The sequence below is a fragment of the Spea bombifrons genome, chromosome 9 (genome assembly GCF_027358695.1).
Source record: "Spea bombifrons isolate aSpeBom1 chromosome 9, aSpeBom1.2.pri, whole genome shotgun sequence".
Taxonomy (NCBI): Eukaryota; Metazoa; Chordata; class Amphibia; order Anura; family Pelobatidae; genus Spea; species Spea bombifrons.
In genome coordinates, this window is record NC_071095.1 from 20,252,593 (window position 1) to 20,364,492 (window position 111,900).

The following is a 111,900-nucleotide window of genomic DNA, read 5'->3' on the forward strand; positions in this document are numbered from 1 at the left end:
AAGATGTACCAAATAGGGCATGGGCAGTGGATCGCCAAACGCCAAAGTTCAATATTGAAAAATGCGCCGCATGCCACAAATGTGGCCCTTTTGCCCCCAAACAGCCAGGCAAAATCATTCATGTGGGGTATCACTGCGCTCAGGAGATGTTGCTGAACACATATTGGGGTGTTTTGTGATAGTGACATATACCAGAACCTGTTTATTCATACCTGAAGTAAAATGTGTGTGAAAAACAAATGCAAAAAAACTACCATAAAGTTTGACAAAGGCTGATGGTAGAATTAGTGCTTGGAAAGGGTTAAAATACTAGCATTTGGAATACCCTGGGCTGTCTAGTTTTCAAAAAAATATGACTTGATGGGGTAAATTGCCTTGGCTGGCTTCAAAGATACCCGAAATGGCACATGGGGGGAAGAATTACCAGATTTGGAAAAAATGGCTTTGAAATAGCAAAACGCTACCTGTACTTATTGCCCCATAATGTGTAGAAAAAAGCAAAAAAACATAAAAACATTGGGTATTTCTAAACTCAGGACAAATAGTAGAATCTATTTAGCAGGTTTTTTCATTACCTTTTATAGATGAGTAAAAGATTTTTCAACTAAAAGTTAGAAACAGTCATTTTTTTCTACATTTTTCACCATATTTTATACTTTTTTTTAATAGTAAATAATATGATACAAATAAAACAATGTCTTCTAAAGAAAGCCCTTCTTGTCCTGAAAAAAACAATATATAATGTGTGTGGGTTCAGTAAACGGGAAAGAAGAAAATTACAGCTAAACACGAGCAGCGCAGAAATGTTAAAACGGCCATTGTCACGAAGGGTACAAAAAGTAAAATCAGCCTTTGTCATGAAGGGGTTAATTAGCTACACTGGGTTTTCCATTGTTTTTTACTGTCTGGTATCTGGTATTGAAGTGGTAACTTTCACAGAATGGACCCTTCTTTATTGTAGTCAGACAAGCCCAAGAGTCAATAACAGCAAACGTGCTCCAACTCAATAAACAGAATAGCAGGACCACAACAGGGTGCCAGCGCTGAGCAGTGCCGGATTTTTAAATCCAACCCCCAGCAAGCCCCACCTCCAGTCGAGCGCACAGAGACATGCGGATGGCTTTGATCGCACAGCCGCGGTTAGTACACAGAGCTTGGGACTTCTGTCCCAGCAGGCTGCCCAGTAGTGTACCTGAAAGGGGCCGTCTGCCCTAGGTGCCACTCATCAGGGCGGTTCCCGGTGGCCTGGCGGTGGCCTAACGTGGGCCTGCAGCTTACTGCTGTGGCGCCCACACACTGTATGAGGAAACTGTTTTTCCGCCCTGGGGGAGCAGGAACGTGGGCAGGAAGAGAGTTTCCTCAGACAATGCGCAGATGCCACGGCATTAAGCTGTGTGCCCACGTTAGGTGGGCGTCGGGGAGCATAGACGTCTGCAAGCCCACCCCGGTGATGCTTGGCCCCCTGGACAGGTGAAATCTGTAAGTGAGTGTTTAGGGGCAAAAATGGCACAGATAGGCTTACTAGGGGGCAGAAGTGACCCAGGCAGGCTGATTGGGGGACTTGGGATATAGGGGGATACAGGGGTATATGTTGACCTTTTGACCACAGCAGCATTATCAAACCCTTCTGCACAAGGATTACTGGTGAGTCTAATTGGCTTTATGCTTACATGACTGTTTAGGCCTATATCCCACAGCCCGCCATCTACTTTTTCTCCGCTCAAATAACTGCACCAGACACCCAATGTTGTGGATAAGGCGTAGGATACAACTTTACTATAATTTAATATTTAAATCCTGAGGCCAACAAGCAACAATAAACAAACAACCATAAACACCCTGCCACATGCCAAACCCAACAGGCAGTTCTTCCTTCACTTTAAATAAGAGTCCTAGCCCAGCGGGCACGCCTGCCGGACACAACTCCCAAGTCTGTTTGCGACCAAAAAGTTATTTGTGATGCAACTCTGAGCTGGCCAGGGGTCCTTTCAGAGCTGTGACTAAAAGAGAACAGATACACCAAACAGAGAACCTTCCTATGAAGAAAACATATTCTGAATAACCAAAGAGCAGTAGAGAATTAACCAAGGGCGGGTTGGAAGGAACGGTTGTTCATACAAGGCTCCAATAGTGTTGCAATTCACCCACTGATACAAATACTCCACATACTAATAGCCTGCTAGGCCGACGTTCATGACTCCCCTTCCCTTTGAGTCCAGGGGGACCCCTTTATTAATGTTTAGAAACACAATCTTTTCAATAGCTTTTCAACAAATTATCAATGATGATTGATTGGTATTGTTTTTTCATTTTTTTCCCATCGTGTTTTTGAATATTGTTCAGAACACAAATACCACAAAATGATAGACTAGCCAACTGTTATTTGCGTTTGTTCGTAATGTATAATTTTCTCCAATTTAAGATTGGGTAAATTACATATCTGCTGGTCTGTTGATAGATTATCATAGTTTAAAACTGTGTGTCAACCTCTGCTTCTGGAACCTCGGTATATAAAATTCAATACCGATACAGATATGTTCACTTTTCTTCACTGACCCAACCTGGTGGCCATCGGTGATCCACAAGGGTCACCCTGCCCAGTCTCAGAAATGTGGATCTTCTGTGCTGTGCTAGTTTTTCTGATGCTTCCTGGTGTAGTCGGCGGTTCGCGCAAGTCTAGCTGTAATTTGAAATTTCGGCACAATGACCATTATTACCAGAAAGGGGACTTGATTATTGGACGAATTCTTACTGTTAGAACGTTGTTAATGAACATAAAGTCAACATTTGAAAAGAAACCTCACGGAATGAACACAACTTGCCGCGTGTGAGTAATTTATACATGTGTATCATTTTTATTTTATAGCACCTATAGGTTGTTCCTGCCAACTAGTAAGGCGTGTTAGATTACATTGCAGTGGATTCAGTAGTGCTATTAGAAAAGGGGTCAATGAAAATAATTAAAATTAATAAAATATAATTTGACATTAAGGTTAATTTGTAGATATTGGTACAATGGAAGAAAAGTACCCTGCTCTTGGGAGCTTATAATCTATAAGGTAAACATAGTACAAGGACACATACTATAATAATGGGTACAAAAAGTACTCTAAATATCAGGATTCAGGAGCTCTGCAATTTTATCAATTTTCTTGCTTAAAATTATTATTTGGAGCCCCTACAAAAAATACATTTTTTTGATAGGTCTGCTTCTTACAATTTATACAAAGCTAGCACAGCTGAAATTATCACCCCATAATATATTAATATAATTTTAAATATATACAAGGAATGTTTTTCTAAATTGGCAATTATAGATTAAATAATTAGAAGGGAAGCATCACATTTTCCGTTATTGCATTTAGTTTTTTTTCTTTTCAAATTTGGTATTCTGCATCTCTAACTTTAAATATCGACCACAGAGCTGCAGAACACAGCATTTGAAATATAGGTTAACACAGGGTTAATATAGAGGTAATGCATTCATTTTTTCACAAATGCAATCATGTTATAAATTCATGTTATAAAAAATATTTAATAATTATAGCATCTTGCATGTAAAAAAAAGTAATTCCCCGCAGCGGAGATGAAATCAATCGGCAAAATTCCAAATTGTATAAATGAATATCTAAAATATTAACCAACTCTAATTACGCCAATTACAGTAATGTTTCAATATTACAAAGAGTACCTTAAAAATAAACTCTGCCAGTAGGAATTTGAAACAGTTTTTTTATATATAAAAAAAAATAAATCTTATATTATCTATCTTTTATTATTTGAGTCCAAATACATTTCTTTTTGCTTATTTAATTCAGTGTTTTTAAAATATGCTTGTGTTATATATTTGCGTTCATGTCTGGCTTAAATTGCATAAATCATGGTTAAATAGGTTTTCTTTTCTTATTGTAATATATCGCTCATGGCCTGTGTAACATTAAATAGGATTATACAATATATTATATCACATATATTATATACTAAAACACGGTGAAAAGATTAAAAGCCTACTGTTACATAGAAAGTGGCTTTGAAAGAATATAAAACAAACGCTAGAGAACGATTGTAAGGGGTTGCTAATACGACCGCAAACTGGAAAGAAATAAATAAAAGGGATCTCTGTCTGCCTCTTCATCCTTACTGTAGTACATGCATGGGGTGAATAAAGAACAGGTATGTAGAAGTAACCCTTTAAAGGCCAGATGTGTGTTGAGGGGGGTTATTGAATTAAACACTTTAGTATTAAAAAGAAAAAAAGGTTCAAATTGTGTGAATTAATTTGTAAAATTATGACATAAAACAAATATAAGAATAAATGCTGATTTTTTTCAATGCAAATGAAATGCGCTTTATTCTAATAGATGTAGTAAAAAAAATCACAGTAAGAGTTATCATTATAGCTTCTGTGGAATTCAACACAAATTTTAAAGTGCCTTTTGGGTATTAGATGATCACAAAGTTTTGGATTTTTTGTAAACTACTACAATTTAACCCACCTTTGGATCTTCTAAGTCTAGACCCTGGTTTGTCCTTAAGTAATAATTCACTTGTTCGACAAAGTCAAATACTTCTAAGATAGTCTTTCAGTTCCTTTTTCCATAATAAACAACATCTCCTAGCATTTGTGTTTGCGGTCACCAAAATGAACAGTAAGGAGCTGCTCCCCAATATCAAGCTTGGATTCCTTATTATAGAACCTTGTTTCACAGAAGAAAGAGCCATGAAAATTATTTTGGGTTTTTAAATGGAACTGCATTTCTGGTACCTAACTATTGCTTTGGCTGGCGATATTACTTATCAAGCAGCTGAATCCGTGGGACTGCATTGCATTTTTCAATGCAGTGAGACTCTTGTGCAATCTTTAAAGCCTTTTCTTGGAAACCATTAATAAGGCACCTGTGTGGCAGGTGGGGCTGCTCATCAATATCAAAATAATTTATTAAAGAAAGATGAACATTATGTAGCCTCCTTTTGTTACAATAATAACTCCCTTTGTCCTTGATTTCAGGGTGCAAGTTATTTTTTTTTATTTGGATTCGCATGTATAGATAGATGTCTAAAAACCCTGTATTTGCAGGTATACTTAAATAATGTATGGAAACATAGCATTGCAGGTATAGATCAACAGAACACACAAACCCAGCATAGCGGGTATAGATCAACTGGAAATCACACGTAGACTCAGCACTGAGGGTACAGATCAAATAAACAACACATGGAGACAGCACTGCAGATATTGGTCAACTGAATAAGACAGCTGCATATCTCTGTTTCCCTTCCTTGCCTCAGTTCCCATGTTTTGCTGTAATCCATTCCTGGATTTCCATATGCTCTGTTCTGTGCTTTTGATTCCTGGATTCTAGTTCTGCTCTTTGGCGTAGTGGTGAGCTAAGCATTCTATGGCCATATGATGTGACGGAATCTCCAATTGTTATCACATAGTCCTAGGCTAGTTCCTGTATTCATGTCTGTCTGTCTCTTATGTGCCTTTGCCCTCCTACCCTGAATCATCTGAGGATTTCGGTTCCTCTCTCCTCTCCCCATGTCCCAGTTAAGTTGTCCGAGGATTCCAGCTCCTCACTCCATCCCCTGTGTTCCTTGCCTTGTTCCCTGTCCTTTGTTGTGCCCTATATCATGTATGTATTGCCTTCCTATGTTCCTTGCTCGGTCCTCCTTGCTTGCTATGTTTCTGTTGATACTCTGCTTAGCTTCCATACTCCCAGCCTGCAGCATCCTGCACATGATTCTAGTGGTATGTCTCATGCCTGCTCCAGGGTGCCTGCAGGATGCCTCCAAGTTCTGCTTTGTTCTGGACTTCATCAGCTGCAATGTCAGGGCGCTGGTATGTGGCTGCACAACCCCAGATGCCCACCTGGTGAGTGCAGACGCCCTGCGCCAGGCCCTGTCCAACTCTGCTACTGTGCAACAACTCCTGAACTCCAGCTTTGGGCGCTTTGGTTCATTACAGTTGTCTGTATGGACCCGGTTTGTGACATAAGGTATAGATCAATTGGAATTCACATAAAACTCAGCATTATAGGTAAAACTAGACTTGGGTGCCGTCCAACTCTTGGTGTTCGTCTTCATGGGGGGGGGTATCTTTGTATTCCACAAATATCTGACTGTTCCTCTGTTTGGTTCGGGCGAATATTCGTGTACATTCTTCGTGTTCATTTTTTCTCTTCGTTTTTTCAGTTTTTTTGTATAAGGAGTTAATACGGTGTCACAGACTACGCAGCAGCTTTTGGCACCAGGATTTAAAATGTCCGTACGAGCAACTCTATTGGTCGCCTGCAGGGGCCTCCTCTGCCATCAACCAATGAAGTACACCTGTAACTGTTGGAGCAGGGAGACCAGTGGTCTCTGTCGGTCAAGTTGCACCAAGTTAACCCCTGACCGCGAACCTACGGATTTCCACTCCCATTATCTACACAGCATCACAGGGGTTAACGGGAGTAGAAATTCGTAGGTTCGCCGTTCAGGAGTTAAAAAAGGCGCTGTGCGAGTGAGCCTATTGGTCGCCTGCAGGGTCCTCCTCTGTCATCAACCAATCGCCGGCACAGTGACCAAGACAGAGGTCTCGCGGAGGAGAGTGAGAGGCGCCGAGCGGTTGCTGAAAACTTATTCTTGAGTGACCGATTGGCGTCCCTCTCTCTCTCCTCCACATCAATCATGGTTGGAAAAAAAGGCAGCATTTCAGTTGGGGGGGGCACAGCATTCTGCCCCCCCCACTGACGACGCCACTGTTAGGCCTATATCCCATAGTCCACCATCTACCTTGTGTCTGCTTAAATAACACCAAACACCAGATCTTGTGCATAGGGTGTAGGCCACAACTTTACTATTATTATTTATTTTACTCCAGAGGCCAGCAAACAACAATAAACAAACAACCATAAACATCCTACCAGATACCAAACCCAACAGGCAGCTCTTCTCTTGAACAAGAGTCCTAGCCCAGAGGGTACACCTGCCGGAGATAACTCCCATGTCCATTTTTGCGAGCAAACACATTCTGAATAAACATTAAATAGTAGAGAATTAACCAAGGGAAGCCGGAAAGGAAAGGTTGGCTGATGACCGCCAAAGAAGACATCTTTTGACCCCACAACATCCCATCAGGATGCAATAGCGTAATTCACCCACCAAAATAAATAACCTACATACTAATAGGCTGGTGGACCATGACCCCCCTACCCTGTGTGACCAGGTAGACCCCTTTATCAATGTTTTAGAAATAAGATTGTATTCTTTTTTTAATATTATTTACAATCTTCAGGTTTTCAGTAAACTATGACTTATGATTATTTATGACAGGTATTGTTTTCCACCGTGTTTTTCAACCGTATATTTTTGAACATTGTTCAGAACACAAAATGATAGACCAGCAAACTGTTATTTGCGTTTGTTTGTAATGTATAATTTACTCCAGTTTAAGATTGAGTAAATTACATACCTGTTGGTCTGTTAATAGATTACCATAGTTTAAAAGAGTCAAATCGCTCGTGTCATTCTCTGTCAGCGTGTGTCAACCACAGCTTCTGGGTCCTTGGTACGCAATTCTATACCGATACAGATATGTTCACTTTTCTTCACTGACCCTCGTCAGCCTGGCGGCTATCTGAGATTCACAAGGGTCACCTTGCCCGATCTCAGAAATGTGGAGCGTCTTCCATGCGGTGCTACTTTTGCTGTTGCTTCCCCGTGTAGTTGGCAGTTTGCGCAAGTCTGGCTGTCATCTGGAATTTCCGCACAATGACCGCTATTACCAGAAAGGTGACTTCATTATCGGAGGAATTCTTACCGTTAGAACAACGGTAATGAAGGTGAAGTCAACATTTGAAAAGATACCTTATGGAGCGGACGCAGTTTGTCAAGTGTGAGTAACTTACGGAGAGGTATCATATGTTGATCTTGACATTGCACTGCAGTGGATTCAGTAGCTCTGTTTATAAAAGGGGACAGTGAAAATTAGCAATAACATTAAAATTGATAAAAATATAATTTGACGTTAAGGTTAATATATTTTAATATAACGGTACAAAGGGAGAAAAGTACCCTGCTCATGGGAGCTTACAATCTATAAAGTACATATATAGTATACTATAATAATAATATCAGGATTCAAGGACTCTGCAATTTAATCCATTTTTTTTTTGCTTTAGATATGTAGAATGAAATAGAAAGCATTTCTACTGCTGTTTAACCCTTTCAGTATCAGGAGACGGGAAGCCTTTTGCATTCAAGATGCATGTTTTTCAAGATGTTAACCTGTTCAGGAGCAGGGCTGTTCTACACCACAAAATCCAAGCAATTGTATTTCTTTTTATATATATTTTATATATATATATATATATATGTGTGTGTGTCCCTGTTTTACCAATAATATTTTTTTTCTTATTCGTTTATGCAAAGCTAGCATAGTTGAATTGACCTCTCAAACTATATTAATATGATTTAAAATGTATATACTCAAGGTAAGGTTTTTCTAATTTGCCAATTATACATTAAATATGATAAGCCAACCATCACATTTTCCATTTTTTAAATTATTTTGAAAATTCTGCATCTGTAACTTAAATATTAACTAAATACAACACGGCATTTGAAATACAGGTGAACAAAGAATACATTTGAGGCAATGCATTCATTTTTCACTACTGCAATCATGTTATAAATTATTTCTCAATTGCCTCAAAGACTATGGACTTCCACAAGCCTCATGAACAATAATGAGTGCTAGTTTCTGTATTAAAAAATAAACAAAAAATAAGGGGTTAATATTTTCTGTGAATATGCCAGTTGTATTCTATACAGTAGGTATTGGTTGATTTATTTAAGACCCCTAAAATTTCATTTTATCATATGTAAGTAAATTTTTTCATCTTATAATGTCACTTGTCACCTGTGTAACATTAAGGGTTAAGTATTATATATACTGAAAAACAGTAAAAAGATTGAAAGCCCACTGCAGTAACTTTGAAAGAAGTAAAAGGGAGCTACATCTACCTCTCCATCCTTATTGCCCATATCTGCATCATGTCTGTGTAGTACATGCACGGGTTAAAACAGAACAATTATGTATAATTAACCCCTTAAAGGACAGATGTATGTGTGAGTAAAAAAAACAGTTCGAATTGTGTGATTTAGACATTCATTTGTAATATGATTCCCCTTTAAAGGGTAAAAATAAGAAACAGCCAAAAAGCAAAGTAAATTAACATATATCCAGTATAATATCAGTGTGTACCTGAATAGGTTGGCTTGGACACGGGACTGATCTTATAATGCAACATTTTACTCCAATCCTCACGCTAAATAATCATCACAGGTATCCAGATCCCGTTCTCACTTTTAACCCATCTGCCACCGAACCTAGAAACGAGTGCGATATTAGTTTGCCTGAATACCATAAGTACTGCTTTTTTATGCAAATGAAATGTTTATTTTAATATTTTCAAATAAAGTGCTTTACTCAACGCACTTAACATTTTTTTTTTTACTTCTATAATCTAAACCACCTTTTCTTTTCAGGCTTGTTTCCTTTTGTACTCTCCTTCTGCATTTTCCTCTTTTACCCACGTCACGTCACTGTCAGAAGGGTAACGCTCGATCAATGATATACTTGATAGTTGGGTTATTACGCAAGTTACTGTTAAGTGTATTATTATTATTGTGTGTTTTACATTCCGTTTTATATATCTGTAGGATAATTGTATATATATATATTTTTTTATTTTTTTTTGGAAAACTAGTCAAAAATAGGCAATGATGTCCTAGAAAAACTTTTAATATGGATCTTCTAAGAATAGGGAACTTTGTACGCAGACGTGGCTACAAGCTTGACCTTGATTTGTCAGTATGTAATAATTTACTTGTTCAACATAGTCAAATTTCTCTAAGATGATTTTATTTTACATGTTTTTTCTTCCAGGATAAACATAAGAAACTACTGGAATCTCTTAGCATTTGTATTTGCAGTCACCGAAATTAACAACAATAAGGAGCTGCTTCCCAATATCACGCTTGGATTCCATATCATGGATTCTTGTTCTGCAGAAGAAAGAGCAATGATGGGAATGTTTGAGATTTTATATGGAACTCTATTTCCAGTACCTAACTATTGTTCTGGAAATGTGCCGAGCTTGGTGGGATTTATTGATGGAATATCTTCCAAAGTTTCTCTCTTGTTGGCCAGGATGTTTGGATTCTACAAGGTCCCGCAGGTAAATTTTAATGGGTGGCAAAAATTAGAAAATAACCTACCTCTAAGAAAATCTTTGGAATCAACTAAGAGCATAAAACACTAAATAGATGTTGTGATAAGATATTGTATATATATTGTAATATTTTGATTTATTCTTAACTCTACATTGTTTTAAGAAGTAAGAAGGTTATAGTTGGATATACCTATGGTTTGAACTACATAGGTCTAGTTGGTCACTGGTTAATCATAGGACTGATCAGGAATGTACGTTGGATGAATGCTTATGGGTTTTACCTAGTAGAATTAAAACATATATATATATATATATATATATATATATATATATATATATATATATATATATATATATATATATATATATATATATAGGATAGTCATATGGCTCCAGAATCTAGGACAAGACCAAGGACTGAATAAGGCTTAAGTCTTTATAGCAGAAATAACGGGCAGACTAGATGGGCCATCAAACCTTATCTTATCTGCTGTCGAATTCTATGTTTCCATTATATCGGTCAATTTGGAACATGGATCATAAGCAGAACCGCATAAGAGTAATTATTTAAAATAAAATAGTATAGTATATAGTATATATAGTATATATAGTAAAATAGTATAGTAAGACAACATATGACTCCAAATACCACTTCTTGTCAACGAATACATTTCTTATATCGCAGATCAGTTATTCTTCTATGGACCCAGAGCTGAGTGATAAAATTCAGTTTCCTTCATTCTACCGCACGGTTCCTAATGAAATTACTCAGTACCAGGCAATAATAAAACTAATAATGAAGTTTGGATGGTCCTGGATAGGTATCTTGGTTTCAGACAATGAGCCTGGCTTGAAAGCCAGCCAAATTCTACAAAGAGGACTCACAGAATCCGGCGGTTGCGTTGCATTCCTAGAATTCATCCCTTACCACGATGCATCGAACGAAAAGATCAGAGATAAAATCCTGAACGCTCTACTTAATTCTTCACCTGACGCCATAGTTTTATATGGGGATCGTGAATATATGCTCACATTACAACTTATTCTATATCAGTTTCCCGTCTCTGAAAAAGTTTGGATCATATCTTCCCGGTGGGATTTATCCTCTGGACTTGATTATTACTTTTTGAGCTTTGAGCCATTCAATGGTAGCTTGGCTCTCACTCTTCACTCAACCGAAATTCCACATTTCGAATCGTTTTTACTAAAGATGAATCCAGATCTATACCCAAATGATATTTTTATCCAGAATGTGTGGTGGGAGCTTTTCTTTTGCAACTGGAATGGGAAAACCCATGATGCATGTACTGGGAGGGAAAATATTTCTGATTCATCTTATCCATATATTAGAGAAAATTCAGTATATAGTTACACCATATATAATGCTGTATATGTTTTGGGCTATGCCTTACATCGAATGTATTCTCAGAGTAATACGCTAAAGGACGATTTAAATAATGGACAAATTTGGAAGGTAAGCCAAACTGACGATGTATGAGAACGGCTGTTGTGTTATTTCGATTTTATGCTTGCAAACTTTTTGGCTGTATCTTACTCGGTTCTGATAATAATGATGTCTCCAGAAACAGTTGTCCAGGTTGTTCTGCAAATTAGGATCTATTTGTAAGAAGAACTGTTTTAATGTTTTAAAAACATACTAGGGGTCACTTCTAATATAATTTATTTTTTATGATATATAAAACTAAGGAAAAAATACAGCATAGTCATATAACATTTCCATTTTCCGTTTTTTTTTTTGTAAGAGCTATAATGGTATTTCATATTTAACATTATTTCTACAGCTCCATAAATATTTGAAAGATGTCCATTTCACAAACAGTGCAGGTGCTGATGTTCACTTTGATGAGAGTGGAGACATGAACTCCGAATTTGATATTTTAAACTGGATTGTCTATCCTAACCAAACTCTTAATGCCATCAAAGTCGGAAGGTCCGAACAGCGAGATTCTGTCCAACAAGTAGTAATTGATGAACATCTGATAAGGTGGAGCCCGTATTTTAACCAGGTGAGCGTTGACACATTGTCGTGCTAGGAAGCCACTTCTCGCAGAAATAAATACCGATGCAAGAGAAGTTGAGTTCTTTTAGCTCTACTTTGTGGACTGGTGTGGTCACACACTGCAGCTATAAACAAAAAACAGGGCAAATATAGATGACCTCTATTAAAACTATTTCTCTTATTTAACCGTAACCAGACTCCTCAATCAACCTGTAAAGCAACGTGCCTTCCCGGGTATAGGAAGTCCCCCAAAGAAGGGCAAATGGCTTGCTGCTATGACTGCGTTCCCTGTCCGGAGGGTGAGATATCGAACCAAACAAGTGAGTATGAGAACAGATCGCATTTGCTTTCATTGTACAATTTCTAAATTATGGGGAAAAAATGTTAGATACCCCTACCTACTGCAGAATTGAAACATCAAAAAACAAATACTAACAAACACTAATAGAATATAAACATAGGACTGATCAATAGAGGACTGATAAGCTGTTCTTAATGATGTAATTTGACATAGTATTAATAGCCACCGCTATAGACATAACAAAGATAAGAAACAGACCGGCTGTTAGGATCACGCATCAAACCCCAGGTTGGCCTTCAGCCACATGGCTTGGATCATTACATTCTGACATTTTAGTATGAAGTTCCAGCTGATGTTTGGCACAGTCATACAGATGCCTTTGTTCGTTTATCGTAAAGAACCAGATTACAGCAATCTAATGTAAAGGTATTGAGTTAGGTTGTGCTTGCAAGGTTATACGTAATTCCTGATACAGGGTCTAAAGTCAGTTTCTATAAATTCATAATGCTTCCTCTTGTTCTTCTGTGCCTAGGTCTAAATTCCCCTATATTTATCTTGAAGTGAAAAGGCATCCACTGGTCTAGCAAACATAGGATGGAGACACAATAAGCTTCCTATCTACTAGTCTGCTGATGGATACAGTGATCTAGCTTCCCCTGTAGGAATATACCTTGGTCATGCTAATGTTAGACGTATATCCTGCTCTCTTAATTGTTTTTTTACATTTACATGTTTTGTTTCTTGTCCATCTATACTGTGTATGTTTTCTACAATTTCTAGATATGGAAACATGTTTAAAATGCCCAGAAGATAAATGGCCAAACATAAATAAAGACGCATGCATCCATAAAACCATAATGTATCTGTCGTACGAAGAACCTTTGGGTATATCCCTGGCCACAGTGTCTGTTCTACTCTTTCTTTTCACTTGCCTAGTTATGGGGGTTTTCACCAAACATCGAAACACCCCTATTGTGAGGGCCAACAATCAAAGTCTCAGCTTCATACTCCTTTTCTCTCTCAAGGCGTGTTTTCTTTGTACCTTGATATTCATCGGCCATCCTCTCCGGGTCACCTGCATTCTCAGACAAACAGTATTCGGAATCACCTTTACCATTTCTGTTTCTTCTATATTGGCCAAAACTGTGACGGTATTTGTTGCCTTCAAAGCCACCAAGCCGAATAGTAAGTTGAGGAACTGGGTTGGATCCATGATTTCTAATTTAATTGTGATCTTTTGTTCTCTTGTCCAAGTTATAATATGTGTTTTATGGTTGGGAATTTCGCCTCCATTCCCTTCCTATAACATGACTGATGAAGTTGATAAGATAATAGCTCAATGTAATGAAGGTTCAGTGGTTGGATTTTACTGTGTCCTGGGATACATGGGATTTTTGGCCATCCTTAGTTTCATGATTGCGTTCCTAGTCAGGAACTTGCCTGACATATTCAATGAAGCCAAATTTATCACCTTCAGCATGCTAATGTTCTGTAGCGTCTGGATCACCTTCATCCTAGCCTATCTCAGTACTAAAGGAAAAAACATGGTGACTGTGGAGGTGTTCGCCATCCTGGCTTCTAGCACTGGGCTTCTGGTCTGTATTTTTGTACCAAAATGCTATATTATACTAATTAGACCTGAAAGGAACACCAGGGTCTTTATATCAATAAAGGGCAATGCGAATTGAGGATGATGTACCCTGCTAATGTCTCCACTGAGCTTTTTTCTAAACCTCAAGCCTAAACAGCAGGGCAGGAATTATATGTATACTTGCTTGAACACAAGCGGTTTGAAAAACGTCAACTTTTGTGATTGATGGTCCCTGGAAAATTGAAGTTAAACGCTTATATTTTATTTTACAAGTTGGCCAGTCTACTTCTTATTATTATGAGTTAGCAAGCGATTGAATTGGAAGAGTGAGTGAACGAGAATTAAATCCTCCATATATATGATGTAAAGTGATATAACATCACCTAAACACACAAAGTAATAAACCTTCTGAACGACAGATTTGCTATATACTATATTAAAAATGTTTAAAAAATATGTTTGTGTATTGCTTTTTTATGTATGTATAAAGTCTATTCTCAATCTTGGATCCTCTAAGCCGCTGCTAGTGGAATCATTTAAAATCACACACAACAACAACAAACTGGAACATAAAGAGAAGAGGGCCCTCTTCTAGCCGGGTGAGGGGGAAGTGAAACAGTCGGAAAGGAATGCTTGGATGGGAATGAGTTGATAGGATCCCGACGATCTGTTGAGGTTGTTGGTCATTCTGATGGCTTGATTAGTATGATGGCTGAGAGTGTCAGGAGGAAAGGTTGTATGCTTCTTGAAAAGGGTGGGTTTTCAGAGAGCTTTTGAAAGTTGCGTACAAAGGAGAAAGTCTGATAAGAAGGGAATTACAGAGAAGGCGTAGAACACGGGTGAAATCCTGAATGTGGGAGTGGAAAGAGGTAATAGTGGTAGAAAAGAGACGCAAGTCATGAAAGAAAGGAAAATAGTGGTTAGGAGTGTATTTGGTTAGAGATATGGGGGGTGCGCAGTTGTTAAGGGCTTTGTAGGTCAGGGTGAAAATACATAACAAAAAATTCATTCAAATAGTCCTTCAAAACTAGATGGAAACATGTTGGTGTGAATAACATTGTTTGCCTGCCAAATAAATGCAATAATTCTGTGTTAGACTAGGGGTTGTGGATCATGGCAAGCATAATTATCCCCTAACCAAGGGGTGAACTGGGGATGACTAAGCAGCCTTGGCTTTGTACAGCCGCGCGTTACATTTTTATACTCCCGCCTTGTGTGGACATGTGCATCCAGCTGGCAACTGCACACTGGAAGACCCAATCTGCCAATGGACCAGAAGTATGGGTAAGCAGAGACGTATTAACCTCTGGCCCCCTTCATGACTGCCATCTTAAGCACAGAGCTCAGGAATATGATGCCATATCCCGGTGCTTCGTGTCTTGAATGTATCCTATACTACAATAGTGTAAATGGGCTGGTTGGAGAGATATCTACTGGATCTGGTCCATTGCAGTCTGGGGGGGGACCTGATCGCCCAATAGAGCAATCTGCCCCCCCCCGTTTTGCACCAGAGTAACTGCCCCCCTTGACCTGTTGCCCTAAGCCCAGGCCTAGTCAGCCTAGGTCTAAATACGTTGCTCCAGGTAAGTACGGCCTGCTGTCTACTCAGAATTTGCCTGTGATTTATAGGAAAACATACTAACCAAAGCGGTTCCAACTTTTCAAATGGACAATGAGGAACACATTTTTAAGGGCTGTATCTTTGGCTGAGATTGAACCAGAGGCGTCACAGGAAGGCTGTTTTGGGGGGGCAGAGCCTGCACAGGCAGGCTGTTTGGGGGGGCAGATCCTGCACAGGCAGGCTGTTTGGGGGGGGCAGAGCCTGCACAGGCAGGCTGTTTGGGAGGGTAGAAGTGGCACAGGCATGCTGTTTGGGGGTGGCACAGGGGGTACAGGCAGCTGTTTGGGGTGGCACAGGCAGGCCGTTTGGGGGGAATAAGCGGTGCAGGCAAGCTGTTTGGGGTGGCACAGGTGGCACAGGCAGGCTGTTTTGGGGAGACACAGGTACGCTGTTTTGGGGGCACAGGCAGGCTGTTTTGGGGGCATAGGCAGGCTGTTTGGAGGGTGGCGCAGGCAGGCTGGTTGGGATGGTAAGGGGGAACAGGTGATACAGGCAGGCTGTTTGGGGAGGCACAGGTAAGCTGTTTGAGGGGGCACAGGCAGGCTGTTTGGGGGCAGAGGCAGCACAGGCAGGCTGTTTGAGGGGCCGCTCAGGCAGGCTGTTTGGGGGGGCTGGCACAGGCAGGCTGTTTTGGGGGCATTAGCAGGCTGTTTGGGGGAAAGAGGCAGCATAGGCAGGCTGTTTGGGGGAGCAGAGGCAGCACAGGCAGGCTGTTTGGGGGGATAGAAGCAGTACAGGCAGGCTGTTTGGGGGGACAACGCAGGCTGTTGGATGGCGCAGGCAGGCTGTTTGGGGGGTGGCATAGGCAGGCTGTTTGGGGGGTGGCATAGGCAGGCTGTTTGGGGGGCAGAGGTAACACAGGCAGGCTGTTTAGGGGGCGGCTCAGGCAGGCTATTTGGATGGCGGCTCAGGCAGGCTGGTTGGGGGGATGGCGCAGACAGGCTGGGGGATGGCGCAGGCAGACTGGGAGAGTAAAAGCGACACAGGCAGGCTGTTTGGGGGGCACAGGTGGTACAGGCAGGCCGTTTGGGGGGGGTGGTACAGGAAGGTTGGGGGACTGGCACAGGCAGGCTATTTTGGGGCACAGGCAGGCTGTTTTGGGGCATAGGCAGGCTGTTTGGGGGGAGCAGAGGCAGCACAGGCAGGCTCTTTGGGGGAGCAGAGGCAGCACAGGTAGGCTGTTTGGGGGCGGCTCAGGCAGGCTGTCTGGGGGGTGGCCCAGGCAGGCTGTTTGGGAGGATGGCGCAGGCAGGCTGTTGGGGGATGGCACAGGCAGGCTGTTTGGGAGGGTAAAAGCGGCACAGGCAGGCTATTTGAGCGGCACAGGTGGTACAGGCAGGCTATTTGGAGGTGGCCCAGGCAGGCTGTTTTGGGGAGGCACAGGTAAGCTGGGTGGGCACAGGCAGGCTGTTTTGGGGGGCATAGACAGGCTGGCTGTTTGGGGGAGGCAACACAGGCTGGCTGTTTGGGGGAGCAGAGGCAGCACAGGCAGGCTGTTTGAGGGGACAGAGGCAGCACAGGCAAGCTGTTTGGGGGGACGGTGCAGGCAGGCTATTTGGGAGGGAAGAAGCGGTACAGACAGGCTATTTGGGGGGCACAGGTGGTATAGGCAGGCTGTTTGGGGCAAAGGCGGTACAGGTAAGCTTTTTTGGGTGGCAAAGGCACGCTATTTGGGGGGCGGGGTGGCACAGCCAGGCTGTTTGGGGGGTTAGAGGTGGCACAGGCAGGCTGTTTTAGGGGCAGAAGCTTACCATGTCAATGTCTGGCTTAGTATATAGTGATGGGGGTTATGCTGTACCACCATTTATGTCAAGTAAATGTTATTTAAACTTTTTAAATTTAAAAAGTCAATAATTTTTTCAGATTCCTAGTTTTGTTCTGTTGACATAGAGTTTATAAACTTGTGAAATAATTATTCTTGTCAACATTAACTTTTGTTGTGGTTATCTGTACATTTTAAAGTGACGGGGGTGTCACATACAGGATCCGCCCAGGGTGCCAAATACTCTAGGTATGCCCCTGGTGCGACCTTTAGTCTCTGGGTATTATTCCTTGTTATTATGTTGTCCTCAGTCCTGCGCTGGTTTACAGTTCCTTGTCTTGACCATGCGTTCTCTTATCCTGTTGTACTGTCGCCATTGGATTCTGAACTGTGTACCAAACCCCTGTTTAGCATTGACCTCCGTTCCTGCTTTATTCCTGTGTACTGATGTCTCAAGTCCTGCTCATGTACACCCAAACACGGCCTGCCTTGACTACAATTCTTGTTATCCTGCATTACACTCCTGCGGGTCCTGTGCCCCTCAGGTGATACGAGCTTTGCATTGGGGATCCGTATTCGGACACCTATACACAGTGGAGGGCTGGCAGCCTAAGGCCTGGGGGGCAAGTCAAGTGGCTCCGCCCCCTCGCACTCACCTTTCACCCCTCCATCAGACTGCTGGAAAACTTATCTAAACGGCCGCTGGGTGCTGGAGCTACTTTAATCCTTTTTTTATTTATTTAATACGCCGGATCGGCTTGCCATATTAAAAATAAATAAAGTATTAAAGTATTTCCAACTATCTGATGGCCGCATAGTGATGGGAGCAGCGTGAGGGGTGAAAGGTGAGTGCGAGGGGGCGGAGCTTTCACCCCTCACGCTGCTCCCATCACTTGGCGGCCATCGCATACGGCCGCTGGGTGCTGCTTTAATACTTTTTTTTTTTTTATTTAATAGCCGATCCGGCTTGCCATATTACATTTAAAAAAAAAAAAAAAGTATTAAAGTAGGGCCGGCCGGGGGCATCAGCACCCAGCGGCCGTTTAGATTAGATTTCGGGCGGCCTGGGGGGCAATAGCCCCCCTGCCCCCCGGCCCAGCCCGCCCCTGCCTATACATGCACCTGATGTGACATTAAGTTGCTGTTAATTATTGGTCCAGGCTGGTTCTGCTACTTTGAAAACAGGTCACAGCTTCTCTGAAGTTAACATTTTAAAACTAACTAATTAGATCAAAACAATTGCATTGATTGAAATACAAAAAAAACTAAAGCTAAAAGTAGTTTTACTTAACTTGATGCAAAACACTGATGGTAACCTGCATTGACCTCTGGGCAAGCTTGTGAATTCTACCACTAAAAACAAATCTTTTTACATTTTATTAATCCTGATCAACCACTGCATAATATATTTTTTAAAAAAACTGTTTTCCCTTTTTACATTTATTTTTGCCTTTCAAAAATTATACAGAGCACAAGCTATAGATTATCTGAGCGCAGCATGTCTTAATTCAGAAGGTATAATTATCTCTAACTATAATCACGTAAATTACATTTCTCTGTAGTTTGGTTAGATGTATATAAGGTCCTAGGCATGTTTCACTTATGGTCAGAGGGTATTCATGGTTATAACGTAAGGCTGCGTTTGATTTTTTTTTTTTTTAACTATTTAATGCTAGAAGATATGAGAATACAGTATATAGAGAGAGATGTGTAACATTGTTTGTGCTGTGTTGATACTTTTGATGCTTCCACATTTGGTTGGATGCACGGGCAACTCGTCTAACTGCGTTCTTCAGTTCCCACCGTCAGAACATTATTACATGGATGGTGATTTTATTATAGGAGGAATAATCACTGTATGGACCTCTATGTTCAACATGGTGTTAAACTTTGACAAACAACCTGATGCCTTCCAAAATATACGTTGTCGGCTGTAAGTACAGTAAATGTTCTTTCCTTTAAATAAGAGATGTGGAGTGGTAGCTATTGAGCTGTAAAAAAAAAAAAACTCTTGGATTATCACTGTCTGAAGATTGCTTTGAGGATAGTGGGAGTTATAGTTCAACCGCAGCAGGACAGTTACCGCTTGTTAATGCATAAGAATAAGTAAACATTACCTATTACATTTTATTAAATGAAGTAAATATGTAATAAAATATATATATTCGTACATACACATATATATAATTTAAAAAGTATTGTCGATTGTAGGGGTTATGTATAATTATATAAATTGTGAACAATTAACCCTGTGTGTGCCGTAAGGGTATAAATGGAATACATGTTTTCACATTTTATCAGCTTGGAACTTAATGCAGATAACTATTTTAACCCTCTCACTTCTCCCACACACTATAGTGTTTCATTTTAACCAGTTATGTGTCGGAGCTACTGTATATACAACACTGATCACATTAATGGAGGGAAAATCAATAATAAAATAACTACATGAAGCTAATTTCTATAATCCAGAAATGCATTAACATAGCCATCTGCAAGCAGTGTATATACAGTTTAAACTATACATTGTTGTGGCAGGTCCGAGCACAGCCTTTCCTTTGCATTTTTTTGTAATTGTTCTGCATCACGCTGGCACTGAAAGAGTTACAGGTTAGTTAGCACTGTGGGAGATGGGGGTTTTAATAAATGAACATTCATTTTTATACTCAAAAAAAGGCATTAATAAAGCTAATGCCATTTATATATTTTCTAATTGCATATATTTAACATATTTAATATATAATTGAGCATATATATAGATATATCAGTTGTGTGAAAAATACACCTTTTTACATATCAAGACACACAATGACAATCATCTGTTTCTTAGCAGGTCTAAAAAATAGGTAAATACAACATGAGATGAACAAAAACACATGACATATTACACCATGTCATTATTTATTCAACAGAAATAAAAACAAAATGGAGAAGCCATGTGTGAAAAACTAAGTACACCCTTACTGCTTCATTTGCTTCTAATCAATAGCCCTTGACTAATTGATCATCAGCAAGCGTGACCACCTGTATAAAAGCCAAAGTTTTAGCTGTTTGCTGGTCTGGAGCATTCAGGTGTGTTTTAACACAATGCCAAGGAAGAAAGAAAGACAGCGACGATTATAGAGAAGCAAGTCTTGCTGTCCATCAATCTGGGAATGGTTACAGTGCCATTTCCAAACCTTTAAAATTGCATCATTCCACAGTGTTAAAAGTGGAAACATTCAAGGCAGTTAAATTGCATTATGTATTATTCAGGATACCAATACATTTTTTATGGTTTTGTACTCTTTATTGTTTTGTGTTTTACTTTGTAATTTCTTTTTTTTTTTAGAATAAACATTTGGAACTATCAGAATTTAGCAGCATTTGTATTTGCCATCTCCGAGATTAATAACAACCCAAAACTACTTCCAAACTTTACTCTTGGCTTCCATCTTGTTGATTCATGCTTGGCTGAGAAGAAGGCAATAAGTGGAATGTTAGATATTATTTCTGGAACTAAAGTCCCTACGCCTATACCTAACTATCGCTGTAAAATGTTATCTCAGTTGGTAGGGTTTGTGGATGGAATATCTTCAAAGGTGTCCCTTCTGTTAGCAAGGATGTTCGGAGTATATAACCTCCCGCAGGTAAAAAAAAAAATGTTATCTGTGCATATATTATTTATGCATATTAATGTATAATAAACATAAATGAGTGATCAGTTTCTCCAAACAATTTTGGTTAAATCCCTCTACCTCATCAATCTTGCATGGACAATTCTTCTAATTTGGGCCAAGTGGACAATTCATTCATTATTCTCTTCAATTAATGACCGAACATATTTTGTGTCATATTTTAATAAAATGCCCATTTATTTAGTTAAGAATATATAAAAAAACTATATACAAATAAAAGTATAATTTCATAAACCACGCAACAAAGAATGCTAAATAAAAGACAGTTAACTACAACTTTGCTTTAGAATAAATGCACCTGGTCAAAGTCATTTGTGGTCATTAAACTATATTCTCAGAGTAAATTTTTTTATTATTCCTTTAGCTATTTCTTAAAATCAATTTAAAAAAAGAAATGTCTCTGTTTTTCAGATTAGTTACTCTTCTTTGGATCCAGTTCTGAGTGATAAAGTTCAGTTTCCTTCTTTCTTTCGCACAGTCCCTAATGAACTTTTACAATTCCAGGCCATGGTAAAGTTAATTAAACACTTTGGCTGGTCTTGGGTGGGTATATTGGTTTCGGACAATGAGTCTGGGTTGAAGGCCAGCCAGGTCCTACAGAGAGAGCTCACGCAGAATGGTTCCTGCGTCGCTTTTGTTGAATTTATTCCGTATCGTGATGCTGTCGATGACACGAACAAAGCAAAGATTGTTAAGACTTTGAGAAGCTCCTCGGCCAACGTTATAATTCTTTATGGAGACCGACACTACATACTCACACTGCAAATCATTCTGCACGTGTTCCCAATTCCAGAGAAGGTTTGGATTGTTTCTTCACGGTGGGACATGTCAGCAGGAACTGATTTCAATTTCTTAAGCTTGGGGCCTTTTAATGGAAGTTTGGCCTTCATTCTACATTCAAAATCAATTCCAAGTTTTGAGGATTTCTTCCTGAATATGAGCTCAAGCCATGACCCGAATAATATATTTGTTCACGATGCATGGATGGACCTGTTTTCTTGTAATATTAGAGGGAAAAAAGGCGATCCTTTCTTATGCACAGGCCAGGAGAAGCTCGAGAATTCAAAATATCCAAATATCCACACAGATGTGTCTTCTTTCAGCTACAGTATATACAATGCGGTACATGTATTTGGCCATGCTTTAGATCAAATGATCTCTGAAAACAATAACAAGGCAGACTTGGATAGTTGGAAGGTTAGTGAAATGTGTGTGTGTGAAACTACTATGGTTATATGATTAAATAAGGGTTTTTGGAACAAGATGATGAAGTCTAAAACTAGTGCAGTTATACTTCTGTATAGTTCCGCATTTACAAGTATCGGGGAAGACTGTGGCAACTACAGACCAGTAAGTCTTAAGTCAGTACTGGGAAATTAATAGAAAGCTTCTTAATGTTATTTAGTAATTTACATATCTAAATGGTTCTTAATTTACTATTCTCAAGCTTTCTTTTTGTAGATATTGGTTAAATAATCCACCAAACCAAGTCTTCAACTTATTTTTCTCTTAGCTTCGTGAATCCTTAAGGAATGTACGTTTTACAAACAGCGCAGGGGACGAAGTTTATTTTGATGAGAATGGTGATGTCAATTCTGAATATGACGTTTTGAATTGGATTGTCTTTCCGAACGAAACTCTCAAGGCCATCACAGTTGGAAGATTTCACCAAGAAGCTGCCCAGTCGCTAATAATTAATGAAACTCTAATACGATGGACTCCAAGTTTTAATCAGGTGATGGACCAAAAGTCATGTCACGCAAATATGATAAATGTGTATATTGTTAGAGCCCATATAAACCCGATAATAACTTATTTCATATGGAAAAATAATTAACTTTTGGTCGGCATCATTTGGCCTCCATGTCATCACATGCTATGAAAGTCCTTTTGAGTAGTTATATTTTATATACCGTAATTTGGTTCCAGCCATAGAGCATGATTCGCTGTTATTCTGGGTGCCGGAATCATCTCTAAACTTGACTTGTGTATGAGCAAAACACAAACAGTGGCGGGCACCCTAATGTTAACATTCAATTTGTCGTTGACTCAAAAATACTGACACGTTTACAATTATGGCTCCTTTAGCATGGTTCTAAACATGGTTAATTCTAACTTAATTACATCTTTTTTTAGGAATTATTAGGGATTTTTTATTAATGTCTATTTAACTTCAAGTATAACAAGTAAAGATAGCCAAGCAAAGTAGTCAATAAAAATGTCTCATCTCTCGCATAACACAGACACCACGTTCAGCTTGCAGTGAAAGCTGTCAGCCTGGTTACAGAAAGTCTGCCAGACAGTCTCAGTCATCCTGCTGCTATGACTGTGTCCCCTGCCCAAATGGCGAGATAACCAACCAAACAGGTGAGTGGTGTCACTTGTGGCACACAGGTTAAGGGTGATAAACTCTAAAATTAAGTGACTTCCCATAATTCCCATTTGGTATCTATTGGTATCTATGTTTAAGGAGAAGTAAGGTGACAATGTAAGCACAGCTAGCATGCACACATATTGTACCACCTTGTCTTGTTCAGCTGAACATAGAAAAGTCAGAGTCCTAATAGTTGGTGTATATATCCATCTATTCCTTCCACAGCTTAATGCAATCCCGAAGAAAAAATGGCAGAGCCTATAGCAACCAATATAATGACCAGCTCATTGTGTATTGAAGCTAGGGGTAGATCACCATTTGTTGTGCAATGCGGCTCAGTTGTGTGCTTTGGCTCCATGAGCTGGCTAGATAGAGCAGGGATCATCGATGTAACCGGCCAGAACAGCTTCCATAGTTAACCTGGCACCGCACACCCTTAAGAGCCAGAGTGGTGATGATATATCTCAGCAAAGAGGAAGAGGGCCATGAAAGAATGTTTTGGGTGACAGCAGAAACCTGTCCTGGGTCATGTCAAGGGCAGTGCTAAGCCAAAATAAACTACTGGTCCAGCTAAAAACATTCTAGGCCTCTAAAAATGAGTTGGCTAAAATGTAACATTTAACTGTTTATCTATGGTTGAGTTTCTAATTCTAGGCTTAGAGTTGACAAATCCTCTTCCTGTTAAACTCTCTCACCACATTTTGTATGACAATAAAATATATATATATTTTTATATAAAAATGTGTTTTTTTCTGTTTGTAGATATGGACGCATGCCTTCGATGTCCAGCACATGAATGGTCTAATGCTAACAAAGACACCTGTATTTCCAAAGTTATAACTTATCTCTCTTACAATGAACAGCTTGGCCTATCTCTGGCCCTGATATCTGTTTTTATGTTCCTTTTCACTTGTGTAGTTAATATGATTTTCATAAAATACAGAAACACTCCAGTTGTTAAAGCCAACAATCGGGATCTCAGTTTCATTCTTCTCATCTCCCTGAAGATGTGCTTTTTGTGCACTTTGATATTCATTGGTCATCCTCAAAAACTAACCTGTATCCTCAGACAGACAGTGTTTGGAATCACCTTCTCCATTTCTATCTCTTCCATCTTGGCCAAAACTGTGACAGTGATTATCGCCTTCAAAGCCACCAAGCCAGCACATAAGTTAAGGAACTGGATGGGTTTTAGATTGTCCAACTCGATAGTCATCGTCTGTACTTTTATTCAGGTTGTTATATGTTCTACATGGTTGGGAACGTCTCCTCCATTTCCGTACTATAATACCGAAGATGAAGTTGATAAAATTGTAGCTCAATGTAATGAAGGTTCAGCTATTGCATTTTACTGTGTCCTGGGTTACATGGGATTTTTGGCTTTCCTTAGTTTCGTGATTGCTTTCCTAGCCAGGAATTTGCCCGATGTATTCAATGAAGCCAAGTTTATCACTTTCAGCATGTTAGTGTTCTGCAGCGTCTGGATCACCTTCATCCCCGCCTACCTCAGTACTAAAGGAAAATTCATGGTGACTGTGGAGATATTCGCCATCTTGGCTTCTACAAGTGGGCTTCTCGGGTGTATATTCATCCCAAAGTGTTATATTATACTTATCAGACCTGATAGGAACACTAAAACCATTTTAATAAAGAAAAGAGATGTACATTGATAATTAGGACTATTTATATTTAATATTCAAATGTATATTTGTCAGTGTATAATCTATTACAATTATTGTAATCCTAACAAAGTCCTAGTAATGCTTCCTGGGCTCCCCAACTGCGAGGAACTTGGTCTGTATTCAGCTTTTCCAGGGTGAAACTATGTTTAGGACTGTTAACAAAAGAATAAAACATAACATTACCCTATCTTGCCTACAATAAAAGTCTATTACTAAATAAAAATGACTTTTTCTTTTTAGAGGTTCTGGATGGTGCGTCAAACCTTTCTACTATACCTTGGCACTAATTGATTCTACGTTTTTTGGGGGTTTACTCACTAAAGGGAGGGTTTACACAAGAGTTTGCAGGAGAGTTGTGGTTTCAACCATCTCACCCATCTGGCACACCAGGCATAAAAAAGTAGAATGTGGCCACGCATATCCAGCCATCGGCCTTACTTATGTCACCAGGTGACACTTTAAGAGCCGCCTTGCGATTGTCAGTCCGACACACTGCTCTTCATACATCCCTATGGAGGCCAAGCAAGTTTCTCCATCAGGAATGGCTAAGCTGGCCCTGTGTAATGCACAATTCATTATGTAAAGAGACTTTTAAGAAATGCCACTGATTTAACTCTCTACATTATACACAGCCAGACAAGCTCTTCTCGCAGACGTTGACTTAGGTTGGGCTTTCACATGAAAACACAACTCTACTGGCAACTCATCGTTTAGCGCATAGACCTCCTCTGTTTGTGTGTTTCAAGCTTACATATGGGCAGATATGAGACAGTAAAAAGTAAATGGGGTGTCAGGCGCTGGAGGTCAAGCCTGTGGAATATTACAGCACAGATATTCTACTTAAGTTTTTGAATCAAACTTTTACTAATGTTATTCCTTTCTACTTATATGAAATTAAGTCTCGGATGTAATATCAATAGGCCTTGACACGTCTAGAAAAAAACAGCATGAGCATTACAAAAAGCCAGTTGTCGGATTGGTTATTGAGACCTAGCATACATTCAGATGTTCCAGAGGATTGTTCTGAGGATTACCTTCGTGCAAGATAAAGCGAAGGGAGGGATTAAGAGAGTGAGAAATTAAGGCAGTGTATAAGTGTTTGTGTTAGCATGAGTGTGTGTGTGATTGAGTATATGTAAGTGTGTGTGTTAGTGTCAGTATGTAAGTGTGAGTAAATGTATATGCTGATGCGTATCTTAGTTATACAAGGACTAGGTAGCCAGTGGGGCCATAGGACAATTGGACAGTCCCCTGATTTCAGGAATGTATTTCTGGTTCAAATTGGCTTTTCTACAGGATAATACCCTTATGTTTGATTCTAGTTTTTACCTCCATAAATCTGTGACAATGGCGGCAAAGTTTGGTCCAAAATGCCATGTTGGAATTAGACAATATTTTTCCAACTCCAAAAAACCCCCCACAAAAAAATATCGAGGACCTCACGAGTTTATTAACTACATGATATTGTGCCACATTGGGGTATCCCAGATTGTTGAAATAAAAAAAAGTAAAAGTTTACGCTTAAGAAAGTACATAGTATTTTCTTAATCCAGTAAAAATAATCCAGACATATAATTAAATTAAATTAGCTAAATGTTTCATCAATTGTTATTCCAAAGGAAAAAAAATAAGAATAGAATTATAGCTGAGCCTGTAATTATACAGAAGAATGAAATGCATAAAAAGCTTTGCTTTCAATATCAGGTCTCATAATTCTTAAGAAGGGACCCGTGCCATTTATTTTATCACGTCTGTTCTCTTACTTTTGCCTGAAATTGGAATTCTATCTCAATTTTAAACTTCTATAAAAATAATTTTGGTCTTATCTACTGAAAATCATATCTGAAAAAAATGAAGACAAGAATAATTAAGATTTTCTGGCAATGCATGGTCGTGATAGTGATGAATATAATTTGTGCTGTTGGAAAACCTGATGAAACAGATAAAGGATGTGTTATTGCGAGTAGGAACTACCCTCTAAATTATTCCAGAGACGGGGACATCGTGATAGGCGGAATTCTTCAAATTTCTTTAATTGGTGCAGCTGTTGAACCAGATTTTAGAGACGTTCCTTGTGAAACAGTATGTGTCGGGTAAGTAATTCCGCCCTCCCTAACCCATCACATGAGGTGATCTCCTGAAGATTATTACGTCGTCTTGTTTATGGCAAGAAACATTTAGCTAGATCCACTGATCGTACGTCACAATGTCCACTGAACGGCTATTTTCTACTGTTTTTAAAAGCTTCTATAGTACACAAGGCAGTCCAGGGGGTGATAGAGATAGAAATCAAAAGGCTAAGACCAGAATTCAAATAGAATTTGGGTCATACTGTTGAAGGGGTTGTCCACAATGGTCTGACCGCACTAAATTTTAAACAGCTATAGGACAGTGCTGTAACCCCAGGGTCATCTTGTTCAGATGTCCTCGCCGTAGATGTGTCCTGTTTTGGATCTAAACTGCTTTAAATATTATGGGACAAATAAATGAATATTGAGAAGCACTTTGGGTATATTCAGTAATTAAAAAAAAAAAAAGAAAACCTTATTAAAACGTAAACAGGAGATAAGGAGCAATTTCAAAGGACCTACTTTGTGGACATGTTTACTCATTTTTAACACAAGCAATGTCACCTACCACTGCTTTTGTTTGGAAGCTCTGCTCGGAAAACCTTTTGATTTTTGTTACCTTTTTACCATTTTATGCAAGGCTTTTCTTCCCACCGTACAGCACAATATAATATTTCGATAATGTGTTTCTTTTTCTTCAAATATTTCTCATTCAGACCTTCATACCAGTACTTAAGGCATTTATTAGTCTTCATTTATGCCATCGAGGAGATTAACACGAACAATGAGGTTCTACCAAACATCACATTGGGATTCCAGATCTACGATGCTTGTTCGAGTCAGGTTATGGCATTGATGAGTACATTTAACATCTTATCAGAACAAGAAGAACCAGCCCCAAATTTTATTTGTGACAGGAAACCCAAGACGGTGGCAATGATTGGACATTTGCTTTCATCTGTAACCAACACTATTGCCGAGGTTTCTCAGCTCTACAACTATCCTCAGGTACCAAATTAGGTTTTATGAACTGAGACATATGCCAGGAAACATTCAGACACATTGTGAAAAAAAGGGTTTTTAAATTGTATTTCATTGGCTTTCCTTAGCTCTGATAACAACGTGCCTCTACCAACCATTCAACCTGTTGTCCTTCACACTCCTCTATAATGCTTCTCCCTGTCAAATATCTATTTCATAAAACTATTTTATTTTTCAGATAAGTTATGGTTTCCTTGACATATTATTTAAGAATGAGTACCTCTACCCATCCACTTATAGAACTGCTCCTAACGAATATTCTCAGATTAAAGCCATCGCTCAACTGATGGTCCATTTTGGATGGACATGGGTGGGAATAATATTATCAAATGATAATTTCCACGCCAGTGAAAAGCTTCGAACAGAGCTGGAGAAAAATGGAATTTGTGTGGAATACCAGATCATTTTATTGCTTTCTAGTAACAACGAAAGCAAAGAAAATATATTGAAAGTCTATACAGTCATAAAACGTTCTTCTGCCAAAGTAATTTTAGCTTATTGCGGTGTTACAAAGCTGTTGTCTTTATTACAATCAGACATTACATCCATTTCAGGGAAAGTATGGGTTTTGTCAGTTACGTCAAATATTATTAACGATTATAGATTTCAAAAGTATTTCTACGCGTTGAACGGTTCTATTTTAATAACAATCCGCAACGGAGACATCCCTGGATTCAAGAGTTTCCTTTATCAATCAATTTGGTCTAAAATGCCCAGTAATGTCTTTGTGGAGCATTTTTGGCACCTTGTACTTGGATGTCCTTACGTATCGGAACACATACTAAATAACACGGACTGTTTGCCAGAAGAAAAGCGGAAGAAGCATTTGTCATTGGATGAGTCGAATACGTTTCGGGCTACTTATGCCGTTTACACGGCTGTGTATGTGGTAGCACAGGCTTTGCACGAAATGCACGTTGCTACAGGACATTTGGAACCATCAGAGAAAAGTGTGGACACCAAAATGAGATTTAAGGTGGAGAAATATGTTTCCATACAATAAAAGAATATTAATCTCTAATTTCAATTTTTCTATAAATTATTATTTATTTTTTTTTGAGATTGTGGATGTGCGACAAAGCCTTTCCACTGTACTCTGGCACTAATTATATTAATATATTTTTCTACAATTAAAGTATATATTGTTCTCTTATTTCAAGTTGTCTATAAATTAAAAATCGCTTTTATTTATTTATTTATCTTCTACTTCTTCTACTTTTTAATTACTTAAGTAATTCATTTCAAAATGTTTTCCTGTTTTACAATTTCTAGTATTTGACTTTAGACTTTAGAAGCCTGTGACCACAACAGGCTTCTGATAATTCTATTTAGAGTTGATGGGCACAATTTCCAGAACAAAAGGGTTTTTTTTTTTTTTTGGCACTTCCTGCAAAAAAAAAAAAAAAAAAAACTAAATATCATGGATCTGTGATTTCTTTTTTTGTTTGGAAGGGGGGGACATATGCATTTCTCAAGTTATTATCCACAAAGTCTAAAAATTAAATAATAAAAATAAAATATAGAAAGCCATAGAAAAAAAGTGAAAAAGATGCCCCCGTGGTCACAAGAACCAGGTGGAAATTGCTGGAAATTTTTATTTTGGAATTGTTACCAAAACAAATCATGATTTACATTTACATGGTAGACCATCTAGTGATCCAGTATTGTGCATAATTTCTATTTCCATTATTATTCAAAAGCAACAATATAAACAGAAATCCTTCGTTTACTAAGAATATTCATTACATTTAGATTCCGAATCGATTGTTTTTGTATTTGTTTTCTTTAGCTAAACTACTATTTGAAAAACGTGCATTTAAAACCTGAATCCGGAGAAGACTTCTTCTTTGATGAAAACGGAAACCCCCCTGAGATATTTGATATCTTAAACTGGAATATCTACAACAACGGAACAATAATCAAAACTCGAATTGGTAGCTTCAAGTCTTCTACTACAAATCTCGTGATTAATGGCAGTCAAATTAAATGGGAGTCTCATTTTAAGGAGGTTGGTATTTGATCGTTGAAAGTGACTTCTAGTCAAGTATATAATGGTGCAATGGAGCAGTTAAAGATCTGTAGTATTATAGTCAGACCTAAATGAGCTTTCACGTTAAAATAAAACTGGATCGGTCACTTTTCCCATATCTTACATTTGGCAGTTCACTATACTATATATAAATATATGTGTTATAGAAAAAAAAAAAAAAAAATATGGATAAGTATATCGGTATCAGCCAGTTGAAATGAAACCGGATGAAAAGTTACATCAGGATAGGAAACCATCTGAGGTTTTTTCACGAAGAGGGAGTAAGCAAGGAAAGCTGAGATGAAGAACATAGGAAATGATTATGATAATGAATAGGTGTATGTGATAAGAAAAACATAGCATGGTGATAGGTATGATTTGAAGGAAATGATCCATGTTTTGTCTTTCTGTGCCGTGTTTAAGACCCCCTCATCAACGTGCAGCGAGACATGTTCTTCAGGCAACAGGAAAGCACAACATTTGGGAAGACCATCTTGTTGCTTTGACTGCGTTCCTTGTTCCGAAGGGGAAATAACTAACTCAGCAAGTGCGTACCTGCTAGACTTGGGCGCCGGCCAACTGTTCGTGTTCGTCTTCGTCTTCATGTTTGTCATTGTGGAAAAAATCTTCGTATTCCGCGAATATTCGCCCGTTCCTGTGTTCGGTCCGGGCAAATATTCGCGTGCATTCTACGTGCTCGTTTTTTGTAGAAGGGGTTAATATGGGGTTAACGCGGTACTTACTACGCAGCAGCTTTGGCACCAGGATTTTAAAAGCAACTCTATTGGTCGCCTGCAGGAGCCTCCTCTGCCATCAACCAATGAAGTACACCTGGTTGTCTTTCTTTTACAACTTACCATAACCAAACAAAGCTACCATACAGACCACAAGCAATTGAGGGTGACAACTCGCCTCATAACATTTAACACCAAAGTTAAATAAAAACGAGGTGTGGTACGTGTGAAATACATAATACAGAGCTTAGCATTCATTAAAAAGAGTAAGAAAATGAACAAGAAACCCATCTCCAATGCGTGCATGCTCCCTGCCTAAAGTACTACATAATGAAAAGTTAAAAGCAGCCAAAAACTTATGTTGGAAAAAGTCAAACAACAATTTTAAAATCACTCCAAAGGCTGATGAAAAGGGTTTAAAAAGTAGACTTGTGCTTTGGGGTTCATACATATTTTAATTGGTATGAATTTTGTTAAATCCATTAGTTTGTACAAGTGCCAGGAAATTAGTAGGAGCCCCAATGAACCAAATGAAGAGACCTGGATTTTTGTTTGCATTTCTTTGGTTTGTTTCACTCTCAAATGCTCTCTTACTCGCTCTCTCACGCTCTCTGTCAATATCTCCTTCTCCTTCACTCAGCTTCTCGTTCTCTCTTTCTTGTTTCTTCTGTCTTCTCTGGTGGTCTGCTAGATTTGGCTCTCTATTGTGTTATCCCTGCCTGGTGTTTTACTACACCTGGCCAGAAAATGATTTGTCTACGGTTTTATGGCCTGGCGTATTAGTTCCGCAACAGGGAGGAGGCTCGATGAACAGTATCTGTCCCATCCCCCCAATTGGGTGTGCATCAACTTCACCCTGTTGTGGAAGTACACTAAAAAGAGTAGGGTAATGCAGGAGAGAGCTGGGAGAAGAACAAGAAGAGGAGAAAGACATGGAAAAGAGGAGACTCAGAAGCAGTTGTCGGAGGGAGACATTGAGAGAGTGAAAGTAATTGTGAGGGTGTGAAGAAGGGTGAAGGAGAGTGGGTGACAATGATTTTTGTTTCTGAATCAAAAAAGGCCTCTGAATTTTGTTCGAATCGAAAGAGAAGGAAGCAAAATTAATTGTCCAAAAACGAATAGGCCAAAAATTGAAATACAAAAAAACATTTTGAATGGTTTTTCGTCCGTGTGCACAAGCCTATTGGCAACTATTCCCCAATAATGTTTAACCCCATTCAAGAGGTGCAACTTGGCTACCTGGGTAAGGGGGCATTTTGATTTTTTTTTTTACTGTTATACAAGCACATGCACGTTTAATTATTATTAATAATGTTTTAATTATTTAAGGAGATGCGGTGGCATCATGTTATACAGACTTAAACTCAATACGTAGAAATAAAATACTATGCCCTTTATATAATTTTATTTTACTGAACATTAACTAAAAACTCCACTTTAACTTAGATATGGAGACCTGTCTGAAGTGCCCCGACGATCAATGGTCTAATCCCGAGAGAAACCTCTGTATCCTGAAAGCTATTGACTTCTTATCCTATGGAGAACCACTAGGAGCCACATTGTCGGCTTCTGCGTCCATCTTGTTTCTACTGACTGCAGCTGTGTTCTTTGTCTTTGTAAAGCTCAGGAACACTGCCATCGTCAGAGCCAACAATCGGAACCTCAGTTACATCCTTCTGATATCGCTCATGTTTTCGTTCCTCTGTTCGTTTTTATTTCTAGGCCGTCCGACGATGGGGACCTGCCTGGTTAGACAAGCAGCTTTCGGGTTAAACTTTTCTGTTGCGATTTCTTCTATCCTGGGGAAAACAATCGCTGTAGTCATTGCTTTCAACGCGACAAAACCCAATAGCATGTTTAGGAAATGCTTGAAGTGCAAAATATCTATTTGGCTAGTTCCCCTTTGCTCCTTAGGAGAACTCATAATATGTATCATCTGGTTGCTTTATTCTCCACCATTTGTAGACTTTGATACTACAACAATACCAGGCACAATTGTCATGCATTGTAACGAAGGATCCATTGTTGCTTTTTATACAGTAGTAGCTTACATTGGGGCCTTGGCATTTTTTAGTTTTCTTCTCGCTTTCATGGTCCGTAAATTACCAGATACATTCAACGAGGCTCAGTTTATAACATTCAGCATGCTGGTTTTCTGCAGCGTTTGGGTCACTTTTATCCCTGCGTATCTCAGCTCAAAAGGGAAGCATGTCGTAGCTGTGGAAATATTTACCATTTTGGCCTCCACAGCGGGCTTGTTGTTTTTTATATTTGCCCCTAAGTGTTATATTGTGGTTCTGAAGCCTGAACGCAATACCAAAGGTCAGATAACAAGATATTTGAAAAAGATAAAGTCTTAACATATCCTTGGTAGAAGTAGAGGGTCTCTGAAGGTTCCAAGAACAACAATTTTCACGTGTGCAACATCTTGGCCAAATCAAGGTCATCATAGTTTTTCCAAATTAAAATTTTATTGATTTATTTTCAAAAATACCAGCATATAGAATGAATCAATATGCATAAAGATGTAGCTTCATATAAAAAGAGGCAAGCTGTCTATAAACATGTAATCCCCCTTCTGTATTTCTATCGTGTTTCTTTGTCTTCATGATATACAACACAGAACAAGTGGTCCCTGTAACTTCCCCCCGTCCCTTATCTTCTATTCAAATATTGAAGGGGTTCTTTGACTTAAGTACCAATGAACCTAAAAAAGTATCGACTAGTTGGGTATTAAGGCCACTTGGAGGGTTGGAGGTTTAACTTTCTACTTTTTGGCTACCTAGAAGATAAGTATATCAGTTAAAGTAATTTATTGGAATTTTTTGTCAATCATGGTGATTCACCTGCTAAAAACCACCTTTAGGTCTGATGGGATCCTGACCTCAAATATTTGGTATCGGATATTAAACCTTTGATCCTTATATACATTTTATTGTGTGTGTGTATATATATATATATATATATATATATATATATATATATATATATATATAGTTATAGGACTGAATATGCTAATTTTTAAATCTTTAATACAAAATATGTCTTGCACATTCCATCACTGAATATAAGGTATTCTATCACCGCTTCCTTGTTTATCAAAATAAAGTATCCACCTGAGCTTCGTTCGTAACTTTAATGCCTCTAAAAAATATTAAATAGCACATTCTTAATTTTTTTTTCATTTACACGTCAAACATTCTTCCAGAATTCCCTTGATAAGTACAGTAGAAGGGTTGGCGGAATCTTCTGATTCTTCTTTCCAAAGGGGATGGTGTCAACTAGAATATATTCAACCTTGATAATAGAAGAACAATGTGATTTTTCGGAACATGATGGTGAAGTGTTGGGGGACTTGGATTTTATTTAGGATTTTTGCCACTTTTTCTTCCAGTTATAAACTGTCTGCTATTCATTTCGGGTTGTAGTAGAATGATGTAGCATTTGGGAAAAAATATACAAGAAAGCAGGCCAGCACTTGAAGACAATATAGCAAAGACCTCCACGGCTACCATGTTCTTACCTTTAGTACTGAGGTAAGCGGGGATAAATGTTATCCAAACACTAGCAAACACCAACATACTAAAAGTAATGAATTTGGCCTCGTTAAATGTATCAGGAAGCTTCCTTGCCAAAAAGGCTGCTAGGAGGCTAATGGAAGCTAAGAGACCCATGTAACCCAAGACACATGAAAATAGCACTTTAGATCCCTCGTTGCACTCAATAATTATCGTCCCAATTTCAGCAGCCATATTGAATTCAGCAAATGGTGCTGAACTACCAAGCCAGACAATGCACAAGACTATTTGAACCATTGTACAAGAAGGAACTATATATATAGGGATTCTGAGGCCTACTAACTTTTTCATTTTGCTGTCTGGGTTGGTAGCGCTGAATACCATAATCACCGTAATGGTTTTGGCCAATATTACAGATAGGCAGATGGAGAAAATGACGCCAAATATTACCTGGCGTAACATGCAAGTTATCATATTGGGACGCCCGATGAATACTAAGGAACATAGGAAGCAGAACATGAGGGAGACGAGGAGAAGGTAGCTGAGCTCTCTGTTATTGGCCTTCACAATAGGTGTCTTGTGTTTCTTAATGAACAAGCAGAGTACTGAAAAGGTCAGGACACAAAACAAGATGGCAATACAGGCAAGAAGGGAACCCAACAGCTCGTCGTAGGAGAGGAACTGGATGGGTTTCGAAACGCAAGTGTCCTTATTAATATTTGGCCACTTGTCTTCTGGACACTTTAGGCACTTGCTATCATCTGGAGAAAAAAATGGAAAAAACACATGAAAAGAGAGAATGTTGGCAGGTTCTTTCTCAAGAACATATTACTGCATGGAACTGATTAAGTTACGAACACTTTACTTTTTTATATTTTTTACATTTTTTATAAATTATGTTCAAAAAATATATATATATATATCCCTAAAAGTTAACCTCTGAGCTTTCAGATGTATGTTATTCAGATTTGACTATAGGTTAGAAGATTTACAATTTACAGGAAAAATGTTTCAATTACTTAAGATATTACCAACCTTCAGGATTCAGAATCTCTCCTTCGGAGCAAGGGATACAATCAAAACAGCAGACCTTTTGCCCTTGGCGTGTTGCTCTTCTATGACCACGTGGACAAGGGGTACTGCACACCGAAATGGGAACCTGAATGATTAACATGAAACAATGTTAGGATTCTGGTCCATACAAGACCATGACCAAGGAACACTTCTTTATTGGTGTTTTAGGATGCAGGTGGATAGTTATACCATACGAAGTGCAATACATCCGCTACCTGTCAATGTAAAAAGGCAAACTACTGAAACCATTCCAAATTCTGGTATTTATTTTTACTGCCAATTGGAACCAAAAACTGGATTTTTTGTCCATGAACAGGACATTACGAAGAAGCCACGAGTCACCTTTTTAACCTCTAAACACCATTACACTATTCCATGTAATAAACTGTGAAATGCCGGATTTGGGAATTACACTTACTTCTGTATATCCTCTATTCCACATAATTTTGGTGTGGTCAATCTTGAGCTCCTGGCCTTTTGGAGAGCGAGCATCATAGCTACCGATGTGAACATACTGATTGCTACCATTGGGAAAAAGCTGCCAGTTTAAGATATCGACGGACAGAGGTACATCTCCATTCTCATCAAAAAAGATCATCTCTTCTGCAGTGTTTTCAAACCGAACGTTTTTGATGTAATGAAGTAGCTGGAATGTAAGACATTGAAAAATAGTTACTATGCAACTTTTCCCAAGTGTTTGCCAGGAATCACAGTCGTATTACAATATATTTGAAATCTGCTGGTGACTTCTTATAAAATAATAGGGTAAAGTCCTAAGCTCCACAGAAAGCTGTTCTACCATGGTCCTTTCGGTCAACACTGACCTTTGCATGTTCCTGCAGAATTCAGCTTAAGCACAAGACCAATTTATTGGTCTTTTTTTGACAGAAGAGATTTACTAAACAGACATTGCAGAATTCTACTAGTTTGTAACATAATTCCTCTACTCTCTACTTAGTTTTAAGTAGAGTTGCAAAGTTAATACTCATACTTGTGAATAGATGTCATTAGCCTTTCTATGCCCATACTGTCGCCATTTGTTTCATTTAACCTAAACATATGGTATATTGTGCTATGAACCTAAGATATTTTTGTCTGTGACTTTGCCTTCTTAAATGATACAATCCATACTACACACCACAAATACATTTGTCTTACCGTGACTTTTATCCCCAACCGCTCCTAAAATACATTTAAAAAATAATAAAAAAAAAAAGATATTTGCAAATAACAATATTAAAGTATGTGCTATCGGGCAGTAACTAATGATGTATGGGCTCATAAACTAGACTATGCTTACTTGTATGGGATGAATGATTCATATTAATGGAATAGAGTAGGAAAATTTTGAAGGATATAGTATATCTTTAGGCAGGTGTATCTATATAGATATAGGACAAGTGTGGTAGACAGTACCTGCCATGGTTGATGTTTATAAATGTCTGCACATGATCCGTTCTCAAACGGACCTTGTCCTGGCACGCAGGAGTTCATCTGATGCAGGGCATGAGCTACTGCAAACACTGCATTATGGATTTTGTAGGAGTATCTGAAGTTGTAGACATCATAAACAGTTGGATCAATACTCTCCAGTATTTCATCCCCTGTACACCAGCGAGTTCCACCCTCTTGTGACTGAGGAGTGGTGGAATTGTAAATACCCTCTGCTGGCCATAGACAGTTAAAGGCCTTCTCCCAGAAGATCTTGATAAAGATATCATCCAAAAATTTAGAAGGATGGATGCTATAAAGGAACTCCTTAAACCCTGGGATCTTTCCTAATTGAGGAGCCACCCCAATACTTCCATTTAAGGTTGTTAGAATGTTTTTTCTGGGAAAGTCAGACGTAATGGACCAGCTTCCACAGCCATACCAAACTTTATCAGTGATGTTGTGGAACGAAGCTTCCTCCATTAAAGATATGAGGTTCTCCATGGTGGAATATACAACAATTACTGTAGCTCTTGATTTCTTGATGACATCTACAATACGCAAAACAGCATCCATGGAATTGTAGATCGGAAGTGTTTCTAGGAATGCAATGCATCCACCATCTTTCTCGATCTCTTTTATCAACATTTGTGTACCTGTTCTCCCCAGCTCGTTATCGGAAGTTATGACGCCCACCCATGTCCAGTTGAAATATTTCACTACTTGTGCCATGGCAAAAACTTCATAGTTATCATTAGGGATCGTCCTTAGGAAGGAGGGGAACTGAATTTTGTCACTAAGAACTGGATGAGCTGATGCATAGCTTACCTAAACAGGACGCCAAATCAAATTATTACATAATAAAGCATTGTGTTTGAACATATAGTTTTACAGTAAAACAGACAGCAGGAATATATTCAGTTATGATAAAAAGCACAAAAGCGGTTGTAGTACAGTGATAAAACAATTAAATTAGTAACTTAATGTAAAGGTGGCCAAAAACTCATCCATATTCCACTTTCTGCCCTTTGCCGACAAAAAGTTTACACTCTAGAGGGAATGCAATTACATTGCCATACTACTTACGCGGGTTCCCATGGGAGATTTGATAACAAGTACAAAAGTCATCAGTGAAAAAAATAACTTTTCCCCAGCTTAGAATATGTGAGCAAATGTTGGGTCATCACTTTAAAGACTTATCGTAGAAAGTTAATTTGATGATGTAGATGAAATCTGGCCAGGGTGTAGGCAGAACTGGCCAAGGAATGGAGAATTGTACAATATTAAAATCTAAAGTTATCCTCACATTCCCAAAGCTTTCTGAAAACTAGATCTTCGGGGATATGCTTGGTGTCTTCCTGATCCTTAATCCATGACCAGTTATTGGAACTATAAAAACTTTAACTACTTTGTTCATTATACAAGCCCGTGTTATTTTCTATTAAACTATATAGAGATTTGACAATCCTCACCTGAGGATATCTGTACAGTCCTAGGATCCGTGCAATTGGAATAGAGGCCTTAGATGGCATGTCTCCTATTAGAGCAGATGGCCTCCTTTCTTTGTGGCAGTCAAAATTTGGCACAATTTCCTTCTGTCCTGACAAAATCCACGTGGTTCCTAACAAGGATCTGACTTCATTGTAGCAGGAGTCATATAGTTGGAAGCCCAGTGTGATATTTGGCAGAAAGTCTGGTAACATGTTAATTTCCATGATGGCATAAACCATAGAGAGGAGATATCGATAATACCTGATGTGAAAGCTAAGAACAAAAAATATTTCCAGAATGTTTTGATGAGCTTATTATAACATGGATGTCGGCAAATATGCAATTAATTTTATTACAAAGTTCGTAAGGTGCGAGATCTGGTTCGAGCTTAAAACTTGATCTTACTGCTCTCCTGGATGAAATACTCAAAGAATCTATGATTATCTCATTATCTCAGAATGTTTACTTAGTCAAGGTTCCATATCAAGGAAACCAAGCTCCTCAGGGAGCAGCAAACGGAGTGCCGTAGTGTGCAGCCACTGGATGGATATGCCTGGCTGCACGCTACATCAGACATATCGTGAGAAGCCTTTGGTTATGCTGATATCATTAGTTGGTCACTGGTCTTAAAGTGCCAGGGCTTCCACTTTATCCCCAGTTCAGCCCTGTGCTCTACCCATAGCTGGACCTAAGTGGCACAAGTGGAAATTTTTCACAAGCTCTCTCACACCAAGACCTTTTAAAATATAAAACTTGGGACCCTGAGAATTTGCCTATTTACCCCAAAGTAAAACATAAAAAGCCCTGGAACTTAGAGAGTCCAAGCCTAGGGATTCCCAGTTATGAAGGTATCAAAGATCAACTTAGGTAACTATGACAGCTGACCGTTATTCCCTATACCTCTTTCTAGAGTAGGTTGTATCTAAAGAGTTATCAACTCTTGAACAAAATGTGCTTTAAAGCGGTACTCTCCTAAAATACCTTATGCACCCTTTAAGTAACTGTGAACAATTATGTGAGTAGTCGGAAAAACATACCCACTGCATCGAATAGGCTGCGGTTTTCTACTGAATGTTATTTCTGGATAATGTACATCCAAATGGACAGCAAAGAGACCACCCAAAGTGATGTCTCCTGACATAGAATATCCGGCAATATCGTCATTGCTAAGTCCGCACCCAATTGCTGGCCCGCAAACACCGTTTCTACTCCACGTGAACAGCAGGAATAGATTAAGGACCGCAGTGGAGAAGATACATGAAGATAGTTCCATCCTGCTGGAGAACACAAAGTTGATTAGGTCATGGGAAAAATGTCCTTGAAAATATTTTCTGAACAGAAAATTCTATGAAGGTGTTTCATTTTTAACTGGAACTTTGAGCTTTCTCCAGATGTTACCTTTTACTCACTTGCCAAACAAGTGTACACATGTCTATGAAACCTGACCTGTTTTGAGTATCATATAGATTCTCTTTGAGGACCAGACTAGGGATTTAAATCAGCCATGGCAGGTCAAGGCCAGCACCTGATAAACGATGTATGTGCGGGCAACTTCTGGACACACGCTACACTCTAGCAGCATGCATCTGCGTGTATCAGGCTAAGGGCCACACAATAAGGAAACAGACCTCCTGCATGAGCTGCAGTGAAGGCCACACCATCACCAGATGGCCAGTCCGGGCCCGGTTACAGTACTTATTCAGTCCGCACAGAATCAGTGTCATCTGATTGAAGCTGTCATCGGATAACCTTTTCTCTATAATCCTGTTGTGATAACAACATCTCCAGTTTTAACCTATGACTCAAGTACGACAGTGGGCCTTCAAGGACCAGATTTCTTTATGTACATATACTAGGGTGATCACATTGGCCATTTTTTCCAGGACATGTATACATTTTTCATACTGCTGATCAGCACAGATAAAGTGCTGTCTGTATGTGGGATGTGTAGACTCATGGAAGGGAACCAATTAGTCATTTATACATCCTGCAGGGCAGCACTTTGTCTGGGCTGGTCGGCAATATGTAAAAATGTGTCCTGGAAAACATGGATGATGTGGTCACCCTAACCTCTATATGGGTTGAATATTTCAAATGTTAGGGTGACTAGATGTCCCTGTTTTCAGGGGTCTGACCCTGCTTGAATCTGGTGACCTCCATTTTTATTGCCCCTTAAAATCCGCTTAAAGTCAAAAGGTAGATTATTAAGTAACAACAAAATAATAAAAAATTACCTTGAATTCTATGACAGATGTGCTGTGCTTCATACCAGACACATTTTCTTTAATTGTGTACCTCAAGGTTTTGACACCTCTGGCTTTCCGTACCCATAACACACTCTTCTACGTTCTTTTACTATTGCCTCCCACCCCTTTTTTATTTACAATCCCTCTCATCTCCCGATTCCCTCTCTTGCCTTCCCTGCCGTTTAGTCTCCATAGTTCACTTGCCAGCTCCTTCTTTGTGTATCCATCTGCCTCTTTTAACTCCGTGGGAGTAATATATTAAAAAAAAAATTAAGAATTAAAAATTAAGTAAGAACGGACGTCGCTAGTAGTTTGTAATTTGTATTTTTTGTTCTTGTGTATCTAATAAATAATATATTTTATAGAAAATATTTTTTGCATCTATTTGTCCGCAAGCTAAAGATTTATACCGATCTTTTGTGATAATTTAGTGAAAATTCCTATTCTGTATGTACAAAAATGATGCTAGCACGTTAAAATAAAAATACAAACATGAATAAAAGTTTTGTTATTCAAGTTTTGTTATTCAAAACCAAATGTATTTAATGTTTAATGAGCAGTACATTGTAAAAGTGGTAATGAAAAGAAAAAAGAGTACATTACATAGTTAACATTTTACGCAAAGTGTTTTTTTTATCATACCTTTTTGGTATTTTTATTGCTAAAATAAAATAACGTTATTTTACTCACACACTGCGCAGACAGGGATGCTGTGTAACTTTAGGATTGTATTTGCTATGGAGAATAGTTGTGTATGCATGGTACAGCTTCCCAGAGGAGATGATGGCTGATACAGTGGAAGCGTTTAGATTTTTTTTTAAATGTATTAAAAAGTCAATATTTTATTTTCTGGTAGTAGATCGGTAGAATATTTGATAACTGCTTCATACGTGCATTTAAATATTTTTTTTCACAATATTAAAATAATTGTTATTATAAACTTTTTGACTTTTAAATGCACAGACAAGCGCATGCTGGGTAAAAATCCAGATGTTATTTAAGTAAGCCTTGCAAAAGATGTATTGGGGATAGTTAAGACACTAATCATAATACCGAAATTTCACAAAATGGGTGAAATTACATCAAATTTCGGTATTCTGAATATGAAATTTCACAAACTTTTGAAATTATATAGTTAAAAATGTTTCACTTACCTTTTTCGATGAATTCTTCAGAAAAGGTTTTACTTCATTGTAAATATTTGTTGCACAAAATTATATTAGTATTTAGTATGTAGTCCTGTCGACCGGGTGACCACAATTTTCATTTAAACGCTCCTTTTTAAATCTTTTGAATACTATTGGTTTTATTTTGTAGCCGACTTTCCTTTCATGTGTCGCAAGACATATTCCTATATACTAAGAAAAGGGGATTGTAAATAGAGCATTTTATATGATCCCCCCCTTTGTTTAGGACATACACATAAGGGATTCAAGGTTATAATTATTTCATGACAAAATGAATAGTGTGAACTCTGTCATTACTTGAAATAATTATATTTCCTATGATTGTAACCTTTGAATGGGAACGGCTCTACTGGGAACAGACTAACCTCTGTAGAAAGATTAATTATAGTGGTTTTGGCCAGCTGAGTGAGGGAATTCTTAGCTTAGAGAAATAGGAAATGTAATTTTACAGACATAAAAAGGTTAATTTAAAAAAAAAAATTGGAATTAAAAAAAATAAATTATATTGTCAATATATCTTTGGACATATATTTTAAAAAATAATTATTGGAGGTTTTATACAAAAAAATTTGTAAATGTACTTAAGGAATCGTTTAACCCCTTCATCACAAAGCCGGTACATGTACGGGCTCACAATGCATTGTTTTTAATGGGTTTAAGGACAACCCACTGTCCTTAAAGGGTTAATAAATAGATTATTGTGATTTCAATCTTGCAATAAAGAGAGTTATTATTATTTAAAATAATATAAATTGGAATTTATGAAAGAAATGTATATATTTTAAATAGATACATACATTCTAAATATAAAGTAAAAAAAAAGAAAAAAGTAATTTTTTAGTCAACATTTATGCAGAACAGCTGAAATTTCATTGCTAATTTCTAATATGGATAGGAAACCGTAACATGTCTTGTAACATCTGGCGCTTTTTTCCGGTGTTCTAGGTGAATACCCAAGAAAACAATTAACTTTAGTTACACATTCTGTGAAAAGAAGGTCTCTAAAGAGAAGATGGGTATGGAAACAAAGAAAATGAATGCTAAGCAAATCTTGTAAAATGCTATATCTTTATTATATTTTTACCGTTTTCCAAAAACTGGTACATTTTGCTTTTTTTTACAGCCAATTTTCACACGTTAAGATTATCGATGATTTGCCAAAAAGTACATTTTTATTAAATACGTGTAGCTGTGTTTCCATCTTCTTAAGGTGTCAGGAGGTGAGATATTGCAGACGTGTCCATCAGTAAGATTTCATAATTTTCACCCACAATTCTGATGTAAAATGGTAAAAGTTAAGCTACGACCATGCTAACTGATGGAATGTTGACGTTATACATTACATAAGAATTATGACATATTAGCAGATCATAAAAGTAGACCATTTGTGTGGCTGGTCATTTTCTCAATGAGTTGATTGCTAGACCAACCAGAATATTATCTATTCAATAGCTCATCACTAAGCTTTTATGTAGGGACTCATCCATTGTGGGTAACCACTTGGTTCTAATGGTAGTACAATGCCTAACCAGTGTCACCAGTAAAGAAATACAGACCCGCATTGAAACACTCTTATCAATTCTTATCAATGATCCATATTGGGCTTTATGTATAAATGCCCATTCTGGTGCAAGGTGGGTAAAGTGAAGAAACTACCATACCCAGGAGACTCCAAGCAAAATGTTGTTTCATTTAGCTAAATGATTTAATGTTCAAACAAGGAAAGGTTTTTGAAGTAGTCTTATTGTTTTCCTTAGGACTGCCCTTATATCTCTGTTTCTCAAGGTGTAAATGAAAGGGTTGATCACCGGCGTGATTATGGTATACATCAGAGCAAGAAATCATGTTGGCTGCCTTTGGGTCTCACATAGACAATGATGGCAGTGCCATAAAATAGACCGGCCACAATGATATGGGAAGAGCAGGTAGAGAACGCTTTCTTTTTTCCTACATCACTCTTAATCTTTGTGACTGTGAGTATTATGTGACTGTACAATCCTAGAATAATGATGAATGGGACAACAACGTCAAAGACGGCTGCTGAACTTGTAGATACTATGCTGGGGAAAGGATCAGAACAAGATAGCTTTTGCAGTGGACCAAGATCACAGAAGAAATGGTTGAGCTCGTTTGGACCACAAAATTCTAGTTGAGTCGTAATGATTGTGGGTATTAAAACAACCAAAAAACCAATGAGCCAAGGAATTATTGCCAACAAGGTGCAGAATGATTGACTCATAATAGCTGAATATTGTAGAGGCTTGTTAATGGCCAGGTGTCTATCGAAAACCATGGCCGCCAGCAGATAACATTCCGTGACCCCCAAAGAATTGAATGCATACAACTGAGCAAAACATCCGACAAACGATATTTTGTCGTTAGCTGTTATGAGGTTGGCTAAGAGCTTCGGAACCGTAACAGATACAAAAATAACTTCCAATAGTGCAAAAATACTAATAAAAAAATACATTGGCGTGTGGAGCGAATGTTCAATCCTAACTAAAATGATGATAACGGTGTTACCGAAGACGCACGTAACGTAAGTCAGTAAGACGACGACAAAAAGCAAGATCTGGAACTGGTGGAAATCGGAAAAGGCCTTTAGAATGAATTCCTTAACCTGGGTCCTGTTCACTTCTTCCATTCTGTATCAAAAATATCTGCAATGGAAAGCACAGGGCTCATGCCATGTTTAAGAAATAGACTCCCTTTGATTTAAAATGAATCGCAATCATGACACTATAATATGTTAGATTCCGTGGAATGCCATAATGGAACGTCTTCTTTCCACCTCTTCTCCTAATAAAATATTAAAATATTAATAAATATATATTGCATGCTCCCTGATAAATAGCCTTGTGTTTTTAATTTTTTGAAAAAAAAAATTACAATTAAATATTACTTAAATTATAAAATATTTCATAAAAATGCATACATATAGATCCACGCACACACACACATGCATACACGCGCTCGCATATGTGTATGTATTTACATATCAATTTTTATAAAACTATTTACTCACTTGGTATTTTTGGAAAACCAAATAATTTTATACAACAAAAGGCTTCTCATAGGCAAACTGTTCAAGGCGCGTTATCCCCAGTCGTTTTAGCGTGTATTGTTCAAAAGGTAACAGAAGGTACACAAACATCGAGCAGGTGGCGAAGGTACCAGAATGCACCTTTCTCAGGATTAAATCAGTTCAGTGATATATATATATATATACATTAGAATCCAAGTGATTTTTATCTTTAACATATGGGAAAAAAACACAGGACCCTGCTGACAAAGTAGCTTCATGGGGATTCAGTCCTAACAAGGTCCTTAGTGGGTTTATAGATGCCCCTGGCAATTTCAAATTAGCTGACAACTGCCTCTGAAAATCATCTTCATCCATTTCCAAATGAATTTACATTCACCTTGTTTTTTTTAATATACGATCTGGATCAAAATATCACGCGCAAGTGCAAAACGCTTCCCGCTATATGCGTCACGACTTGGAGAGAGGGAATAGGATAGACGCAATTAAACAGAGGGAGAAGTTTATTTCAAAGAAGGACGCACGTTAGAATGGAGACCATCATCTAAAACTAGAGGGCCGGATGGTTACGTTTAATGTAAAGAAGCTTTACTTTATTGAGGTTAATTAGATGATTATGTTTAAGGAATTTAGTGGGTTTTCTCAAAAAAATTACTTTACAATGACATTTGAAGGTTATTTACACATTGTCTACATGATTTTAGAATTGCAGCCTTCACGTCTCTGTTTCTCAAGGTGTAAATGAAGGGATTCACCAGCGGAGTTAGAACTGTGTACATTAGGGCAAGGAATTTCTCGTATTGTCGGCCTTTAGGGTTAATGTACACGGTGATGGCAGTACCGTAGAACAGGCTGGCCACGATAAGATGCGATGTGCACGTGGAGAAGGATTTCCGTTTGCTCATTGATCCCTGCATATTAAAGACTGTATATATAATATGTATATAAAATCCCATTATTATGATAAATGGGAGAACGGTTGCCAGAACGGCCGCTAAGCTTGTCATTGCCTTACTGGTGTCAGGGTTGGAACAAGCCAAGCTTTGCAGTGGGGCCAAGTCACAGAAGAAATGGTCGACCTTGTTAGGGCCACAGAATTCTAAGTGAGCCGTGAAGAATGTAGGAATAAAAGAAATGGCAAATCCAAGGACCCACGGCAGAACTGTTAACTGTGTAACCGTGCAATGGTTCATAATCGCTGAATAACGTAACGGGTTGTGAATAGCCAAGTGTCGATCGAAGACCATGACTGCGAGGAGAAAACATTCTGTTTCGCCTAAAGCATTTAACGCGTACAGCTGAGTGAAACAGCCTCGGAATGATATCTTCTTGTTGGACGCAATGAGATTAGCTAAGAGCTTTGGAACCGACACGGACACAAACGTCATTTCGAGCATGGCAAAAATACTAATAAAATAGTACATCGGCGTGTGCAGTGAAAGCTGGACTCGAATAAGGACGATGATGGAGATGTTCCCGATAATGCAGAAAACATAAGTCAGTAAAACAAGAATGAAAAGAAACTTCTCATATTGTTGGAAGTCGGAAAATGCCAATAGAATAAATTCTTCCACTTCCGTTTCATTGATATCATCCATTTTTGATAATTATGAGTCCTGTAAGAGAAATATAAGTGGCCACCATTATATTGTCATGTTCATTTAATGCAGGTATCATAAAGTTGGATATATATATATTTTAGGCCCCAAACCAAAAGTTGTTTTTTTTCTAAATAATAATAATTCATGTAGTATGTGAGTATGTTGGTCCGTCAACAAAAAAAAATAATAAAAATGAATTCAGAAGTGAGATCTAACCTGTTGGGAAAAAAGGGTTAGAAGGTTAGAACATTTTACTTCTTCTTGTCATATTGTCCTCTGAGTCGATAAAACACATTTTTTAGGTATAATATAGGAATTTTGTTGTTTAAAGGCGTAGCTATGAGGGTAGAATTGTACATCAATCACAATAATACACATGTACTTAGTGATAAAAAGGCAAATACATTATGAATGAATGTGGCTCTCATGACACTAACTTATATATTAAAATATACAGGTTTAGATAATGATGGCTCTGCCAGAATCTACCATTGATCTTCACTTCCAAATAGGTGTTCCCCAAAACTGAATGTCTCCAATTATACAGAATGACAAACAAAAAGCATAAGATATGCATAATGTTCTAACAGGGACAGTTCCCTTTTAATTACAACAAAAATGTTCATTATATATATGGCCAGTAAGTTTACTTAACTTCAAACTTGCATATTTTTGCTTACCTGAAAACCGTTGAGCAAAAAAAAATTTTTTTCTTCATGAACAAGTCTGCTAAAAAAAAAAGCAACAATAAAATATTAAAGTTAAAAAAAAATAGTTTTGTACTTTGTTGTTGACAGGTAAGCAAAAATAATGAAGATTTGAAGTGTTTCAGAGATTCATCCGGAAGATGCTTATATACTCTCCGGTTATTATGTGTAGACTATGGAGAAATGTTCTATATTATTTAAATCATTTAATTTCACATGAGAATTAATTAATAGCAAAAAAATAATGAGTTCCTTTGTGGTGTATGCTTAAGACAGACTTCTTTGGACAATTATTAATGTGCCAGTTCTATAATAAGGAAAATGGATATAGCCGTATCGGTTCAAGAGAAGAAATGGGGTTAGTTGGTGGTTTTGACGAAAAGACCTTTGAGATTCCTGAAGGTTGTCACTCGTTGATCCAACAAAGATTCCAGTTCAACTTCTATAGCGCTGTATAAGACGACGTGTAGTTGGTTGACTCTATGCTGGTCTCCTATGCTAGATGTCTGTCCTCAGTTTTCATTTGTTCTGCAGGTTTTCCCCTAAAAGTCAATAACATTGTAAAAAATCCCCCATTAGTCGATTTACTGTATTGAAAGTAAATTAATGATATTGAATTGGATTATTATTATTATTACTATTATGTATTTGTTTTATTATGTTATTTAAGATAATATGGAAGGAGTATAATGTAATCCTTTCATATAAAAAATAGCATCAGTGTTATGTGATGTCATCTAACCAGTTAACTTGTTGGAATTATATAAATAAATTACGATTTGAAATAAAATCTAAATAAGTAATAAATACTTAAATAAATTAAATACATAATAAAAAATAAAACAATGCCAACTGTTTTACCCAAGTATAATGGATTTCCAATAGTATTTATAATATGGAAAAGTAGTGTTTTTTTGTATCTCAATCACAACAAATGGCACCTGTTTATGACATCACCTTGACTTGTCTGGTTCTTGTGTGACCACCTGAGTCTGTGTGTGTGTGTGGCTTCCTGAGTCTGTGTGTGTGTGTGACTGCCTTAGTATGAGCCTGTGTGTGTGTGTTACTGCCTGAATGTGTGTGTGTTACTGCCTGAGTCTGTGTGTGTATTACTACCTGTGTGTGTTACTGCCTGAGTGTCTGTGTGTGTTACTGCCTGAATGTGTGTGTGTGTTACTGCCTGAGTCTGTGTTACTGCCTGAGTCTGTGTATGTGTTACTACCTGAGTGTTTGTGTGACTGTCTGAATCTGTGTTTGTGTGACTGCCTGAGTGTGTGTGTTTGTGTGACTGCCTGTGTCTGTTTGTATACAAACAAAGAAAAGGAATCCCTTTATGCTGTCCCCTTTTTTCCTGCTAGCACCCAGCTTCCTGGGAGTTGAGTGCAGAACCATTTTTTTGCCTGAGTCTGTGTGTGTGTGACTGCCTGAGTCTGTGTGTGACTAGAGCTATGCCCCCCTTACATTTTATTTGCATTATTTCTCTGTTTGCACTGTTTTTTATTGATTCTATTGACTGTTGCTTGTTGAAGTGCTACAAAGTGAGTGGAGCCACTAGCTGTGCAAGTAATTTTTTTTTTGGTGACTTATGAAACTGGTTAATTGTTTTCTCACAGTGGCCATATTTTTGGATACGGTGAGAGTGTTGATGAAAATACAGTGAAGACTTAATGTAAGAGAAAAATGTGTTTTACGTTTCTTTGTGTAAATTCCTGTTAATGACATCTTAAATGTACTTGTTCTTGTGTGTGTGTGTGCGTGCATCCAATGTGTGGATTACTTGCTTGAATGAATTGTGAGAATGCATTAATGAATATGTAAAAATTATGTGTGTGAATGAGTGAGAGAATGAATAATTGTGTGAATTAATTGTGTATGAATGAGTGAGTAACTGTATAAGTGTTTTGTGTGTAGCATAGATGCACAAGCAGGGTGTTTGATCTTTGGAAGTATTTTAAGTAAGATAATGTCAATTTACTAATCTTGTTAATTTTTCACTATGAAAGGTCTGAACTGGTAACTGTATTCAATATCCAATGCTAAGAGTCAGCAAAGAACATTTGGGCGGCTCAGCAGCTTTGTAAAAGTTGAAGAATTCCTAGCCAAGGTTCACAGCTAAGGTTATTGTGAGTATGCCGTTCCCATTTATATTACTCTTTTTATATTTGACAAATAGACTAATAGTAACAGTATTAGCATTACAGGCAATAGTGATTATTTGAAAATGTACATTTTTGGACTCTGCATCAATAATGAAGCAAAAGCAACTTTTCTTCTTGATGATAGCGACTTATAAATTTTGGATTTATGTAATGACTGGCTATATTTTTCATACCGCGACAGCGTGTCCAACCTGTAGGAAGTCAATAAAGGGAGAATTGCTCTCCAAGGTGTTTCTAAGTCTAGAGTTTCTTCAAGTGAAGACACAAGTAAGAGAAAATGTGTTGAAATATTGTGTGTGCACGGTCTCATGTTTATGACAACACTGGCCACTGGTGCTCCTATATCTTTTAGAAATTATAAACCAATATTGATATTCCATTCAAGTATTTTTTTACCTTTGTACTGATATTCAAGTGAAATACGTAGGTGAAGTATTGATGTACAGATGTTCAAGTGACTCAAGTGAGTGGTGCAAATGAAATATACCGTATTTGCTCGATTATAAGACGAGGTTTTTTCAGAGCAAATGCTCTGAAAAATACCCCTCGTCTTATAATCGAGGTCGTCTTCTAATCAGACCTCAAAATGTCCGCTGGGGCCATGCTGCTTACCGGGCTTTGGTCGCGAGCAGCAGGAGAACAGGAAGCTAGAAGAGTGTCACATAACGCTGCCTCCTCCCTCCTTCCTCTGGGGGCGGGGCCAACTGCTAACAGCATATAGGGGGTTAAAAGGCATTTCTGGAGGTATATATATATATATATATATATATATATATATATATATGCCTCCAGAAATGCCTTTTAACCCCCTATATGCCACTCTGCCCCATGATATGCCTTTTAAAGACATATCATGGGGCAGAGTGGCATATAGAGGGTTAAAAGGCACATCATGGGGCAGAGTGGCAAATAGGGGGTATAAGGCATTTCTGGGGGCAGAGTGGCAACCCTGGGGGCAGATGTGCATAACTGGGGGGGGGCAGGTGGGCAAATAAAAGGAAATAAAAAATATATATTTTTGTCAATCATAGCTTTTATTAAATATGAAAATATTGTTTACATGAATTAATATTTACTAGTAAAACTTTTTTCCTATAGGGTTGTCTTATATTCAGGCTTTTTGTTTTTTTCCTAAATTAATATTTAGATTTTGGGGGGTCGTCTTATAATCGAGCAAATACGGTATATAGGAATCACAATGGTGAGTATACCATTCCCATTAATATCAGACTAATTTATTTATATTTGGCAATTAGTAATGTACATTTTAAAATAATCACTATTGACTGCACTGCTAATACTATTATTCAGACTCAATAATGAAGAAACAGCAGCTTCTACTCAAGCTTCAAAAGATCTCAAATGAAGATCCCACTGAACATGGATATGGATACCAAGAGATGATGGAAAATCCACTTCTAACAATGAACAAAGAACAGATGAAGATTCAGCAACTTCTTTTTTAAGTAAGGTAATTTCCATCTAAGTTTTTATTTCTTAGTAAGAAAGCCCGGAAGTGGTTACTGAAAAATTTGAACCCCGCCACTGTAGGTGACCCATTAAGTTAGAGTTATTTATGTAGCGCCAACCAGTTCCAAAACTTTGACTCATGTTAAAACATAGTGGTACAGGAGAAGAAAATGGCCCTGCTCTTGCAAGCTTATAGTCTATATGAGGGAGAGAACAGACCGTAGGAGAAGACTGCTTAGGTGCGGATAAGTTGATTGTAGCAAGGACAATACGGAGAACTGTGTGTTGATCTTGGCCATAGCTGATGGCTTCTGTGGGATGCTGAGGATATTAGGCGTATTTTCCTCTCGATAGGTAGGTTTTTGTTGAGCGTTCAAAAAAAAAAAAAAGAAAATTAGAAGGAAAGAGTCTGAAGGGACTGGGTAAGGAATCCCAGACCACACAATAAAGCACTGGTACTGATAACGTGAAACGGAAGAATGAAGATTTGATCAAATGGAATTAGCTGGTGAATCAATCTTTGGCTTTTCATAAATGTTGCAAGCCGACCTAACAAATAAACCTTTCACCTTCCCTTTATTTATACTTTTACATTTCTCAATGGTAGAAAATATTATTTTACGGCATGTTTTGTGCTTCTGAATTTATTTTTTATTGTTGCTAATTTCTCCTCTATATTGGAACATAATGCCTTGCAGATGTTCTCAATACCTAGATATCCGTTTAATTACAGCCTGTAAAGGTTCAATCAAGTGTGATTTTCTCCGGGTGTTAGATTACTCCGTAACACGATCGCTGAGCTAGAAAGGAGCTTTTTCAGTAATATTATATTGAGATGTTTTATGGTTTAAATAAGACACGTGCAGGTGGGAGACCTAAAACACAAAGAGTCCTACCCTGGGAAGTTGTTGGAGATTCTAGCATGAAAAAAGAAAAACAAAAGAGAAAAGTAGGTTGAAGAGACCTTTTATAAGAATGTAAAAATTAGGAAAATATGGAGAAATGCATATGAGTTAGAGTTCTGGGTCAATTAAACGGGAAATTTCATGGGGAAAAAAGCAAACTATAATATTGCCCATTCCGAATATTTTCACAAAATATAATAATTTATTGAGAGCAGAAATATAAATGAAAGTAGTCATTTTTAGTTTTTTTATTTATGCTTTTGTAGCAATACAAAATTACAAAACAACACAAAAAGACGAGATTACCAATTTTATCAATTTCTTAACGTGTATTCTTATTTGCTCTTTGGATTCTCTTTATCTTTGCGATGAGGGATGTAGTAATTTAATATTCAGTTGGCAAAATATTGCCTCACATTTATATATTTCACATTTTTCTTTACAGGAATGCATGTTTGTAAATCTTGAATTGCTACTGCTAGAGAAACAAGTTCTGGATTATCTTTGTTAATCGTGGGAACCTTGGTTTGTTTCTGCAGTATGAATAAGTTAAAACATTTTCAAAAAGCCTAACCTTCTGATTGCAAGTAAAGAAAATAGAATATTTTTTTGCAAATCATATATTTCTTACATCTAATGCAGTACGCATAAGGCTACCTTGAATCTCAGGCAAGGTCGGTTTGAGGCCTACAGAAGGACAAAAAAGGTAGACTTGATGGGCCCATTGAAGCATAGAAACATAAAATTGGCCAGCAGATAAGCCCCATTCGGTTCCATCTACAATGCCCGCGTTTTTCTGCTTCAAAGACTCAAACCTTAATCAGTCGTTGGTCTCGTCTTAGATTCAGCTGTGTCAGCTTTTATTACTTCTTCAGTAGGTAGAATGTGACGTCATATTCTTTGTTTTTGTTTAAAAACACATGGACGACTGCCTGCCAGCAAAGAGAGAATATAGTCCACATCCTGGAGATCTTTAACATTATTTTACTGGCTTTACAAGCTGTGCAGATATCTTCCTGAGGGCTCCTTTCACATCTCTGTTTCTTAATGTATAAATAAACGGGTTTATCACTGGGGTGACCACGGTGTACATAAGAGCAAGGAATCGTTCGTGCTGGTTTCCGTTGGGTCTTACGTATACGATGATAGCTGTGCCATAGAATAGACTGGCTACAATAATATGGGAAGAGCAGGTAGAGAAAGCTTTTTGTTTGCCCGCATCACTCTTTATCTTTGTGACCATGATTATTATGTGGATGTAAAATCCTAGAATTAAAATGAATGGAACGACCACATCAAAGACAGCGGTTGAACTTGTAGACAGAACACTGAGGGCAGGATTGGAACAAGCCAGTTTCTGCAACGGGCCCCAATCACAGAAAAAATGGTTGAGTTCATTCCGACTGCAGAATTCCAATTGGGCGGTGATGACTGTTGGGTATAAGACAACTAGAAAACCAATCAGCCATGGAATAGATGCCAATACCGTACAAAAAACATGGCTCATGATATATGAATATTGCAAAGGTTTGTTAATAGCCAAGTGTCGATCAAAAACCATGACGGCAAGGAGGTAACATTCGGCAACCCCCAAGACGTTGAAAATATACAACTGAGCAAAACACCCATGAAACGTTATGATCCTGTTAGCTGTTATGAGGTTTGCAAGGAGTTTTGGAACCGTGGTAGAGACAAACATTATTTCTAAAAAAGCAAATATACTTATAAAGAAATACATTGGAGTGTGGAGTGAAAGATCAACCCTCACTAAAATAATGATAGCCGTGTTACCGAAGACACATATGATGTATGTTAGGAGAACAACAAAAAACAGTAGGGTCTGTAATTGTTGGAAGTCGGAGAAGGCCAGTAGAACAAAGTCCTTCACTTGAGTCTTGTTGATTACTTCCATTGTGTAGATCAAAAATAATCTGTAAGGAAAACGTAACGTTCTTTTTTACTGATTGGTTTATAATAGTCATCTTAATATCAACTTCAGTCGGCCAGTTCATCAAACTCCATGATCAACCAAACAAATCGGTTTAGTCATATGGTAGGCTAAAAATCTTTAAAAAAGATACATACTTAATAATTCTAGTTCTTAACATGATTATATAATTGTTTATTTTTGCAACTAAGCTCTTATTTAATTATTTTCAAGATCTTTAAAAATGTAATTTATTTTAAAATGTATTCTTTAAATTTTAATATATATATATATATATATATGTAAATATAATATATATATTTAACATTTTTAATGAATTTATTTATAAAATAGTATTTATTAAAGCATGTATTACATTTATTTAAAGATATATTTATTTTATGCATGTATATATATATATATATATATATATATATTTAATTGGGAAAATAATTCAACACTGTATGTTTCACTTACTTGAAAAATCCAAATTTATAAAATAGAAGGCTCCCTCTAGCAACTAAGTGAAGGGTCTTAGGATGTTTCCATTAATTATAGAACAAATCAATAAGAATAATTATTTTGCCCAATAAAGGTCCTGTTATAAGCACGTGCTTGAATATCTGTAACCTCAATGAAATTAACCATATATATATATACACCGTATTTGAGGGAAAAAAAGTCACGTGGGAAAAATTACGATTATTCAAGTACATATTTTTTTCTGTTGGGTACACAGATTCATTAAGAACCAAGCCTAACAAGGCCCTTAGTGAGTTTGTATATGCTCTTAGGAATATAAGATTGAGAATTGTATAGATCAGGACTCATAACTAAACTACTTATTAAACATAAAAATATACAATTTGTGAATAAAAGCCATTTGGCCCATATAGCCTGCTCGTTTTTGCGCTTGCTGAAAGTCTTTACTCTTTCTTAGCCTTGTCTTATGTTCGGCGTAGCCTTTTGGGGATTCAATGTATGCTTAAAAATATTGTCCTGTGCTATTTAATCTTAGTAGGTTTTAACCTTTTTATTCTTTTGAAGTCTTTTAAGTTTTATGGCAACAGCCTATCAATTCCTACTATTGCATCACGTACCAAGTGTTCCCAGTAAAAATATAAAATAGATAAGATTTTACATGACTTGGACATTCATTAATGCTAGGGATGATGTTCTAATGGAAGGTTTTGTTATAAAATTTAGCAGGATAGGCGGAAGTTGTATGTGATATTTAATAATGCGTTATGAGTATCTACAGTGTGTAAAATGTAACAGCTCTTCTAACCCCAATAACATAAAAGGACCATATGTAATTATTGGTATAGCTAGTCAAAAATATGTAGTCATTGTTCATTTTTTGTGTAAATGGTTATTCATCTTGACTTGAAATGTCTTTCTGGATTTGTATGGGATAGGACATGGAAGAAAGTGGTAGGATAGTGATTTGGGGCCCGTTGGCAGAAAAGAGTAATAGGTGTTCACTAGTCTTTTTGTAACCTTCTGCCATCTCATGGTCTTTAGAGGTGTCTTCAGTAAGGTATCCTGGCCTAGGAGGACTAGGCCAAGGGCAACAGGTTCCAGGGTTGGCAAGGTTTCCCTGCCATGAAACCCAAGGGCCGTTCACCCCCTTGGGCAATGAGCTGTGCCGCTGCTCAATAGACTAGTTACAATACACTCATTAGGTACCACACACTCTACCTGTCAAAAAAAGCTTTCCGTTGGAGTATTACATAAAGGAACTTTAATTTAATTTCTACATGCATCATGGACAGCTATACATTTTTAATGAATAGGAACATTTTCTGTGATTTGTTTACATTGCTTGTATTACTTTTAAATGGTACTTGAACAGCTGGCACATGGTAATATAAGTGATACAGAAGTATTTGGAGAACTCTGGTAGAACATGATTTTAGATACTAAATTCCAGGTGAACGCATGGTATAGAGGCTTGATTGTAAAGTGTAGGCTAGCCATTGAGTAACCGATCCAGGGTTGAGCTTAACTCTGGTCTGCTTCTCCCAGCTTGTACATGATCAAAGCCGTATTCATCATGTCTTTGCAAACAACATTATTGGCCCAATGATGTAAGACGTGAAGGCAATTTAACTGGCTGAATGTCTTTTTTCTGAGCTCTGAGGAACAAGGTGTTGAACTCAAGCCGAGCATGAGCCGAGATCAGTTGCTTGTCTCAATTATAAGTTTCAAATCATAAGAGCAAATGAAGAATAAAACTAATTCATTTTTTAATTACTATTTCAGAGCTTGTTTTAGAAGACTTCTAATTGTTTTTAAGAAGGCATCCTTCACATCCCTGTTTCTCAGAGTATATATGAAAGGGTTAAGCAATGGTGTGACAACAGTGTATATGAGAGCAAGGAATTTATCATACTGGCTGCCTTTAGGTCTCACGTACACAATAAACGCTGTCCCGAAGAATAGACTGGCCACAATGAGATGTGAGGAGCAAGTGGAGAAGGCTTTCTTCTTACCATCAGAACTCTTAATCTTCAACACAGTTATTATAATACGGACGTAGAAGCCCATTATTATACTGAAAGGGATAATAATGGCGAATATGGCTGCAGAGCTTGTCACCACATTGCTGACAAAGGCGTCAGAGCAAGCCAAGTTCTGGAGAGGAGCCAAGTCACAAAAAAAATGGTTGACTTCATTGGGGCCACAAAACTCCATGCGGGCCGTGAAGAAAGTGACAATGAAAGATAGAAACAAACCAATTGTCCATGGGAAAATGGCCAACTGTACACAAAATGAGCGGGTCATAATAGATGAATAATGTAGAGGTTTATGGATAGCTAAGTATCGATCGAAGACCATGATGGTAAGGATGAAACATTCTGTTTCTCCCAAGGCATTGAATGAATACAACTGAACAAAGCATCCGATAAAAGATATGCTTTTGTTTTGTGTGATCAAGTTCTCTAAGAGTCTTGGAATTGTAACAGAAACAAACATAATTTCTAGGACAGCAAATGTAGTAATAAAAATATACATTGGCTTGTGCAGTGAAGGTTCTAGCCTTACAAGGATGACGGTAAGGGCATTACCCATGATACATATTATATAGGTCAACAGAGTTATACTGAATAGTAAAATCTGAAAATGATCAGTATCTGAAAACGCTAGTAGGACAAATTCTCTAACCATTGTCCTGTTGACGTGTTCCATTTTGCATACCAGGAGTATCTGAAAAGAAAAAAAATAATATAATGATTATTTGTGATTAGGTTCTGTAAGGAAGTCAAATAGGAGGATATGGGAGGGATTTTTGAGTTTTGAACACAGAAATGTATTAAAAGAAGAAGAAAAAAAGTGAAAGGAGCAAAGGAGAAGGATAAAATGAGAAAGGAAAAACACTACAGCAACAATGGATGAAACTAAATTAAGAACAGTTGTCAATCAACTTGGCAAATCCATGTGTGGGGGGCTGTGGATCACCATGAAACAGGGGGCAATAAAGGTACAATTATACTATATGGACCAGCTTCCAAATTGAGCTCAATAGTATTTTTAAGGATATGCTATTTAGCACACTATTGAAATCGCCGAAGAATACCTGAATTGACTTAAAAAAATATTATAATATTCATACATTTAATTAAATATTTTTCACAAACATGCAACAAAACGTTACAATATATATGTAATTTGAATTTTATAATAATAGTAATTTTAGATGAATGAAGAAATATTTTACCTAGCCTTACCCTTAAAGCATTGGGAAAATTTGTTATTGCAATAAAGAAAACCAATAAGGAATAAACTGATCAATCCGTGCTCATGCCTTAGACCAATCTTTCAAGAACGTAGAAGAGAAATCCTCGGCACAGAGGAAATAACTGGCTTTTATAAAGATGTTCCTGCTATTTGATCCAATGGGACTTGAGTCTAACGGAATATAATAAGGTCCTTAGTGGATGTACGTTTAACACTCTCTCTACAGAGCACATCTTAAACCCATTTTGGTTCCCTGAATGTAACACGTCATCAGAAACTGGGCCGCACTGGCCATTGGGCAAATGACTAAAGGGTCGGAACCCTATAGCCCTTTAGTCGTTGACCTTAAAGTGTCAGATTATATTTTAATCCCAAAACCTCTTCCATATATAATGATTTAATCGTGTGAAATGTTGTGACGTTCATGATTTCAACCATGAATATTTGTCATGTGTGTCACGCACAGCGTAAGGTAGAACCTGTAATCAGGTATAACAGCGTGTGCAAGTCCAAGACAGAACACCAGAGTCCAGTATAGAATAGCCAAAGAGCAAGCCAGGGTCAGGAAGCCAGAAGTCAGGATCGTTGCACGGTAAGCCGAGGTCAGGAAGCCAGAAGTCAGAATAGTCGTAATGTAAGCCGGAGTCAGATGCCAGGAATCAATAACAGGAACGCGTACTGAGATGACACTATACAAGATAGGTACAACCATCAGAAGGCAAGGCTGGGATGTTCTGAGACTCTTTAAATAGGCAGAGGAAGTCCAGGCATCAATTACCGAATTCCCGCCAAATTTTCAAAGTGCCGTTACGTCACTTCCGGTTCGCGGCCATCTTGGGATTGGCAGAACGTAAAATTCTAAAAGAAGTTGTAGTACCGGCTGGCGCCACTAGATGGCGTGCACGCAGCAGGACCAGATCTGGCTCCTGCAGAAGACGGCCGACGCGTGGAACCACGAGGTCTTCCCCTTCCTCGTGGTAACGGAGGCTGTCTCGGAGAGGCGGGAGGTCTGCCTCTTCTCCGCGGCGGTTGCGGCTCCCGCGGCAAGGCGGGAGGTCTCCCCCTCTTCCGCGGCGGCTGAGGCTGCTGCGGCAAGGTGGGGGGTCTCCCCCTCTTCCGTGGCGGCTGATGCCGCTGTGAAGAAGCCGGCGGTCTCCCACTTCTCCGCGGCGGCTGAAGATCCGCGGACCCGGAGGAACCGGCAGCCAGGTATGTCACAGTACCCCCCCTCGAAGGGGCGACCACCGGGCGACCCCTGGCAAGACCCACACGTCTCCTGGCAAGGAAGGCACGTACCAGACGGGGAGCGTTGAGACGAGCAGCGGGAACCCAGGAACGACTCTCCGGACCAAGTCCTCTCCAGTGAATCAAATATTGCACACTCCCTTGTTGTCTGCGTGTAGCCAAAATCATTTGAGGACAACGTCGAAGGGAATCTGCGACAGAGGTGCCTGTCGGTGGTGGTCTTCTGGTAGTAAAACGATTGCACACCAATGGCTTCAGAAGAGAGACGTGGAAAACTCGAGGAATTCGGAGTGTTCGGGGTAACAGGAGTTCATAGGCCACCGGATTGATCCGGCGGATTATAGGAAAGGGACCAATGAAACGTGGAGCCAACTTCATAGATGGCACCCTCAGCTTGAGATATCTGGTGGATAACCACACCCTTTCTCCTCAATATACTCCTCCATAGCTTTAGTCTCTGGGACCGAAAGCGGATAGGTCCGACCCCTGGGTGGCATGGTACCAGGGAGCAGGTCAATGGGACAGTCATACGGTCGGTGTGGGGGTAATTTCTCCGCCTCCTTCTTGTTGAACACATCCGCAAAACAACGATACTGATCTGGCAACATTGAGGTTTCAATGGAGCTTAGTGTCACAGGAACAGTCTTTACAGGTGAGAGGCAGTGGTCCATACAAGTGCTACTCCAAGCCGTAATCTGGTTCGTAAACCAATCAATCGTAGGGTTGTGATTGCGCAACCATGGATACCCCAAAATGATCGGCACAGAGGGAGAGCTGATGACCAATAACTGTACTGATTCGCTGTGAACCACTCCCACCAAGAGGGTAAGAGGTGATGTGTGAAGAGTGATGTGCTCCTGAAGGAGCGGTCTCCCGTCGATAGCCTCCACAGATAACGGGTTGGGTAAGGGAAGGGTGGGAACCAGGAACCGTTTACAAAATTCAGAGTCAATAAAGTTGCCGGCGGCGCCGGAATCCAGGAAAGCCACGGTATCCACGGAGCCCCTAGCCCAGACTATTCGAACTGGAACTGTCATACGGGTGATTTTGGTCTCAGGGGATGGTCGAATCACACCTACAGTAGGTCCCCTCAGCCTACCTAGGTGCGAGCGTTTCCCGGCCTCTTTGAACAGTTCTTCAGGAAATGCCCCGAAAGGCCACAATACAGGCATAGCCCCTCCCTTCTTCTCCTGCTCTTCTCCTTTTCGGTGAGTCTAGCTGCCCCCAGCTGCATGGGTTCCTCCGCGGAATCAGGCATAGTGGATGGGGACAGAACTTGAAAAAATTGACGCACGGTGTCCCTCGCTCCCCTCTCCTGTCGTCTTAGTCTTTCTCGTTGAGTTTGTCTTTCGCGAAGACGCAAATCGACCTGGGAGACGTACTGAATCACCGCGTCCAGGTCCGTAGGAAGGTCTCTAGCCGCAATCTCATCCTTCAGGGATTCGGATAGTCCATTAAGGAATGCGGCGACTAGTGCCTCGTTAGTCCAGTCGACCTCTGCCATCAGGGTACGGCATTCAATGGAATACTCCTGGAGAGAACGAGAACCTTGACGGATGGAGAACAGTGATGCGGATGCCGTACTCCTCCTCCCAGGAACGTCAAATACTGAGCGCAGTGTCGAGACAAACTCCGAGTAGGACCGAACTGGAGGAGCATTTCTCTCCCGTAGTGGAGAGGCCCATGCCAGAGCCTTGTCGGTGAGCAAGGAAATCACATAGCCCACCTTAGCCCGTTCAGTAGGAAAGGCGTAAGGCGAAAGTTCAAAATTAATCTCACATTGATTCAGGAATCCTCGGCATGCTGCAGGCTCACCACCGTAACATTGAGGAGGAGGTAGATGAGCAGGTACAGAATGAACAGGTGCAGGCGGAGGTGGATGGACCGCAATTGACGGAGGACCTTGTAGCGCTGGGTCGGTGCGTTGCAATAACGTCTGGAGAGCTTGGGCAAACTGGTCCAGACGGTGATCCATCCCATCCAAACGATCCTCCGTGGAGCTCTGCTGTCCTACCGATGCAGGTCTCATGTTGGCCTTCTGATTCTGTCACGCACAGCGTAAGGTAGAACCTGTAATCAGGTATAACAGCGTGTGCAAGTCCAAGACAGAACACCAGAGTCCAGTATAGAATAGCCAATGAGCAAGCCAGGGTCAGGAAGCCAGAAGCCAGGATCGTTGCAGGGTAAGCCGAGGTCAGGAAGCCAGAAGTCAGAATAGTCGTAATGTAAGCCGGAGTCAGATGCCAGGAATCAATAACAGGAACGCGTACTGAGATGACACTATACAAGATAGGTACAACCATCAGAAGGCAAGGCTGGGATGTTCTGAGACTCTTTAAATAGGCAGAGGAAGTCCAGGCATCAATTACCGAATTCCCGCCAAATTTTCAAAGTGCCGTTACGTCACTTCCGGTTCGCGGCCATCTTGGGATTGGCAGAACGTAAAATTCTAAAAGAAGTTGTAGTACCGGCTGGCGCCACTAGATGGCGTGCAGAGGACCGCGTGCACGCAGCAGGACCAGATCTGGCTCCTGCAGAAGAAGGCCGACGCGTGGAACCACGAGGTCTTCCCCTTCCTCGTGGTAACGGAGGCTGTCTCGGAGAGGCGGGAGGTCTGCCTCTTCTCCGCGGCGGTTGCGGCTCCCGCGGCAAGGCGGGAGGTCTCCCCCTCTTCCGCGGCGGCTGAGGCTGCTGTGAAGAAGCCGGCGGTCTCCCTCTTCTCCGCGGCAGCTGAAGATCCGCGGACCCGGAGGAACCGGCAGCCAGGTATGTCACAATGTGACACAAAAGCAGGCACTGATAACTTGTTGCCATAGAAACTGGAAAGTCTTCTCAAATGATTCCACAGCTTTTATGTGCTTAAAGCTTCGGCTGCCTTTTTTTAGTTTTTGATAAACTGGTTTTGTTTAGTTTTTATGGTAATTTATTTGGTAATACATGTGGCCGAGTTCATGTTGAAATTGCTGGAAAGTCGCAGAAGACCGTTGGGGATGCTGCCTAGAGTAGTAATCACCTCTAAGGCCCTCTCCCAATTCTTACCATGAAAACCAACATAATAAATCTTCCAGCCACTGGGATCATGGGTGATTGTCTTCATGCCTGTAATTGGCAAACAAATTTACCTTCTGGAGAAGGAAGTGTCACCGAACTGTGACATGAAACAAAAAATTAAGCATTTCCCTCAATGTTTCAGGTGTCCAAGTCATGAAACCTGTGTTGGGAATGATGGGGTCAATAGTGGATGGGGTTGGAGACGGGACCACTCGTCCACCAAACCATAAAAGCTATCTTGCGTCACAGAATGTTGATTAGTTTATATCTCCAAAAATAACAAGAAAGGAACTTTTGGTTTATTTAGATTCCCACGAACGATAATATTAAGACCACATTTGACTTCAAAAATATATTGACACATACTTAAAGGTCATTAAAAAAAAATTTTTTCAAAATTAATTTCTGTTTTTATTTAAATTCACAAAACATTCTCCAGTTTGTATCTCATAACCTAAGGCATTATTTTTAATGCGATATATACACAATGGCGATATTGTACAATGGCATAGAACAACTACATTGTTTTCCATATTATGCTACCAGGTATATTCTTCATAAGGAACCCCATGCAGATACCTTGAGAAGAACCTTTTGAGATGGGTCTCAGGTGACATTTAAGAAGAGTTGACATTAGCTGCCCCACACATGCTTCTCTGTCTGTACCCTACATTAGTCTTTATCTTTATGTTCTGCCATTTTTGCCCATGACTCACCCACAAAAACTTTTATTCTTAAAAAATATAGTTTTTAGGACATCAAAGTTCCAGTAATGTTTGTGCCATGGAGTCTATGGTAGCTTTATCTACACCGTGTTATTATACTCATAATCTTCCATTTTAATTTATTAAGCGCTGTTTATTCTTTCAGTGTGTTTGTTAGGACATGAAGACGCCAGTAGTAAGTCTTTTAGGTGAATTTTTCAAACTTCAGTCCTTCAATGATCTTGATTTTCTAAGAGCGACCATTACAGTCTTGTTTCTTAGTGTATAAATGAAAGGGTTTAGCAGTGGAGTGAAAACTGTGTACATAAGGGCAAGGAATTTATCATATTTGCTTCCCTTTGGCCTCACGTACACAATAATGGCTGTGCCGAAGAACATGCTGGCTACTATGAGATGGGAAGAACAGGTAGAGAAAGCTTTCTGTTTCCCGCCAAAGCTTTTAATCTTCGAGATGGTGGCAATAATATGAATGTAAAATCCCATAATGGTAAAGAATGGTATGACAGTGGCAAAAATCGCCGCTGTGCTTGTTACTACATTACTGATGAAGGGGTCGGAACAAGCCAAATTCTGTAGTGGGGCCAAGTCGCAGAAGAAATGGTTGATCGTGTTGGGACCACAGAATTCCAACCTAGCGGTGAAGACTGTTGGAAAGAAAGCTATGACCAGGCCAATAACCCAGGGTAAAATCGCCAGCTTAGTATAAAATGTTTTGCTCATAATAACCATATAATGTAAAGGATTGTTAATAGCTAAGTCCCTGTCAAAGCTCATGACTGCGAGAAGGTAACATTCTGTTACTCCCAAGGCATTGAAGGCATAGAGTTGTCCAAAGCACCCGGTTATCGAGATCCGGTTGTCAGCTGCAATGAGGTTGGCTAAGAGTTTTGGAACGGTTACAGAAACTAATATAATCTCTAAAGCAGAAAGCGTGCCAATGAAAAAATACATTGGGGTCTTAAGTGAAGGTTCAATGCTAACGAGGGCAAGAATCACTATGTTCCCCATTACACATAAAACATACGCCATAAGAAAAACTATAAATAATAACATCTCAAGCTCCTGGATGTCGGAAAAGGCCACCAGAATAAATTCCTTAACTCCGGTCTTGTTCACGGAACCTATTACGTTTGAAAAATAAACCTGTAAGAGACATATTCATTATATGAAGCATGTTAAAGGACATGGACGGGAATGATATTGTGCCAGTAACATACACTTTTCTATCTCTTGGTGTATTGGTGAGAATTTACCCCTACAAAGAACCACCTTTTTGAAAAACATGGAATATTGTGAGCTGAGCAGTAAAGAAATTATAATTCCAGTTTGACAGCTACTTAAACATCAAGGGCACAAACTTAAGTGATTGCTAAAAAATAGTTTGTATTGCAAATATGTTATTTAATTAGTAATTCATTACAAATGGCAATTGCAGGTTGAATCAGCAAATATATATTTAAAAAAAAAATCCATTATTATTTTAAGGCTTAATTACTGCATGTAATATACTTAATACTCTTTATGAAACATTATCAAAGTTCCATTCTGGTGGCTATACATGATATTTAAAAAAAGAACCATTAAGATTTAAATTTAGGGGGAACAGTCACTATTTAGGACCCAAATGCTCTTTCCTCCCCTGATGTCCTATTTTTTCTTTTATTTAAATATAAAGTAGAGAAGTCATAAGACATAAGGAAAAATTGATGAAATTGTTTTTTTTTCTATGTTCCTAGGTTTTTATTATTATTATTATTTCTTGTTTAAATCATGGCTTATAGCTTTTAATATTATATGTACAGTTCCCGTCATTATTTCCGAGAAAAATACTTGACATAAAATCAATATTTGCAAATGTATCAATAACCTATATATTAATGATTAAAATATTCTTGGTGTTATGTACAATGCATGGTATTCATTCGCCCCACTTACTAGCGATATGTTCTCCATGTTGCAGTTCAGGGTAAGAAGAATTTCTAAAGAATCTTTTCTTATATATGAATGGTTCGCTGTCTTTTATGCGACACAACTCCATTTTAATTAGAAGCGTCTTGGTCTGTGCTTTACAAGTGGGAATCTATCCCTGAGATACTTTGATAGTCAGTTGAGAATAAGAATTATTGTGAAATCTTTTAATTGTCTATAAGAAAATGTTTGAAGATGTAACCCATTAACTGTTCTTGATTGTGGTCTACAAAATCAACTACAGCCTATGAATCCCTATTTTGTGCTAAATATTATCTAATAAACTAATTTTATTATTATTATTAACAACATTAATTTATAATAGGTATCTTTTGATGCTCTACGAAAACCTCCTGTTTGTGGCAAAATTATTTCACAATTTTCAGTTTAACTATTTTCGTAAAGTTGTCGGTAAATGTAGACTAAACAAAATATGATAGATGCTATGGCGCTAATATTTCTCAGATGTAATTTTCTAGACTAGACCATTTCACTTATAGTTTTTTTTTTTTTTTCCTACCCTGGCAGTGGCAACATATAGGAGCTAAAGCTGTTTTATTTAATCGTCTTACCTTAGTTATCCTGGGTCTCATAAACCCCGTAAAAAATAAGACTATAAAAGCTAAATATCTTATTCTCCATCACTGGTATATGATTTATTTGTATTATGCACTATTTGGGATGACATCATAATGTTTTATCTTTCTACCTTTTTTGTAAACTTTAATAAAAAAACAAAAAAGAAAAATACACGCAGGAAGTTCTATTACATTATACCCTCTCCCCTTATTTTCTTTCTGTACGCAGTTGCACAAGATGCAGGCCTATAGACAGCCTGGATATTGCCAAACACTGCTTTAATCCCAATATTCAAGGGTCAATATAGACTAAGGGTTGTTGGGACAATAGAAGACCCTGATATATTTATAAAAGACCCATAAAAGAAGCCAGCTGGATAAACAAGAGGATATCCAGGTGGACTTTACAACCTGAAAAACTCCAACCAAGGGGGTCATACAATGCAGTTGTTTGCACATAAATATCCAGCAGAAACTGGGACTGTTTGCAATTTCAGCAAGGGCCAAAGTCTGAACGCTCAACAAATTATTACATTCGTGGAATCGGCAAGATGGAAATTATATGAATAGAGATTGATTCCATGCATTATACCTCCGATGATGTGCACTGATACGGAGGAGTACTTCAGTGTGATAGGAATCAATCTCCTTTAATTATCCTATCTGTTATATATATATACCGTATTTGCTCGATTATAAGACGAGGTTTTTTTTCAGAGCAAATGCAGTGCAGTACGGTACATTGCTATGTAGGACCGTTTGATGTGCTTGTATTGCCAAAACACACCATTGTCTCCCCAATACAATACATGAGAGATTGCAGTAGAATCTAATACATACTGTGGGGTTAATAATAATAATAATGTGGGGTTATTGGGTGATCCATGACAAACTAAATGTACTGCCCCCAACTGGTTCCACCATTCAGACACCTTGTTGAAATGACAAGGCCTTTATGTCTGTACAAGACCTCTATGTACCGAGGATTACTGTTTATTTCATAAACTGTCAATAATTAAGGAAGATGACATAAACCACATCACCACCATGCCTGGGAGTCTCCAGGGTAGGAGAGCAGCGTTTAGTTACAAATAAACGTCCTGCTCGATTTCCACCTTCTCCTGCTTACTCTCCACCCATTCACTACCCCCTTTAAATTTACACTCAGGGTAGTCCAGTCCCTATGCACACTGCATTCACCATGCATTGTAAAGGGAAGCATTTCCCATCTCTTTTCTATCTTGCCTGTTTTCTAAGACTTTGAATTTTGCCATCTGTTGTAATGTGTGAATTCTAGCGTGTGGGCAAGTTCAGTTATATGCTACCAATAAATAAGTTGTCAAAAAGAGTTACTCTTTGTCTATTGTAAATAGTGGGATGTATGCAATAAAACATCCTAGCTTGCTTGCATGTTGTCTTATGAAATGTATTGGCCCTTATTTCTCTTTCTTTTCTTTGTGTATCAGGTGTATTGATATTTTAGAGCTCTCTGAGCAGGAAGACCTGATGAAGTTTCATTATCACACTTTGAAGCTGTACTGTGCAGTTTGTGCGTTAGGCAATAATCGTGTAGCCCATGCCTTGTGTAGCCATGTGGATCAGTCCCAGCTACTCTACACCATTGATAACCAATACCTTCCTGGCTTGCTACGTGTTGGCTTCTACGACCTTCTTATTAGCATCTATCTGGAGTCCGCCAAGGAGGGGAAGCTTATAATGAATAATGAATTTATTATTCCTATCACTGATGACACTCGGGAGATCCAACTCTTTCCTGATGAGTCCAAGAGACATGGCCTGCCAGGGGTAGGGTGCAGTACTTGTTTGAAATCTGACCTGCATTTTACAGTACCCTGCTTTATACTAACTGGTGAAGAGAGGCAGCGGCATGGCCCTGAGATTCCTGTGGACATCCTGAAGTTGAAAGCCATTGGAATGCTAACAGAAGCTGTGCAGAGTAGTGGTGACCACATCCGAGACCCTGTGGGGGGCAAGGTAGAATTCCAGTTTGTGCCCGTGCTGAAGCTGATTGCCACATTGCTCATTATGGGAGTCTTTTGAGGATGAAGATGTTAGGCAGATCCTGCTGCTGATCGACCCAAATGTTTTTGGTGACCCGAAGATATTGAAGAGAGATATGAGAAGGAAGAAGATGCACAAGATGAAGAAAAGGCAGTTGAAGCTGGGGAAAAGGCTACAAGAGATGCAAAGGCACCTCAAAAAAGTTTGCTACAGACACGACTCCCAGAGTCTGTCAAGCTCCAGGTAACTTGCCTTTAAAATATTGATGACTTCTTTGTTATGTGTTTTCAATGTGACCCCCTAGGTGTATCAGTAGAACAATGTAAAGCTTCTATTGTCCAACTTATTGCCTAAGTTCATTAAAGCCTTTATATATGCGGTCATTCCTTACATAAGTCACAACTGCCTTTAAAACTGCCCCTGCCTTTTTAACTGCCCCGTCAGGTTCTCCAACCATCGCCACCTCTGGGTTCCCCAGTTAGTCCCACTCAGTCAGAGCTGTAGCTAGCTATTTTTTGCGCCTGAGGCAATAATAGAAAATTGTGCCCCCCAGCTATTTTTTTAAAGAGGGTATTTTATTTACACTGCCCTTACACACCGTCTTTACACACACCTGCCCATAAACACACATATACTGCCCTTACACACGACTGCCCAAAAACACACATACACTGCCCTTACACACACCTGCCCATACACGTTGCCTTTACACACACACACCTGCCCATTAACATGCATATACACACATACACTGCATTTAGACACACCTGCCCTTACACACGCATAAACACATACAGTGCCTTTACACACACCTGCACATACACACTGCCTTTACACACATCTGTCCATAAACACGCATATACACATAAACTGCCTTAACACTCACCTGTCTGTCACGACCGCTAACACGATAGCGCACACCGCAGGAGTTATTCTGCCCGGAACTCAATCACCAAAGGAAACCCTTAGTGACAGGGAGCTGGGACTTAGATGATCCCAACAGTGAGGAGGCCAGGCGTAAGCGGATAATAATAGGAATGAGTTGGGTGCAAGGGTATGAACAGCTGATGCAGATGACAGGAGCCAATTCAGCAACGCTTGGAAATAACGGACAACAAGCCGGGTCAGCAACGGAGCGGGTAGTCCAACAAGCCGGGTCAGCAACGGAGCGGGATAAGGTACAAAATCGGCAGGCAAAGGATGGTCAGGCAGGCAAAGGGTCAAAAATCTGGAGATACGAAAAGCACAAACGTCAGGAATCAAACTGCAACAAAGACAATCTCCTACCTTTCTCATCTTCCATCCTCAACCTTCCATCCTCCATCCAATTTTGAGAGTGCGAGGTCTGTCACTCCAGGCTTCTGCTTTAGTGCTCCCTCATCACTAGGCACCGGCTATTGATGCAGAGCGCGGGGATAACGTCATATCCCTGTGCTCAGCATCATTTGCTGGCGCATATGGATTAGGGAGCACGGAAGCCGAGGTCTGAAGTGACAGACCTCACGCTCCCTAATGTTGGGCCGGTTAGAGGGAGATTGTGATCTCCCCAACCAGTCCTGCAGGCTGCAGCTGCTGATCGGGCGGCTGTGCTCCCCAGTGGCGTCGGCAGGGGGGGGCCAGAGGGGGCCATGGCCCCCCCAACATCATGCTGTGCCCCCCCCGGTGTGCCCCCCCAATTCAAACGCCGGCTTTTTTTTTAATAGACCCGGAGGAGAGAAAGAGAGGCGACGAGCGGTCGCTGAGGATTAAGTTCTCAGCAACCGTTCAGCGCCTCTCACTCTTCTCCGCGACCGCGAGGCCTCTGCCTTGGTCGCAGTGCCGGCATTTCAAGCCGGGCGCCGGTATATGTCGTCATATCCGGCGCCCGGCAGTGAAGCCGCGCACACTGCAGAACCAGGGATACAGAGACCTCGAGATCTCACCGCTGGATAAGCCCAAGGTAAGTGAACTTCAAAGGGGGGTAGAAAGTTAGAAGGGGGTTAGAGAGTCAGAAGAGGTAGATAGGAAGTGAGAAGGGGTAGATAGGTATAGATTGGGAGGGAGAGGGGGTAGATGGGATAGATATGATAGATAGGGAGGGGGATGGGGTAGATGGGATAGATTGGGAGGGAGAGGGGGTAGATGGGATAGATAGGGAGGGGGGTGGGGGTAGATGGGATAGATTGGGAGGGAGAGGGGGTAGATGGGATAGATAGGGAGGGAGAGGGGGTAGATGGGATAGATTGGGAGGGAGAGGGGGTAGATGGGATAGATTGGGAGGGAGAGGGGGTAGATGGGATAGATTGGGAGAGAGGGGGTAGATAGGATAGATTGGGAGGGAGAGGGGGGTACATAGGATAGATTGGGAGGGAGAGTAGGTATATAGGGAGGCAGAGGTGATAGATAGGGAGGGAGAGGGGGTAGATAGGATAGATTGGGAGGGAGAGGGGGTAGATAGGATAGATTAGGAGGGAGAGGGGGTAGATAGGATAGATTAGGAGGGAGAGGTGTTTATGGGACAAACTTGGCGTATGTTCAGCTGTTTGGGGACAAAGTTGACACAATATGTAATTTGGGTGCTGGTCGGGTTTTATGTGGGCAGTGTGGACACCAGGGTTGGCTTTGGGGTGTGTGACCAGTGATCTATGCCTGTAATTTAGGGTGTTTTATCTATACCTTTAATGCAGAGTTTATATGTAATTTCCAATTGATATATACCTGCAAAGCTGGATTTTGTGTCATTTTGTTCATCTGTATCGGCTATATTTCCATACATTATTTATGTTTACCTGCAAATATAGGATTTGTATGTCTTATTCAGTTGATCAATACCTGGAGTGCTGTTTCCATGTGTTGTTTATTTGATCCATACCTTCAGTGCTGAGTGTACATGTGATTTCCAGTTGATCTATACCCGCAATGCTGGGTTTGTGTGTTCTGTTGGTTTATAACTGCAATGCTATGTTTCCATACATTATTTATGTATACCTGCAAATACAAGTTGTTTTTTTTTATATCTCATTTAGTTGCATGTGCTGTTTCCATGTGTTGTTTATTTGATCTATACCTGAACTACAGGGTGTAAGTAAAAGGGCGGTATGGTTTAGTGAATGAGGGGATAAAGGGACTCTGGGGATGATTACAGGGGAGAGGGCCTCTCAATGTCACGGTGCAGGACTGACTCTCACGGTCTTTCCCTGATCTGCAGTGTGGGAAATATTTCTTTTTTTTGTTGTGGAAGCGTTGAGCGGGGCCCAAGGAAATGCTTGGATAGGGTCCAATTTTTTCACTATAAAATATATTGGCAGCAGGGGCAAATATTTATATATGTTTTGGCAGCAGGGGCTAATATTTATATATTGGCAACAGGGTCTAATATTAATATATATATATTGGCTGCAGGGGCTAATATTAATATATATAGGAAGCAGGGACCAATACTATATATATCGGCAGCAGGGTCTAATATTAATATATATCTGCAGCAGGGTCCAATATTAATATATACCAGCAGCAGGGGCTAATATTAATTTATATCGGCAGCAGGGGCTAATATATATTGGCAGCAGGAGCTAATATTAACATATATTGTCAGCAGGAGCTAATATTAACATATATTGGCAGCAGAGTCTAGTATTTATATTCATATCGGCAGCAGGGGTTAATATTAATATATATTGGCTGCAGGGGCTAATTATATATATATTAGCTGCAGGGACTAATAATATATATTGGCAGTAGGGGCTAATATTAATGTATACTGGTAGCAGGGTCAAATATTTATATATATCAGCAGCAGGGTATAATATAAGTATATATCCGCAGCAGGGGCTAATATCAACATATATCCCCAGCAGGGGTTAATATTAATATATATCAGAAGGAGGGTGTAATATTTCTATATATCGGCAGCAGGGTCTAATATTTATATATAGTGTCAGCAGGGGCCAACTTCAAAGAGATAAGTGCATATTATGTAGTTAAAAATGCACGTCTAACGTGTGTGTGTGTGTGTGTGTGTGTATGTATATATATATATATATATATATATATATATATATGTACCGTTTTATAATTGGCCCCCCTGCTTTGGTCCCTGGCCCCCCATGTGCCCCCCCTAAATATGAAAGCTGGAGACGCCACTGGTGCTCCCCCACGCAGCTGCGCCCGAGTTGAGTGTCTCTCTCTGGCCTCATGCTTCCTATGGCCCTGCACTCAGTACCCCTCCTTCTATTACAGTACCCTAGTGTCTTATCTCTCCATCTTTGTTAGACTCAGCTGTTGTGGCTGCTGTGAAATGTTTGGGCCCTGGGCATATGCCCTTTTCCCCAAACCTTTTAGATGTCCTTGCATGACGGGAGTTAGATAACACCAGTATTCAGGGTGAGACAACCGTCTTTATTTTCCTAGTGACAAGCTTCTTTCCAGGTACTGAGGATTCTTGTGTACTAAAGCAAATGTACTTTGAAGCTGTAGATTGTGCTTGTATATATTTGCAATTGATGTTTCCTTATCTGTTACAGATGTTACAGATGTGAGCTCCTTCATTACTTTTGCGATTGTGAGCTGAAACACAGAGTTGAGTGCATTGTCTCCTTTTCTGATAACTTTGTGTCAAAACTACAGCACAATCAGAAATTCCGCTACAATGAGTTAATGCAGGCCCTTAACATGTCAGCGGCACTGACTGCCAAGAAAACGCGGGAGTTCCGGTCACCTCCACAGGAGCAGGTACGGTGGTGTTTCAATGAATATATTTCTGAACATATGCTGTTGCAGTGAGTGATGATTCTATATTTTATTTTTAAGATTAACATGTTGCTCAACTTCCAACTGCAAGAAAACTGTCCGTGTCTGGAGGAGATACGAGATGAGCTCTATGAGTTCCACGAGGATCTTCTTATACATTGCGGTAATTCTATTAAATGGGGTACAGGCCTTTGAGCTTCATCACAGCTTATTTGGGCACTTTATCATTGTCTAACTGGGTTACCTGGATTTTTAGTGACACGTTTATTTAGCAGAGCAGTAGAAGTGTGTTCAGTGGCTGGAGTCTTCCCGTTTAATGTAAAAGCACTGAAAAATTTTTGCACAACATCCATCCTTCCAAAGATATTCTGAGATGAATCAGATAAAGACAACCGAACATCTTAGGACCTTCCATCTCCAGCGTTGTAGCAGAAGGGAACCTTAAGTTCTTAGCCTCTGTGACACAGGTCTGTCTCCCTGCATCCATTTGGCTCTTCTGTGACTGCAGACTATGGCATATTTCATGGAATACAGACAGTTACAGGCATCGTGAAAGAGAAAGATTTGGAAATGCTTAACTGAACTGAAGAATGTTTATTGAACAATGTATTGCCTCTTGTTGATATGAAGGCATTCCGCTAGATGAAGAGGACGAGGAAGAGGAGGATACTTCATGGACAGGTCGGCTCCGAACATTGGTATACAAAATTAAAGGCCGCTCAAAGACAGAAGAACAGGACCCAGCAGAGGAGGAGGAGGAATACCCAAGTATGTAGCATTCATTAATGTTGATCAGACACCTTTCCGTATACCATAGAAGCGGCAATGTTATTTTCCTGTTCTTAGGATCTGCATGTTTGTTCCTCCCAAGCCCCCCCCCCACAAAAGGGAGAGTAATTCAGGAAAGAGAATTGATTACATGTGCCAGGTTTGTACATATCTCATAAAAAAGCACCAACGTAATGTCGCTATACTGAAAGATTTTAATTGCAGGAGTTCCATTTTAATGAGTGTGCTGGCCGTAAAATACATATTTTAAGGGTGGAAGGAAGAAACCAGTGGCCAGTTATAGGATATTCCATTTGTTTACTTTTAAACAGTTCCAATGAGCATATTGAGTTTTATAGTATTAGCCTTTTAATGAGTGAGCTCCAAGTGTGAAAAGGTTTGTTGGAGATGAAATCTAATCCCAGGCAGATCAGTTTTGCTTGGCAGTATGAATTTGACACGATCGGTACACGATTGCCTCTACTTGTGCAGGGTAAAATTGCATCTTCCCAGCCATTGCTAATCTACCAGGTCTGCCTATCGCCTAAAATATTACATACAAACATCTGATAGGAAGCCATTGGCTTCCTCCTGCTGTGTGATGCTGGCATCTAGTGGTAGATGACGTTGCATTACATTACAGTGGCTTACATCACGATTTTGTCATTATGTCTGACATCGCATGAGCACTAACATTTTGCTTATGTTATATAATTTTACCTGAACTAAATAGTATAAAGGTTATAAGTGTCCCATTAGTAGTCTTACCAGTCTGTTGAAGGTACTTTGATGAAGTCTTTATGCATTCCTTTCAATGTAGGTCACTAAAAGTAAATGTAACTTCTAGTAGATCAAGTTCAACCTTTGGTTATCGTTTCCAGACAGAAACAGTATCATGTAAACAATTACATTTACAATTGCTTCCCTTCTTGCAGCCACATTGAAGGAGCTCATATCGCAGACCATGGTGCGTTGGGCTTAGGAAGACCACATCCAAGACCCTGAACTTGTGCGCATTATGTTCAGCCTTCTTCGTCGACAGTATGACAGCATCGGGGAGCTCTTACGGGCCATGAGGAAAACCTACACCATCAGCGCCGCCTCCGTGGAAGACACTATGAATTTGTTGGCTTCTCTGGGACAAATCCGCTCTCTGCTCAGTGTCCGTATGGGCAAAGAAGAGGAGCTGCTGATGATTGATGGTCTTGGGTAGGTTTCAGCAAATAAGTGTTAGAGTTGATCTGTTGTGCCAATGGTAGGACATGAGCTTTGGTATATAAGTTGTTCTTTCCCTTTCCTGTGCACAATCGAGGTCAAATGAAATAAGAAGAGTATAAGGCGACAAATCAAATATGGCACATGCCAATGGCTTCCGTTTAATTGAGCGCTCTTGTATGCTTTGCATATCTGTTTGTTGAATTGTGGTAAATGTTTAGAAATTTAACAGTGCAAGGAATGCTATTTCTAATTTTGCATTCGCCTAAAATGTTAAATTCAGCAGAGAAGGTAAAAAAACACCTTTAAGTGACTTCAGAAAATGAACATAAGGTTTAAAGTAACCAATTGGGATAGAACCCTCACTGAGTATACATTAATGGTTTAAGTCAGAGGTGTCCAAGTTTTTTATGCAGTGGGTCATTTGATCAGAACTGTGTGTGTGTATGTGTGTGTGTATGTATGTGTGTGTGTGTGTATGTGTGTGTGTGTGTATGTATGTGTGTGTGTGTGTGTATGTATGTGTGTGTGTGTGTATGTGTGTGTGTGTGCGCCTCATTCATTTTTTGTTGAGAGAAAATATGGCCTTTTAGCTGTGTAATGCGTGTTAGTAGAGGATTATTTGGCAATAATGCAAAAAGCAGTAAGAATCCAGACACATGCACCAACACAACTAGATACTCAGCACTAACATACCCAAAGACATATGTTCCCACGCTTAAATACCCCACCACACACAAACATGAAGTTGAATAAATCTAAAATGTAATGAAGGCAATATGTCAGACCAAACATCAAACAATAATAATAGCCTGGGGCCAAATGGCGTCCTTACGTGTGACCCTTGGAATCAGACGTTACACTATCCATCAAGGTTGTCCTAGGAATCCTCTGTGCGTTGTGAAAAGCATAATTTATTGTCTTAACTTCTACACACGTATGTATAAAAGCACTATTAACAGCGGTTCGTAATAGAAACATACATATTGTTTTAGTGAAACTTACTTACTATGCAAGATTTTGGGTTCTGTTGCCTGATATTTTTATGGAAAACCCCCACATGTGAGATATCTTGGAACTCGTTATTTATGGTCTTAGTGATGTATAACCTTTTCTTTTTTAGCGACATCATGAACAACAAAGTCTTCTATCAGCATCCAAACTTGATGCGTGTGCTGGGGATGCATGAGACGGTGATGGAGGTCATGGTGAACGTGCTGGGAGGTGACAAGTCTCAGGTAACAAAGTCCTTCCGTTTACTACTTTAAAAAACGGAAGTATTTTTGGCCTACCATCGCTCTATGTGTAGCCTGTTTCTTATCAAAAAAAGAATGTGGTTGTTTTTGAAAATATACATGATTTCCCAGCAGAGGGCATCATCTCGCATGTTTAGCAGAATTGTAAAGTGCACTGAAAAACGCGTGCTTCCGATGCCCAATGAAGTCCCGCTGTCCTGACTCCTGACGGATGAACCCACGTGATATAAAACGTGCGCATTTGTGTATCTGAAGACAGTGGCAGTATATTTTGTCTCTCATGTACTAACGAGGGAGCAGAGATCTGCTGCCCATACCTGGGAAGTGTCAGGGTTAGAATCTTGGGATTTTAGCACCTGATCTACAGTCACACTAAATGCTCCATTTGGGTTTATGTGCTGATGAGGTTGCAGAAGGATTGTGATTTCAACTGCCTGTTCTCACAAAGGATATACGTACAAAGGATATCAGTGTTGTGAGCTTCTGCTGCCATACATAGTGAGCTCTTTCAGCTTCAGCTATGGCAGAGCAACACAGTTATTCTTGGAGGAGAAGCCCTTCATAATACTAAATACTAATAAGAATCCAAATTCTAACTTGCCATATTATTTTCTTCTCGGTACCAGCCAAAGTTCCAATTTGGTGTTCATTGTACTTACAAAAGCAACGTCGAGACTTTCATCAGCTGTACAATGCAGCAAGAAGTAAACAGCGTGAGGCAGAATGACTTCCATCTAGTCTGTCTTATCAAATTGTAACTGAGGGCGTTAAGTTTGCACACCTAAATGGTGTAATGTGTGGCATATTAGACATTTAGATCTAAGTACAGAGACCTATCTTGTACTTGGTGATGCTGATTAATGTTGTTCCTGATGTTCTGAATGTTCTATTTCAGCAAATCACATTCCCCAAGATGGTGGCAAGCTGCTGTCGGTTCTTGTGCTACTTCTGCAGAATCAGCAGGCAGAACCAAAAGGCAATGTTTGAACATCTTGGCTATTTGTTGGAAAACAGCAGCGTTGGACTGGGTATGATTTGTCCAGAGAACGATTTGCGACTTTTTAATGTTTGTATTTGTTTTGGGCTTGATATGGCCACACACGGTGACACTCTGTCGCTACCACAATATAATTACAGTGTTGCTATACATACCATGTAGTTCTCATGTACAAGGCTGTGTAGGTTCTCTTACTTTATTTGTAGTTCATTCTCACACTCTCTGTGAGGTGAAACTGCAACTCTCTTGCCAACTCCTTCATTACTGTATAGAACCGCAGGTACTTAATAAACCCACATATCGTGGATTCAAATATTTGTAAATGTTGTATTGAGCTCACTAACACCATGTGTTTTTTAAACTTTTGTAAATTGATGTATTCTCTATCCACTGTGTTTTGCTGCAGCTTCTCCATCAATGAGAGGCTCCACACCTCTGGATGTTGCCGCGGCTTCTGTAATGGACAACAATGAGCTTGCTTTGGCTTTACAGGAACCAGACCTGGAGAAGGTAGGGGCAAAATCATTGCAGAACCTGTAGAGCTGCAGTGTGGTGGCAGATATACAAGAACTCAAGACGTATAAACGCTATAATATAAGCAGCATGCAATAAATTCACGTGTGGGTGTAAACATCTTTGGGTGTATGCACTACTCTGATCATCTGCAAGAGTGTTGACCTTTTCATCACACAAACTTCACTGTGCCTTAGCAACAAGTCTCTCCAAGAAGGGCTGTGTAGGCCCTGCATATTGCATAGTTAATGTTGTAGGGGGTACTTGGAAACAATTTCATTGATTAGCTATGCATGATCTGAATAATCAACAGCTTCAACACATCATCGGAACCGGATCAACTCATCCCCATCCAAGCCATCCTCTCCTATTGTCTCACTTCCCCCTCCAACTAGATTGTAAACTCGCGAGAGCAGGGCCCTCTTCTCCTTTGCACCAGTTTGTTATCGTATGTGTTATTGTATGTGTTATTGTATGTGTTTCTAAATTGTTCTACTGACTGTAACAGCACTGCTGTAATTATATGGGGCCAGCTCAGATCTTCTCATTTTAGTTGTCACTTCATAGTAGATTATCAAGTGAAAGCCTTGTGGTACCACCTCCCACCAGCTTGTCATGCAAGGCATCTGCCAAGGTCATAAATATGGCGGGGCTGGCCCTGATTCAGAGTTTCTTTACCTCTTTTCCAGTTATTGTTTCCATTGGATAGTAAGGTGCTACAGTAAAAGCTTTGCGATGGGCATTTGAAAGGAAAGTGCTACAATAAAAGCTTTGTGAAGGACTTTTCAAGTGTTTGAAGAGCCTCCTCGGCATGGCTCTGATACAAGATGTTTCATGGAACATGAACAATGCAGCGTGTGCTTGCTGATTTTCTTCAGGATCATGAACGATGTTTTCTTTTTATGAACAACTTGGTTAGTGTCATTCTGGCAAAGGCTTCATGTAGTGTTTATGTACGTCCTTTTCTATAACCGGTTTATTTGTGCTTCTTAGCACTCGTTGGACTTTGCTGTGCATTGGACATCAGTGAGTAAGCGGGGAATCAAACCCCACACAATAATGACCTGGATCCCCCACAAGAGGGGAATGACGAGTATCTTATCACAAAATGGCCTGCCAAAAAACACACACACGCAAAAAGTCTTCTAGACTGTCTTCCCAGATATTGGTGATTGACTAAAATACAATTTGTCGTTACTGACCCCGGTCATTGGCTGGGGTTATAAAAAAAGAATCCTCTACCTGCCAGCTAAGAGGCCAAGTCTAATGGGGAAAAGCAGGTGCTTGGAAAGGTCTAAAGGCCCAGACAGCATACTTATTGTGCTGTCACAGAGGTGGTGGCCGTTGTACCCCCATCAAAACACTACCATGATGCATCCTCAGGTTAGAGCCCTCTGGCTTCATGTGATTGTAGCCTAAAGGCCAAAGGACCAAGCGCTGCCCCCTCCCGCAGGTAACGCACCAGATTTACCCCAAAGCCTGAAGTGACGAGCCCGTAGCATCATTACAGACGTTCGTTATTTTCCGGGAGATAAAGGGTAAGGACAAACAAGTCAGTGTGAGATGTTAATATATGCTGCGATGACATTCTGAAAATAATGTCATCTGTTTCATTGTGTTTAATCTGTGGTAATAGAGTTAGCTTTTCGTAACTTTAGTAATGGGAAGTAATAAACGGAAACGCTATCATTATTGTATTATGCAGGTGATGTGCACATTTTGTTTCTTTTAACATTTTTAGTTACTTGTGTTCAGTACTTGCGTTTCTTGGAAATGTTAGCTCAGGGGCAAGCTTGGCTGCGAGCTGATGTTTTCTGAAGGCTGCGCAGCGGCCGCATGCTTAGATCTGATCACGATGAGATGTGACAGGTCTTTAGGTTTGGAGAGCGTTTTTAATGCAACTCAGCACTTTCACCAAAGCACTGCACTTGTATGCCTCTCAGGTACAAACGTTGCTTTTTTTCTGTGAAATATATTTCACCCAGGCAAATTCAGATCAATATACCATGCAGCTGTTATACTAGATTTTATTTGATGTTTCCATTCTTCTACAGCAGTAATGTTATCCCTTGCCATATGAATGTTCTTTTTTAATTCTTGTGAAATGTGTTATTGAAGTGTTGACGTAAGGGCATTATGAATGGGCCAGCCCCAGAGAAATGCTTGTGTAAGATAACTAATGGTTAATTGAGCCCACAATTCTAAAAAAACCGTCTCATATAGCCATCTATACGAAACGCAGGGTCATCATAGCCTTCTATAGCTGGGCCCGGCCCTTTATAAGGCACTGAAGGGTCATTGATATGAAACGGTCGGATGAATAGACCTTTTGGGGCTGAACCCATGCGTATTGTGACTTTCTGCCTAGCCAAGAGTAATGTGTAATGTTGTAATAAACGTCTGGATAGCCATACCTCAGGAAGAGATTCATTTTGAAAACGTAGTAGAATCTTAGTCAGGACAACTGGAAACAACTGAAACGTAATGTGTAGCCCATCATCTTCTAACTGGAAAACATCAGCATAGTTAGTATTGTGGAATTGGTGTGTTTGGTGGCGTTAACTTTATAGAATGGGAAGTTCCAGTAGAGAGAGAGAGAGAGAGAGACTATGAGATGGACAAGAGGTAAAAGAGAGACAAAAAAGGCAAAGCGCGTGTCGTGCTATGAAGTCTTCTTTCCTTCTTTGGACCTCCACAATGCATGGTAAGAGTTCTTCAAGAGTTAACTGCATTATACTGCAGGCGGACATTTGCGATGCAAAGACAGTACAAGTGCAGCATAGAGTCAAGAGAATAAGCCCTGAAAAGCAGTATTTACAGTGAGAAACTCGGCAGAGACGGGAGGAACCTGGACAAACACCAAAAAGAACCCGCAGGCTGTGACATCCGGAGGCAGTGGAAAGCAGCCAGCAGCTTAATATGACTGGGTTTGTTCTGTGTAATAAAGAAGGAGTCATTTATATAATAATCCAGGGCCTGACAAATTTGTTTTAAATCTAGGAGCCAGCTAAAAAAGTTAGGAGCCAGGACGTTTTTTTTGCCCTACACTCACACTTTGCCCCAGCACCCACAGTCTCACACTTTACCCCAGCACCCACAGTCTCACACTTTACCCCAGCCCTTACTTTGCCCCTGCACTCAGTCTCACACTTTTGCCCTGCACTCACACTTTTGCCAGCACTCAGTCTCACTTTTGCCCTGCATTCACACTTTTCCCTGCACTCAGTGTCACACTTTTGCCCTGCACTCAGTGTCACACTTTTGCCCTGCACTCAGTCTCACACTTTACCCCAGCCCTTACTTTGCCCCTGCACTCAGTCTCACACTTTTGCCCTGCACTCACACTTTTGCCAGCACTCAGTCTCACTTTTGCCCTGCATTCACACTTTTGCCCTGCACTCAGTGTCACACTTTTGCCCTGCACTCAGTGTCACACTTTACCCCAGCCCTTACTTTGCCCCTGCACTCAGTCTCACACTTTTGCCCTGCACTCACACTTTTGCCAGCACTCAGTCTCACTTTTGCCCTGCATTCACACTTTTGCCCTGCACTCAGTGTCACACTTTTGCCCTGCACTCAGTGTCACACTTTTGCCCTGCACTCAGTCTCACACTTTACCCCAGCCCTTACTTTGCCCCTGCACTCAGTCTCACACTTTTGCCCTGCACTCACACTTTTGCCAGCACTCAGTCTCACTTTTGCCCTGCATTCACACTTTTGCCCTGCACTCAGTGTCACACTTTTGCCCTGCACTCAGTGTCACACTTTTGCCCTGCACTCAGTCTCACACTTTACCCCAGCCCTTACTTTGCCCCTGCACTCAGTCTCACACTTTTGCCCTGCACTCACACTTTTGCCAGCACTCAGTCTCACTTTTGCCCTGCATTCACACTTTTCCCTGCACTCAGTGTCACACTTTTGCCCTGTACTCAGTGTCACACTTTTGCCCTGCACTCAGTCTCACACTTTACCCCAGCCCTTACTTTGCCCCTGCACTCAGTCTCACACTTTTGCCCTGCACTCACACTTGTGCCAGCACTCAGTCTCACTTTTGCCCTGCATTCACACTTTTGCCCTGCACTCAGTGTCACACTTTTGCCCTGCACTCAGTGTCACACTTTTGCCCTGCACTCAGTGTCACACTTTTGCCCTGCACTCACACTTTTGCCCTGCACTCACACTTTTGCCCCAGCACTCAGCAATCACAGTCCTGCCCAGCACTCAGTTTCACACTTTTGCCTAGAACTCAGTCTCACACTTTTGCCCAGCACTCACACTTTGCCCAGCACTCAGTCTCACACTTTTGCCATGCACTCACACTTTGCCCTGCACTCAGTCTCACACTTTTGCCCCATCACTCAGCAATCACAGTCCTGCCCAGACATACCCAGGTTCCAGCATGTACTGGCTGACTTGGCATAATAGGAGTACATGCTGAAACCTGGCTTGCTTCCCCCCCCCTGTGTATTGATGCTGCCCATCACTTAGAGCCCCCTGTGCCATGCTCCTCCCCCCACATACACAACCATGCTATCACACACACTCATTCATACACCCTCCTTCACCCCCTTACCTGCACTGCAGATCTCTCACACGCAGACCTCCATAGGGGCCCCGCTGCTTCTCTCTCTGTCTCTCTGCACGAATTTCTCTTGTCCCGCCCACTGGGAGGAGGAATGGAGCAGTCATGTGACGTGAGATGAATTCATGCGACGCCTCTGGTTTCCTGCTTCCTGTGGCCAGCACAAGAGACCCTGCTTGCACAGTAAGACGCACAGTTAAGCAGCGCGGCCCCTGCGGGGATTATTTTCGGCCGTTTTTTATTTTTATTTCGGCGTTTTGCCGAAGATGTGTTTCGCCACCGGTTTGGTTCACTAACACCTAGGCGCCAGGACAGGCGCTGGGATTTGCCGAGCCCTGTATAAATAATAAATGCCCTCTCTCCCTTCCTGAGTATTATAAAGTTAATTTGAGATGTTGTGCAGGGCAGCGAAACCCCTTCACCTATAATAATACCAACATAGCCGTCTCTACAACAGACTGATATATCAGCGGCGGGGGTTTGATGCTGAATGTATTGAGAGTGTGCAAACATGTGCCGTCTTTGTGTTTGCTCCACCAAGCAGAGCCGGCCTGAGGTGTTCTGGCGCCCTGTGCGAACTACTCCTCTGGCGCCCCCTTCAAACTACTCCCCCCCCCGTGCCTTCAAACTACCCCCCTCTTCCCCTTCAAACTACCCCCCCGTGCCTTCAAACTACTCCCCTCTGCCCCTTCAAACTACCCCCCTCTGCCCCTTCAAACTACCCCCCTCTGCCCCTTCAAACTACCCCCCTCTGCCCCTTCAAACTACCCCCCTCTGCCCCTTCAAACTACCCCCCCTGTCCCTTCAAACTGCCCCTTCAAACTACCCCCCTGCCCCTTCAAACTACCCCCCCTGCCCCTTCAAACTACCCCCCCTGCCCCTTCAAACTACCCCCCCTGCCCCTTCAAACTACCCCCCCTGCCCTTTCAAACTACCCCCCCTGCCCTTTCAAACTACCCCCCTCTGCCCCTTCAAACTACCCCCCCTGCCCCTTCAAACTACCCCCCCTGCCCTTTCAAACTACCCCCCTCTGCCCCTTCAAACTACCCCCCCTCTGCCCCTTCAAACTACCCCCCCTCTGCCCCTTCAAACTACCCCCCCCTCTGCCCCTTCAAACTACCCCCCCTCTGCCCTTTCAAACTACCCCCCTCTGCCCCTTCAAACTACCCCCCCTCTGCCCCTTCAAACTACCCTCCCTCTGCCCCTTCAAACTACCCCCCCTCTGCCCCTTCAAACTACCCTCCCTCTGCTCCTTCAAACTACCCCCCCTCTGTCCCTTCAAACTACCCACCCCGCGGCGGCACATCCCAAAGGCTGGCCCTGCCACCAAGTAACATGTAGCTTTTTGTTACATGGGTACCTTAACCGCAGAGCAAACACTTTCCTGAGAAAACGAGGTTTCTGTTACTTACAAACATTCTTGTAATTACACAGAGTCTGTGAGCGCATCTTATTCCCAGCCACCGAATGCGTGTCTAATTTGTTTCCATGGTGCGAAGAAGCTAATATAATTATGGGAATAGAGAAAATATTAAACTAACTGCAGCGATAAGATTAGCTGCGAGATAATAACATAACAGGAACCTCGTCCAAATCGGACTATTCTGTTTGGGGTATAACAGCAGGGACAGAAGTGGTTTTAACAGGTTCAGGTTAGGTGTTCCTGGGGGTCGGTGGTTTTCCATCAGACATATAAAAGTCATTATTACGTAGTATGAAATGTAGCGATGTCATCTCGTGACGGTCACTTTATGTGAATCATTAATGTACTTGGGAATGGCAGGGAAGTCGGTCTGGCCCGGGTGCCACTCTAAGTGTCTCCTTACCTTCTCCGCCGGCCGCTTCCATGCATCTCCTTTCCCGCAGCTCCACTTCTTCTCTTGCCTCTTCTTCTTCTGTCTTCTTTCACTTCTCTGCGTTATCACCTCCGCTGACCAGGTCTCCAGGAGTACTGCAAAAGGGTGCACGCCATGTGGACAGCCTGTGAGTGAGAGTGTATGAGTGTGAGTAAGAGTGAGCGAGAGTGTCGGGGCGGCTAGTGGCAAACACTGTAGGTGCGCCCGTTAGTTGAATGGTTAATTTTGGAGAGAATATGGCTGTCACAAATGTGCTGTTATTTGTAGAAAATACCCCTAAGAAGATAAAAAAAGGCACATTGTCTACATAAGATAAAGGGAAATGTGGGGCTGTAAATGGTAATATTAATAATAGGGCTGCAACAACTAATCGATAATAATCGATAATGAAATTTGTTGCCAACGAATTTCATTATCGAATAGTTGAATCGATTTTTATCGATTATAAAATGAGGGTTTTTTCAGAGCAAACGCTCTGAAAAATATCCCTCATTATATAATCCGTTTGAGTGACTCACAGCAGCAGCTCCTACTTACCAGTCCCTCCCTGTAATCACTGTGACAACTGGCCCCGCCCCTTCCTTCTCCCAGAAGGCCAGAACCACATGGCTGTGACACTCATCTAACTGTAAGTCTAAAATTAATATTTGGGCTGCTGAAAGTTAGGGGAGGTGGGGGTTAATTTAGGTGCAGTTATGGTTAATGGGGTGTTTAGGGTTAATTTAGGGGCAGTTATGGTTAATGGGGTGTTTAGGGGCAGTTATGGTTAATGGGGTGTTTAGGGTTAATTTAGGGGCAGTTATGGTTAATGGGGTGTTTAGGGTTCATATAGGAGCAGCTGTGGTTAATGGGGTGTTTGGGGTTAATTTGAGCCAGTTGTGGTTAATGGGGTGTTTAGGGTTAATTTAGGGGCTGTTGTGGTTGATGGGGGTCTTTAGGGTTAATTTAGGGGATGCTGTGGTTAATGGGATGTTTAGGGTTAATTTAGGGTAGTTGTGTTTGATGGGGTATTTAGAGTTAATTTAGGGGTAGTTATGGTTAATGGGGTGTTTAATGTTAATGTAATGATGAGGACTGAGGGTTAATTTAATAAAGTTAACATAAGGCGCAGTTAGAGGTAAAGGGGGGCAGACTAAGGGGAATCTAAATCCTGGGGGCAGTGAAGATTAACCCAGTACTTATTTATAAAAGTATGGTGTCAGTGTGCTGTGAGCGGGTCTGTGACTCTATGAGGGGACTATGAGATATCTGGGGGGTATAAGGCATATCTGGGGAGGATGGAGTGACATATCTGGGGGTATAAGGCATATACGGTATATAAGGCATGTGGGGAGGCCAGCGTGGCATGTCTGGGAGGCAGTGTGGCATGTCTGGGGAGGATGGAGTGGTGTATCAGGGGGTATAAGGCATATCAGGCACAGTGGCATATGTGGGGGTAGAGTGGAGTGGTATATGTGGAGTGGCATGTCTGGGAGGCAGCGTGGAGTGGCATGTCTGGGAGGCAGCGTGGCAAGCCTGCGCTCAAATGTGCATACATTGGGGGGGCTGGTTGGGAAATAAAGACAAGAAATGCATTTTATCATTTATTTTTTTATTCTGCGTTTGTATTTAACATCATTTGTTTATTAAATTATTTTAAATAAATGAAAAATGTACATTCATTTTTTTTATCCGATTAATCGAAAAAATAATCGGCCAACTAATCGATTATGAAAATAATCGTTAGTTGCAGCCCTAATTAATAATTTATTACCAGCAAAACAAATTAAAATATCACCTTTGCTATTATGATAGGTTTCACTAATGTAAACTACATTCTAGACAGTACTAGAGTGGAATAGAATGCTATTCTAAGTCATCCTGGCTAATCAACTAGATAAACACTTTCTCTAGAGAATAAAATAAGACCACAAATAAATGCAATGTTTACACCTTGTAATGTTTGTCGTTTCTGATTTACAAATCTGGTAAAAAGCTGTAGGTAATGCAGAGCCTGGGAGGGAGATGCCGGCTGAGTATTAGGTGTGTGACAGTAAGAGCAGATAAAGAAGCCTCCATGACCGACATGGGAGAGACCGGCTCTGGAAGACTTCCATGAGTGGAATGCGAGAGCGCACATCATTCCGACAACCGACATGAACACGTTTCAAGGGCTGCTTTATCTTGGCTCAGGCAGCCAACACGTTGCTTAAACTTTCATATAGAGAGTCATGCTACAGCTGCCAGTCACACGTCAGACTTTCACAATCTTCAAATTAGTGAAGAAATGATAAAATATATATATATATACTGCGTACTATATATTATTATTATATAACACAGATTCCATAGCACTGCAGAATGAAAGTATCCAGATAAATCTGAATGGAGACAGACATTGCATTGGGGCCTGCCCTTTATTAGCTTACATTTTACAGATGACTTTGGTTTTGTGTACACTATATACACTTGTATACACTATAATGTACTCTATCATCCAAAATACAAGACATCACAATGATAGGCTGTAAAAGGGCATCCTTTCTCCTGATACGTAGGGGATCAAGTGATCATTAACAAATCCGCAGAGAAAAGCTGGCCTGCGTTACAGAAATATAATAAAATATATAATATATATATTTTTTTTTTTATAAAACATGTATTTATCTATTTGTACTTTTGGCATTGCAGTAAAATATTTAGTCATGTTTGTAAAGTATAACCACAGAGATCTTCTTCTTCACCTGAAGACTTCATTTCCTACAAATTCATGCTCCATTCCTATACATCGGCCCTCCATCTCTCTAAACAAGAATATTTCATTTCATTAATCACGTCTTTCCCATAACCCTAAACGTCTATTCTCCACATTTAACACCCTTCTCAGGCCCACAGCACCTCCCTTGCCCTCCAACTTCTCTGCCCAAGAGCTTGCCACCTACTTCAAAAACAAAATTGACATCATCAGGGACAACATCCTCCCCCATAGTGTCAATCATATAGTACCTCAACCTCCCTCCTCACCTTAACCTTCCTCCTCACCTGCATCCATCCTCACCTGCTTCAGCCCAGTTATACCGTTTGAGGTTTCCAAGGTCCTGTTGTCCTCCCACCTCACCACCTGTCCCCTTGACCCTGCACTCAAACCTAACCCACATCTTTAATCTCTCCTTGTCCTCTGGTGTATTTCCATCCTCATTCAAACATGCCATCTTCTCCCCCATCCTAAGGAAACATTTCCTTGATCCCACATCCCCATCAAACCACCGTCCAGTTTCACTTCTCCCGCTAGCTTCCAAACTGCTGGAACGATTCACTTACTATCAACTAACAAACATTCTCTCTTCAAACTCTCTACTTGACCATTGACAATCTGGTATCTGTCCACAGCATTCAACAGAGACTGCACTCACTAAATTTACTAACGGCCTCTTCACAGCTAAAACGAAAGGCCGATTCTCACTGGTTATTCTCTTGGACCTCTCAGCAGCCTTTGACACAGTCGACCACCCCCTCCTCCTACAAACCCTCCATGCTCATGGCATCCGTGACACGGCTCTTTCGTGGATTAAATCCTACCTTTCTAACCGTACTTTTAGTGTCTCATTTACTGGAACTTGCTCCTCTCCCCTACCACTATCTACTGGTGTTCCTCAAGGCTCAGTTCTTGGGCCTCTGCTATTCTCCATCTACACTTCTTCCCTCAGACAACTTATTTATTGTATGTGTTATTGTATGTGTTTCTAAATTGTTCTTCTGACTGTAACAGCGCTGTGGAATCTGCGGGCGCTTTATAAATAAATGTAATGTGATTTTCTCTGACTCGACTGGTTATAATAGAGCAGACGGTGTTTAATTAGCAGTATCAGTGTAGAGATACATGGGCACATGTATTCGTGAGCCCTACAAAAGGCACGCAATTCAAGAAGGATAACTACAAAACATAACATACTTAAACTACATCCCTTATCATTAAAATGTGTTTCTCCTATACATTTTCCTAGCAGCACATTAACCATAAACAGGTCTTATTAAAGGAAAGGTTCAGACCTGGGTATAAATATAACTGAAAGTACTATTTTGCATTTATTAGATTATTCTGCTCCATGCTGCGCAACATTTCCACAACGCGGTGTCTGTTAACATGCACTTTACGTTATATGCTATGTGCAGTTATATTGTTAGCTCCTAGTTAGGGGCTATAATATGATTGCTTACTACAAACGAATGTGATGTTGGAGCTCTAGGACACGCGTGTTCGAGTGAAATGACATTGTTACTCTCGTTTTATCCTGTAAGCTCTGTTTGGAATTGCCTCATTGCTCACGCCAACGATCAGAATTGAACTGTGACATTTCGTAGCTGCGACCTTCCAAAAAGCCCAGTTTTATTCAGTGAATATTTATAGAACCGGCGCAGAGTAGAAGTGTCTAACGACTCTAAAGACCCGGTGGTCATTTATCTCTGTCTTTCGATAGGAGAAAGAGATTTATCGGTGGCCTGTCAGGGAGTCGGTGAAAACCATGTTGGCGACAGGCTGGAGCGTGGAACGTTCTAAGGAAGGAGAAGGGAAAATGAGAAGATGCGCAGCATGTCCCAGGCCAGCCAGGTATACGAGCGATCAAATGTATGTTACAAGCAGAATCATATCCCAGGTTACACTCAGCGGGGGCGGGGGGGGCAGGGTGGCCGCCCTGAATCCGGGCCGGCGGGCTGGCCAGGCGGCCGGCAGAGGAACATTCATGGCAGCCGCAAAGTTAAAAACTAAGCGGCTGCCACCGGGACTGGCTGCCGTGCCAGTAGCGTACCTGGTGGGGGGGGGGCGCTCACTGAGGGGTGCCGGCACGCCTCCAAAAACTGTGCGCGGCAACTGTGGCTGTGCGTCGGGACTTGATGTCAAATCCCGGCACACAACACTGAAGCCACGCCCACCGTCTTCCGCGCACCGGAAGGACAGGACACAGAACAGGAAGAAGAAGAGGAACAATGAAGAGGAGGAGGAAAAGTGACAGTGCCAGAGGAAAGGTAGGAAAATATTAGTAAGTGTGTGAGAGTGATGGGTGTTGTGCTGCAGTTTATGATGAATGTTTGTGAATGAGGGTTTCAGATTGCATGGAAGTGTGGGAGGATAGCATGGCATAGGGAGGCTGTCTAGGCGTGATAGGAGTGTGATTGCTGTTATCAATTTTTTATTTATTTCGTCCAATAATTCAATAACAGTATTTATAGATATTTATGGTTGCAAACAGCAATCACACGCCTATCATGCTAAGTCAGCCAGTACATGCTAGAACTTGGGCATGATAGGATTGTGATTGCTGTTAATTATATGTGTATATACATATATATTAATATTGTTGATTTTTTTTTTGTCTAATTTTGGTGTGTTACTTTTAATGAAGTTATTTAAGGTTTTTTGTTTTTTTTTCGGTTTTGGCCAAATGAATGCTGAATTTTCAGTTTCGGTCCAGAATTTTCAGTTCGGTGCATCCCTACTATATACTAAGCTAGTCACTGAAGTGTTAGGCCTACACCACATCAATGTTTGGCTTAGTATATAGTGATAGGGGTTGTACTGCAGTATTCTCAGTGTCTGGCTCAAAGTATAGGCACACATTAGAGCCCTGCGCGGGACTGCTTTTTGAATCCCACTCCCGCCCGCTCCCGTTGTTTTGAATCCCGCTCCTGCAATGTGGGTGTTCCGCTCCCGCCACATTTGTGGCCAATCCCACCCGCTCCCGCCACATTTGTGGCCAATCACGCCCGCCTCGTTACCTGATTTCCCGCGCAGTCCCGCAAGGCTGCCCTCGAGTTGTTCCCTCACCGCCGCCCAATTGTAAGATCCCGGCGCAGAACACTGAAGCCGCGCCCACCGCTGTCCGTGCCCTCTGAACCCCGTGCCCTCGGAAGAAGACAGAAGAACTGAAGAAGAAGAGGAGCGAAGAGCAGGAAAAGGAGCTGTAAGGAGAAAAGAGGAAAGGTAGGAAAGCATACAGTGAGAGTGGATTGGTGTATGTGTGTGGATTGGTATGTGTGTGGATTGGTGTATGTGTGTGGATTGGTATGTGTGTGGATCGGTATAAATGTGGATTGGTATGTGTGTGGATTGGTATGTGTGTGGATTGGTATGTGTGTGGATTGGTATGTGTGTGGATTGGTATGTGTGTGGATTGGTATGTGTGTGTGGATTGGTATGTGTGTGTGGATTGGTATGTGTGTGGATTGGTGCATGTGTGTGGATTGGTGCATGTGTGTGGATTGGTATATGTGTGGATTGGTATGTGTGTGTGGATTGGTATGTGTGTGTGGATTGGTGTGTGTGTGGATTGGTATGTGTGTGGATTAGTAGATGTGTGTGGATTGGTATGTGTGTGGATTAGTATATGTGTGGATTAGTATATGTGTGGATTGGTGTATGTATGTGGATTGGTGTATGTGTGTGGATTGGTATGTGTGTGGATTAGTATATGTGTGGATTGGTGTATGTGTGTGGATTGGTATGTGTGTGGATTGGTGTATGTGTGTGAATTGGTATATGTGTGGATTGGTATGTGTGTGTGGATTGGTATGTGTGTGGATTGGTGTATGTGTGTGGATTGTTGTATGTGTGTGGATTGTTGTATGTGTGTGGATTAGTATATGTGTGGATTGGTATGTGTGTGTGGATTGGTATGTGTGGATTAGTATATGTGTGTGGATTAGTATATGTGTGGATTGGTATGTGTGTGGATTGGTGTATATGTGTGGATTGGTGTATGTGTGTGGATTGGTGTATGTGTGTGGATTGGTGTATGTGTGTGTATTAGTATGTGTGTGCATTAGTATATGTGTGGATTGGTATGTGTGTGGATTGGTATGTATGTGTGGATTGGTATATGTGTGGATTAGTATATGTGTGTGGATTGGTATGTGTGTGGATTAGTGTGTGTGCGGATTGGTATGTGTTTGTGGATTGGTATGTGTGGATTGGTAAGTGTGGATTGGTAAGTGTGTGAGAGTGATGGGTGTTATGCTGTACCATTTCCAATGTATTTTTCATTATATAATTTTGCTCTAAAGTACATCATAACTCCTATCACTCTATACTGTTCCATACAGTGGCAGAGCTGAGAGACAGAGGCCTTGCACCCCCACCGCAGGACTCCTGAAAGGTAAGTGAACTTCAAAGAGGGAGAGGGTAGATAGTTAGGAGGGGTAGATAGGGAGAAGGGAGTGAGAAGGGGTAGATATGGCAGAAGGGAGCGAGAAGGGGTAGATAGGGCAATCATACTCCTATCATGCCAAGTCTGCGAGTGCCTCCTGGAATCTGGGTATGCCTGGGCATGATAGGAATGCGATTGCTGTTAACAATTATATATATATATATATATATATATATTGTTATTTAATTGTTTTGTCCTATTTTGGTGTGTTACTTACTCTAAAAGTGTTAGATTTTTTTATGGTGTGTGTGGGGGGGGTCATATTCAGTTTCGGCCTGGTAGTTTTAAAGTGTGTGAGGGGGGGGTGCCACATACAGGATCCGCCCCGGGTGCCAAATACTCTAGGTACGCCCCTGGCTGTACCACCGTCAATGTGTGCCTCAGTATATAATGATAACAATTTTGCTGTACCCCTGTCAATGTTTGCCTAACCATAGAAACTATGCAGTTTTAAAGTGTGTGTGGGGGGGGGGTGCCACATACAGGATCTGCCACAGGTGCCAAATACTCTAGGTACGCCCCTGCGTCGTGCGGCAGTCAGACCCAATGGCCATTCCTCAGCTCTTCGTCCCACGTCTTAAAAGGGGTGGGATAAAGAGCTGAGGCACGCCTATTGGGTGGCGCGGTGCGTACACGCCGGCTGCTTTAACTTCATTAGGCGCCAGTGGAGTGACTGCTATCGATGTCGATCGCGGCTGCTTTGGTGGCGCAATGGGCCACTTGACTAGGCTTGCCCCCCAGGCCTTAGGCTGCCAGCCCTCCCCTGACACTCAGAATGGCCAAGTCACAGGTACGCCTTCTAACTGGACTCCACATTCTAGACTACATCACTGACTACATCTGAGCAATGTTGTCCTTTCCACAGAGCTCCAGGTTTGTGTCCCCGTTATAGTTTATTTCTTTTCTCCAAACCGATTTTGCCCATCTGACCTGGCCATTACTCCCTGCTAAACTCTATATTCAGGATGGCCATATGCCTATCCCAGGGTTAGGCAATCTTTGGCTCTCCAGATGTTGTGAACTACATTTCCCTTGATGCTTTGCCAGCATTATGACTGTAAGAGCATTATGGGAGATGTAGTCCACAACATCAGGAGAGCCGAAGATTGCCTAACCCTACCGCACTGGCCAGAAAGTCGTTCCAGTTATCTACCACCCTCTTAGTGAAATCCGGTTACTTAGTTAATGAGGTTGAAAAAAAGTAATCTGCTGATAAAAGGTAACGTCTATGGAGGAACAGACTTCATTGGCATTGCCGTAAATAATGAACTCAGTATGGTGATCAGGGAAAAAATATCACATGACTGACAATAATGGCCGCCTCCAGGTCTGCAGATGAAAGTTCCAAAGTTTAATGGAACAAAACCAGATGAAACGTTTTTTTTGTGTGTTAATGCCGACCGCCATTACGGTGTATGCTGGATTTTATGGTGAAGGCGAAAAATATTGCCATTATGGAAATCAGACTTAACATTTTATCACATCTAAAAATCCTCTAGTTTTAGACTATGGCCTCCATCTACCACTACTCTTCTTCAGAGCTATACATGTTGAGATCCTTTAGTATATTTTTTATTTTAATCCAGCAAATGATTCACCATTTTCGTAGAATTCCTAGACAAATCAAAGTTGATGTCAGAACATGTTTCGGGGCTTCACGATATATGTATGTATGATTAATTGTCAAATGAATATATATTTGTATGTATGGATGATAGCCCCCAAAAAACAAATTGGATTTGATGCAGGTTGACTTGGGTTTGGGAGAACACTATGGGCAGTGACCTAATAAGTCAGCGTTTCTCGTTAAATTTGAAAACTGAGATTAAATCTTCCAGATTGGAATGTTTTTCTCCGTGAAGGTTATTTGTCAAAGTTATCTGACATCAAAAGTGAGACAAAATGATTGTACATAAAGAGATTTATGTATCTTGGAGCCTTACTGGATTTTTCATAAATCTAGAGCCCCGCCAGACAAAATTATTAAGGAAACCGGTCGTTCGCTCTGCACAATGTTTTTTTAAGGCTGTACTGGCCTGTTTTTTGATCTATGCAGCAATTAAAATAAATATTTAGCTTTGGCCGGTTGTCTCTGCTTCCACCGCTTTTGCAGGGAATGGTTGAGGTGATAGCTCAAAATGATCATAATATTTGGGCCAAAAAGAAGAAACTAGAATTGGAGAGCAAAGGTAAGATATACCGTATTGGCCCGATATATATATATATATATATATATAGGCCGCACTTTTTTCCCCCACTTTAACTCTTTAAAGTGGTGGTGCGGCCTATATTCGGGGTGTAGCCACCGAGTCCCGGGTGCCGGGTAGGCAGCGGGGTTAGGGTACAGATCCCCCGCAGCGGTGCAGGGGACCTGTATCCTACTGTCTGATACGCTCAGACAGCCTCCCCTGCCGGCACTTTCCACGGGGGGGAGTACCGGCACGGGAGGTTGTCTAAGCGCATCGCACGGCCGTTCACCGGCAGCGGCGATGCGCCGTTGCCGGTGAACGTGCGCACGATGCATTCTAACCCCCCCAGACTTACCAGGGCAGACTCCCGGGTGTCTTGCAGGGCCGGCGGAAGACATCTACGCAATACGCGTATACAACTTCCGGTGCTGGCACTTCCGCTGAGTGCCGGCAACCGGGAGTTGTATACACGATGTGCATAGATGTCCCCCTCCGGCCCCGTAAGACACCTGGGAGTCTGCTCTGGTAAGTCGGGGGGGGGGGGGGCAGAGTAGCAGTGTATCTCGAGGGGGGGGAGGACAGAGTGGCAGCGTATCTCGGGGAGGGGGAGAGGACAGAGTGGCAGCATATCTCGAGGGGGGGGGACAGAGTGGCAGCGTATCTCGAGGGGGGGACAGAGTGGCAGCGTATCTCGAGGGGGGGGAGGACAGAGTGGCAGCGTATCTCGAGGGGGGGAGGACAGAGTGGCAGCATATCTCGGGGAGGGGGAGAGGACAGAGTGGCAGCATGTTTTAGGGTCCGGCCTATATACGGGGGCGGCCTATATCCGAGCCAATACGGTATATTTGTTTAAATGGTGCCTGGTTTTAAGAATAAGGGAGCAATCGTGTCCGCTCTAGCAGTACATAATGTGAAATGTAACTAATCTTTATTGAAGGCTCCGCTTTGCATTTATTAGTGAATGTGCCTTTACTGTACACATAGGAGCACCCAATACCGAAAATGATCATTTACAGAAAGGGAAAACCAATGCAGATAATCCGTTTGATGAATGAATTGTTGGTTGTCGGTCTGCAGGCGGAGGGAGCCATCCATTGCTTGTGCCGTACGACACCCTAACAGCCAAAGAGAAGTCTCGAGATTGGGAGAAAGCTCGGGAGCTTTTTAAATTCCTGCAAGTAAACGGTTCCGCCATATCCAGGTACAGATGCCGCATTTAGCGCTCTGTAACATCTCGACTTTTTTGTTCATATATTCATTTTATTATTATGCATTACATAAGAGGCACATATTATTATCTTTGCATGATATGTATTTTTATAATATTCGTTGCAGAGGATTAAAGGACATGGAGCTAGATGCTTCATCCATGGAAAAGAGATTTGCCTTCAAGTTCCTGAAGAAGGTTCTGCATTATGTTGACTCTGCACAGGAGTTCATTGCTCACTTAGGTAAGATGTGCCTAGCTGGCATGGTGTACGCCGTGTATATGGAGTGAAAGCAGTGGGCAGGGATTTTAGATCTTATAGCTGAAATACAGTAATAATGCTTTTATTACTTTATGTTTATTTCAATCATACGGCTCTTATTAGATCCTGTACCGAGGACTTACAATAAATATTATTGTCTAACATTTCTATTTAAAATGTACCGTAACAGAGGCTGTTTTTGGCAGCGGCAAAAGCGAAAAATCTCCCCACGAGCAAGAAATGAAATTTTACGATATTAATAACGATATATTAACCCTTGCTGCTTGAACTTTCATTGCCAATGGGATTGAATACATCTGGAATGGTCATACCATATTTTGTAACAGAGGCTCAAAAATTGTTCACATCATTTATTAAATTAAAGCACTCCTTGTTTACATCCTTGGTTATCGATTGAGTGAAGATGGATGAAACTCTGTTTTCCTTTCATTTGCTCATACCAGGTGATGTTTGTCAGCATCCAGGTAAATCCAGCGTCCTCTTTTTTTCCCGTTCTAGGTTCTCCTTCCTCTCGTTGACCAGTACTTCAAGAATCACTGTCTGTACTTCCTCTCCTCCCCGACCAAAACCCTGAGCAGCAGCGGCTACGCATCCAACAAAGAAAAAGAGATGGTGGCGAGGTAGGTGGCAATCGTGTGGTTTCTAGATGTATAAAAAGTGAAACCATCATCTCTTTTAAGGTTTTTAAACATCATTTAAGCAGAATAAACCTGATAGAAGAGTTGTTAGAAGGTTAAAGTCCCAACAGAGATGTTGCTTTCCCATGGTCTTTATTATAGCTCAGCGTGTTCTATAACACAAAGGAACAAAGGAATCTATGGCATCATGGTGATGTCACCTAAATTAGCTGTGATGGGCTTCTGGATCGTGTACTTGGAATGTAAAATTGATTTGAATGGTCAGGCCAGATGAGCTGAATGGTACTTCCCTGCCATCAAGTTCTGTGTTTCTATCTTAATTGTCAACCTCTGAGTGCTAGGAAGTGACAGGAGAGTAAGGCAGTGTAAATGTATGTAAAACTGATTGAGTGTTGTGATTATTCTCTCCATTAAGTCACTTCTTCGCTTGGATGGTAAGCAGTGTGGCGCCCAAGGACCTGTGTAGACAGCATAAAGCTGCTCAGCACCATGTTTGTTGGAAAGCTGGACATGACTGTTCTTTTACATTCTGTTTCTCGTCACTTTTTGACTGTTAACTAATCATTTAATGTTGATCATTTTGTTTGTTGCATTTAATGATTTATATCTAAAGAAAGTATTGCTTTGCTGAGAAGGTGGTGGATGAGCGGAATTACCTTCCTGCCAGAAACCTTTCAGATCCTGTAGGGTCATAACAATAAACTCCTGGGCCCAGCTGGTTAGACCCCCTGGTTTTGTAAATGCTTCCCTACTGCCCCCCCCATACACCTCGTTATAAGCAGCTGGGAGCCGTTCTTGTATATTCGCACAGAGAGTCCCGTTTGTTGGAGTCAGCGCTGGGTCTGGCTGGCTTGAGTACCGGCGCACGGCTGAGCAGGGGATGCTTTTGATGAGTTGCATCTCCAGCGTGGCAATAGCTGGGTGGGTAACTAAAAAGAGCAAAAATATAAGTGAGGATTTTGGTGAATCCCTCAATGCAGATAAAATGTAAAACATTAGGCGACACTCAGCTGTCGGACGCATTAAATACGTTGGCTGTCACCCGAGCACTGTTTGCCATAGATGGCTATTTTGTTATGTATCAACATGCAGTATTTTTAATGTCACTAAATGTCATGCTTCGGGTTGGCTTATTGTATAAAACTATAAAAAGGAGCTGGGAATGACAGCTGCTTCCAGATTTTCCATAATAGGGAAGGTCCATTATATACAAGCGATGGCCTTTGTTAGCAGAAAACGTTTAGATGATGGGACTACTTTTGATGATCAGAGGTATAAAGCTATTGAAGAGAATATCCGGTTTGTTGCTGAGAAGAACCTTTGTAGCAGAGACTTTTACAATGGAAGCTATAATCATACATTTTCTTAAGAGAACCCATTGGAGTCGGAGGGCGTCATCTGATTTTCTTTTTCTTCTGTCGGAGAAAAAAGTGTCAGGTGTATCAAAATTGTCAGGATCTCCGGAGAACAAATGTCCCAAATAGAAAGTCACCGTGAAGCCAGGTTCTGCAAGAAAAGCTGAGGGTTCCACCTTTAGTCCCTCTGGTATTCTGATATCGGAAGAGTTGGAGGAAACAACACCCAAGCATTACAGGGCATGGGGGGGGGGGTTTATAATATGGTCATAATCAAGCAGTTATGGATAAATGTGAGCCATTCTAAAAAAGACAACCCGATTTCAGTGTGTACAGAGAATAATAGTGTGGGGGTATTTGTGATATGTGTTCTCAATGAGCCATAGCAACCCATATCTGAGACCCATGGAGCCAAGCGGAGAAATCAGCCGCACAAAAGAAGAACAGGAAAGCTGTAAAGACCAAGGATGGTTTTCAGGGAATTGAAGCACAGCGTTTAATTAAAATATCGTAAAACTATGTCACTTTAGGACAGAGCCGTACATAACTGTCGTAGGTCGGGGGGTGGGGGTATTTAACGGCCTGATGGATTCATCTACCAGGTATACACGGGGTGGCTTAACATGGCTTGTAAAGCAGTCTATAACCCACTGCATATCAAAGAATTTTAGGTTCTTGTAGCAAAAACCATTTATTTTTGATAGAAATCTCCTTATTTTCTTTTCCTAACCTGCAGCTTTTTGTTCTCTTTCATTTTTTCCCTCTCTCTTTTTTTCCTTCTTTACTCCAGTCTGTTCTGCAAACTGGCAGCCCTTGTCAGACATAGGATTTCACTCTTTGGTAAGTCGACGTAAAATAAGGTCAGGGGAGAGTCTGTAACGCCAGAGTCTGCAGTAGTAAACCAAACGCGGTGACATTCATGCGCATTGTTCTGTGTGGTGATGACGAATGAGGAGTATAATTTCATTGAGTCTTTTGTGGATTGCATGTCATGAGACACGAGTGCGTATTGTTTCGGCGGACTCATTCTGTCCTTTTAAATCCTCTGCGAAGCAGAAAACAAAGTCGTTAAACGATTAAACCTCTTACAGACTGCAGTGCGGGATGATGTGTGCCGTGTTCTCAGCAACATCTGACCTCTACAGTATACATCACTGTATGGCCAGCTATTAGAATATTATATATATTGTGCTATTAAATAAAAATGTATGAAATCTTTTGCTTCCAACAAGGTAAAAGTTCACGTTTTATGACTTATTGTCACCTGCATGAAAGTCTGAGAAATATCACCAACTACTATATTTCATGAATGTCTACACATTGTTTGAATTTGTTTATTTGTAGTTTTTTGTGGGTTTTTTTTAAATTGCTGTTCCACTTAGACAAGATATTTAAGCAAATGCAGATATGTCATTTTCATGTTTTTCATGTTTCATATGTTTTTTCCATCTTATAAAAGAAGAAACTTTGAAGAAACCTTTTTAAATGGCAGGAACCTATCAGTGCCTGTTTTTGTGTCACATGACACAATACATATACATATGTATACATAATACATATTATTTCTGTGGCAGGTTTGGACACTATTACGAATGACATCTGTAATGCTGCATATAGCTAAACATGTCAACAGGTGGAACAGCACCTTTAGTGTTTTAGCGTACAATATTTGGTGCAATTTTAAAAGAACCTTCCGCTGCTTGCAATATGGCGAGAAGGCCGTTTTTACACCAGAATTACTCTTTATAAATAACCCCCATTATGATATCGGTCAATTAAATCAATTGTGACAACCCAACAAGTCAATCAATGAGGCATACGACTATATTTATTTGAACATCAGCGTCGGATTGTTGGGGAAAGGTTGCTTTGAACCATTTCAGGACAGCATGTACTCGTGTGACGTTGTTTTCAGGCGGCTGTGATATAACCTTGAAATTCCATGATAATATTTCTTGATTCTCTTCTTTTTGTTCACTATAGGCAGTGACTCTTCCACCATTTTTGCGCAGACGCTCGACACACGGTATGCTTTTAGGAGAAAAAAAAAATATTTCCCCTTTTTCTTGTTTGTTTATGTTACTCTCTTTGTGTCACATTATTAAACTCTACTTGATACAGGTTTTTACTCTGAAACACCAGGTGGTACCTCATCCAGCAATAGATATTTATTATTAAATTTTATAGCAAGACAGGAGGCTTCGTATTTTGCATTAACCTTCTTTACTGTTAACCTCCAGCAGCAAAACAGTTAACAGAACAATAAAAAACAACCAATAAGAACACAGCAACAAGTCTATAAAAGTCTGCACATCTTGGCACTGCTCCTCTTTCTTTGCTGCTTAACCTCCAGGTGAGAACATTCCAGTATATTTCTTTATTACTCATTTTTAAACTATTTGTATACATATATCTGTGCATTTATATTTATCGTTTATTTTCGTTTGTACATTGATGCGCTGCTATTGCGTTTTCTTTTTCCTCCCCTTACCCCGGTCTGCGGCCTGTCCTGCCGGCCGCGTGGTCAGGGCCTTTGGTACGCCCGGGGCGTCTCTGCCCTGCGGCTTTTTCTGTCCCTTACCGCCTGTTCGGCGGTTTATTCCCTTCCCCTTGAGGAGGTTTCTGCCGCCTCCTGTCTACGGCGTTTTCCGCGCTCTTCCGCGCGGCGTCCCATCTTTTTCCCTCGCAGCATTTTTCCCTGCCCGGGTCCCCGTGCGGCTGTCTAACTTACCTTTGCCGCTTGCCTCGGTGTCTCCCTGCTCTTCCCGCCGCGGTCGCTCGCTTGTCTGCGCCGCGGCTGTTTTGGTTCTCCGTTCCGCGGCCTTTTCTTCTTTCCCGCGGCTTCCTGCATCCTTTAAACGCAGCTGCTCTTCACGCGCGGCTGCCGTTTGTGGGATCTGCGGCGTGGTGTCGGCTCGGGTGCCCCCTGGCGGCCCACACCACGCTGCACGTCCTTTATTTATTTATTTTATTTTATTTTATCCTGTGTTGGGCCTTATCGGCCTCACGGTGTGCTTGTTTTGTCCTCTTTTTTCCTATTTGCTGCAGGTTCTAGGAATTTTCTTTTGTATAGGCTGGCCATATTGCACATTATAGGGGTAACCCCCCTTCTGCCTGGGCTCCTCTGTGCCCCGTTATTGCCGTTGGATACCCCTCGGCTTAGGTGACCCCACCGCGTTTCTATTAGGGTAAACCCCTGCGGTTATTGGTTGTGGTGAACCCCACACTGTGGACAAATTCGGAGTGTACTGCACCTGCTTTAGGGGTGACCCCCTGTTTCAGCATTTACTGTGTTATTGGGTAAACCCCGTTTTGCTGACGGTCTCAGGACCTTGCATTTACTCACTCCTGTCGTTCTTTGTGTTCCTATAGACACATTTGGAGTGCAATGGCCGAAGAATCCCAAACTCAGATACCTGCCGCCGTTCAGGCTTGGCTCCGTGCTGCCCTGGCTGCGTCTCTTCCAGCTGCTGAGGACTTGCATTCTGCTCGCCCCTCTCCGCCTCTCGCTTCCCCTACTGGGGTGGAGGATTCAGAAGCTGGCGGCTCCTCATCTCCTGCGGCCACAGCGGCCTCCCAGAAGCGCACCTGGGGTGAAGCGCCTCCACGTCCGGGAAGGGGAAAGCTCCATTGAAAAAGGCCCGCAGTTCAGTCCTTCCGCTGGTTTCTCCTAATGAAGACCTCACTGACTACGAGGTTATTGATGAATACTGTGCTGGCTCCTCTGGTCCGGCCTCTCCCATGCGGCACCGTGACTTCACTTCTGACCATCCTAAGCTCCCTCTCATCCCGTCCAACGCTCCTGATCAGCCGTTTGAGGTCACGGATGACCTGGGAACTCCGCTCTTCGACCCCAGGGCTCTGCGCCACCCTCGCTTTTCGGAGTGGACCCCATCGTCCCACATTGCGGAGTTTTTGAGATTCTGGATGCGTCGCCCCCTGGACAAGGAGGTGCGCCAGCGACTCCGTTCGGAATGTCCTCGGCCCACAGTCCGGGATAAAGTGCTGAACACGCCCGAATTTGACCCAACTTTTGTGACTTTCTTGACCAAGAATGGCAAGGACCCTCGCAAGGGCATTGAGTTGGGCCTACGCTCGGCTCAGGATAAACTGTTAGACGTGTCGGGCCCCTTAACGCAGGTGTTTCAAATGGCTGACGAGGCCATTGCTGAGGGCTCTCCATTGGATCCCCACCTGGTCCGTGATTGGACTCAGAGGGCTTTATGTTTGCTGGGAAACGCCAACTGTGCGATCTCGTCTGAACGACGCAAGGCGGCCCTATTCAAACTGGATGCCAAGTTGGCCGACCTGGGCCCCAAGGAGCTGGGCGCGGACGCCAAGGGCTTGCTCTTCGGCGAGAGGTTCATCAAGGACCTCAGTCAGCATGTCAACCTGTTTACATCGCTCACTAAGGCCCAGACCAACATCAGACGCGTCTTTCGTACGGAAAGCCGTTTTTCCCCCAGAGCTGGTCGGCAGAGGGGTCGTGCCGCCAGCAGAACGGCCTCCTTTGGCTCTAGACCCCGTTTCCCGGACGCTTCCACCGCCTACCGTTCCCAGTTTCGGGTCCCGTTCTCCAGAGGCGGCTCCAGAGGCAGAGGCTACACGTCCACCAGAGGGAGATCAGCTTCAGGTAAGACTGATTCCTATTCTTCCTCATATTCCTGTCGGGGGTCGTATCGCCCATTTTTTCCATGCTTGGTCTCGCCTTACGTCCGATCCCTGGGTCCTTCAGACTGTAGTGGGTTTCCGTCTGGAGTTCCTCTCTGCGCCTTGCCAGGATTTTCCACCTCCACTCCCCAGGTTGTCTCGCGACGCCGCCGCCCTGGTCCACTCGGAGCTTTCTTCCCTTCTGGCGAAGGGCGCTATAGAAAGGGCGCACTCCCCTCCGGTTTTTCTCAGCAATATCTTCTTGGTGTGCAAGAAGTCAGGGGAGTTTCGCCCTGTTATCAATCTTCGGTCCCTCAACAGGTTTGTGGTGTATCGCCACTTCAAAATGGAGGGTATTCACCTCCTGCGCGACCTGCTCAGGGAGAACGACTGGTTCTCCCGGCTCGACCTCAAGGATGCTTACCTCTCGGTCCCGGTCCATCCCGACGATTGGAGGTTTCTTCAGTTCCGTTGGCGAGGCCGCCTTTGGCAGTTCACCTGCCTTCCGTTCGGTCTCAGCTCCGCTCCGTGGTGCTTCACCAAATTGCTGAAGCCAGTCATGGAGTTCCTTCGGGCCCGCGGGATTCGCTCTATAATTTACTTAGACGACATCCTCCTCATGGCTCAGGACGTCGAGTCCCTTCGTCGCGATACTTACCTGGCGGTTCATCTGCTTCAGGATTTGGGCTTCGTGATCAACGAGCCCAAGTCGGTCTTGACGCCTACTCAGACCGTTCAGTTTCTAGGTTTCTCGGTAGACTCCGTAGCGGCGGTTCTCCGGCTTCCTCGCGACAAGGTCCTGGGCATAAAGAAGGAGATTCGCAAGCTCCTTCGTGGCGGCCTGGTTTCACTTCGAAATCTCGCCAGGGTGATCGGCCTCCTCTCGGCCTCGATTCAGGCCATTTTCCCCGGGACCGCTCCACTACCGGGCCCTTCAGCGGTTGAAGACGCGGCATCTTCGCGTATCGGCTTCCTACGATGCGATGATCTCCCTGTCAGACGAGGCTCGCTTGGAGCTCCATTGGTGGTTGGTCCACATGGACGCGTGGAACGGCCGTGCCATTTTCGGGTCAAGGCCGGATTTTGTCCTGGAATCGGACGCAAGCCTGTCTGGGGGGCTGTTTGCGGCGACGTGGCTACCGGGGGTCCGTGGACTTCCGAGGAACGCGACCTTCACATCAATTGCCTGGAGCTCATCGCTGGCTCTTTTGCGGTTCGCAGTTTCCTGAAGGACGTCACTCATTGTTCGTTGGTGCTGCGCATGGACAACGTCTCGGCCGTCCGCTACATCAACAGGTTGGGTGGCTCGAGATCCAGGCTTCTCACGGAGCTCACCAAGGAGCTCTATCAGTTCTGCCTGGACAACCATCTGTCCATCCGCGCGGAGTACCTGCTGGGCAAGGAGAACCTAGTGGCCGATTGGTTTTCTCGGCATTGGAGGGACGTCAGCGATTGGCAGCTGTTACTGAGCGTTTTCCACACTCTCCATCTTCGTCGCGGCCCGCTACATCTGGATCTGTTCGCGTCCAGGGCGAACCGTCAGACGACCGCGTTTTTCAGTTGGCTCCCGGATCCGTTATCCTCGGCGGTGGATGCTTTTCTCCAGCCGTGGCCGCGCCGGGGAGCTTATGCCTTTCCCCCGTTCAACATGATCCTTCGGACTCTCCACTCGGTCAGTCGTCAGGGCGTGTCTCTCCTATTGGTGGCGCCCCTCTGGAGGACTCAGCCGTGGTTCCCACTTCTTCTGGAGCTGTCGTGCGCGGATCCCCTGATCCTTCCCTCGACCTGGGATCTGCTTCGGGATCCGGAGGGGAACCCTCACCCTCTCATCCTCGAGGATCGGTTGACTCTCGTGGCTTGGTCAGTTTCCGGGGATCCTGGCATGTGCCGGGTTTATCGGAGTCGGCTCGAGATCTGCTCTGGGGATCCTGGGCTCCGGGAACCAGACGGTCCTACCTCCAGGCTTGGCATGCCTGGAGTCGCTGGTGTTTGGCTCGGCACCTTGATCCCCTTACGGCTCCTGTGACAGCGGTTCTTAATTTTTTGGCTCATCTTTTTTCACTGGGTCGGTCGTACCGTACCATTAATTTGTTCCGCTCGGCCATCTCGGCGGCTCACATCCCGGTTCAGGGCTCGGGTGTCGGTAAGGATCCTGCGGTCTGCCGTCTTCTCAGAGGTGTTCGCCTTTCTAGACCCCCTAGGCCTCGTTATGAGTCCTTCTGGGATGTCTCTCGAGTGCTTTGTTTTTTGGAGAGTTGGCCGGACAACGACGGTTTGTCCTTTCGCCAGCTTTCCGCCAAGACTGCTCTTTTGCTGTGCCTTGTCTCTTTCCGTTGGGTGTCTGACGTTCGGGCTTTTGATGTGTCCTCGTTTGTTTTTTCTCCTACCGGGGTATCGGTCTCTGTTTCTTGTAGGACTAAATCCAGTTCTACTTCTGTTTCTTACCCTTATTTTCCTGACCGGCCGCGCCTTTGCGTGGCTCGCTGTGTTCAGGCTTATTTGGCCCGGTCGGCTCTGTTTCGGTCTTCCTCCTCTGGTCCATTTTTCATCTCTTATGTGCGTCCTTTTTGGCTTGTTTCTGTTCCCACTCTCTCTAGGTGGATCCGGTGGCTTCTTGTTTTGGCCGGTATTGATGGTTCCTTTGGGGCTCACTCGGTCCGCGGTGCCGCCGCCTCCGCGGCTTTCTCCGCGGGCTGTTCCCTTTCCGACCTTTTATCAGCGGCGGATTGGTCCAGGGAATCTACTTTCCGGACTTTTTATTTTCGGACCCCGGCTCACACCGCTTTGGCGTTGGTTTCGGGGCGTTAAAAATTGCAAAATACGAAGCCTCCTGTCTTGCTATAAAATTAGGGATTAATCTAGCCTTGGTGCAGTATTAATCTAAATTTTATTAAAGACAGGAGGCGAGTATTTTCCCACCCTTCCCCTTCCCTTATGTCTTAGGGTTTTTTGTTGAGGGGATTGTTGTCGGGTTATGATTATTATTATATTGTCTCATTACCATACCTGATGTTTTTTTCTGTCATGCTTGGCATATGGTTGCGTGGTACTTTCACGATTCTTTGTTTTTCCCAGGTCGTCCTCCGGTTGTCTGAGGTGTTGCCGCTGCTGTGGTCCTTTTCAGCGTGGTTTTGAGTTCCTGTGTTTCTCCCGAGTTGTTCCTGACTGTCGGTTCAGCTTCTGCGCAAAGAAAGAGGAGGAGTGCCAAGATGTGCAGACTTTTATAGACTTGTTGCTGTGTTCTTATTGGTTGTTTTTATTGTTCTGTTAACTGTTTTGCTGCTGAAGGTTAACAGTAAAGAAGGTTAATGCAAAATACTCGCCTCCTGTCTTTAATAAAATTTAGATTAATACTGCACCAAGGCTAGATTAATCCCTAATTGTTCTGGACAGTTGCATTTTTAGTTTTTGAGACAGCTCTTGGATATCCAACTAGTTTTCTCTTCATTTCTTATGTATGCTTGATAAACAGCTGATTTTGTGTGTGTAATCCCCCCCCACAGGCTACTATATTTGAATGTAGTCTGTGGCTTAATTTTGCAAGCTACAATTCATTCTTGTATACAATACATTCTTGCTTAAGCATGTGTGTGTCTGTATAATAATATTTTCATGTAGTTTATCATAAATTAGAAATTGTTTAGTTAAAATGAAACGGAATTAAAATACCGTATTGGTGATGCGTTGGGTTTCCAGGGGGTAGATCTATGCCAAGTGAGTAGTAACTGTTTTGGAGATGTCACACGGTTACGTTGAGTATTTCGTTTCTCTTATCTAATTAGCACAGTGATGAAGTCCGGCTCGGAGCTGGTGAAAGCCGGAGTTCGTGCGTTCTTTGAGAATGCTGCTGAAGACTTGGAGAATCTGAAGCTGGGGAAATTCACCCACTCCAGGCCCCAAATGAAAGGCGTTTCCCAGAATATTAACTACACCACCGTGGCTCTCCTGCCAATCCTGACTTCCATCTTTGAGCACGTGGCTCGCCATCAGTTTGGGGTGGATTTACTCTGTACGTCCACTTTCTATTATTTGTCACCATCACTAAATATACCGTATATTGACCATATTACCCTATTTCATGGTGGTTGTGAAGTTGTAACACATCTGAACCTCGCTACACATTATTAAAAATTCTATCGATGGTTCCCAAGCCGCATAGGTTTGACTTAATACCTGAAAGGAAATGTTCTTTTTTCCTCCTGACATGACTGCCCCTCACGTACTAAACCCCATGTTTCCAAAGCCGCCTTTTGCCCTAAGGAGACAACCTGTGTAGCCTGGCTAGCTGGACAACAGCACGGACAGGTTGCTGCTGGGTTCTTACACTCAATGGCGCCGGTGCATTAATATACAGATCCGTATTTCGTACTGATGTATCGGCTATTTATTCTCTCTCTACCGTTCCTACTTCTAGTGGACGACGTGCAAGTTTCCTGCTACAGAATCCTGTGCAGCTTTTACTCCCTCGGGACCGGAAAGAACATCTATGTTGAAAGGTACTTAAACAAAAATACTGTGCATCCATAATTCATTGCTCAGGGTATAACAGCGATGGGTACGTGCCGCTGCCGGGAGAAACTATCCGGTCCGTGTGCCAAGACAGAAGCCAAATGGTCGATTCACTTGCCCCATATCTTTTCCCCTAAGCATTCTGCTATTTTAGTCTGATCTGATGTTAACATATGTGGGTTCAAAGTCTTTTAGAGAAAGGATTGAAACAGAGAGAGGTCAGGCGGATGGAGACAAAAGGCAGAGGAGTGTTCATGGATTCCTGCATGCGTGCAGGTTGTGTTCTAGCGTATATGTGACAAGCGCTTGCGTTGGTCGAGTCGGTGGCGTTCTGTTGAAGCCCTCTCGACCACCAGATCCTATAAAAATCGTACAGCATTCCTGTGTATATCCCGCTATATACACATGACTGCAGAATGTTCCAAAAACTTTCAATCCACCAAGCCCAGCTTCCTTTAAGGTTTTCTAGAATGAATGTGTATTACCACAATCCACAGAGTACGCTATTAGACGGCGTGTTTTGTGTCATCTCCAAATCCTGTCGTGCTTGCCACGGTTCAGTTTGAGATGTTGCGGATCCGAGCAGAGGATTTTATGAAGGGTTTTTCAGTAATGTTACCTTGAGACCTGTATTTTGGAGAATATAGCGGTGACCTGTAATTAACCGAGCCTGCGAGCAGCGTGGCAAATTATTCGCAAGGCATCAAAGTAAACATTTATTTTATATTATGACATCTTTGCCTCTTCTTTATTCAACCCCTATAAGAAAAAAAGGCAGCGGAAATCTTTGCGTGGCAGCTTTTAGCGAATAACGCAGTATTGTATTTTTTCCCTGGTGAAGCCTATTATGATAGTATGGATAGAGATTTTGAACTGGTATGAATTGCATTCCGCATGAAAGGACGAGATGATAAACAGAGCTTTAAACAATTCCCAAGGATACAAAAGCTGTCCCAGAATCTGGTGGCTGAAGGAAATATTCAATGCAAACGTCTTCCAGAGCTTTGAATCCCCTGATAAGTAAGTGTCAGCGGATTAGAATGAGAGGAGTATCCGTCCTATCATCCTGATGTGCTGTATAAATAGTATAAGTGCTACTGTTTGCAAACAGCCGCAACAGTCCCTCTGCTTCGGGAAAACACAGAGCTGCTAGAAATGATTGACAGATCAGATCTTACTGGTGTTTGATGGGGAATAAAGAGCTCTTGGGATCATCGCTTGTCTCGTCCCTCTAGCAGGCTGGATCTGGCAATGATCCCAAGAGCTTACTACTGGCACGGCTGGGAAAACCGATTGTATTCCGGCTGACAAGCGGACGAACTTTGTCATAAGGCTTTCATTACTGAACGGCCCAGAGCTCCACTTAACGTTTTAACCCTTTTATGTGCAGTCTACATCCTGCTATAAATGTGATCCAAAGGCTGAAGGATTACGTGTCTTCCTGTGTGGCACCCACTGTGTTGCTGGCAAAATAAAACCTATCTGGAAAAATTGCTTGTCTGCAGAAATGTCAGCTGTCTGAATGTTTCCTTTGGTTTTTAGTTATTTATTTTTTTTTTATTCCTCCTTTATTGAAGCCGACATGTAGAGACTAAATTGCCTGTCAAATGGAACAGACGGTAAGCTGCGAGACAGCCAATCGATTCAACGTACCAGCGGCTTAAAACAGGCAATTGCACAGAAAAGCAGCAGGAGACGTACATAAATAAATACCTCGGGGTGATTAATTGGGCTCTCTGTCTCTATCGTTCAGACCACATGGGGAGAAATCAAAGATCTTACTTCAGAAATGCCGATGGCAAGAGTTAACAATAAGTACCGGAATCCAGCGCGTCATCAATGAAGGTGTCAGCTCTACATACAGAGAAGGGGCTATACTTGGGCTAAAGAGTATACAGTGCCTGCGCGTGTGTTTATGTGTAGGACAAAGTTTAAACTGTACTTTAGGATTAAAAAGCCGACTTCTATACACAGAATGCATTTGCCTTGGAAGGGACGTTTTGAGATATCGGCCCTCTGGGGCCTCCCATGAGCGGTGCGATTTTATTCTGAGATTCAGAACTCTAAGCCACAAACACCCTTTAACAATTTTTGAATGTGACTGTAATGTTTGCTTGGGACCAGGCGGGTACGAGCCATCTGTGTTCTTTCTCCCCACAGGCAACGTCCAGCCCTGGGAGAGTGTCTGGCCGCGCTGGCTGGGGCTATACCCGTAGCTTTCCTTGAGCCTTCCCTGAACCACAACAACTCGCTGTCTGTTTACAGCACCAAGACTCCCAGGGAGAGAGCGAGTACGTATCTTTACTGGTGCGATGCCTTTCCTTCCCGGCTTCCAGTGTTTTGAGGATTTATTACACAACACTGGTATTACTAATAAAGTAATCGGCAAAAACGCACTTTGACAGGCCCTTAAAATAGTGCATTTTAATATCGAAGCAGTTATATGAGATACTGGACATTGATCATGACTGCTTTAAGAAGAACAGCTGGGCTCTCTTGGCACCCAAAGTATCCTCATGTAGGGTTACCGCTCACATTTGAGAGGGTGTACAGGTCCAGAGGCCTAATGCAGCCACCCACGGATTCATTAGCAATCTTCATATCCAGGTTTGCGTATTGATGAAGCGATGCCGCTAGACATGGCCATGTCAAAAACATGCCAAAAAACAACACTGCACAACTGAGTCACTTCAGATATATCCACTGAACAATATCCAAACCAATTCATTTCCCATAGAGAATGGAAGGCCCAGTATGTCACTTCACAACTCTATATTACATGTTTAGTATTTGTTTTCTGATGAGGATCAGTCTAATTTGCTGTTCTGTAGTTGTAGGAATGCCAGATACCGTGGAGGAGATGTGTCCGGAAATGCCACACTTGGAGGGACTGATGAAAGAGATTAATGATCTGGCAGAGTCTGGAGCCAGGTACACCGAGATGCCCCATGTCATCGAGGTTATACTCCCCATGCTGTGCAATTATTTGTCCTACTGGTGGGAGCGGGGAACAGAAAACGTGCCAGAGAACGCCAGGCCTTGCTGTACACAAGTGACTTCAGAACACCTGAGCGTGATCCTCGGCAACATCCTTAAGATCATTAACAACAACTTGGGAATCGATGAGGCATCGTGGATGAAAAGAATTGCGGGTGAGCCTGCGCACAACTTACTTTCTGTTCGCAATTAGTTAAACATCTTAAACTAGAACATCAGTTTGAGAGGTTTCATAGAACACATTAGAGGCAAATCCTGTTGCCGACATGGTTGAGATGCATCGTATCACTGATTATCTATCTTTTTTTGTTTTGTTAATTTCTTAACATATTCTCATTACATCCAGTAATGTTAAAATCCAAGAGATTGTGCCATTAGAATCATTTCATGGCTTTACTGATCCAAGCACTGGCTTTCCAAGGTTTGAGGCTTTGATGTGGCTCAGTGCTTGACACCATCGGTGGTCCTCTGATCCTCTTTTACAGTGAAGACAATGAGGAATAGTTTTCAAAGAAACAGTTACTCAAGTGAACGTTGGGGGGACATAGCACCGTGTTTATAAAGTACCAGTGTTAATTCGTCCTTCAGCACCCCAATAAGTATGTGAGCATATGCTTTGTCCCCCTTAGACAAAATTGTGCCTTGGATTGAACCTCTTAATGTGCAGAATAGAAATCCTGGAACCATTTTGAAAAATGTTCACCCCTTCTTCCAGATCATGTGACTAATCTTTAATGTCGGTGCACTCGTTCACAGTCTATGCCCAGCCGATAATCAGCAAGGCTCAGCCCGATCTCCTAAAGAGCCATTTCATTCCAACCCTGGAGAAACTGAAGAAGAAAGCAATAAAGATTGTACAGGAGGAGGAACAACTGAAAGCAGACAGCATTTCAGACACTCAGGAGGCAGAACTGCTGATTCTGGATGCAGGGATCTGAATGCCTTCTACCCGACGCTTATCCGATATGTGCACAATAACAGGTGCGTGGAGGGGCTTTCCTCGATGCCACACAAATACTTTATGCGCTTAAAATCTTTTGTTTTTACAGTTTTCTGTCTTCTATAACTCAGGTCCAACTGGCTCAAAAAGCCAGATTCAGATGAGCTCTTCCGAATGGTGGCTGAAGTGTTCATTCTGTGGTGCAAGTCGCATGTAAGAAATCTTTGATTACATGTATCTTACATGGACAGTGGGCTGGACAAGCTCATATATATATATATATATATATATATATATATATATAAATAATATGGTTTCTCTTATAGCTTTTTTTTATTTTGAATACAACATTAGCCTAAATAATGCATGTTGGATGGGGTTGGGGGCTCTCTGATTTGCTCATCTCACAGCCCTAACCCCAACAGAAAACCTAGTTAATCTGATAAGCAACTTTTATGCACAGAAACACGGGAGATTCTAAAGATTTATGAGTAACTTCGATGTCAGTCTTTCTTTCCCACCAGTTAAACGATGTTTTCAGCATGACTGCAGCACCGATTTACTTTGAGTGTAGCATTATATGACCATGCTTAACCATTTTTTATTAAAACTTCAAGAGAGAAGAACAGAATTTTGTGATTCAGAACAAAATCAATAACTTTGCATTTCTAACAGGGAACAACAAGAGTAAGATGTCAAAGGTAAATTTGTTTGAGGTGCTCCATAGATGTCTATAATATGACGTGTCTGCGCAGGGTATTGGTCATATACATGTGCATACATTACCAGGGCCGGCCTTTGGGGTGTGCGACCTGTGCGACTGCACAGGGCGCCACACTCCAGGGGGGCGCCGCCTCGCCATATGGTATATGTGTGTAGATTGATATATATGTGTGGATTGGTATATATTTGTGGATTGGTATATACCGTATTTGCTCGATTATAAGACGAGGTTTTTTTCCGAGCAAATGGTCTGAAAAATAACCCTCGTCTTGTAATCGGGGTCGTCTTCTAATCAGACCTCAAATGAGGTCTGACTATTAGACTAAGATCCAGATCCTCTGCATTGCTGCAGGGGACCTGGATCCTCCTGTACGGTAACCTCAGCTGCTGCCGGCGTCTATCACCGAGCGCCGGCGAAAGTGCCGGCAGCAGCCGAGGTTGCATAAGCGCATACCTTCCCGGGATAGCCCGCCCACTGTGGGGAAGCAGAGCCGGTTGGGGAGATTCCTCCAGAAGACCGGAACCCGGCGGTACTGCGCTGTCCCTGCACAGACCTCTTCAATTTTCTGGAGGAGGCGGGGCCTAGCGGGGTCACACAGCGTCATGCTGTAATCCCGCGGGAGCTGCAGCAAGCGCTGAGGCATCGCAGTGAGTGAAGTGCCTGAGTGAGTAGGTAAGTGTCTGGGTGGGTAGGTAAGTGTAAGTGTCTGGGTGGGTAGGTAAGTGTAAGTGTCTCAGTGGGTAGGGAAGTGTCTGGGTGGGTAGGTAAGTGTAAGTGTCTCAGTGGGTAGGGAAGTGTCTGGGTGGGTAGGGAAGTGTAGGTGTCTCAGTGGGTAGGTAAGTGTCTGGGTGGGTAGGGAAGTGTAAGTGTCTCAGTGGGTAGGTAAGTGTCTGGGTGGGTAGGTAAGTGTAAGTGTCTCAGTGGGTAGGTAAGTGTCTCAGTGGGTAGGTAAGTGTCTGGGTGGGTAGGTAAGTGTAAGTGTCTCAGTGGGTAGGTAAGTGTCTGGGTGGGTAGGTAAGTGGTAAGTGTAAGTGTCTCAGTGGGTAGGTAAGTGTCTGGGTGGGTAGGGAAGTGTAAGTGTCTCAGTGGGTAGGTAAGTGTCTGGGTGGGTAGGTAAGTGTAAGTGTCTCAGTGGGTAGGTAAGTGTCTGGGTGGGTAGGTAAGTGTCTGGGTGGGTATATTAGTGTCTGAGTATGTAAGTGTCCTCCTATATGCCACTCTGTCCCATGATATGCCTTTTAACCCCCTATATGCCACTCTGGTATAAGGCATGCCTGGGGCAGATGTGCATAACTGGAGGGCAGGTTGGTAAATAAAAGGAAATTAAAAACAAACAAATAGTTTACATGAATTATTCTTTATTTACTAGTAAAACTTTTTTCCTATGGGGTCGTCTTATAATCAGGCTTTTTCTTTTTTTCCTAAATTAATATTCAGATTTTGGGGGGTCGTCTTATAATTGGGGTCGTCTTATAATTGAGCAAATACGGTATGTGTGAATTGGTATATATGTGTGGATTGGTATATATGTGTGGATTGGTATGTGTGTGTGGATTGGTATATGTGTGGATTGGTATATATGTGTGAATTGGTATATGTGTGGATTGGTATATGTGTGTGGATTGGTATATGTGTGTGGATTGGTATATGTGTGTGGATTGGTATATATGTGTGAATTGGTATATGTGTGGATTGGTATATGTGTGTGGATTGGTATATGTGTGTGGATTGGTATATGTGTGTGGATTGGTATATATGTGTGGATTGGTATATATGTGTGGATTGGTATGTGTGTGGATTGGTATGTGTGTGGATTGGTAAATGTGGATTAGTGTATATTTGTGGACTAGTATATATATGTGTGGATTGGTATATACCGTATTGGCCCGAATATAGGCCGCACTTTTTTCCCCCACTTTAAGACTTTAAGGTGGGGGTGCGGCCTATATTCGGGGTCTAGTGCCTGACGCCCGGGACATGCAGTCCCGGGCGCCAGGCAGGCAGCGGGGTTAGGATACAGATCCCCCGCAGCGGTGGAGGGGTCCTGCATCCTACTGTCTGATACGCTCAGACAGCCTCCCCTGCCGGCACTTTCCACGGGG

General features: G+C 41.4%; 9 protein-coding genes, 2 long non-coding RNA genes and 2 pseudogenes across 11 annotated transcripts; 6 read left to right on the forward strand and 7 right to left on the reverse strand.

Moving 5' to 3' along the window:
- Positions 1 to 1,366: 1,366 nt before the first annotated feature.
- Positions 1,367 to 14,249, forward strand: LOC128504349 (vomeronasal type-2 receptor 26-like). The gene is made up of 7 exons (XM_053474383.1): positions 1,367 to 1,447; positions 3,423 to 3,462; positions 9,967 to 10,226; positions 10,906 to 11,292; positions 12,023 to 12,247; positions 12,437 to 12,560; positions 13,322 to 14,249. Exons 1-7 carry the CDS (start codon positions 1,367 to 1,369, stop codon positions 14,227 to 14,229), a joined length of 2,025 nt encoding a protein of 674 aa, XP_053330358.1. The 3' UTR covers positions 14,230 to 14,249.
- Positions 14,250 to 19,392: 5,143 nt separating this feature from the next.
- On the forward strand, positions 19,393 to 25,259 carry LOC128504350 (vomeronasal type-2 receptor 26-like; annotated as a pseudogene).
- A 2,739-nt stretch (positions 25,260 to 27,998) lies between these two features.
- On the forward strand, positions 27,999 to 33,598 carry LOC128504351 (vomeronasal type-2 receptor 26-like). The gene is made up of 5 exons (XM_053474385.1): positions 27,999 to 28,325; positions 30,148 to 30,366; positions 30,811 to 30,934; positions 32,568 to 33,437; positions 33,543 to 33,598. Exons 1-5 carry the CDS (start codon positions 27,999 to 28,001, stop codon positions 33,596 to 33,598), a joined length of 1,596 nt encoding a protein of 531 aa, XP_053330360.1.
- An 885-nt stretch (positions 33,599 to 34,483) lies between these two features.
- LOC128504352 (extracellular calcium-sensing receptor-like) lies at positions 34,484 to 39,752 on the reverse strand. Its single transcript, XM_053474386.1, has 6 exons — positions 39,673 to 39,752; positions 38,617 to 38,908; positions 37,130 to 37,972; positions 36,132 to 36,359; positions 35,675 to 35,798; positions 34,484 to 35,400 (listed from the first exon to the last, which is right to left on the reverse strand). The coding sequence occupies exons 2-6, from the start codon at positions 38,872 to 38,874 to the stop codon at positions 34,484 to 34,486; spliced, it is 2,370 nt and encodes a 789-aa protein (XP_053330361.1). The 5' UTR covers positions 38,875 to 38,908; positions 39,673 to 39,752.
- A 4,028-nt stretch (positions 39,753 to 43,780) lies between these two features.
- Positions 43,781 to 44,712, reverse strand: LOC128504353 (olfactory receptor 49-like; annotated as a pseudogene).
- Positions 44,713 to 45,767: 1,055 nt separating this feature from the next.
- Positions 45,768 to 46,709, reverse strand: LOC128504354 (putative olfactory receptor 2B8). The gene has a single exon (XM_053474387.1). It carries the CDS (start codon positions 46,707 to 46,709, stop codon positions 45,768 to 45,770), a length of 942 nt encoding a protein of 313 aa, XP_053330362.1.
- Positions 46,710 to 52,932: 6,223 nt separating this feature from the next.
- Positions 52,933 to 53,865, reverse strand: LOC128504355 (putative olfactory receptor 2B8). Its single transcript, XM_053474388.1, has one exon. It carries the CDS (start codon positions 53,863 to 53,865, stop codon positions 52,933 to 52,935), a length of 933 nt encoding a protein of 310 aa, XP_053330363.1.
- Positions 53,866 to 56,136: 2,271 nt separating this feature from the next.
- On the reverse strand, positions 56,137 to 57,072 carry LOC128504356 (olfactory receptor 10AG1-like). The gene has a single exon (XM_053474389.1). The coding sequence runs from the start codon at positions 57,070 to 57,072 to the stop codon at positions 56,137 to 56,139; it is 936 nt and encodes a 311-aa protein (XP_053330364.1).
- A 5,774-nt stretch (positions 57,073 to 62,846) lies between these two features.
- Positions 62,847 to 64,595, reverse strand: LOC128504357 (olfactory receptor 10AG1-like). The gene is made up of 2 exons (XM_053474391.1): positions 64,578 to 64,595; positions 62,847 to 63,785 (listed from the first exon to the last, which is right to left on the reverse strand). The coding sequence occupies exons 1-2, from the start codon at positions 64,593 to 64,595 to the stop codon at positions 62,847 to 62,849; spliced, it is 957 nt and encodes a 318-aa protein (XP_053330366.1).
- A 2,754-nt stretch (positions 64,596 to 67,349) lies between these two features.
- Positions 67,350 to 73,884, forward strand: LOC128504358 (ryanodine receptor 3-like). The gene is made up of 5 exons (XM_053474392.1): positions 67,350 to 67,453; positions 71,713 to 71,920; positions 71,999 to 72,101; positions 72,569 to 72,706; positions 73,642 to 73,884. The coding sequence occupies exons 1-5, from the start codon at positions 67,350 to 67,352 to the stop codon at positions 73,686 to 73,688; spliced, it is 600 nt and encodes a 199-aa protein (XP_053330367.1). The 3' UTR covers positions 73,689 to 73,884.
- On the forward strand, positions 73,725 to 76,731 carry LOC128504359 (ryanodine receptor 3-like). The gene is made up of 4 exons (XM_053474393.1): positions 73,725 to 73,915; positions 75,045 to 75,159; positions 76,073 to 76,205; positions 76,581 to 76,731. The coding sequence occupies exons 1-4, from the start codon at positions 73,725 to 73,727 to the stop codon at positions 76,712 to 76,714; spliced, it is 573 nt and encodes a 190-aa protein (XP_053330368.1). The 3' UTR covers positions 76,715 to 76,731.
- Positions 76,732 to 79,117: 2,386 nt separating this feature from the next.
- On the reverse strand, positions 79,118 to 81,388 carry LOC128504988 (uncharacterized). Its single transcript, XR_008355517.1, has 3 exons — positions 81,261 to 81,388; positions 79,506 to 79,621; positions 79,118 to 79,194 (listed from the first exon to the last, which is right to left on the reverse strand). It is a non-coding gene; the product is annotated as an uncharacterized LOC128504988 (long non-coding RNA).
- A 19-nt stretch (positions 81,389 to 81,407) lies between these two features.
- Positions 81,408 to 91,143, forward strand: LOC128504989 (uncharacterized). The gene is made up of 3 exons (XR_008355518.1): positions 81,408 to 81,452; positions 87,583 to 87,759; positions 91,097 to 91,143. It is a non-coding gene; the product is annotated as an uncharacterized LOC128504989 (long non-coding RNA).
- Positions 91,144 to 111,900: the final 20,757 nt, after the last annotated feature.

Coding starts and splice junctions, on each gene's coding strand:
- LOC128504358 (XM_053474392.1), top strand. CDS start 67,350: ATGAAGAAAAGGCAGTTGAAGCTGGGGAAAAGGCTACAAGAGATGCAA. Junction 72,102..72,568: donor GGATCTTCTTATACATTGCG/GTAATTCTATTA, acceptor GTTGATATGAAG/GCATTCCGCTAGATGAAGAG. Junction 72,707..73,641: donor GGAGGAGGAGGAATACCCAA/GTATGTAGCATT, acceptor CCCTTCTTGCAG/CCACATTGAAGGAGCTCATA.
- LOC128504351 (XM_053474385.1), top strand. CDS start 27,999: ATGTGTTTCTTTTTCTTCAAATATTTCTCATTCAGACCTTCATACCAG. Junction 28,326..30,147: donor AGCTCTACAACTATCCTCAG/GTACCAAATTAG, acceptor TGTTTTCTTTAG/CTAAACTACTATTTGAAAAA. Junction 30,935..32,567: donor GGAAATAACTAACTCAGCAA/GTGCGTACCTGC, acceptor ACTTTAACTTAG/ATATGGAGACCTGTCTGAAG.
- LOC128504352 (XM_053474386.1), bottom strand. CDS start 38,874: ATGGTTTATGCCATCATGGAAATTAACATGTTACCAGACTTTCTGCCA. Junction 37,973..38,616: donor GACTGTACAGATATCCTCAG/GTGAGGATTGTC, acceptor CGTCCTGTTTAG/GTAAGCTATGCATCAGCTCA. Junction 36,360..37,129: donor ATAAACATCAACCATGGCAG/GTACTGTCTACC, acceptor CTTACATTCCAG/CTACTTCATTACATCAAAAA.
- LOC128504349 (XM_053474383.1), top strand. CDS start 1,367: ATGCGCAGATGCCACGGCATTAAGCTGTGTGCCCACGTTAGGTGGGCG. Junction 1,448..3,422: donor ACGTCTGCAAGCCCACCCCG/GTGATGCTTGGC, acceptor TATCGACCACAG/AGCTGCAGAACACAGCATTT. Junction 12,561..13,321: donor TGAGATATCGAACCAAACAA/GTGAGTATGAGA, acceptor TACAATTTCTAG/ATATGGAAACATGTTTAAAA.
- LOC128504354 (XM_053474387.1), bottom strand. CDS start 46,709: ATGGATGATATCAATGAAACGGAAGTGGAAGAATTTATTCTATTGGCA.
- LOC128504359 (XM_053474393.1), top strand. CDS start 73,725: ATGTTCAGCCTTCTTCGTCGACAGTATGACAGCATCGGGGAGCTCTTA. Junction 73,916..75,044: donor CTGATGATTGATGGTCTTGG/GTAGGTTTCAGC, acceptor TTTCTTTTTTAG/CGACATCATGAACAACAAAG. Junction 76,206..76,580: donor AAACAGCAGCGTTGGACTGG/GTATGATTTGTC, acceptor GTTTTGCTGCAG/CTTCTCCATCAATGAGAGGC.
- LOC128504355 (XM_053474388.1), bottom strand. CDS start 53,865: ATGGAAGTAATCAACAAGACTCAAGTGAAGGACTTTGTTCTACTGGCC.
- LOC128504356 (XM_053474389.1), bottom strand. CDS start 57,072: ATGGAACACGTCAACAGGACAATGGTTAGAGAATTTGTCCTACTAGCG.